At 41.9% G+C, this 144,179-nt stretch overlaps 1 protein-coding gene across 1 annotated transcript; it reads left to right on the forward strand.

Moving 5' to 3' along the window:
• The first annotated feature begins 24,607 nt into the window (after window positions 1-24,607).
• LPAR3 (lysophosphatidic acid receptor 3) lies at window positions 24,608-112,741 on the forward strand. Its single transcript, XM_020891323.2, has 3 exons — window positions 24,608-24,770; window positions 50,795-51,551; window positions 110,961-112,741. The coding sequence occupies exons 2-3, from the start codon at window positions 50,816-50,818 to the stop codon at window positions 111,287-111,289; spliced, it is 1,065 nt and encodes a 354-aa protein (XP_020746982.1). The 5' UTR covers window positions 24,608-24,770; window positions 50,795-50,815; the 3' UTR covers window positions 111,290-112,741.
• The last annotated feature ends 31,438 nt before the right edge of the window (window positions 112,742-144,179 follow it).

The raw sequence follows: 144,179 nt of genomic DNA on the forward strand, positions 1-144,179 counted from the left end.
CGGCTAATAGACATATCTGGGACAAACCATTTTCTTTCCTTCCCTAGGCTTCCACTTGGAAAGTTCACTGTGAAAGTTAGGAGACTCAATCTTTCTTTTTTTTTATTATTTTTTTATTTTTATTAGTTGGAGGCTAATTACTTTACATCATTACAGTAGTTTTTGTCATACATTGAAATGAATTAGCCATGGATTTACATGTATTCCCCATCCCGGTTCCCCCTCCCGCCTCCCTCTCCACCCGATCCCTCTGGGTCTTCTCAGTGCACCAGGCCCGAGCACTTGAGACTCAATCTTTCTGCCTCTTGGTTTCATTATGGGATCCCAGTTCTTATAGAACATACCTCTATGGCTTGCAATGACTTCCTCAAAGCCTGATGTAACATTCTCAGGCCTATTGACTTGGGCTGGTAAGCAAAGGTCATGGGTGACTTTCACTTCATTGAACTGCTACTAATTTTTTTAATGTACTGTTTCTTAACATCTACCTAATGAAAAAATCATATCACATCTCTATCAACATACTCTCTGGTCTTCAAAAGGGATTGCTCACTTTCTTAAAAGCAGTGAAGGAGAGAGAGGGGCTAGTTTGTAGGAGTTAATAAATATTTTATGATAACGACTTGAGATTAAGATCACTTCATGCATAGATTTAGTTCATACCTGAACTATCTTGGGGGTCAGCTATTTTAAAGTTACTGGTGAAGAGTAAGATTTTAATTAACTAGAACTCTCATTACAGGACTCTCCCTCATTGTCTCCTGCTCCTCCCCATCAAGCCCCTCCCAGGATTTTTCTGGTCCCCCCACTTCTCTCTGCATACACTCATACTTTCATCATGAGTCCATACCACGTCTAGATAGCTAAAACCCCAGCTTACTCTGAACTTCGGTGCCTGGGCAAGTTACTTCCAGTTTCTAAGTGATGAAACCTCAATAAACTGTGGGATTGGCATTTAAGTCAGGTAATTCATGCGAAGCCTGACGTTGAACATTGAAACCTGAGCCATTCTTAGTTTTTATTTTCTGCCACGTTTGTATTAATAAGTAGGTTCCATGAAATCATGGGGAGTGAAGATGTTAAGCCATTTAGTTTGCCAGGGTGCCTGGCCTCCTACTATCTGAGTCTCCTTGGACAGGTCACACCAGCCTTGGTTTCTTCATCTGTAAAGTGGGGATTGCAGGGATTAAATGAGTCACATGTAAAGTGAGTAGAACTGGGCATGACTTGTAAGTGCTCAGTGAATATTGGATCTTCCAAAAGCTTTTCTTGCATGGTCTACACATGTGCAAATCTATCACCTGGGCAAGCCAGGAAGATCTTTACTTTGAAGAGAGCTCACCACACAGTTTTGGTGAACTTTGTTAGGCCTGTAGGTGAGTAAATACCCACATCCATCTTTGTCCTGGAGGCAAAGATCAATTCAGTGTCTAAAGCTCAAGCAGTTGTGGAGGAGCCTGTGGACCTCAACAGCCTACAGGCCCTGCCCTCGGGGCAAAGCTGTCAGTAGGATGGGTGGATAAAGGTCCCCGAGGTTCAGAAGTGTCACAAATCCCCAGTCCTTCACCCTGAGACCCCCCCCCCCCCGCCCCTGCGCCCATCCTCAGCTAGGAGCCCACTGCCTTAACCAAATTTGTCAGAAGGTATGCAGTCCTCATCAGCTATTGCTGATCTGATGTAACAAATGTGGAAAGGCGAGAAAGGGTCTTCAGGAAAAGGTTTTCCTAAAAATCTTTTAGGAAGGTTTTCCTTCCTTCAGCCCCTGCTGAAGGCTCACATTGTAACAATCATGGGAGGGGTGACTGACCTACCCCTCACCCCCTCCCAAGGAGGCCTCAGCTCAGCATCTCAGGTTGATGAGAAGCACGGTGACCCAATCTCTTGATTACTAGCCAGACACCCTGTGGTTCCTGAGGGCCTCCCGGTAAAAACAGCCCAGCACTGTCTCTGAGGTTCCGGGTCCCTGGAGTCATTGGGAAAGTATGTTCCCCAAGTGCCTACTATGGTCTTGGCCATGGATTGCTCCAGCCAATATAAAGAGCTGTGATGCTTAAAGGTCCGATTCAGCTACCTGAATCACTCAATGTGTGGTGGCTGCTTTTTCCAGCGACATTGGATAACTAGATTGCATTTTGCTACTCTCTAGTTCCACATTTATTTTCATGTAATTTGAGCAAATTTTATTTTGCTACCCCTGACTTGAAGTTTAAATATCTCAACCACAGTATTCCAGTGGTGTGGAATCTTTCTCTAACAAATGTCTAGAATTTCACATACTTGTTGAATATGCAGAAAGTAGCTCTTGTGTGACAGGGTGATTGAGGACCTCAAAGACAAAATCCTGCGCACGGCTTCTGGATCTTGGGCACTAAAGGAAGGACAGTGAATAATCGCAATGAGAACTGGTACTAGAGGAGGGCTGAATACTTCTGCCTCCACCCCCTCCACCTTTTTTTTTTTCTATTTGAGAGGTTCCGAGCCCTCAACACTGACAAAAGGCAGCTTCTTGGCTGTGTGACCTGTCCTTTTGAGAGGACTTCACACTTGGTTTAATGTTCTTCCCTGATAGTCTTGAAATTCTCTTTTTTTTTTAAGATTTTTTTTTTTTTATGTGAACCATCATTAAAGTCTTCATTGAATTTGTTACAATATTGCTTCTGATTTATGTTTTGGTTTTTTGGCGACTAGCCATGTGGGATCTTAGCTTCCCAATCAGGGATTGAACCTGCATCCCCTGCATTGGCAGGCGATTTCTTAACCACTGAACCACCAGGGAAGTCCCATTTCAATATTTTTTGAGCATGGGGCCACACAAGTGATGCAGCAAATTCTGCTGATTGGACTGAGTAACTCAGTGACTAACAATGATTAAAGCATAGCCTTTTAGGAAAAGGCTAGCACTGTAGTTTTTCTTCAAAACAATTGATATTTAACGAAAGGAAAGAATAAAGCTGATGGGAATTATTTTTTAATAGAATTTCGGATGCATCATTTTTTTTCAGTCTCTGATTTTGCAAATAAGTGACTATGGGGTGGCTTCTCATCTCATATCTTTGTTTCACAGATTAAACTTCTGTGGTTGGTGATATTAGCTAATATCATTTCCATGTCACACTGGCATTTTGGAGCTGGACTTCTCACCTTGCCCCCTTTCTCTGCACACCCCCTTCTCCCCAGCAATGAAGAGTCTCATTTTCCAAATTTCCACTTCATATTTTTCCCTTGACAGAGAATCGACTTAAGGTGGTTCTTCTAAACTCGAGCATGTTTGCCCAGTAGCTATATGGCCTTCAACCTGGCTCAACAAAGTCCTCTGGGACCTGCTTCTCCCACTGGACAATCAAGCACTTTCTCCAAGCTCTTTGCAGCCATTTACATTTAGAATGAAAGACGGTCTTTGAATGGGAAGCTGTAGAATTGTTCAGCATGCTGTGTATTAACATAATAGCACTGGGAAAACTTCAAGATAAACCAAATCTCAAAATAGACACTCAAGTTGTTCAGGAAAATAATACAACTCATGGCTGTTCTACCAGGGGCTTCTTTACAGCAAATGAGGCTGAAAACCAATGGGTGAAAATGATGGCCAGTGTTTTTCTTGCCATCTCACTCTCCCAGAGAACCAGGGAATGAATGAAAAAATAAATGGGTACACACGAACATCTCCACACCAGCTGACGTAACAAGGACAGCTAAACTCTGATTTTCCAAAGACTCCTGGGAGCTATCGGCTGTGGTGGATGGAAGAGACAATTTGTTACCATGATATATGTTTCTTAGTTTCTAATGATACATAAATTATCCCATGAGCCATGATACATACCATTTAGAGAGAATTTTAAGTGAAAGCAATTTTTTTTTTCTAGCAGCACTAATTGCCTCGCAGCACCTGCTGTCTGTGGGCTGTGGTCATTACTGTCTCCTGGAGGTGGAGATGATGTCCCCCAAGAGAAATGTTTGCTTTGACAAAATGAATTTACATCCTCCCTTTGGAGCCTGCCAAGCCAGGTCTACAGAAGGAGAGAGTATTAACAGTGCCTTTCAGACTCATCTTTATGCGTTTGTGTCATCCTGCACATGTTATTTATGAAACAGGACAGTGTGTTGGGTTGTCCTGCATGTGTTATCTAAGAAACAGGACAGCATGCTGGGTCATAGCTCTTGGCTGCCTTTGGAGAAAAGTCAGGGGGCTGATATCAATGTTTAATCTCCAGCTTGGGGGGGGGGGGGCGGTGGTTGAAAGGTAGACTTAGATAAGAAACTTGGACATTTCCTAATGACAGGTTAAGCATGGCAAGTTGATAAGAACCATTAATTTGAAGAAACGTAGATAAATAACATGTGTTGATGAAAAATGGTGATGCTATTAATGACTAGAATTCAAAACATGCTTGTTGATTTAGAACATTGTGCTGGGAACTAAGGATGCAAGAATGAATGACATGATCCCTTTCCTCGTGAAGTGTGGTGTACAGTGGGAGGAGCAGTCATGTACCAAGATAATACAAGGTCACCCACATACTGAATGGGAGCGGAACGGCAGTAGCTCCTGACTGCCTGGAGTGTAATCGGAGGCCTCTTAAGGAGACCTAGACAATGCTAGAACTGAGACTTGAATAATATATTTTATTTGATCAGATGGCCATGATGTGGGGTGGGGGTAGGGCTTTCTGGATAAAAGGAGTGGCGTGGCAATGGCTTAGACATCTGAAAGAGAACCCAGCCAGTTAGGGAAACTATGTTTTCGGGTGGTCAGAATATAGGTCAATGTTGGGGAAAATTTTAGAAGATGAAACTCAAGCAACACCAAAGGAAAGCTTTAGACCTGGGAGCTACATGACCGGAAAACGTAGAACTGGTAGAACTGGGAAGGATGGATTGGGGTGGTGTGAGATGAGCAAGGAAATCAGTTTAAAAGCTGCTACAATCATCCAAATTAAATTTTTAAAAAGTGATGCTGTTATCCTGTAATTAAACTCAAAACAAGCACAATAAGAAGCCTGCTTGAAACTGTCTTTAAGGAATGTACCTCTCTCATATACCTGTTTGGTCTGCCTGCATATGTATATTTTTTGCTTCCTTAAAAGATTTCTCTGCTAAATGCTGTGTCATTTCCCTGGGAGTTTATGCTTTTAGACTCTGCATTTAGAGGGATGGTCTCTTTTCATAACTTCTATTATTGAGAAATATACTTACTGGGAGGAATGGGTTGAATGCACGTATCTATCATATGCTATTTCTCCTTCCCATATATTTAAAAGAAAATTATCTATTAATAAGACTGTCTCTGCATCATCCCTCCCCACCTACTCCACACACACCACACACACATACACTCTGAAGCATCCTGACCTTGACCAGCCACAGTTTATGTCTGTCGAGGTTGTGAGACATGTGGGTATGTGAATTCTAACAAAGCCAGCCTGCCATCCATAGTCTGAAGCTTATGGGTTACATACAGACTTTCCGAAATTTCTATCTCCCTGCCCCCTACCCAGGACAGCCATGAAGATTTGGGTGTGTGGTCACAAAGGTCAGAACTGAGGGTGGCACCTGGGAAAGGAGGGTGTCACAGGAAAGAGCTGGGAGGTCCTCGGGTCGATGGCTCCTTAGTCTGGGGCAGTTTGTGGAGTGGGGGTGCAGGGGAGGGGGGCTGGTAGAGGGACTCTGAGGAGAAACTGTGGTGCTCACCCCCACTGCCTTGATTTGGAGGTTTATAATGGCACCCCACTCCAGTACTCTTGCCTTGAAAATCCCATGGATGGAGGAGCCTGGTAGGCTGCAGTCCATGGGGTCGGGAAGAGTCGGACACGACTGAGCGACTTCACTTTCACTTTTCACTTTCATGCATTGGAGAAGGAAATGGCAACCCACTCCAGTGTTCTTGCCTGGAGAATCCCAGGGATGGGGGAGCCTGGTGGGCTGCCGTCTGTGGGGTCGCACAGAGACTGAAGTGACTTAGCAGCAGCAGCAGCAGTGAATGTGAATGTTAGAACGTTCTTGGGCCCAGGGAGCCCGAGACTAGGGGGAGTAAGGGGTTGGGGGAGTTGCGGGCAGAGCAGGGAGGGTGGCATGGCTTCCATCTCACAAATGAAGAAAACGTAGCGTGTACCCGTGCCCGTGTGCACCATTGCCTTCCAGACTCTGCAGAGAAGGGCAGCAGTTTGTGCTGAGACCAGCCCCAGTCGTGCCTCCTGTCACAGTCTAGCAAACTCACTTCCTGAGGACCAGAGGTGGAAGACTCTCAACACTTCCTTAATTTGTGGAGTGGATGAGGATATTGGTGGGGTCAGAACCCTATCAAGGGTTTCCTCACCTCTCAGAGTTTGGGGTCAGGGGAGCCAACCTGGGTGTTGGAGGTGAGAAAGAACTCTTGAAGCTCTACAGACTGCCCACCCTGAGGGGCACAGTGGGCAACCTGGCTCGGCCTTTGGGGGTTCACCTCTTGGTGTGCTCAGAGGGGAAATCATGGCCTTAAAGGTGCTGGATGACCAGCAAGACAATGTGGGGCAAACCGCCATGTCCACAACTGCTCCTGCACAGTGAGGCTGCCCAGCCTGAGGCTGATATCTGGGGAAAATGCATTGGTGTTACTGGCCAGACTAACATGGAGACTGTTTGCTACATCTTTTCTCAGAAAATCAAGTTTCTGGAAAGTATTTAAGGAATACCTTAATATTTATACTTAATATTATTAATATTAATTAATTAATATTAATATAATACTTAATATAAATACCTTAGTATTTATACTGCAGTAATGGACTGAGGCAGGGATGGGTGGATCAGTAATAATTCTTCTACTAGACTTTTAGCTCCCTTGCTTAAATGGCTCCAAGTCCATCTGGAAAAGCTGAGCACGTGGGAAGAGATGACAGGCAGATGAGGGAAGTTTGGGGTGCCGGGGGTGCACGGTTGTGGCTAATGGGTGATGACCTGGCTCGCCCTCTTTTACACTTTTCTCTGGGCTTAGGGAGGCACTAACTTTTAGCCCTTATGCAAAATACTGTGTCACAGTTTCTACATTTATCTGATTGAGACAAAAGAGCTGACATTTATTATTCTGCACTAAAAGTAAATCAATTAAATGGGAAAACTCCATAGATACATATTTCTAACCTATGGGCCTTTTCAAAGTGGGACAATTCAAGTGCAGAGCAGGCAGCTCAGAGGGTAAGTTATTGAGATAGAAATGAGTATAAATGAAATAAACTGGTCCCATCAACCAGCATCATTAGGAAGGTGTCTTAAAAAGATAACAATTCAGCACCTTGCAACCATGTAGCCAAATAAATTCCACATGGATTTAAGATTTAAATGTGAAAAATGAAGACTGTAAAAGAACCAAAAAGAAACAGAGATGAATATTGATCTGATTCAAGAAGTAGAGAGGGGCTTTCTGAGTTTAAAGCTGCAAATCAACCATACAAGAAAATCTAGTAGATTTACTACACAAAAAGGAAAATTTGCAGAGAATTAAAAATGTAAACAAAAAATTTCAGTGTCCTGGGGAAAAAGAATTGCAACATACCTGACTGGCTAATATCCTTACTTGGTGAAGAACTATTACAAATTTCTGGAGGGTGAGCCCCAAAGAGGAGTAAATTTTTTGCATTTCTGTAGTTCATGGATAAGGAGCTTCCCACGTGGTTCAGTGGTAAAGAATCTGCCTGCCCCTGCAGGAGATGCAGAAAATGCAGGTTCAGTCCCTGGTTTGGGAAAATACACTGGATTAGGAACTTGCAACCCACTTCAGTACTCTTGCCTGGGAAGATTCCATGGACAGAGGACCCTGGCAGGTACAGTCCATGGGGTCACAAAGAATCAGACATGACTGAGCAACTGAGAGCATTTCATGTATATAGCAAAGCTCCTGATGAGTAGCAAGCACACAAAAAAATAGTATATTTTTGAAAGGCTATATTAGGTTCAGTGCCTAGTATGTACACATATTGTGCTACTCATCCCAACAAACTTATAGCTTACATATCAGGATTTTCATTTTACTGAGCACAGATCAGGTAACAGAGCCTGGTTTCAAATACAAATCTTGTGATCCAAAGCCCTCTCCCACTTCCCTTTCTTCTGCCTACTTTCTGAATAATGCTTACTGAAGAGAACTGAATGGCAGAAAAAATGTTTAACCTCCTTAAAGAGAAATGTGACTTCTATTTTCAAACAACACCCTGTTAAACCACATTCCTCCAACTCGCACAATACCAGTGCTTAGTGGAAACTAATCTATTTTTTTGTAGGGGAGTTGAAATCTCCATGGGAGCTCCCAGTTCTTACACTAAATTGCCAAGTGATTTAAAACAAGTTGTCAAGATGCTTGAAACCTCAGAATCATTATCGGTACTACAGAGATAATAAAGCTGAGAATACAGAGAGGTCAAGGGACTTGTGCAAGGTCACACAACCACCAGTGCTGGGACTCGGACTCAGGCAGTCCATCTTTAGAGCTGGCTAGCGCACAAGGTTGATGTAATGTCTAGAAGATAATGGATGTAAGTAAGCTTTGAAAAGGATAAACTGGACCCATCGGATGAAAAGACATAAAAATTAAAGCTATAAGCCTGTTTCTTTGTGTGTGTATGTGCAAGAATTGTGAAAATAAGAGCTTGATAGGGACATCTCGGATGTCTGGGTGTGTCCTTTTTGACCTTATATCTTATATATTTTAAAATTTTTTCAACTTAAAATGCACACAGGCAGAGTGATCATCCCCTCCCTCCCACCCTCTTTATATCAATCAGCACGGGAGTACTGGTTAATGGATCAAAGACAACATGACCACACTTAGAAACATATTCAACTAGCTCTTTAAAAAGAAGAAAATGAAACATATAATTGCATCCACTGGGGTGGAGTTGCTGGCATGTGCAATAATGAATCACTAGACAGTTGTGATTGAAAAAAGATAGCCACCCCATAAATCTCGACTCAGCACCTTTTTCATCTCACTGGCCAGAAGCCAGGAGAGCCAGTTTAAAATGTGTTTAATATCACTCATGTACTTTTCATGCCTCGGTGCAGTATTTGATCACTGGCAAAGTCAGGGAGGAGATCCAACTAGTCCATCCTGAAGGAAATCAGTCCTGAATATTCACTGGATGGACTGATGTTGAAGCTGAAACTCCAATACTTTGGCCACCTTATGCAAAGAACTGATTCATTGAAAAAACCCTAAAGCTGGGAAAAGATTGAAGGCGGGAGGAGAAGGGGACGACAGAGGAGGAGATAGCTGGATGGCATCACCGACTCAATGGACATGAGTTTGAGTAAACTCCGGGAGTTGGTGATGGACAGGGGGACCTGGCTTGCTGCCCCCAGTCAAAGGGGTTGCAAAGAGTCAGACATGACTGAGCAACTGAACTGAACTGAACTGAACTCAAAGTCACCAGTTGCATGTGCACCTCACTCAGCGTAACTTTTGGAAAATGCCCTTCATCTTCTGTCTCTCTCATTTATATAATTTATGTTTCTAAGCCATTTGAGAGATGGCTATATATATTATGCCCTTTTATGCATTAAAACTTCAGCATGTATTTCTTAAGATCAAGAATAGCCTCTTATACACAAGGATATGGGCTTCCCAAGTGACTCAGTGGGTAAAGAATCTGCCTGCAATGCAGAAGAAACAGGAGCTGTGCGTTTGATCCCTGGATCGGGAAGATCCCTCTGGAGGAGGGCAAGGCAACCCACTCCAGTATTCTTGCCTGGAGACTCCCATGGACAGAGGAACCTGGTGGGTACAGTCCATAGGGTTGCAAAGAGTTGGACACAACTGAAGTGACTGAGCATGTACACACATGTACATGCATGCACATGTACATGATATATTGTACAACACCAGGAATATAGCCAATATTTTGAAAAACTATAAATGGAGTATAACTTTAAATATTGTGAGTCACTATGTTGTACACATGAAACTTACATCTATTGTACATCAACTATGTTTTTGCTGTCCTGTGTTACATATAGCCCCTTAATTTGGATTTGTTGATGTTTCCTCATGATTACATATAGGTTAAATACTTGCAGCAGGAATGCTGCAACGGCATTGCAGTTTCATCCTCAAGGTATCTATCTAGAGGTGCATGATACTGGTGTGCCCTCATGCATGATATCTATTTGGACCACCCTGTCAAGATGTTGTCCTCTTTCTCCCTCATCACAGTGGCCGTAAAAACACACAACTCAAATCTCCAGATGTGAGGAGCCTAACTGATGACTGTCCCGGCTGCTGTGCTCAGAATCCATTGGTATGGAGACCCCACTGATGCTCTGGCCACTGAGTGCATACAGCAAAGATCTCAAGGCAGGCCCATTTCTGCTAGATGGGCACCCCTCTGAGAGTGCCCCATCAGTCTGACTGACTTCCTCCTAGAACTGGACTGCATCCAAGATTCTCCCACCTGCCACTTTATCTTCCTCTCCCTCCTTCATGAGGTCAGACCAGCGTTGTCTGACAGCTTTCCCTGCCTCCTCTGGCTCACTCCCATTTTCCCCTCATAGCCACAGCCTCTCCCCGCCCCTCCAAATTATCTTGCGTTTCCCATCTTATCTTGGCATCTGCCTCTTGAAGGGTCCAAACTGCACAGTAATATGGAAAGAGGTGATTGAAAACAGGTAGTAAGGTGAACATTTGAGACTAGGTTAAGTCATCCCTGGGTGAAGAGGATATCATCCTGAGTGGCAGGTGGGGGACACATAGTCTTTGACACAAGGTGGTGGCCCAGTTACCAAAGATTTCACTGTTGGTGACCTGGGGATGCGTCCTGGTGGTCATGAATGCCATTGCAGCCAAGATGATTCAGGATCCTTCAGGCATTTAGAAGATACGGGGAGAAGGATGCTTATAAGGGGAGAAGGATGCTTATGAAGACAGATTGCTTCTAAGGTGACCGTCTGCAAAGGGGTGAGAAGCTAAGAGCTGAGAAGTAGTTAAAGGCCAAGTGTGAATCAGAGGTGTTGGTGGTAGCTTACAAAGAGGACCTGATCTTCTGAAGTGCAAGAGTAGATAGACTGAGCTGAGGATTGAAGACCCTGTTTAGCAGACTTTCTTACCTTTATTCTATGAAATTGGAGGCTCAGAGAGATGGAGTGATTTGCCTTTATCACCCAGCTCTCAACTTTTTGACAGGCCAGCATAACTTGTTTTTCTGCAGATCCACTTGTGTGAATCCATGGACTTTACAGAAAAAGAAGGTGGCCATAGGTTTTGGGGGGAACATTGCTGTATCATTTGCACCACATATTCCATCTCACCCCTTCTTCACAACAATTTTGACTGCCCTTTCTTTTCGTTTTTGTTTTTGCCAGACTCATGCTCTCCAGCTCAAGAATTCGGGGATACCTAAATAAGAGTGATGTGATGGATCAAAGGTTTTAGTCAGGTTTATAAGAGCTACAAAACCAACAACTAAGAAAAAACACCTCTTTACACTAAACACTGAAACAAGTTTTCCTTCTCTTTGGTGTATGTATAACTCCAGTGTGTGTGTTTGCAGGGAGAGAAAGGTGAATGGTGAGAATTGTTTTACTGGGCCATGATTTACTTACATTTTTGTAACTATATAAATGGGAGTAGTTTTACTCTTAAACATTAGTAAAAGCACAGTAACGAATAATTGAGATTTTTACAGACATGTTCAAGAAATGGTGGATAAAGCTTTTTAATACTAACAATCCATCCTAGGACCATGGATTTATAATAATATCTTACAGTTCCATAGTACTAAATGTTTATAAAGGGCTTTTACATACATTATTTAATTTCATTCTCACAACAATCTTACATTAGATGGAGCAAGTTTTATTATCCCTATTGTATATATGGAGAAATTATGTTCTTTCACAAACCAAAAAACTAAATAAAGTTAATTAAAATGCCCATGCATTATAAGAAATGGATCTGAAACCTGGCATGAAAGGAACTCAGTTTCTGAAACTACCTACTGTTCTGCCCGGAAACTTTCATTTTTTATAATTTTTAATATTTAATATGTTAATATAATTGCTGATACACTAAAGTCAGTGTCCCCAACCTGCAGAGAGTCCTCACTTAAATCTATATTTCCTGGTGCTGCTCTTTGCAATCAGGATTTAATAAATAAAATAGTACTAGCACTCAACATGATTTGCTTTTTTTTTGACATTGCTGAAAATTGTAAGTAGCTTAAAATCTTTTAGATTGCTATGGTTTAATTTAAAAGGAGAGATAGAAGAACCAAACTTAGTAATTCTAGATCTGATTCATCTGCAAGATGGGATAGAAAGGGGTTATTATTTTTTTCCAGTAGGAATACTTCTCTAAAGTTTGCACAGGAAGTTAGGGAAAACCTTTTCATAGGCAAAACAGCCCTGCCTTTTTTAAGCAAAGTCTTTTCTTGGAGGATACATATGTGGTGATTCTCTTTATTTCAAATAACACTTTTTGTCTTCAGGTCTCTTGCTGGGTATTGATAGAGTTACACAGTCTTTCTTTTGATTAATCTTTGCCTACCATATATTTCTTATCATTATGCCTTAAATATTTCTCATTCAAATAGCATGTGGCTGGATTTGTTGGCTCAATCAAAGTATCTATATATAAACTGGATAGTTTATTTTGCTTACATTGTTGTGACAATAAATATATTTGAACATATTTGTACAATCCTAATTTTTGTTTTTCATAAATTATGCTCATTTTTCATAGTTTCTTTCCTTCTGTTAGATTAATGGAGCTTTTCTTTATTCCCTTCTGTTCCTTTTCTTTTGGTATTTACTCTTAACTTTTGAACCTTTTACCTGACTTAGAACAGTCTCAAGTTAATAAAAATCTTGATGTGTCTCTTCAATAGTATAAAAACCTTGGATCTTTAGTTTCAGGTCACCTTCATTTTCCATTTACTGTCTGTCTTACATGATTTTCTTGTCTAGTAACTTATTTCCTTTTTCTATCTCCCTTCCCTCATTAATTATTATTTTTACTTATTGTCTGGTACAGAAAATGTTTCCATAGTAAAAATGTTCTTTGCAAACCACTTCTTCTTTCTGGGTTTAATTTCCTTCTTCCTTGAGTAGCTCTTTAATTGAGTCTCAATCTTCATTTGAAAAACATTTTTATTTCATTCTCAGTTTTCAATACGTAACTCTTTACCTGGAAATTCAATTAAATGGTAATGGTATTCCACTGTACTAGTCTCCTGTTATTGAGAACTGTTATCAGTCTAAGTAATCTGTTTTTTCTCAATGGTGGCTTTTAAGATTTACTCATCTTTACTACTTCAGTGTGTGTGTGTGTGTGTTTGTGTGTGTTTAAAAATTTACTTGTTTGAGGATACTGTGGTTCTTGAATCAAAAATGCATGTCTTTCTTCAACTGAAAAATACTGAATCATTAGTTTAAAAACAATAGTATTTCTTTCTGCCCATTCTCTCTTATCTGCCTTTCTGATTGCAAACCTGTTGAACTTTCTCTTTTTGGTATCTCCTAATCTTTCTTTAAGGCTTTCCTGGTGGCTCACTGGTAAAGAATCTGCCTGCCAGTGCAGGAGGTGTGATCCCCTGGAGAAGGAAATGTCAACCTACTCCAGTATTCTTGCCTGGGAAATCCCACATATAGAGGAGCCTGGCAGGCCACAGTCCATGGGGTTGCAAAGAGTAGGATACAACTCAGTGACTAAATAACAATGATCTGTCTTTCATATTTTAATCCCCTTTATTCTTTCTGCTACAGTGGTAGCTCCACTGGTGAAGAATCCACCTGCAATTCAGGAGACCCCTTTTGATTCCTGGGTTGGGAAGATCTGCTGGAGAAGGGATAAGCTACCCACTCCAGTATTCTTGGGCTTCCCGGGTAGCTCAGCTGGTAAAGAATCTGCCTACAATGCAGGAGATCTGGGTTGGGAAGATCCCCTGGAAAGGGAAAGGCTCCCCACTTCAGTATTCTGGCCTGGAGAATTCCAAGGACTATATAGGCCATGGGGTCACAAAGAGCCACATACGACTGAGCGACTTTCACTTTGGTGGCTCAGATGGTAAAGAATCCATCTGCAATGTGGGAGACCTGGGCTCCATCCCTGCATTGGGAAGATCCCCTAGAGGAGGGCATGGCAGCCCACTCCAGTATTCTTGCCTGGAGAATCGCCATGGATGGAGGAGCCTGGTGGGCCACAGTCCATGGGGTCACAAAGAGTCAGACATGACTGAGCACAGCACAGTACATAGAGAATTTCTTTAAAAATATCTTTCAGTTCATTAATTCTCTTTTCAATGGTTTTAAAATTTTTGTTCAAGTGGTTCATTGAGTTCTTTTTTTTCTATTTCAGGGACTCAGTTTTTTATTCCTAGAAGTTCTTTTTGATTTTCTTTTTGTACTGATTTTTTAAAGTGTCTTGCTATATGCTCAACTTCTTGTATGAGCTGATTTCATAAAATGTAAACAAAATATAAATGTAACATTTCTCTTAATTCCCATTTAAACCTGATGCATGCTGAGGCCTTTTCCCGCCTTTTGGGTGAAGTCATATGCAAGTCTCATAAATATTCTAGTTATCATTAGATAATTAGGCATCTGTGATTACTTTTAGACACAAGAACAATGATAAAAAGACACCCCAATTTGAAGATGAGCACAACACTTGAACAGAAATTTTAAGAATATAAATGAATGCTAATAAGCACATGAAAAGATGATGAAAAGTCACCAGAGAAACATAAATTAAAACTGCCATGGCTGATTCATGTCAATGTATGACAAAAACCACTACAATATTGTAAAGTAACTAGCCTCCAACTAATAAAAATAAATGAAAAGAAAAAAAAAAACTGCCATGAGATACTACTTCACACACACTATAATGACTAAAATTAGAACGACAAAGAAAACCACATATCGGCAAAAAGTGAACCAAATGGGAGTCTTATATATTGCCAAAAAGTATAAAATGGTACAATCTTTTGAAAACCTATTTATTAATAGCTATTTCATATATATTTAAACATACACCTGTTCCATGACTCATGTATAAAATGGTACAATCTTTTGAAAACCTATTTATTAATAGCTATTTCATGTATATTTAAACATACACCTGTTCCATTTCTCAGCAATTCTACTTGTTCTTTACACAAAAGAAATGAGAACATATGTCCATAAAAGCCTTGTATGGCAGTATTCAGAGCAGTCTTATTTATAGTAGTCCCAAACTGGAAATAGCACAAATGTCCATTAACAGGTGAATGAATATATTTTTTTATATTTATACAGTGGAATTCTACTCAACAACAAAAGCAATGAACTACTGATATAGCAACAACTGGGGTGAATGTCAATAGTATAAAGCTGAATGAGAGAAGCCAGATATAGTATATGATTCTATTTATATAAAGTTCTAGAGCAAAGAAAACTAAGACATAGTGATTGAAATCAGAATGTCAGGGATTCACTGGAAAAGGGCCCAAGAGAAGTTCTGCTCTTCTTTTTCTATCTTTTTTAGTTAGACATTTAGGTCATTGATTTTTTAACTATATTTCTTTCTAATATCAGTACTTAAAGCTAAATATTGTTTTGGCTACAGCCCATAAATTTTGGTATGTAACGTTTCCATTATCATTCAGTTCAAAATATTTTCTAAATCCTCTTGTGATTTCTTCTTTAACCAATAGGCTATTTTCTGCATGTTGCTTAATTTACAGATACTTGGGGATTTTCTAGGTATCTTTTTGTTACTGGCTTCTAATTTATTGCCATTTTGTCCAAAGAATGATCTCAGTCCTCTTAGATTCATCGAAACTTGTTTTAAGATTCAGAAAACGGTCTAACTGTGACGGTTACATGTGCACTTAAAAATACATGTATTTTGTAGTTGGTGGGTATAATGTTTAATAAATGCCAGCTGGGTCAGTTTGGTTGATAGTGTTGTTCAAATCATCTATAATCCAATTTTTGTCTACCTATTCTATAATTACAGAGAAACAGATGTTAAAATCTCCAACTATGAGTATGGATTTGTCTATTTCTCCTTTCAGTTCTGTTAAATTTTATTTCATACATTTTGAAGTTCTGTTATTTGATGAACGGATCCTTTTAACATCATGAAATAACCCTGCCTTATTTTTCTGGTAAAAAATTACTATAATATGCTATCTCTTGCTAATTTTCACTTCAATTTGAGATATGTACATTATTACATTTATAGTTGTAAAGACTGAGTGAGAATGGCCAAGTTTGTATAACTAGTGAGCACTAAAAGTAGAGCATACTAAAGTTTTTGAGTCTGACAGCAAGTCTTCAAAGTTATAGCTACTTTAATTAATATAGTCCCCTCTGATAAAATCTTTTTGGCTTTCACAATATTGGGCTATTTAATATTTATTCCTACATACGTGAATCATTATTCTTATTAATATTCATGCTTCTCTCATTGTTCTTTACCTCCACTGTATTCATTCCTACCACAATACAACATTATTAAAGTAAGCTACATCCCAGAAATTAAAAGGAAGCCGAGAATTGAGCTTCTTAAAAAAAATTCAATTATAGGAAAATAATTTATTATGACATTTTCTTGTCTGTTAGGAAAAAATATTTATTAATGATTACAAACCTAAGTATAAAATTATGTGATATGATTATTACAATGTGCTTCTTTCATAAAGTCATAGAATCCTATTGTATTTTATATTAAATTCTTTGGTTTAAAACTTGTCCACATGAAAAAAAGAATGAAAATTTCTCTTGATCTTCTATTTTGAATGAATCAATCCTCTGTTTTAAATGGACTAAAGGTTAACCGCTCAAGTCTCTTCTGGAGTCCATTCATATCTTAGTCTTTTGTGTTATTATTCAAATTATACAATAACATTAAATATTAACCCAGCCAGTGGCTATGAAATCCAGTTGAAACAATCAATCCTGCAGATAAGAATGTTAGGGTCATATTACAGCATTCTTTTGCAAAACAAGGAAAAATATTTAGTGCATGGAATGCAGAAAATTCTAACAAGATTTATTTACAACTGTTTGCTTTTCCTTTTTCAGGTTTACTAGAATAAATATTTGTGCAGCTGAAAGTGTTGCTGGTAGCAGGTCCTTGATGGCTTCTCAGGGCAAATATGTAGTGGTAGCCTGAGTGTCAGGTTTGGGAGTAGAAGCTGGCCTATTACATAAGGTGTTCCCATTGTCTATGCATGGCTTCAGCTTTGCCTGTCTCCACCCTTAGCACCTCACTGCGGCTGAATACATGCAACCTTCATGATGTACTCTTAAAGTTATCTTGGTGTCATATGTACACATTTCTCAGAATGCAAACTTAGGCAGGCAAACATGTAACTATTTTTCTAAAAGTGTATCTAAAATCTACCTTGAACCTCCTATTTCTATCACTGACAGGCAACTTCATCAGTCTTGGTCATTTGAAGTTTATACTTAGGCTTCTGCCCCTCACATTTTCTCCCTACTGAGGCAAATAAGTCCTGAACAGACTTATTAGCGTCCAAGTGTTGGGGTAGAATGAGTGGGTGATGAACACATGGTGTACCTTCTCTTAAGAGGTAAATCTGGATGCTGGCTCAGTTCCTGGTGTACTCACTGCCAGGATTTCCCTTCACATACTTCTCCATACAGAACTGACTTCAGTGTTGTTTTGCATCAGTCTGGGACCCACAAAAAACTCAGACAGGGGGTTCAGTTCCTCCTATGTCTAGCTGTGCCACATCACCAGTATTGCTGTTCCATTATCACCGCAGCATGGAGCATAGATGCAAGAGTGTTTCCTACCCAAGTCTCAGATGGACAGCAGGGCACAGTATATCTCTGCTTGGACTAATGAGGATAAATTCAGTTATGCTGTGGTGACAAATGCTCCCCAAATCTCAGTAGCTTAAAAAGACAAAGGTTTATTTCTCACTTGTAAGTCACTCCTGGGTCAGGCGTGGTACGGCTGGTTCTTGCCCTCTTCACTCCTGGGTCCAGGTTGATGGAACTGACTCTGTCTGGGACACGGCTGGTATCAGAGCAGCGGGAGAGAGAACAGGTGAATTTTGTTCTGGCTAGTAGCACAGCTCACACTTTATTGACCAAAGAAGTCAAATGGATATACAGAGAAGTATAATTATTCCCCAGGAAGGGGCAGCTTATGGTTTTAAATAATACAATCTACCACTCTAATCCTGGGTTCATAATCAAAGGGAAGGATCTATGTTCCTCTAAGAATTTAGCCTGAGGAATGGTGAGAAGTCAGCATCTTCGTGCTCAAGGATATCAGTGTTGCTTTTTCTCTTCTTAAGTTCTCCTCTCCAGTCAAGAAGGACCTTATCTAGTCCTCAGGGAGGATGGTCTGGTTTTTCATCTGTTTTCTTTTAGTTGATTGTTTATGGGGAAATTTTTTTATGTTCAGTTTCTTCCAGCACTTAGCCCTTTGAAGATTAAGAGCACCCAACTTTTGCAAATCACAAATCTGAGGTCAAGGGGCATCCTAGTTATTATGGTTTTACAATGTATCTTCATATCTGCTAAACCAATCTGATCACATGGACTACAGTCTTGTCTAACTCAATGAAACTATGAGCCATTCATGTAGCCCACCCAAGATGGACAGGTCATGGTGAAGAATTCTGACAAAACGTGGTCCACTGGAGAACGGAATGGCAAACCACGTCAGTATTCTTGCCTTGAGAACTCCATGAACAGTATGTAAAAGCAAAAAGATAGGACATTGAAAGATGAATAACCCAAGTCGGTGGGTGCCCAATATGCTACTGGAGATCAGTGGAGAAATAACTCCAGAAAGAATGAAGAGACAGAACCAAAGCAAAAACAACACCCAGCTATGGATGTGACTGGTAATGGAAATAAAGTCTGATGCTGTAAAGAGCAATAATGCATAGGAACCTGGAATGTTAGTTCCATGAAAAAAGGCAAATTGGAAGTGATCACACAGGAGATGGCAAGGATGAACATCGACATTTTAGGAATCAGCGAACTAAAATGGACTGGAATGGGTGAGTTTAACTCAGATGAACATTATATCTACTACTGTGGGCACAAATCCCTTAGAAGAAATGGAATAGTTGTCATAGTCAACAAAAGAGTCTGAAATGCAGTACTTGGATGCAATCTCAAAAATGACAGAATGAGTTCTGTTCGCTTCCAAGGCAAACCATTCAATATCACAGTAATCCAAGTTTATGCCCCAACTAGTAATGCTGAAGAAGCTGAAGTTGAACAGTTCTATGAAGACCTACAAGACCTTCTAGAACTAACACCAAAAAAGATGTCCTTTTCATTATAGGGGACTGGAATGCAAAAGTAGGAAGTCAAGAAATACCTGGCATAACAGGCACATTTGACCTTGGAGTACAAAATGAAGCAGGTCAAAGGCTAACAGAGTTTTGCCAAGAGAACGCACTGGTCACAGCAAACACCCTCTTTCAACAAGACAAGAGAAGACTCTACACATGGACATCATCAGATGGTCAACACCAAAATCAGATTGATTATATTCTTTGCAGCTAAAGATGGAGAAGCTCTATACAGTCAGCAGAAACAAGACTGGGAGCTGACTGTGGCAAAGACCATGAACTCCTTATTGTCAAATTCAGACTTAAATCGAAGAAAGTGGGGAAAACCACTAGACCATTCAGATATGACCTAAATCAAATCCCTTACAATTATACAGTGAAAGTGACAAATAGATTCAAGGGATTAGATCTGATAGACAGAGTGTCTGAAGAACTATGAACAGAGGTTCGTGACATTGTACAAGAGTCAGGGATCAAGACCATCCTCAAGAAAAAGAAATGCAAAAAGGCAAAATGGTTGTCTGAGGCGGCCTTACAAATAGCTGTGAATAGAAGAGAAGCCAAAGGCAAAGGAGAAAAGGAAAGATAAACCCATCTGAATGCAGAGTTCCAATGAATAGCAAGGAGAGATAAGAAAGCCTTCCTCAGCCATCAATGCAAAGAAATAGAGGAAAACAATAGAATGGGAAGGTCTAGAGATCTCTTCAAGAAAATTGGATATACCAAAGGAACATTTCATACAAAGATGGGCACAATGAAGGACAGAAATGGTATGGACCTAACAGAAGCAGAAGATATTAAGAAGAGGTGGCAGAATGCACAGAAAAACTGTACAAAAAAGATACTCAAGACCCAGATAATCACAATGGTATGATCACTCACCTAGAGCCAAACATCCTGGAATGCGAAGTCAAGTGGGCCTTAAGAGGCATCACTATGAACAAAGCTAGTGGAGGTGATGAAATTCCATTTGAGCTATTTCAAATCCTAAAAGATAATGCTGTGAAAGTGCTACATTTAATATGCCAGCAAATTTGGAAAACTCAGCAGTTGTCACAGGACTGGAAAAGGTCAGTTTTCATTCCAATCCCCAAAAAAGGCAATCCCAAAGAACGCTCAAACTACCGCACCATTGCACTCATCTCACACGCTAGCAAAGTAATGCTCAAAATTCTCCAAGCCAGGCTTCAACAGTATGTGAACTGTGAACTTCCAGATGTTCAAGTTGGGTTTAGAAAAGGCAGAGGAACCAGAGATCAAGTTGCTAACATCTGTTAGATCATCAAAAAAGCAAGAGAGTTTCAGAAAAAATCTACTTCTGCTTTATTGACTATGCCAAAGTCTTTGACTGTGTGGACCATAATAGACTCTGAAAAATTCTAAAAGAGATGGGAATGCCAGACCACCTGACCTGACTCCTGAGAAATCTGTATGCAGGTCAGGAAGCAACAGTTAGAACTGGACATGGAACAACAGGCTGGTTCCAAATAGGAAAGGAGTACATCAAGGCTGTATATTGTCACCCTGCTTATTTAACTTATATGTAGAGTACATCATGAGAAATGCTGGGCTGGAAGAAGCACAAGCTGGAATCAAGATTTCAGGGAGAAATATCAATAACCTCAGATATGCAGATGACACCACCCTTATGACAGAAAGTGAAGAAGAACTAAAGAGCCTCTTGGTGAAAGTGAAGGAGGAGAGTGAAAAAGTTGGCTTAAAGCTCAACATTCAGAAAACTAAGATCATGGCATCTGGTCCTATCACTTCATGGCAAATAAATGGGGAAACAATGGAAACAGTGACAGACTTTATTTTTTTGGGCTCCAAAATCACTGCAGACGGTGACTGCAACCATGAAATTAAGACACTTACTCCTTGGAAGAAAAGTTATGACCAACCTAGACAGCATATTAAAAAGCAGAGACATTACTTTGGCAACAAAGGTCCATCTAGTCAAAGCTATGGTTCTTCCAGTAGTCACATATGGATGTGACAGTTGGACTATAAAGAAAGCTGAGCACTGAAGAATTGATGCTTTTGAACTGTGGTGTTGGAGAAAACTCTTGAGAGTCCCTTGGACTGCAAGGAGATCCAACCAGTCCATCCTAAAGGAAATCAGTCCTGAATATTCATTGGAAGGACTGATGCTGAAGCTGATACTCCAATAATTTGGCCACTGATGTGAAGAACTGACTCATTGGAAAAGACCCTGATGCTGGGAAAAATTGAAGGTGGGAGGAGAAGGGGTTGACAGAGGATGAGATGGCTGGATGGCATCACCGACTCAATGCACATGAGTTTGTGTAAACTACGGGAGTTGGTGATGGCCAGGGAGGCGTGGCGGGCTGCAGTCCACGGCATTGCAAAGAGTTGGACACGACTGAGCAACTGAACTGAATTGAACTGAAAGCAAGATCCCCATTATGATTTTCAAAATTGGTCACTTGGTAGAAGGATAAAAATATGCAGAAAAGTAGTGATGGGATCAAAATCTAAGAAGTAGTGATATTTTTGAATGATTCATACATGTCATATGAGATGGTTTACTCAATTTAAATGAAGTTTAAATTAATGTTGATTTTTGATGTTTTGTTATTTCTGACTATTCCTGTGATTTTCATTATGGCTTTCCCCTTGAAGTTACATGCATTTGAGAGAGACTCTACAGGGCTATCACCTTCCTTGTGCCATCTCTCTTTTCTTTTGGTTTCTTTAGAAATGACCTTTTCTTCAGGCTTTTCTCAGAACCTTCCAGATAAGTTACTGCAGATAACACTGACATCTCACTTTATAGCTGCCATTCCACTTCCTTATACCATTTACCTGCTTTAAGCATCATCATTGCTAATTAGGCCAGATAAGCAAAATTGAATGGTGATTCAGTTCAGATACTTCCCAAAGGTAAGAAAGACAAATCCATGAGCCCCTGTCCTTATATTTGGAGGTCCAAGCTGAGCTGGGGGCAGAGGAACACTTCTCACATGTCCTAAGAGGAGGAAGTCCTGCCTGTGTCCCGTTTTGCTTCCCATCATGGCAGCTGGCTGACCTGATTTTAGTTCTGTTTGCTTATTTACTTATTTTGCAGCATTTATTCCCTGCCAAGTAAATGCTGGCTGACACAAGTTCTCCAAGGTCATAATTGTTCTTCCAGCCATCACTATTCCATTCTATCAAGTATTGTAGAATCCATCCCCTACACTGGCCTGCCTTTCCCCTCATAGAAACAATGTTATAAATCTTTGGGTCTCCAGGAACATAAGCTAGACCAGTTTGTATACAGGAAGCTGATCAGCAAATGTTTGTTGAAAAAGTTTTGAATGATTTTCCAGCCAGTGATATTTAAGGCAAAGTATATCCTCAGGCTTTGAGTTTACCATTTTCTGCTGTTAATTTTAATTTGGTTATACTGATTTAAAAAAAATTTTTTTTTTTGGTAGAGAAGTGAGGCACTGTAGGCCCTACAAGGATTTACAGAATCTGGTGGATAATCCCTCCAAAAAACTAGAATTTAGAGCCACATTTGTCTCTTTACTTGCCCTTTGTGTCCTGTCTCCTTTTTCCTGTTCCTGCCTACAGGTCAATAAACTAGCTGTTCTTCCTGCCCCATCCCCTCTGCATATCTTTCTTGCATCACTTCCTTGTCTTCTGCTCAGATTTATTAAAAACCATCTAGTTAGAATGTCTTTTTCCTTTTGCAACACAGTTCACCATCTTTCCTTCTCCTTTCTCCCTTTTAAGGATTCATACATCAAAGGTAATCACATCTGGCTTTACAAGATCCCTGTTCCACTTTGCATTGCTCCAGTTCGGGAAGTTCCCAAGTTACAACGTAATGAGTTGCCAAAATCCCTTAGCTAATAAGTTGTTTGGAACTTGGAACAAATTTCCCAGCAAAAAGAAGGCTCTCAGTGGTGTTTACAGTTCCCAGTCCAGCCTACAACAAGTTACTCACTCAACATACTACACGTTTATTAAGTCAAGCATTTGGTAAGTGCAGGTGGTTGAGAATTTTTGTGTTTACCACATTGCCTGCTTCAGCACTGTTATTTGAGTTGAACTGTTCACTCCCCTGACCTCATTCTCATATATATCGTCTGCAAGAGTTTTGCTTGTTCTGGTAAACATGATCTTTAGCACTAACTGCAAGTTGTATCTTTCTCTGTACAATCCACTGTAAGACACCAGTCATTTTCTGCACACCCAGAAGAAGCAACAATATTTGGGGAACATGTTGATGAAATTATAACCCAATCTCTGTCAAAGTTTGAAGCACCCCAGGCTGTTATGGCCTACAGGATGAGATCCATTGCATAAAGAATAAAACATAATTATTTTCAGAGGGAGCAGAATTTCTTTAAGGTAAGAGGGAAGTTCTCATCCAGATTGTTTCCTGGGATATGATTCCTAGTTAGCATATAAAAGGGACCTATATCAGCATTGAATGATGAATGAAAGAATGGATGAATGAATGGCAAAGGGTTACAGGAAGACATCTTCGTTTCTGTCTGGGTTTCCCAAGGTTTTGAAGCATGAGGAGGAAGGACCTTACTTTACTGTATTTCCCTCCTGTGTGGTCACCGTGAAAACCCGACTCTCTGCATGTCCGTGCCCTTTTTGCTTTGCAGACTTCAGAGAGAACAAAGTCTTCATGACAAACATTGGTTTACTTTGCACTTTCCTTCTTTACCAAAGGTGGGTCAATGGAGGCTTTATATTTCAGCTTTGAGAAACAGTATCCAAGACTCTTGACCCCAAGAGGCCCAGAATTCTCTTACAAGAACTTTAAATATTTTTTGTTCCCTGTCCCAATAAACAGGTGCCTAGGAAAGGCCCCAGGTCAAATGTCTGTGAACACCCTTGGCCTCTGGGGGCTGCCTGCTCCCTTAAAGGGCTTTGGGATTCAAGTTTTAGAGCACACAGCCAGCTGCCTCCCACGTGGGCTGTACTTCCTGAAGTCACTTCAAAGGAATCTCTCCCCGCCGAATAAGGAGAGGTACAGGCGGACAGTGCTTTAATACAGGGCTCCCAGGTATGGCTCTGTAGGGCCTGTGGGTGCTAGGGGTCGTTCAGTGAGTGCCATCTCCTCCTGGAGGCCGGTCGCACTCCCGGGGACCAGTCCCAGGCAGAAGGACATCTGCAGAAGAGCCCCGAGCGCCGATCCTTGCCTCGCCGGTGGGGGGCGCTCTCCCGTGGGAACAGTCGGACCGGGCGGAGCGGGGAGAGGCGGAGCAGGGCGGGACGCGGACCCTCCGCCCCCTGGGCGCCGCCCCTCGCTCTGCCAAACTTTGACTTCCCTGCGGGTCTCAGCGGCCACTGGAGAGGAGGCGCGCCGCCGCCCGCCCGCCCGCCCGCCGCGTCCTCCGCCGCTGCTAGCGCCCGGCCCCCGGTCGCCCGTCGCGCTCGGCCCCGAGGGCATGCGGCAGCAGCAGCGGTCCCGGTTCCCGGGCTCGGCGGCGCGGGCGAGCGTGAGCGGTGAGTGGGGCGCGGAGCTCGGGGAGGGTTCCCGGAGCTGCAGCCGGCCGGGCCGCGTGGGGAGGTCGGGGCGCATCTCTGCCGGGCCCAGCCCTCGGCTTTTTTGGGTTGCCTGGCGTCCAGCCCGGACCCCATACCTATTCCACGTACCTTGGACAGACCTCTTTGGGCGACGTGGAGCACATCTTGCCCTTTCCGCCTTCCTTTTTCCCCCCTAGGAGTAAAAAGCCGTCGGGATGCAGAACCCGCGCAGCGTCCGTCCCTGCTGTGAGCTGGTGGGCTGGGCGCAGAGGAGCGGAGAGCCGGGCTCAGGTTCCGCTCTGCCCTTGCACAGGTGCTTCTTCGCCAAACTCGATCTCGCAGCCGTCGATGGTGAACTGAGGTTCTCCCGTAGAGCCCACAGATATAACATTTTCCAGCCATCAACTCCTCCCGGGCTGGCGGTGTGTTAGTTAGGGAACAGTTCGAACCATGCGAGGCATCCAAAGATTTGGGCAATGGTTATTATGAATTCACTGGTAACCCTGTCAGGGGCTGTGCTTTGAGAGTAAGTGAAGGTCCTAGCGGTCCCCCTCACCACCGGCAGACAAAAGTGCTTTGTTCTGTAGCATTGTTACTTTATTGCTTTCCTTCAACAAGTTACAACTACGTAAAATTGCTTAGAAATTTCTCAAGCAAGTACTTTGAGGAGTGACTGTGCGTATTGGAAACAGTTTAGTTTTATTAAGGGAATCATTAAAACTGCCCCCAAAACATGTAGGTCATTTTTAAACGGTATTTTCCACGAAATGTTACTTATTACTGTCCCTGCGGTGCATTTCGCCCCCCTCACTTCTTTGCTGCCCTGGGTATCACCTGGCCTTGGGATATTATTTTAGAAGTTAAGAGGTACTTTTAGCTTCTGGCGGTTCCTACTTTTGTAAGTCAGCGAATAAAGTAAATGCCAGTCACAGGCGACCCCTCTTCACCAGTCAGTTATTATTTCATGCACTGCACAGCATGTCATCAATGCATGAACTTTTGTATTGCTAAGGAGAGTTATTGGGTTTTCCACTGAACTACTTATCAGGGGTTGCTAACTCTGCTTCCGATGAGGAATTGCATCCAATTTTGTGTGTTCTGATCCAGTGAATAGAATTTTCCTTTTTTTGAACAGAAGTGATACAGTTAGAAACACATCACCTCTGCTCTATTAACACCATGCTTGTCCAAACAAAGTGGGCTGTTCTAAAAAAGACCAGCAAGCAACCCCTGCCAATGAGGTTCTATACTTGAGATAAGCTTCTGGAGGTGTCTCTTGTACCATGCGACTGTATGTATCATGTAGTGATATTCAGTCATCTGGACATAACATATTAATTGTTATGTCAATATAAGTACCAAGTGCGTGCGTGTGTGTGTATGCATGCTCAGTCATGTCTGAATCTTTGCAGCTCCATAAACTGTTGCTTGCCAGGTTCTTCTGTCCATCCGTGGGATTCTCCAGGCGAGAATACTGGAGTGGGTTGCCATTTCCTTCTCCAGGGTTTCCTCCCAACCCAGGGATCGAACCCATGTCTCTTACACCTCCTTCATTGGCAGGTGTGTTCTTTACCACCAGCGCTACCTGGGAAGTCCATGTAAGTACCAAGTACCTAGGACAACAGATTATTTGAACACATTTTTCAAGTTTTCTATTTTTGTCTTTAGAATTCAAAACTTTGTAGCTTTAACTCTAAGTAACACATTTCTTTTCTAAATCTTACAAATGCACAAATAGTAGTTACCAGCCTCTTTATATTATTAGGTCACATCTAGTTAAATATCTAGGTTTCCCTGGTGGCTCAGTGGTAGAGTCTGCTGCCACCACAGGAGACTTGGGTTCGATCCCTGGGTCAGGAATAATCCCTGAAGGATTGGCAATAATCCTGAAGGAAATGGCAACCCACTCCAGTATTCTTGCCTGAGAAATGCTATGGACAGAGGAGCCTGGCAGGCTACAGTCCATGGGGTCACAAAGAGTTGAACACAACTTAGTGACTAAAGAACAATTTACATATCTGGATGATTTACAAGATGTTTTATTGAGCAGATCTACGTATATTTTCTACAAATGAAGACTAAAATGAAAACATTTCAAAATGGGATAATTTTCCATTTATGTTCATCAGAACCTGTTTGAAAATCTACACGCTAATCCTCTCTCATTTTTCCAAAACACATAGACACAAAGGAACCCCTGCACACATAGCACCATAGCCAGTTAGCAATCAAGGCACACACCCTCAAAGTGGTGCACCCATGCCCGAGGCTGGCTGTCTCTCCCCCAAGTTTTTCATCTTGGAGCAGAAATCCACCATAATCTAAGCCTAGCGTCTGATTTCTTCAGGCTGTGGCTGGGGGAATCACTGTAACTCGAATGGGAATTACTATAACTCAAATTACCCATTAGCCATTCTCTGTGGAGTATACATTAGTTCAAAATGCTTTCTGGACTGTGATTATACCCAACAGAGTGGTTAAGTCTGATTGCAAGGTTCTAAATGGCAGAGCCCAGGCCCAGGGCGTTATTACTGTGGTGTAAAGAGAAGAGCTGGGCTTTGCAGTCAGATCAGCCTTTGTTTCAGGCCAGGCTTTGCGACTATGAATACTTTGCTTCACCTCTCTAATTTCTTTGTCTGTAAAATTGAAGATTATATCCACCTCCCAAGATGAAAAGAGAAAGCACTTAGTTGGGTCTTGATGTACAGGAAGTCCTCCTTAAATGCTGGATGCTCCCTTTCCCTCCTAGATAAACCCTAAAGTATTGACATTTCTATAAACGTGGTGCAAATGTACATTGTACCGGTGAGAGTGTAAAGAGAGATTCCCAAGTCCTGGGTGACTTAGAGATGTTCTTCTCACTTTCCTTACTCATTTTCCTGCTTCCTCTCCATGGCCCTTTTGCTCTTCCATCCATCGTTTCTCCTCAAGGTACTGAGCTGCCCCCTCTCGGACCTTTGACCCTCATCCTGGATTCTGTGTGTGTGTGTGAAGTCCCCTGGAACTTAGTCTTGCCGTGACTGGGAAAGGTGGAGGTGAGAGGTGCAGAGCTGAGTGAAAGCCCCAAGAGCTTGTGCCCTGACAGTGCTGGGTTAGAGAGGCAGTTTGGTGTACAGGGGTCTGGGTTCTAATCCCAGCCACACTTGAGTGAGCTCTTGTGACCTTGAATAAAGGTTATCGTCTTTGAATCAGTTTTCTCATTTGCACAATGGGGGTAATAATTCCTTTTCTAGCTACCTGCATTGGTTGTGTTGGGTCCCATTAAGTCAGGTATGCAGAAGAGCTTTGTGCCTGGCCAGGGTCACATAAATGTTGGAATTAAAGAGGCAGGGCCTCCAGATGTGGGGCAGACAGGCTGTAGGGGTGGGAGGACCCCCACATGGGTGTTGGACATGTTGAATTTGCTGCCTCCTCAAGAAGGAAATCCTGCCAAAGGTTGAGAGATTGCTCCGTGGGAAATATGAGAGGAAGAGAAATGTCAGGACCAAGATTACCTAACATTGTGTGATCGAAGGCGCAGGGCAGAGGTCCAAAGAAGTTTTCATTCCATCTTAGAATTACCTGTGCTGTCTGCTCATCTCAGTTCTTGGTAGACAGAAACATAGAGTTAACTAACCAGCCAGTGAGTCAGAGCAGAGTGGTACTGGGGATCATCAGGCATTAAACTGGGGTGCCCTCTCCTGTCCCTGGGCTTCCCAGGTAGCACTAGTGGTGAAGGACCGGCCTGCCAGTGAAGGAGACAGAAGAGATGTGGGTTGATCCTTGGGTCAGGAAGATTGTCTGGAGGAGGGTGTGGCAAACCACTCCAGTGTTCTTGCCTGGAGAATCCCATGGACAGAAGAACCTGGTGGGCTATAGTTCGTGGGGTCGCAAAGAGTTGGACACTACTGAAGCAACTTAACACACATGCATGAGCCGTCCTCACTGGCCTGTGTCTACTTGGTAACTTGAGTCTCTAAGGCTTACTCTGCAAAGCACTAAACTGACTCAAGGCATTCCCCCTCCTACCCCGAACAATTAAGCTTATTATTTCATTCAGTCTGAAAGGTGTGTGTTGCTCTCTGTCTGACTTGCCTGGTGAGCCAGAATAGAGCCCAGTGAAAGGAAAGTCTCACTTCCTTGATTGTACCCCCTCTTCCCTCTCCAGGCTGATGTCTTCATTCTTATTGCTCCTCATCTCCTGGCCTGGCCTCTGTGGCCCCGACCCCTAGCCTCTTGTCCCATCTGCCTACTGCCTTGAACTCCTCGATTGCCTGTTCCCCTCCTGCTCCCGTGGACCTTGCCTCCCATCCTCAGATGTGAATTATTCATACAGCCAAGTCTGGGCCAGACTGAGTGTCACTCTGGAAAACAACCTGCCCCACCCCTTCCTAACGATGTTAGTCAGCCCCTGAAATTACTGATCAGCTAGCCTGTGTCTTTATTGTTCCCTGGATGTTTCGCCGGAAGACCTACTAGCCTTGGTTGATTCAGCCTTGTGCAGCCTGATGTGGTATCATCAGGGTGGCTTGGCAGGTGGCAGGGGTGGGTTGGAGGGCATTTTATCTCCTCCCTAAGTGCCACTAGTTTGCCCAAAGCCTCTCCAAACAAATATGCAATCTGAATAAAAGCAGTGTGCTTGCTTTGTAAATGCACCTTTAAGGCAAGTCCCCTGGTCTCCCCTTTCAGTCTTGCTGCCTCCAAACCCCTCCTTTTTAGAAAGGCTTGAGCTGTCCCCAGATGGACTCACAGCATGTAAATCAAAGGTGGGCAGTAGAGTCTGTCACAGGCGTTCATTTCCCAAAGAGAGCTAGAATCCAATGTTAAGGCTCAGCTCCCTTGAGAGTAACTAGTTATTGAAGCTCAAAGCAAGGCATTGGGTATAGAACATCCCTGAATGATTTGCCTCCTGCCCCAGTTGATTTCTAATAGGTCAATTCTTTGAATGGGAGCCCTTTCCCTGAACTAAACTGTCACATGGGTCTGGCAAGGAGAAAATAAGTATAATCTTTTTCTATATCCCCATGGCATTAGGATTGGTCAGGGTTCTCCAAAGAATGGAACCAATGGGATAGCTATTTATAAGAGGTGTTTGTTTTAAGAATTGACTTGGGGTCATGGAGGCTGAGAAGTCACAGTCTTGCCATCTGCAAGGTGAAGAACCAGCAAAGCAGGTAGTGTAATTCAATCTGAGTCTGAAGGCCTGGGAACAGGAACTCTGATGTCTGAGGTCAGGAGGAGATGTTATCCCAGCTCAGACAACAGGGAATATTGGCTCTTCTTCCTCCATTTTGCTCTGTTCAGTCTCTCAGCAGACTGGATGATACTCAACCATGTTGCTTGAGTATCATCTTCTTTACTCAGTGTACAGATCCAAATGCTAATCTCTTCTAGAACCACCCTCACGGCAGACTTAGATAATGACTTACCAGCTACCTGGGCACCCCTTAGCCCAGTCAAGATGCACATAACAATAATCCTTGTACCACCAAACCAGGAAGTTGCCATTGTTCCAACAGTACCATCCAGTCCACAAAGCCCACCCGTATTTCATCAAGAGTCCCCCAGGTGTCTCTTTTTTTCCTGCCTGATTTGGGATTCATGTTTAATTTGTCATGTTGTTTTCTAGAATAGTTCCTCAGACTTTCCCTCTCCTAAAGTCCTTGCAGTTACACAGGTCTTGCATACAGTAGATCACTCTCAACCTGGGCCTGGCAGGCACTTCTTCCGAACCAGACTTGAGCATATGTTCTTGGCAGGATGCTCTGCTCTTCTCAGCACATCACATCAGAAGGTACACAATATCAGCCTATCCACCACTGGAATTTTGGCCCTAATCACCTGATTATGTTGGTGTCTACCACATCTATCCACCTTCAATTCACCATTTTTCCCTTTGAAGCATATTGGTGTTTGTGGAGAGGTGTTCTGAGATTATTCTATTAGCCTGTTCCTCATTAAATCTGTACCCAAAGCCTTATTGGGATTCCCTGATAGCTCAGTTGGTAAGAATCCGCCTGCAATGCAGGAGACTCCAGTTTGATCCCTGAGTCGGGAAGATCCACTGGGGAAGGGATAGGCTATCCACTCCAGTATTCTTGGGCTTCCCTTGTGACTCAGCTTGTAAAGAATCTACCTGCAATGCAGGTATTTTGGCCTGGAGAATTCCACGGACTGTATAGTCCATAGGGTCAACAAACAGTTGGACATGACTCTTTATTCTTCCCTCCTGCCTTCCTGCCAGAATCAGCTACCTCTCTGAAGGTTGCCAGATGGTGATTCTTTATTTCCATCACTCCTTTCACATTTGTTAGTTGGCATTCTATTATAAGGAAGAACTTTTTCTCTTTCATGCAATTCTTCATTATATTAGGGCGTATTCGTGGATTCCTTTCGAATACAATATGTTGAGATCTCTTACTATCATTATTTATTTTGATGCTCAAACTGTTCTGAGTTTGACCAGTTGAGAGTCCCTCTGAACTGGCTCCTTTGTCCTTTTGGCATTCTTATCATTCACTGAGCATTTTAAAGTTTTCTGTCATCACAAGATATCCCAGGCTTATCTTGTACTTTCCCTGACCTGGTTAGTCATCCCTTTTAGTAGAGAATGGTATTTAGAAAACAAGATATGGAAGGTTGGTGTGCCTGTTGTTGCTGGGGTTATTGTTGCTTTAGATCTCTCAGAGGACAAAACTAGGAAATATATGTATATATACATATACATTTATGTATTGTCTACATAAGGCCATATATTATAAAATCATGAGTTCATACTAAGACCTCCAATTCCAATCCAACACCCAAGGATCTTTCTAGGCTTACCTGTTTATATAGTTCTACATGTCATCTCTGGCAGTTAGAAACTTGACTCCCATTACCTTAAGTATTTTTACTTATTTGTTTACAGTAGCTCATCTCTCAGCCACAAAGGCCATCCTGCTTCCTCTGTGTCCACGCTCTTCCCCCTGCTGCCTGTCTTGGACTTCCAGGCCTGTTAGCTCCGGCATATGTGAAGCTTTTTCATCAGCCTCCAATCCCTCCAGCTCACTGTGTGGTTCCCCAGCTATAGCCCATTCTTCCTTGCAACTCCCCAGATTCCCTTTCATCATACTGCATTCTCAGCCACCTGCTGGCCCCTCAGTTCTGGGGAGGGAAGAAAAGAGAAGGCAGCGGAAGAGAGATGGGAATGATAGAAAGCAAAAAGAGAAATAGTATATACATTTTTAAAAGTTTCCGTGGGTTGATACTAGGTCATCACTAGCCTTTCTTAGTTAAGTTCTAGTCTAACTTCTGTAGTCAGATAATTGATGTCTGTGGCCTAGTTCAGCTGGTAGACTCTGTTGAGTTGATGGGGAAGGTAAAATGCATTAGGAGAAACTGTTTCTTTTTTTTTTTTTTGAAACTGTTTCTTAAATTATATCTTTCAGCATGTTAGAAGTAAACTGCCTTGCTTGCTCTTCTGAGTTTTATCTGAAGCAGGCAAACTAACTATAATCGTTGCTGTTTTCTATCTTGTATTTAGAGTTTTAACCAGTCATTTTCATTTGATTATGGAATTTCCTCCATAAACTCTTGTCAAAAATTCTAAGTAGAGATACATTTATGAATTTTTATTGACATTTACCACAATCATATTATATTACTTCTAGAATCACTAAATGTTTGCAAAAGGCATTAATGTCATTATGGAGAACAAATCTGCATATTTTATTTCTCGTGGGGTTAGGGGATTAACTACTGAAAAAAAAAGAGGCTGTAGTGGTCAGTGTGGTGAAAAGAGCCCTGGACTCGAAGGCTGAGAGCTGGTCAGAGTGAATCAGTGTCTCCTAGTTTTAGTTTTCTCGTCTGTGAGATGGAGAAAGCTGTGCTGCCCATCTCACCATGGGCTCAATGGGAAAAGAGACATGAAGTCACCTTGAAAAGTGTTCATTGGTCTTTTAGTGAATATATTTTGATGGGTTACTCCAAGATCCAGGTAGAGTATTCTAGAGGAAGTGTAGTAAAATTATTAGAAGATAAACATCAGGTTTAATTTCATCGGGTTAAGATTAAGCACCCGGCTAAGTGGCTAAACTCCATTTATACTTTTTCTCTGGGGCTGCATGTTTCCAGCTGGTAGTGAGAAACACCAGTTAGTGACCCTGGACAGGGTGGTAGAGGGGAGCCGTCTTGAGGTTGTAATGCCAGTGACCCCCCCCCCCCCCCCGCCCCCAGCCTGAGGGAGCGATTTCCTCCTTTGATCTTCTCTCCCTGGTCGTGTCTCTTGGGACCCCTGCCCCCACCTCTTGGGAACAGACTTGCCCTATTGCTTTACTGGACTTGTCTGACTCCTCTGGACCTGGAAATGGGTTGAGAACTTTACACTGGCTATTTCATTCACTTTGCCCCAATAACCCAATAACCTGACAAGTTAGTCTTGTCTTACTTTCATAACAGAGAAAATTGAGGCTCAAAGAGGTTAAGTAACTGTTCTCATCTGTGCGTGCTCAGTCATGTCCAACCCTCTGTGACCCCATGGAATGCAGCCTGCCAGGCTCCTCTGTCCATGGGATTTCCCAGGCAAGAAGACTGGAGTGGGTTGCCATTCCTTCTGCAGGGGATCTTTCTGACACAGGGATGGAAACCAAGGTCTAGTGCCCCCTGGGAAGCCCAACTGTCTTCAGACCCCACTGATAATAACAATACAGCCTCTGTGTCAGGGACTATTCTGAATGCCTCATTAAATCTCCCAGTAGTCTTAGGAAGAGGGCACTGTTTTTATTCCCATTTTATAGATGACAAAATTAGGGCACAGAGAGGTTAAACCTGGTAAGCAAGGCTTTGGGTTTGCCTGTTGGCTCAGTGGTAAAGAATCTGCCCACCAGTGCAGGAGACACAGGTTGGATCTCTGGTCCAGGAAGATCCCCTGGAAGGAAATGGCAAGCCACTCCAGTATTCCTGCCTGGGAAATCCCATGGATAGAGGAGCCTGTCAGGCTATAGTCCATGGGGTCACAAAGAGTCTGATACAGCTGAGCGACTAAACAACAACAAAAGCAAGGCTTTACACTCAGGCCAGTTATCACCAGAGGCCATGCTCTTTTTGGCCTTTTGATATCCAGTTTCCCCAACACCATTTGTTTTCCCCACTGCATATTCTTGGCACCCTTGCCAAAGATCAGTTGATCATATATACATGAATTTATCCCTAGGCTCTCTATTCTGTTCCATCTGTCTGTGTGTGTCAGTCACTCGGTCGTGTCCAACTTTGTGACCCCATGGACTGTAGCACACCAGGATCCTCTGTGCATGGAATTCTCCAGGCAAGAATACTGCAGTGGATAGCCATTGCTTTCTCTAGGGGATCTTTCTGAACCAGGGATCAAACCCAGGTCTCCCACATTGCAGGCAAATTTTTTACCATCTGAGTCACCAGTGAAGCCTCCATTTGTCTATATGTCTGTCTTTATGTCATACTTTTTCTGATCACTGTAACTTTGTATTGCTTTGTAGTATGTTTTGAAACCAGGAAATATGAGGCCTCCAGATTTGTTCTTTCTCAAGATTGTATTGGCTATTTGGAATCCTTGGTGTTCATATGAATTGTAAGATTTTTTTCTATTTATATAAAAAAAGTGCCACTGAGATTTTGATAGAAATTGCCCTGAATTTGTTGTGTAGGCATCTTAACAATCAGTTCATTTAAGTTCAGTTCAGTTGCTCAGTCGTGTCCAACTCTTTCCAATCCCATGGACCTTAGCATGCCACGCCTCCCTGTCCATCACCAACTCCTGTAGTTTACGCAAACTCATGTCCATTGAGTTGGTGATGCCATCCAACCATCTCATCCTCTGTCATCCCCTTTTCCTCCTGCCTTCAATCTTTCCCAGCATCAGTCTTTTCCAATGAGTCAGCTCTTCACATCATGTGGCCAAAGTATTGGAGCTTCAGCTTCAGCATCAGTCCTTCCAATGAATATGCAGGACTGATTTCCTTTAGGATGGACTGGTTGAATCTCTTTGCAGTCCAAGGGACTCTCAAGAGTCTTCTCCAACACCACAGTTCAAAAGCATCAATTCTTTAGCACTCAGCTTTCTTTATAGTCCAACTCTCACATCCATACATGACTACTGGAAAAACCATAGTTTTGACTAGACAAACTTTTGTTGGCAAAGTAATGTTTCTATTTTTTTAATATGCTTTCTAGGTTGGTCATGGGTTTTCTTCCAAGGAACAACCGTCTTTTAATTTCATGGCTGCAGTCACCATCTACAATGATTTTGGAGCCCAAGAAATTAAAGTCTTTCACTGTTCCATGGTTTCCCCATCTATTTGCCATGAAGTGATGGGACCACATGCCATGATCTTAGTTTTCTGAATGTTGAGTTTTAAGCCAGCTTTTTCACTCTCGTCTTTCACTTTTATCAAGAGACTCTTTAGTTCTTCACTTTCTGCCCTAATATCTTAATATTAGGTTCTAATCCATGAGCACAGAATGTCTTTCCATTTACTTATGTCTTCTTCAGTTTCTTCAAAACCATTGTTTTATGGTTTTGAATATACAAATATTTCGCTTCCTTGGTTATATTAATTCTTAAGTATTTTATTCATTATAATGCTATTGTGAATCAGATTGTTTTCTTAATTTCCTTTTCAGTTTGTTTGTTGTTAGTGTTTAGAAATGCAACTGATTTTTGTATGTTGATTTTGTGTCCTACAACTTTACTGAATTCATCCATTAGTTCTAACAGGTTTTTTTTTTTTAATGTGTGTGGGATCTTTAGGGTTTTCTTCATATGAGATCATGTCATCTGCAGACATATAAGTTTATGCCTTCCTTTCTGATGTGAATACCTTTTATGTCCTCCTCTTGTCTGATTCTGGCAAGAACTTGAGATACTCTATTGAACGAAGTGGCCAGAGTGAGTATCCTTGCCTTGTCCCTCCTGATCTTTCAGTTTTTCACTGTTGAGTATAATGTTCATTGTCGGGGCCTTGCTCTTTAACCACTCTGCTCACCTGCTTTACTACTAATGCCTGAACCCAGAACCCCAAACCTGTGTTCTTCCACCACACCACGTGCCTCTCCTCTGCTTCCTCACCCCTTCTACCTGCCCCTTCCTGCTTCCCTGCTTTGTTTCAAGCAGCAGAAGAGGGAAGTGGCAGCGCCCTAAGCCTCATCACAGCAGTGCTGGGCCCATACTTTCAGGCAGGGGAAGAGTCTTTCCTGGACTGTAGTTAGTTTGGTGTAGGTATAGGATGCCTTAGTTATTTGTCCTTGTTAAATTGAAGGGTTAGAGTGTGAACAGTGATTCCAGAATGCCAGTTGTATATTCCATTGAATTTGAGGAAATTTTTGAGTTAACTAACTTTCTTGGGAAGTATTATTTACCATTTATTGAGTACACCCTATGTGCTAAGCATCTTGCTAGGTGCTTTATAAACATGCTTTCATTATTCTTTCAACAATCCATACAGTTGTTGTAGTTATTGTGCTGTAGTTACTTTTAGAGAGGAAGGAAAAGGCTCTGGCCAGATCAGGGATGTGCCAGGTTAGAGGTGCTGCTGACAGTGATGAGCCCACATCTGACCCGGGGCCAGCTGTCGCCAAAGCTGTGCTGTTTTCTCCCGCTCCCCAGCCTCCTGTGTGTCACCGCCTGCATACTTTCCTTGGGAGGATTTAGGTGACCAGAACTCCACAGGTCTGGCCTTCCCTTCTCTAAACCCTGTTTTAAATACTCATGATAAAATGTCCATTTCATTGCTTATTCTGACCGACTGATTCATTATACAATGGAGGAATAGAAACAAGCAGACCACAACAAAATAAAACTCCCATTCTGAAAAGTAGAAGACACCCAGCAGCCGCAGGTGTGTAAAAATGATGAAACACCGCTGGGCAGGAATGATTAAGATTTCCCCGCCTCAATCCCTGCTTCTGCTCTCTGGGAGTTTTCCTCCTGGCCTTGACTTTGACTCTGTCACCTGGGAAGTTCTTCCTTGTCCACTACCCTCTGTGGCCATATCTGAAATGGATGTTGGAAAGTGTGAGCTCCATGCCATGCTGTAGCTTCCATGGCAGTATGGTTCCTTAAAAAAGTTTACAGTCTTCTCATCTGTTTGCTTCTCGTCAGTTCCATACACCAGTTACCATATCCAAGTTCTATCCTGGATCAAGTTCTTTAGCGTTCCTTATTTCCCAGCTTCTGTCTGGGCCCATCTCTCTCTTCTTCTCCTTAGTGGTCTCTACTCTGACTTCCTCTAAAACACAGACTTGGGCAGGAGGGTGCACACTTACTCTGATCTTTCCTATCAGCCTGACTTCTTTGTTCCAATGCCATGTTTTACCGAAAGTCCTTTGAGAAAGGCTGTGAGCAACGATACTATTTTCTAGTCTTTGCAGTTGTAGAGGCAGTTAACTTTTCTGATCCTCCAAGGCCTCCAGCTTCTAGGTACTGCCCATTTTTCTCCACTTTTGCTTACAGATGATCTTTGCCTGAGCTCCTCTCTTTCTGGGAATGCCTTTCTAAAAGCTAGGGCTTCCCAGGTGACTCAGGGGTGGAGAATCTGCCTGCCAATGCAGGAGACACAGGAGATGCTGGTTTGATCCCTGGGTCAGGAAGATCCCCTGGAGAAGGGCATATCAATCCACTCCAGTATTCTTGCCAGGATAATCCTATGGACAGAGGATGCTGGTGGTCTGCAGTCCACAGGGTCACAAAGAGTCAGACACGACTGAGTGACTGAGCGCGCGCACACACACACTAAAAACTGTGAGGAGCAGCCAGTGCACGCTCACAGCATGTTTCCTTCCAACACTTGCACCTGGAGCTGCAGGCTTCTTTGGCAGAGAGGCCCCCAAGGACAGTGATTTGAAGATGACAGAAGTTGTTTTTTCTCTCTCTCGTTAATAATCCTGAGGTGAGTGGTTTGGGTTTGAAAGGCTCCTTTTCTTTTGTTTCTCCACCATCCACCAGGGTAACGTTTCTCAAACTCCCTTTATTTAAAGATAGATTTCTTTATATCCAGTGTGCTGAAGACCAGTATTTTGGTTTGGACTCCACAGATCATGCATTTGTATTTCATAACAACGTCAAATTGTGACAGACATTTCTAGGTGTTTATTCATAATTTCCGTGTTTTTATCTGTTTATTAATGGAAAGTTGTCCCCAGATGACTGAGCTGTGCTTCTAGGGCTCTGCTTTGGTCTGAATGTTGAGTGCCGGATCACAGGCCTCTCTGAGCTCCAGCATGCAGGAAGGTGAAAGAGCATGAAGGTGTCTGGGCTGTTCCGGGGCTCACCCGGGAGCTGTGCTCTTCATTAATGCTCACAGTCCATTAGCAAGGAATTAGCCACACGATCACCCTGGCTGTAAGGAGGCTGGGGATTGGAGTGTATTACTCTGTAAGAAAAGGAAGACATGATCTAACAGTCTGTGCCATAGACCATAAGGCCAAGAATGACAACAGAAATAATTATGAGAGAAGTCACAGGGCAGCAGACAGTCATGGGCAAGGGAGTTGGAAGAACTGTCCTAAGCTCAGTGTCCTGTCACTCAGAACAGGACCTCTTGGAAGTGGAGTCTGGGGTTCTGCTGGTCCCTTTATGCAGCCTGAGGGCCACAGGCTGGTAGTGTGGTAAGGTTAACAAGGGGGAAGTTCGCACAAGAAGGGCCCAAGAACCATTCTCAGGAGGAATCCAGAAATGAGATACACAGGTTTGGCCTTAGAATCCACAAGGCTGTATTCAAAGTGCTGGGGCAGAGGTGGATCTGATTGCCTGGGATGCTGCAGTGATCAGGACCAGTGGAGCACCAGGAAAGGGGTTCTACTAGTCTATCCTGAATCCAAGCAAAGCCCTGGAAGAGGGAAGACAAAAGGTCCTGGCCAGTGTGAGCTGGGAGAAGTCTCTCCAATCCCAAATCTCTCTGCCAGCTTGCAAATGTTATGCTACAAACAACTATTAAAACCCAAGACCACCCTTGCTTTAGCCCCTGTGTTAAAACCTGGTGCTTAAGCCTCAAACTTTGTTTCTGTTCCAACAGCTGAACTGAAGGAGGTTTCATCCCATCCTGCACAGATGCGACCCTCATGGTGACTTTCTTGTTTATATTGGAGGCAGTTTGGGAGCTTAGCATGAGAGAGAGAGAGGACATGAGCAGTGTCAGGGCTTAAGCTAGTTCTAGAGTCACCATATAGAGGAAATAACTTAAGCAATCATAGCTCTGGTGCAAGAAAGTTTAAAGGGAAAAGAAGAGAGACCTGAGAGCCAAGTCTCGGAATATGTACACTCCAAGGCTGATGGAAGAAAGCATGACAAAAATATTGAGGACAGTGGAAAGAGAACCAGGAAAGAGTAGGGTCACAGAGGCTTGGGAGGGGAGTTTCAAAAAGAGAGTAACTCTCTGTCCATATCCACAGTGAAACCAAAGAAAAAGAGAGACTGGAAATAAAGGATTTGTTATTGAATTATTCAGTAAAATTGAGCATATTTTTATTATGTGCTGATTACAAGCAAGGTTCTGTGTTTGTGCTTCAGAGAACAGGGAGACAGAAGGATACCAGCTCTGCCCAACAGGTTTGGAAGTGAGGTGAAGGCAAATATTTAATACAGTGTGTTGAATGCCATAGGAGAGGTACCAGGTATTTCATAGCCGAATTTCTTGAAAGAATAGCCTATACTTTCTTTCTACTTCTGTATCACCCAGGCATCATTCAGTAAAGTGTGATCAAGTTCTTGCCTGCTCTACTCCCAACCAGCAAACTAAAACTAACCAACACATGAACTAGACACGTGTTGTCCATGACCTTATATTGGGCATCAGGTGCACAAATGTGAGTAAGAAACTGGTGGCCTTTCAGAAGCTTACAGTCTGGTGGTAAAGGCTGACACTGAGACAGAGGCTGCTTCTACAGTGCAGTAACAGGGGAGTTCCCTCCAGTGGCTAAGAGAATCTGAATTTAGTAAATAAAGAGTCACCTTAGGAGAATGAATGTATATATGTCTGAAAGTTGCAGGTGTATACATGTACAGAGTTAAGGACCGCCTCTGAGCTCCCCCAAGTGTGTTTGTATTCATTTTGGAAGAGTAGAGGGGAGGAATGCTGGAATAAGATGAGACTGCTGATGGAATGGAGATGAGCTGATTCCTGAGCCCCTCCCTCGCCCTCAGTGCCTTAAGCCCCCACGCTCTTTGTCTACTTAGGGACTGAGTCCGGTTCATGTCCGCAGGGCCTGAAAACCATCTGCCATTATAGCATCACCACCATTGTAGTATCTCCACCATTTTAGCATCTCCACCAGCCTGCAGAGCTTCTGGGAGAGCAGCTCTCATCCAGCAGCCCCCTGGCTGGCCCTGCCCCTGGAAATGCCACTGCGGAGGATGCATCAGTGGTGCCACCAAAAGGCAGCCCCTGTGGCAATGTCTGCCTGGCCTCATATCAGGTGGCAAGTGCCCCCTTGGTTGAGGTTGTCACTACCCTGCCCCTCTCTGCCCCACCCCCTTCACAGCACCTTAAGGAAAAGTCTGCTGCTGCTTTCCAGTTCTAGTTTGAGACCTGGCTAACCTGAGGCCCAAATGAACAAATCAACCCATGTCATTTATTTCCATGGCATACAAGACCAGGAACTCAGAGCTGAGACTGATGCTGGATTACACTGGAGGACATCTGTGAGGTAGACTCCAGCATGCGGGGATCTGTTGTGCAGTCATCTTTCTTGTATATAACCCCTGATGCAGATGCGTGTGTGCTCAGCCACGTCTGACTGTTTCCAACCCCATGGACTATAGTCTGCCAGGCTCTTTTGTCCATGGGATTTCTCATGCAAGAATACTGGAGTGGGTTGCCATTTCCTACTGCAGGGGATCTTCCTGACCCTGGGATTGAACCCGTTGTCTCCTGCATCTCCTGCATTGGCAGGCAGATTCTTTACCACTGAACCACTAGCGAAGCCTGCATATAACCCCTAACTGTGGGCAAATCACTCATCGATTGAATCACTTAGTGTGTGTATGGAAATTTGCTAGGGTTCTGGCATGTCTAAGGGGACATAGGGAACATCTAAAGAATCATTAATACTGGCCATGCCTTTGAGAATACTGTTTATTCCTCTTTCCTTCTCTGAGAGTTGCTACATTTGTAGCTAGGAAATATGTGTGCTTGATCATACTAAAAGATTAAAGAGAATCTATAGCATATTAACACCTTTCAAATAACATTGTTGTATTATAATGTACTTGAAGATGATATCCGTTTTACTACGTGAGAGTTAATTTGCTATCTGGAGGAGGGGGATGATCACTTGGTAACTGGGGGAGGGCAGAGTTCATGAAAATCAAGAGATGGTGCAATGACCCAGAGCTGGAAACAGCAAGGAGCTGTTAACACCCCTCAAGCTGAAAGCCAAGGAGAAGGGGAAGGGGAGGCTGCCAGTAACGAGAGGCTGCCTGCCAGGTACTAACCCGGCCAACCCAGAGCCATATGCCAGGGAGTGAGCAGGGGAAGTCAGTGTCTCAGCTCTGCCCCACCCCTCCTCTTCATCTTTCACTGTACCTCTCAGGGTAGGCGCTGGAGGGCAAGGAAGCGGATGTGGTCCCAGTCGGGAAAAGAGCACGTGGAGAGGGTCGGAAAGGGAGCTGAATGGGCGGATAGATGAAATCAGGCACAGCATTCTCTTGTCTTTTATATGCACTTCTGAGACCTGATTATCTTCATACAGGTGTGCTGTTTTACTTCTCGACACTCATAGGGTGGGAGAGGGGGATGGGATGGGGATGACTGTGAGACTCCTGTTTTGGTGACCAAACAGCGGTGCTGTCCTTTAGAGCCTCTGAAGCTTTCATTAAAACAACCGTTTCCTTCTCTAGCCACCTGCTTTGAAAGTGTGATTTTCCTTTCTGTATCGAATTTCAGGATTCAAGCAGGCACTAGCCTGGGCGGACATGCTTTCCAGAAGCAAGGAGGGGTCACTGCAGGTCACTATTCACCTGTTACTGGGAACAGCGGGGGACTATTTGGAACACACCATGTAGAGTAGGAGATTCTTGAACATCCTTCTCAGTACCAGAGGCAGATTTACTCATGAAATGGATCGAGCCAGGGAATGAATGAAGTATGTGGTTACGTTAAGACAAGCCGTTTGGACCAAAATTTTCTCTGTTGTGAATTTTATAACGAAAAGAAATCTGATTTTCTTCTGAGAAGTCATCGGCTGTAAGCAGGAACTTTGAAATTTCTCAAAATATATCTTCAGAGAGTGACAAAGTTCTTTGTACAAAAAATACCTCTTTCAGGGACGAATGTCCACATTTTAAATTTTGGCATTCTCTCCTCCTTCAAACATGTGATTACATGACGATCTAAGGATCATTTGCTATATAGAACATATGGAGTTTTATTATATGTAAATATTATTCATTTTAAGCATTCTGATTAGCATCATTACTTTTAAGATGGCCAAAATGTATGTCATCTGTCCAGCCTAATGAAATAGAGGAGATTAAAATTGTGTACAATTGACAGAGTAAACACAGTTAAAGATTTATATTACATTTGGATAAGCTGAGTCAGAGAATTTGCTGATCACATAAAATCCATGTCTCACCTCTTTTATTTGGTTTAGTTCAGTATGTTTTCAAGTTTGCTTTCCTGTTTAACCAAGAGGTTTAAGACAGTCCTCAGTCAGTCATCAGTGACATCTGGGGAACAATACGTTTGACTCTAGTTGTTTATTAAACAAGTCCTTGGGTAGAAACTGTGTGTTTACAGCCTGCGCTTTCATAAATCCACCCACCTGATGGAGAGAGAAAGCCGTGATTAAATCAGCTGACATGCAACAGGCAGGCCTCCCTACCTACAGGGCTTAGAAATGAGCCCTGACACAGTGATCTGTTTATTCTGCTGAGCTCCCCGCTGCAGGTCCCCCATGTGTCGCCACTCTCAGCTGAAGATGGCTCGAGGCACGGAAGCGTCTCATTTCCCAAGTGCACCGGTTGTGCCTGCTGCTCTTGTGTGTCTGTTTGGGGAACACTGCTATCAGTAGTGTCTCTCGGTGTACTGCGGGACCTGGAGGCTATGTGGAGAACAGGGGGTCGAAATCAGAACAACTTTGCCTGAGTTTACCATTTGTTCTTAAGAAACAGAGTAATGAAACTTTTTAACAGAATTGAGTTTAACTTGCTTAAAGTCCAGTGTATTCAGAGAGGGTAGCAGATTTGTAGTAGCCCTACACTTGGCGGGTAGCCCTAATATAAATGTATGAGCTTTACCTGAGAATATCGAGGATCCCAGTCTTCTGTCATGGACAGTATCCATTTAAGTTGAACCTCCAGTATATGGCTGTGCCTCTGTGTTATTTTGCTACAGCAAAGAGTAAAGTTACTGCTTATGAAATCTGCAGGCTTTATTTATTTTGAAATTGTTGCAGTATAGCAGAGCTGATGTCCTCTCCCCTCTCTTTTTAAAATCTATTTTAAATATTATTTGCTTATAGGACAGTTTCATATTTACAGAAAAATTGACCAGATAGTATAGAGAGTTCCCATGTTATACCCCTGCTCCTATTACTAACATCTCCCATTAATATGGTACATTTGTTACACTTAATGAACTGATATGGAAACATTATTATCAACTAAATATTTATTTATTTAGTTATTCTCAGATATTAATAATATTATATAATTCATAATAATTGCATATAATTATTATATAATCATATAATATATAATTATGTACTTGGTATATTTAAATTTATAAATTACATATTTATAAATATATAAGTATAATGTTTATATTATAATTATATATGTCATATATTAATAAACATAATAATATTCATTCAAATATTCTCACTTTTTACATAACATTCCTTTTCCGTTCAAGGATCTGAGATATACATTATATTTAGATGTCATGTCTCATTAGGTTCCTCTTAGCTGGAACAGTTTCTCAGATTTTCTTTGTTTTTGATGACTTTGATGATTTTTGAGAATGTCTTCCTGTTGGGATTTGTCTGAGGTTTTTCTCAGATCAGGCTGGGATTATGGGTTTTGCGGGGGTTCCTTGGTAGCACAGCTGGTAAAGAATCTGCTTTCAAGGCAGGAGTCCCTGGTTTGATTCCTGGGTCGGGAAGATCCCCCGGAGAAGGGGTAGGCTACCCACTCCAGTATTCTTGGGCTTCCCTGGTGGCTCAGATGGTAAAGGATCTGCCTGCAATGCGGGAGATCTGAGTTCAATTCCTGGGTTGGAAAAATCCCCTGGAGAAAGGCATGGCAACCGATTCCAGTATTCTGGCCTGGAGAATCCCCATGGACAGAGGAGCCTGGCAGGCTCCAGTCCATGGGGTCGTAGAGTGGACATGACTGAGTGACTAAGTGGCAGCAGCATGGTTTTGGGAAAGATTACAGAGTAAAGTGTCATTCTTAACGCATCTGATCAAGGGTACAGGCTAGCAATGTGACTGGTCACTGTTGATGCCGACCGTGATTACCTGGCCGAAGTCATCTTTGTCAGGTTTCTGCACTGAAAAGAGGCCCACACCCTGTCATGCTCTCCTCTTTGGGAAGGAGTCACCATGCATGGTCCACATGTAAGGACTGGCAGAGATGTTCCCCTCTAAAGGAGGGGAACATAATTTATTTGGAATTCTTCTGCATGGGAGATTCATCTCTTCTTTTGCATTTATTATATTTTTCAATATTTTATTTCTATCAGTATGACTAATAGATTTTCTTTTTTTTAATATGTTGGGTGATAGTCCAACACTGAGTCCTCCTTTTCTTTGGAAGTCATGCTCAAAGAGAAGTCATAATTCCTGATGTCCATTCAGACCGGGGAGAGGTCTCTACCATGGAACTTCAGACCACCCTGATTTGTCTGCTCTGGTGAAGCTTTTGTTCCAAGGTGGCAAACACCACTCCTCACACCTCTCAGCTAGCAGGGCTGGGAGCCAAGTCTACAGAGGAAAGTGAAAGGGTTCTGAGACCCTGATTAGAGAGTATGCAGCAGCAGAAGCAGCAGTGGAAAGTAATAATGCTCAGTTTGGGTAAACAGGTAGGGTTTGTGTGGGCACATGTGTGCTTCAGTTAATTCTGCATTGAACTAGTGTCTATGGAGTGCCTACTATGTGCTGGGCATTATTCCACGTGCTGGGGACATGCCACAATAGCACAAAGGCCCCAGCTTCCTAAGCACATGGGCAGACAGACCATAACCCCAAGGAGACAGTGTCGGGTGCTGAGAAATACTATAAAGAATAATAAAGCAGGGGAAAGGGTGACAGTGCAGTTGGCAAGGGGTGGGGTGGGAGTTTGGAGAGGTGCTCTTGTACAAAGTGGCAGGGAAGGGACTCTCTGATGAAGTGATGTTTGGACAGAAATGAGGTGGCAGAGTGAGCCCTGAGAATACCTAGGGGAAGAGGCTTCTGGGCAGAGGGGCCACAGTTTAAGGGCCTTGAAATTCATGGCTGAAATGAACCTCAGGGATCATATGTGGAGTTAAAATATCCCATGCTATCCCCATTTTGCCATTCACATGAATTATTATAAGATGAATTCAGTGCACAAATGTGGTTGATTGGAGGAGTGGTCTCTATTCTGGTTGTTAGTATACAAACTAACCTGATCTCCAGCTCCCATCTGGCTGGGGTTTCCAGAGAGGAGAGGGAAGTTCTACACTTGTGGACCACAGGAAACGAAAATGTGCACAGCACCAACAGTACCTCCGTTCATCCTAAGGGGAAAAAGAAAGTGTTGTTGAAAGCCAACTAAAAGGCCAGCAGCAACTTGTCTCCCAAGATGTAGTTTGAAATAAGCCGCTTGAGTGGTTTTCACATGTCTTAATTTTCATAATTGTTTCCACATTATGGGCTGGCTGGACCGTGTTTTAGAGAATCAAGTTTGGGAGAGTCTAAATGAAAGCTTTGCTCCTGAAGTTTTCATTTGGATTCCACATATAGACTTTCTAAACCATCATTTTCTGAAGTCTTAAATTACTGAAGTTTAAAGTTGTGGTAATACCTCCAGAGTTTAACATCTTTTGTTTCTGGGTTGAAACTATTCAACCCTCTTAAACCTTTAGTATAGAAAAAAAAAAAAAGAAAAGAAAAAAAGCCCAGCTGGAGATTTGGCAGAATTCAAGTTGGAAAACATTAGTCTTAAAATTGTATTGTGTGGCCTGCTTACTATGAAATTTGAAAGTGTATTTTCAGAAAAAAAAAAATGCCTTTTCCTATATTTCTCAGGGCTTTAGAAACAAAACACCCAAAGGATATTTAGGCTGTCCCGATTTTTTTTTTTAATATGCATTTAACACAAGACAGACTTTGAACGTGATTTGATGGGATCATTCTATTTTGGTAATTCCATGGTTATTGTGAGTATGACTATAGTTCTTGGTCTGTCTGGTATTTCATTTGTCTGTGGAGAGAAAATGTAGTGTTGTAGAGAAGCTTGCAAGCCTGGGAGCACAGCCTCAAGAGAAGCCAAGGTCTTCCAGTTACTAGCTGTGTGAACTTAGGCGAGGATACTTCAATTTCCTCACCCGCACAATGGATCATATAATAGTATCTGCATCACTGTCGGTAGGATTAAATGAGAAGACCTACATAAAATGCTTAGTCCAGCATCAGGCACAAAGTAATCACTCAAATATTAGCAATTAAAAATAGCAACAGTAAAGTCAAGATATTAAGTAACTAACCCAAGAACACATAGTTAATCAGTGAAATTCTCCAATTGGCATAGTTGGTGGGTGATGTGTAAGTCATCAAAGGCATTTAACTGAACCTCTTCCTTTTAGTGGGGAAGAGAGAGTGTTAAATTAATCTCCATTTGCCCCCTCCACACATGCTGATGCTGTAGATGTGAGCATAAAAGGCTAGGTCCCTGGTCTCATGGAGCAGAGAGGTCTAGCAGAGAGGGATGGATAATAAAAACAAAACACACACAAAAAGCGTGTCATAACTGGCAGAGAAAGCAAGGCTCTCTGATAGCGGGAACTGAGGGTTACTTTGGATTGGTTAGAGGGGGTATCTCTGTGGAGGGGATGTTTAGAATTTATAATAGAATTATATTTTGAAGTTTGAGAGAGGTCAAGAAATGATAAGTCAATCATTTGTTATAAGAGCATTAAGTTTTTGGTAATTTCAGCTAAGAGAATATGGTGATTTGTTGTTAACATGTATTGGGGACTGTCAACAAGTTTGATAGCTTATGCCGGAGGAAAAAAAAATCAAGTGCTAATTCACAAACTTCCATTATTCATTTTTGGGACTCTGGGATGATTGTGTTGGGAATATTTTATAAGAGAGTTGGGGAAACTGACCTCTTGATTTGGCCAGTTGTCAGCATTATAAGGTTTTGTTGTTTCATGAAGTTTTAAGTAGAAAACCATTTGATTCTCATTATCATTGGAAAACTCTAAAGTGTGCTGTGCTGATAAGAGTAATGATAATGAACATAAGTGAATCCTTGAGGTTTTTCCTTTGAGGATTAATTTTTATTTTTCAATGTCATAGTTTTCAAAGATATACTAAGTAGAATGTGTTCTCCTAAGACAGAATTTGTAAACCAGCATTTAAGAGTCTTTTTATTTATTACAATAAATATGGACTGTATAAAAAACTGTAAAGAATTAAAAAAAAACCCCCACAATTCTACCATTCTTCATTGAGTATTTGCACTTTGAGTTTTTTCCCGTCTTCTTTTTTCTGTCTTTTCAAAGTAGTCAAGATGCACACAAACACACATTTGTGTGTGTTTATATGTGTGTGTGTGTGTATATATATATAAATATATGTGTACGTATATATGTATACATACATATACTTTATTTTAATTAAAACAATGGCATATGCTTTTCTTCATATTACTACAGCTTCATAGTAAACATGATTTTCAGTGGCTGCATAATATTCCATCTTGTGGAATCTTTTCCACTAATTTCGTATATTAACTTTTTTATATTCTCATTGTTTACTTCTCCCAAAGGTAGAATTAGAGTCTGGGAGGTAGGAAACTGTGTGGTGGGGGTTCTGGTTAATCATGGTTTTCCTATGGTTTTCAACTTTGTAAGACAAAACTGCTTCTCATTCTGAGGACAAGTTTTGCTAAAATATGTCAAAGAATGTGCCATTTTGGTTTTGATGAGGGAACGTTGAATTTGAAGATTTTTAAAGTTTTTAAGAATCATTAAGGTTTTAGGGCATGATGTAATTAGAAATTCAACCAAGTTTATGAACCACAATAAATATTAAAACCCCTTTTAAAGGAAATTAGGAAAAAGTCGGCTTTTTGCTAGTGTGCTAATTCCTACATCTTTCTGACATTAATCTTGATAAACTGATGAGTTAAAGATAATATAATTTTAGGACTTCCCAAAAGGTGCAGTGATAAAGAATCCACTTGCCAATGCAAGAGACTCGGGTTTGATCCCTGAGTTGGGAGCATCCCCTGGAGAAGGAAATGGCAACCCACTCCAGTATTCTTGCCTGGGAAATCCAATGGACAGGAGGAGCCTGGTGGGCTACAGTCCATGGGGTCACAAAAAAGTCAGACATGACTTAGCAACTAAACAGCAATAAAGATAATTTTAAAGTCAGAACTGTGTTTCTCTTAGCTATCAAGTGAAAGTGAAAGTAAAGTCATTCAGTCGTGTCTGACGCTTTGCGACCAGGTGGACTGTAGCCTACTAGGCTCCTCCATCGGTGGGATTTTCCAGGCAAGAGTACTGGAGTGGGGTGCCATTTCCTTCTCCAGGGGATCCTCCCGACTGAGGGATCGAGCCCTGGTTTCCTGCATTGTAGGCAGACGCTTTAATATCTGAGCCACCAGGGAAGCTATCTAGGACATATAGCAAAATAAAATACATGAAATATTTTTCATTAGTAGAAGGACACATAGCAATTGCATACTAAAAAGACACATAATCATTACAATTTCTCATGTGGTTTTTGGATTTTTTGTCTTGAATTTCAGTATACTTTCAGTACTGTTGAAAGCTACATTTTCTGTTTGGATATTAAAATTGAATTTTACTCGATTAGTATCTTCCATTCAACTCTCATCTGCTGCTGCTGGTGGGATTAGAAATATCTGTCTCAAGGGCAGTTCAACAACATATATGAGAAACCTTTAAATAAGTTTATTTTCACTACTTCATCAACTAAAATCTATGGATTAATCCTAAGGAAATAATTGGCCAAGTGTGTAAAGATTAATGCATAAGAATGTAGCCTTTCGTGTCAAAGTAAGATATTAGAAACAACTTAAATATCCAACAGTTAGGGATTAGTTAAATAAATTGTGGTATATTCATACTGAAATATTGTGAAGCTATTAAAATTATCATATAGACATGTGGTTTTAATTTGGGAAAATTGTCATGATATAATGTAGATATATTGACCTGTTTTATGAAGTCATCTGATATTGGCAGTTAGTGGTTGATGAATATCTTCCAAAGAGAGTAGTTTTTGTTTTGTCAGAGTAAAAGGCACTTAGACCCATTTGTATCTTGAGATCATTCTCATTTGTTTGTCTGAAGCATATAACATGATATTTTACCTTTCATTGTTTATGGCAGAGACACATATATCTAATTCAGTAAAAAAATCATTATACCATTATAAATTAAAAAGAAGACTGTCTACAATAAATTTCTATTTTGTACTACTTTAGACTGATATTTAATGCACTTATCCTGATTCTGGATATGATGTTGGACTTTATACAAGCCCTTAGAATTTATAAGAGTGTTAAAGGCTGGGATTTCCACTAAGTTTTCACTGTTAGAGCCACTTCATTCCCACCAGTGGACTGCTCAGTGCATGTGTCTACCAGATATCCAATTTTCCAGTAGAAATATTGTAGCCTCGTTTCTTGAAAGAGAGCCCTGGTCATTCTCCCCAGAAGCTAGGTTTCCTGGTCGTCAACCCCAGTCTCCATTGATTGGACCCTTCATGGCAATGGCCGGATCACACTGAGGCAAGAACAACTGGTCTTCCCAATAAGCACAGATGCATGGGCATCGTTTGAGCCCCTGCCCATTCCCTCCTTGGTCAGAACCCCTCACTTTTGGACTGCAAGAGACCGCATCCTGAGGCTAGTGTCTTACTTGTCTGCCTGGTACCCCAGTGTGGGCTCTACTTTCAGATATGTGTCTGGACAACTTGCCCGTACTTGGCAAATGCATTCTCATACCCTCAGGTTCCAGATCCTAGTCTTACCCATGAAGGACTGGTCTTCTGCTACCTCCGTTAAACAGCCCAGGGAAGGAAACTGACTTGAAGTGATTGAGATGGATAATCCAATATGCAAATTCACATTGGTGTAGTTTGGCTTAGGAGAATAAAAAAGAAGTGCACAAGAAGGTAAAAAAGGCGGATTGAAGACAAAGTCTCCAGTCCTGTACCACATGCTTAACCAGTGTTGCCGTGGCTCGAAACTAAAACATGGTGAAAGGTGGACCAGAAGTCTTGGGAAAGCCATACAGTCACATGAAGCGTAACTCAACACCTGATATCTTGGCAAGAATGTGCCTGGCATTATCAACTTGCCCTTGATTAATGAACAGAACCTATGTATAAGAAATGAGCTAGAAACCACCAGGAAGAGTGTTAACATGCTATGCTGTGATTGTTACCAGTATAGAGTGGATTAATGCAAGACTCAGAATATTTGACCTAGTTTTGCCTCCTGCTCATTCATTCTTTCAGCCAACCAGCCAACCATTCAGTAAATATCGGTCTTGAGACAGCCAGGGCAGATGGGTCCTGGGGTTGTCATGATGAACAAAATAGATACAGACCCTCCCTCACTGAGCTTGCACATAACCTGAGAAACAGACAACAGTGACTGATGTGAAATAAATGCTATAATAGGAAGTCAAGGACCAGGGTCCTGGAGCAAGGGATATTTACACTGAAGTCTAAAGGATTAACAGGAGTTGAATAGAATAAGGGGCTTAGCAATGGCAACTGGTGGTTTAGTGACTGATTTTTGCAAAGAGTGATATTTGTTTCTTCTTTAAATTTCTTTCTAGGATGTTCAGTTCTTCTCCACAATGAATGAGTGTTACTATGATAAGCGGATGGACTTTTTTTATAATAGGAGCAACACTGACACTGCTGATGAGTGGACAGGAACGAAGCTTGTAATTGTTTTGTGTGTTGGAACATTTTTCTGCCTGTTTATCTTTTTTTCTAATTCTCTAGTCATCGCAGCAGTGATCAAAAACAGAAAGTTTCATTTCCCCTTCTACTACCTGTTGGCTAACCTAGCTGCTGCAGACTTCTTTGCTGGAATTGCCTATGTGTACCTGATGTTTAACACTGGCCCAGTTTCAAAAACTCTGACTGTCAACCGGTGGTTTCTCCGCCAGGGACTCTTGGACGCTAGCTTAACAGCCTCCCTGACCAATTTGTTGGTTATTGCCGTGGAAAGGCACATGTCAATCATGAGGATGCGGGTCCACAGCAACCTGACCAAAAAGAGGGTGACTCTGCTCATCTTGTTCGTCTGGGCCATCGCCATCTTTATGGGGGCTGTCCCCACGCTGGGCTGGAATTGCCTCTGTGACATCTCTGCCTGCTCTTCCCTGGCCCCCATTTATAGCAGGAGTTACCTCATTTTCTGGACTGTGTCCAACCTCATGGCCTTCTTCATTATGGTTGTGGTGTACCTGCGGATCTACATGTACGTAAAGAGGAAAACCAACGTCTTGTCTCCGCATACGAGTGGGTCCATCAGCCGCCGGAGGACACCCATGAAGCTAATGAAGACGGTGATGACTGTCTTAGGTAAGAGGAACCAAGTCAGCCATTATTCCCCTTCATTCAGCAAATATTTATTGAGTACCTGCTGTAAAACAAGGCACTTACTAGGTAGTGGGAATGCAGCAGTGAACATGAACAGACATAAACCCCCATCTGCCTGGAGCTTATCCTCTAATGGGGAAGACAACGTAAGTACTCTAATGGGACAAACAAAATAATTTTATAGTAAATTTTATTATAACCTTTGTAAAATAAGATGTTGAGGAGTCTAATGGGAAAAAATAGAGCAGGGAAGATAAGGAGTGTGCTAAACTGGTACAGTTTGCAATTTAAAAAGAGTGTTGTGAGGGATAGCTTCACCTAGAAGATGACTTTGTGCCGAGATAGGAAAGTGGTGAGGGAGCGAATCACGTGGGTATGGGGGGATGGGTGTTCCAGGTAAAAGATGCAATGAGTTTTGGAGGCTGAACAGCAAGGAGGCCAGTGTGGCTGGAGTGGAGTGAGCGAGGTGGGTGATGAGTTCAGAGAGCTGAGGGGGTGGGGGTGGGGAGACTCAGATTCCATGGGGCTGTGCAGTTACCGTAAAGGCTTTGGCTTTTCTGAATGAGAGGAGAAGCCATTGGAAGGTTTTGAATGAGGATGTGACATGATCTCGCTTACATTTTAGTGGCATCTCTCTGGTTGCTGTTTTGAGGAAATACTGTAGTGGGGCAAAGGCAAAAGCAGAGAATTGCTTAAGAGGGCATTTCAGTGCCCGAGAGAGATGGTAATGACTAGGACCAGAGAGCAGTCTGGAGGTGATATGACGTGGCTGGTTTCTGAATTTTTTTAGATGATAGCATCAGTAGGATTTGCTGATCGGTAAGGGACAAGGGGAGATGGGAGGGCTAGGGGAAGGTGGAGATGGGGAAAACAGAAGAGGAGATTTGGGGAGAAGGTGGGGAGTTTGGCTTTGGTCTAGCTAAGTTTGGGGTTTTTTTAGACACCTCAGGGAGTTATTGAATGAAGCTGTCAGGATTTAGGGGTGGACTGGAGATATATATTTGAGAGTCACTGCGGCGGGTGGGGGCAAGTGGTATTTTAAACCACAAAACTGGATAAGCCCGCTGTGAAAGGGAGTGTGGATGGAGAAAAGAAGAGGACCAGGGAACGAGCCCCGGGACATTCCAATGTAGGGAAGGTGGAAAGGCAGGAGCAACCGGCATAAAACCAAGAAAAGGAGTAGCCAGAAAACCCAGGGGAATACAGTAGCCTGGAAACTATGAAAAGGAAAGGGTGTATCAGCAATGTTCATACTCCTGAGAGGTAGAGTCAGACAAGGTCTCACTGGGTTTAGCAGAGTGGTAGTTGTTTGGTGACCTTGGAAAGGTCAAAACTAGCATAGTTGTTTGGTGACCTTGGAAAGATCAAAACTAACGTAGCCAAGAGCCTGATCCAAAGGAAATGAAGAAAAGGACAGAGGAGAACCTTTAAGACAATGGGTTTCAGCAGCTCTCAGGAGTTTTGCTTTCCATTGGATTCTTGGACCAAGAAGACTCATTTGGGTGAAGAATTTTACCTTTGTTTTGTATTCTCTGTGGCAGGTAGCCAGTTGTGTGCCAATTCCAGTCCTGTGTCCAGGTGACAGGTAGACTTTGTGATGGGTGGACAAACAAAAACTTTGATGGTTTTGCAGGCCTTGACTTCTACATTAGAGAGGCCATTTCTCACCCTGTGTGGTGGCTGCAGCTGTGGGTCCCATTGTTAAGAGAGATTCAGGAGTATAGTCCTTTTAATTCCCAATGTGAAGGAACTATAAAGTGAATTCTTGGGGAGCAATTCATAATGGAAAATGCAGGGGATATGTGGTCTGGAATGGGAACCATCAGGATATCAGTAGGTCCTGAAACTGCTAGTGTGGTTTGGAAGTCAGCAGACACATACTATAATTGTTAAAATAATTTCAAACTGAGGATTTATTTTAGATAACAAATATTTATATAGGGTTTAATATGTGTCAAGCATTGTCCTAAGGGTTTTATAGATATTAGCTTATTTAATCCCCTTGGCAACCCTGTGAGGTCAGCTACTGTTATTCCTGTATTAGATGAAGAAACTGAGTGGAGAGTTTAAGCAGTATGGCCAAAGTCATTCATTGTTCATGGTGGAACCAACACTGACCAGTTGGCCATTGAAGTCCACATGTTTATTACCAGATTCTGTAACTAGTTTTGCTTTATTTGGACTTTGTACTGGCTTCTTCTTTGTTCTGTCTTCAGGTTTGAACACCTCATTCTCCTTGTAGTGCCTTGACAAGAATGTAGATAACAATCAGAAAAGGTGGAGTCATATTGATCTATTTTTCTACTCTTGAGCTAGAGCTATTGATGTTTTTGGTTTTTATTCCTAGTGTCAACAAACTGCTTTTCCTACTTGCGAGCATAACCATTTGCTTTGTTGCTGTTGTTCAGCTGCTCAGTCGTGTCCAGCTCTTTGCAACCCCATGGACTGCAGCACGCCAGGCTTCCCTGTCCTTCACCATCTCCCAGAGCTTGCTCAAACTCATGTCCATTGAGTTGGTGATACCATCCAAAAATATCATCATCTGTCATCCCCTTCTTTTGCCAACAATCTTTCCCAGCCTCGGAATCTTTTCCAATTAGTTGGCTCTTCACATTAGGTGGCCAAAGTATTAGAGCTTCAGCTTCAGCATCAGTCCTTCCAATGAATACTCAGGGTTGATTTCCTTTAGGATTGACTGGTTTGATCTCCTTGCTGTCCAAGGGATTCTCAAGAGTCTTCTCAAACACCACAGTTTGAAAGAATCAATTCTTTGGTGCTTAGCCTTCTTTATGGTCTAACACTCACATCCACACATACAAGAAAACCATTGTTTGACTATATAAACCTTTGTTGGTAAAGTAATGTCTCTGTTTTTTAATACACTATCTAAGTTTGCCATAGCTTTACTTCCAAGGAGTAAGCATCTTTTAATTTCATGGCTGCAGTCACTGTCTGCAGTGATTTTGGAGGCCAAGAAAATAAAGTCTGTCATAGTTTCTATTGTTTCCCCATCTATTTGCCATGAAGTGACGAGACCAGATGCCATGGTCTTAGTTTTTTATTTTTTTATTTTTTTCATTTATTTTTATTAGTTGGAGGCTAATTACTTTACAATATTGCAGTGGGATTTGTCATACATTGACATGAATCAGCCATGGATTTACATGTATTCCCCATCCCGATCCCCCCTCCCATCTCCCTCTCTACCCGATCCCTCTGGGTCTTCCCAGTGCACCAGGCCTGAGCACTTGTCTCATGCATCCAACCTGGGCTGGTGATCTGTTTCACCCTAGATAATATACATGTTTCGATGCTGTTCTCTTGAAACATCCCACCCTCGCCTTCTCCCACAGAGTCCAAAAGTCTGTTCTATACATCTGTGTCTCTTTTTCTGTTTTGCATATAGGGTTATCGTTACCATCTTTCTAAATTCCATATATATGTGTTAGTATACTGTAATGGTCTTTATCTTTCTGGCTTACTTCACTGTATAATGGGCTCCAGTTTCATCCATATCATTAGAACTGATTCAAATGAATTCTTTTTAATGGCTGAGTAATATTCCATGGTGTATATGTACCACAGCTTCCTTATCCATTCATCTGCTGATGGGCATCTAGGTTGCTTCCATGTCCTGGCTATTATAAACAGTGCTGCGATGAACATTGGGGTGCATGTGTCTCTTTCAGATCTGGTTTCCTCAGTGTGTATGCCCAGAAGTGGGATTGCTGGGTCATATGGCAGTTCTATTTCCAGTTTTTTAAGAAATCTCCACACTGTTTTCCGTAGCGGCTGTACTAGTTTGCATTCCCACCAACAGTGTAAGAGGGTTCCCTTTTCTCCACACCCTCTCCAGCATTTATTGCTTGTAGACTTTTGGATAGCAGCCATCCTGACTGGCGTGTAATGGTACCTCATTGTGGTTTTGATTTGCATTTCTGTGATAATGAGTGATGTTGAGCATCTTTTCATGTGTTTTTTAGCCATCTATATGTCTTCCTTGGAGAAATGTCTGTTTAGTTCTTTGGCCCATTTTTTGATTGGGTCATTTATTTTTCTGGAGTTGAGCTGGAGGAGTTGCTTGTATATTTTTGAGATTAATCCTTTGTCTGTTGCTTCGTTTGCTATTATTTTTTCCCAATCTGAGGGCTGTCTTTTCACCTTGCTTATAGTTTCCTTTGCTGTTCAAAAGCTTTTAAGTTTCATTAGGTCCCATTTGTTTATTTTTGCTTTTGTTTCTAAAATTCTGGGATGTGGGTCATAGAGGATCCTGCTGTGATTTATGTCGGAGAGTGTTTTGCCTATGTTCTCCTCTAGGAGTTTTTTAAATGTTGAGTTTTAAGCCAGCTTTTTCATTCTCCTCTTTCACCTCCATCAAAAGGCTCTTTAGTTCCTCTTCACTTTCTACCATGAGGGTGGTGTCATCTGCATATCTGTGGTTATTGTTATTTCTCCTGGCATTCTTGATTCCAGCTTATGCTTCATCCAGCGTGGCATTTCACATGATGTACTTTGCATATAAGTTAAATAAGCAGGGTGACAATATACAGCCTTGACGTACTCCTTTCCCAGTTTGGAACCAGTCCATTTTTCCATGTCTGTTTCTAACTGTTGCTTCTTTAACTGTGTAGTTTTCTCAGGAGGCATGTAAGATGATCTGGTATTTTTACCAGACCATCTCTTTAAGAATTTTCCAGAGTTTGTTGTGATCCACAAAGACAAAGGCTTTAGCATAGTCAGTGAAGCAGAAGTAGATGTTTTTCTGGAATTCTCTTGCTTTTTCTGTGATCCAATGGATGTTGGCAATTTGATCTCTGATTCCCCTGCCTTTTCTAAATTCAGCTTGTACATCTGAAGGTTCTCGGATCATATACTGTTGAAGCTTAGCTTGGAGAATTTTGAACATGACCTTGCTAACATGTGAAATGAGTGCATTTGGACAGTAGTTCAAACATTATTTGGGATTGCCTTTCTTTGGGATTGGAATGAAAATTGACCTTTTCCAGTCCTGTGGCCACTGCTGTTTTCCAAATTTGCTGGCATATTGAGGGCAACATTTTTACAGCATCATCTTCTAAGATTTGAAATAGTTCAGCTGGAATTCCATCACCCCCACTAGCTTTGTTCGTAGTGATGCCTCCTAAGGCCCATTTGACTTCACACTCCAGGATGTCTGGCTGTAGTGAGTGATCACACCATCATGGTTATCTGGGTCATTAAGATCTCTTTTGTACAGTTCTTGTGTGTATTCTTGCCACCTCTTCTTAATATCTTCTGCTTCTTTTAGGTCCATACTGTTTCTGTCATTTATTGTGCCATCTTTGCATGAAATTTTCCCTTGGTATCTCTAATTTTCTTGAAGAGATCTCTAGTCTTTCCCATTCTATTGTTTTTCTCTGTTTCTTGCATTGTTCACTTAGAAAGTCTTTCTCATCTCTCCTTGCTGTTCTTTGGAACTCTGCATTCAAATGGGTATATCTTTCCTTTTCTCCTTTGTTTTTCACTTCTTTTCTCTCAGCTATTTGTAAGGCTTCCTCAGACAACCATTTTCCTTTTTTGTTTCTTTTGAGGGGGATGGTTTTGACGACTGCCGTCTGTACAATGTTTGAATCGCTGTCCTTAGTTCTTCAGGCAGTCTGTCTATCAAATCTAATCCCTTGAATCTATTTGTCACTTCCACTATATAATCATAACAGATTTGATTTAGGTCACTCCTGAATGGCCTAATGGTTTTCCCTACTTTTTTCAATTTAAGTCTGGATTTTGCAATAAGGAGTTCATGATCTGAGCCATAGTAAACTCCCAGTCATGTTTTTGCTGACTATAGAGCTTCTCCGTCTTTGGCTGCAAGGAATATGTCAGTCTGATTTCGGTGTTGACCATCTGGTGATATCCATGTGTAGAGCTGTCTCTTGTGTTTTTAGAAGAGGGTGTTTACTATGACCAGTGTGTTCTCTTGGCAAAACTCTGTTAGCCTTTGATCTGCTTCATTTTTTTCTCCAAGGCCAAACTTCCCTGTTACTGCTGGTATCCCTTGACTTCCTACTTTTGCATTCCAGTCCCCTATGATGAAAAGGACATCTTTTTTTGGTGTTAGTTCTAGAAGGTCTTGTAGATCTTCATAGAACCCCGTTTGACTTCAGCTTCTATGGCATTCGTGGTTGGGGCATAGATTTGGATTACTGTGATTTGAAGGTTTGCCTTAGCAATGAACTGATCATTGTCGTTTTTGAGATTGCATCCAAGTACTGCATTTTGGACTCTCTTGTTGACTATGAGGGCTACTCCATTTTTTCTAAGGTATTCTTGCTCATTGTAGGAGGTATAATGGTCATATGAATTAAATTCACCTATTCCCGTGCATTTTATTTTACTAATTTTACTTATTTATTTTACTAATTCCTAAAATGTTGATGTTTGACCACTTGCTGTCTCCTGTTTGACCACTTCCAATTTACCTTGATTCAGGTAAAGTGACCCGGACCTAACATTCCTGCTTCCTATGCAATATTGTTCTTTATAGCATCGAGCTTTACTTTCACCACCAGACACACCCACAATTGGGCTTTATTTCCACTTTGGCTCAGCCTCTTCATTCCTTCCAGAGCTATTTCTCTGCTCTTTCTTCATTAGCATATTGGGCATTTGCTTGGCTGTATACCTTCAGAAACTACTTGCCTGATTAAAAAGAAACTTTTTTCAGCATGTTCTATATTATACACAGCATGAGATGGAAAAGAACTCTGTCATCCTGTTCTGTCCTAGAATAGGACTCTTTGTGAAAATGGTCATCATGATCACCAGCTTCAGTGTCATATGTAACTTTTGTCTGGAACATATAGCAAGTTTTTCTGGAAGGGTTAAAATTAAAGTAGTTAAAGTGTAGTTTGGGCAGGTGTGGTGTTGGATAAGGGCCAAACCAGAAGAAACAGTGAAATTGCCGGGCAGGATAGGAGAAGTCATGGCATCAAGATGAAACAGCATTGAGGAATTGGTTAATGGTAGGAAAATAGCTTGGTGTGGAGGACCTGGGGAAGTTCCTCAGTGGTGAGACAGAGGCATCTGGTGGAAGACAGGAAGTGTGGGGACAGAGGAAATGAAACTGAAGAGCTCGGTGGTCTGAGGTTTTTAGACTTACAGCTCCTGACTTCTTTGGATAACAGATTTAGGTTTTTAGCCCCACTTCTATGATTTTCTACAGAGATGATATGAAGCTCACCTTTTCCTGGTTAAATTTCCTTATCAGAGGTTCACTGGTAGTCTTTAAATTCTTTTCAAGCTCTGAAATTCAGTGGTCTACCATGACAATAAATAACCAAAGCCTCTCAAAGTTCATGGATTCACTGAGTATCAAAGCACAAAGTCTCCTTCCATGAGAGCATTTTCCATGGTGTTCCTTAGGAAGCAAACCCCTCAGTTGCTCTGTCTGATGTGTGTAAGAATTCAGTTGTCTAATACAGGTATCTGTCATATGATAGTATATATATTAGAAAAATCAAAGGACTGGCACCTACCACCACTATAGTCACGGGTTCTGAGTATGTTGAAATTAACAGCTTAATACTTATTTCTTTAATGATTACCTGATTTAAATAAATTCATGATAAAATACTAAACCCTTATGTTTACTCCTTGATGTGTATTTTGTAGAAAATGGTAATTTAAAATTAAAGTTTCTTATAAACATAAATTCTTTTAAGTATTAGAAAATTAATAAATACATACCAACTGTCTGTTAAATAGCATCAAAGAGGCCAAAGGCTATATGAATTCAGTGAACTTAATCTCATTTCAAAGAAGGAAGAAGAGATAACAGGGCCCATAGAATTTGGGGACGGCTTCTTAGGGATCTGTAATGGCGGCTGGGATTTGTATTGGCAGGAGGGAAGGAATTCTAAGCAGGAGAAACAGTATAATCAGAAGTGTGATGGTAGAAACATCTCAAGCTTGTGCAGTAGCACAAGGAATGCCCTGTGAAACACAGATGCCTGTTGAGGTACAAGGGGAAGTGACTGTGAAGAAGAAAAGTTTAGTTGGCTATTCTCTTTGGAAGGAAAAGGGTAGATCCAGATGACCTTTGTGTTTCTTTCCAGGTTTAGGATTTTGGCTGAACACAAAAAGCATACAGAACTGGATGGGGAGCACTCTTTAGGCTTGAGGAGATAGACGATGGTAGTGACGATGGCAGTATGAATTTTAAGTCTGTGCATGACTGGAAAGGCATCTAGGCAGTGTGTTCCTATTTCAGCTACCCTGAGGCAGAATGCTGCTCACATCTGGGTTATGATGTGTGATGATCCCTTTACATGAAAGAAGTTGCTTGTTGAATGTTCTCATTGAAAAGACATTGGAGACATATGATCCTACCTTCTACAGGGCACAAAGGCCCTGCCTAAGAGAGACTCCTGTATTTTGAAATCTAACTGGTCAACAAGCCTATGGCAACCAAACACACAAAATACCCTGTGTGGAAACCTCTAACTTATTGTCATAATGCTTATTTTCGTCAGCAGCACGCTGTGTGAACTGTGCACCCAGGGATGTCTTATTTCTTAGGAAATGGCCTAGACTTTCTTTTATTTTGCAATATCTGGAAATGCAAAAGAAAAGAAAGATTCAAAGGATTTGTGAACCATTCTTTTGAAATTTTTCATAAGCCCTCCTGTCTCTTAGGATGGTGTTTTCAAGTTGCAAGTGTGACCTACTAGCAAGTAATGAAATCAATTAGGACACTTTTTTTTAATGACACACAGTGGAATAGAAGAGGAAGTATCAGAGTGAATTACATATAGTAGGTATAAGTGCATTGTTTCATAGTGTGTATGTCTGTGTGTGAGAGAGGGAGAGACTGGTTTATGGTATAGTTTTTGTTTTTTACTATGGTTTATGGAGAAGAATGGGCTTCCCAGGTGGTGCTAGTGTTAAAGAACCCGCCTGCCTATGCAGGAGATGCTAGATATGCAGAGACGTGGTTTCGATCCTGGGGTCAGGAAGATCCCCTGGAGGAGGGCATGGCAACCCATTCCAGTATTTGTGCCTGGAGAATCCCATGGATAGAGGAGCCTGGTGGCCTACAGTCCATAGGGTCACAAAGAGTCAGACACGACTGAAGCAGCTTAGCACGCAGACTTGCATGCATGCATGGAAAAGAACATTTGAAAAGCCATGGTCTTAGGGTCAAGGGTATTTTTTGGCCAATACAGACTGAGGTTTTTAAAAATATGAGCAGCATTAAGTAAAGGGACTTTTCAGTTTGTGGTCATTGAAACAAAGAGCTGAACGTTTTTCTTATTTCTGCCTCCTACCTCTCCGCTTAGATCAATGCTGAATCCTCTTTACCTTCTCTCAGTGGGGAGGGAAGGGTGGCAAAGTGGTGGTAAGAGAAGCAGTGCCTGGAGTTCTCATGCTAGGAAGTGGGTGAAAAGTTAGTGTCATAGGAACCTTGCTAGAGTACTGCTCGTAATCATGCACAACATTTCTGCGGCACAGTGTCTTTTTCAGTGTTTTAATTGTTCTCGTGTGGAAGCTCTGTAGGGTACATGGGTAAGATACTAGTATCCTTTTTTCCTGCCACTCCCCTCATTGCCCCCTGTTACTCAGTTATAAGTCATTGTTGAGTTCCTCAGTTGGCACCATTGAGCCTTTGCTCAGACTAGAACACCTTTCTTCTTCTTCCTGGGAAACTCCTGTTCAGTTTGTAAGCCTCAGCCCAACGGCCTCTCTTCTCCGAATCTTGCCCTGCCTGGATCCATCTGGCTCCTGTCTCCTTTGGGCCACTCTTTGACTTACCTATACCTCCATCAACACATGAAGGTTTGCATGGCTTTAGTTTGAACTAAGGTGTCCACTTTTGGAAGCTGGGACCTCTACCTTGTTTGTCTGCCTTTGCATATCTAACATGCAGCATGCTGTCTGGAATACATGTGCTGAGGTTACAATAGAAGGGATAAGTGAGGAAACTGAGGTTTAGAGAAGTAGCTTTTCAAAAGCTAGAACGAAAAGTAGAACCCAGGTTTCTTCACATGCAGCCCGACCTTCAGCAGGCTCTGGCTGTGACTTGCCTGTGAGGTAAGCGATGGCAGGGGGGTGGGTGGGGGCTGTCCCCTGTCTTACTGTGGGAGACTGAGGTCTCAGAAGGGCCAGTGACAGTGGTCTCTTGGGAAGAGGAAAACAAATGAATGCTTACTCTGAGGTCTGCATCTTACACGCTTTTAGGATTTTATTTCACTTAACCCTCAGGACGATGCTCTGTTAATCTGTTTAATAGATGAGGAAATTCAGATGGACTTAAGCATCTTGCCCACAGGCCCATACTGGTAAAAATAATAGTAGTTAATACTTGCTGTGTGCTATACATGGTTCTGAGACACATTTTACTTCATTTAATATTCATGACAACCCTGTGAGGGAGGTTCTGTTATTCTAACCAGGAAGCTAAGGCCCTGAGAGGTTCGATGTCTTGCCTGAGATGAGTATTAATAACAGAGCTGACATTCAAATCTGAGCAGATTGGCTCCAAGACGCAGTTTTTCAAGGTTAGTTAGCAGCCTCTGGTAAGTGGTAGGGCTAGAATAGCATTGATGCACATAATGAGGTTTATGGGCTTCCCTGGTGGCTCAGATGGTAGGGAATCTGTATGCAATGCAGGAGACACAGGTTCAATCCCTGGATTGGGAAGATCCTCTGGAGAAGAGAATGGCAACCCACTCTAGTATTCCTGCCTGGAAAACCCCATGGAGAGGAGCCTGGCGGGCTACAGTCCCTGGGATCACAGAGTGGACACAACTGAGCAACTAAGACTACTAAAGTTTATACTTTGTATCTCCCTTCCCTTCTAGTTCAGTTTATCTCAGTAAAGGTCCTTGATATCTGACATTTACCTTGCTCTTTGTCTTAAAGATTCCACAGCATGGTGACAGTGATGACAGCATCTCCCAGGGAAAGACTGCACCAAACTCTTCAGACTTCATGTTCTTTAAAGTCAATGGCAAGAGTAGGGGCTTTGAAATAGGGAGGGAACCAGATTTAAAATATGGCTTTGCTGCTTCCAAACTGCATGACCTTGAGCAATTCACCTGACCTCTCTGTGACTTAGTTTCCCCATCTGTAAAACAGAGGTAATATCAGTACCGTGGCATGGCAAGGTTTTGAGGATGCAGTGAGACAATGCACATAAAGTGCCTATAGTAGTGCTTGACGCATGGAAAGTACTAAACAACTTACATAGTTAAGTACTAAGAAGAGTAAATTGCTCTGAAGAGCTCTGCCCTGCATTCAAGCCCTTTTATCCCCAGTAATGTTGCAGGTACTGTGGAGATGGGGACTGGAGGCCCACTGCTGGCACCATCATGATGGCATATTTTGTAACATGGGCAGGTAGCCAGAAAGAAGCTAACTGGGTGTGCTTGCAGATGCTGCCTGACAGCAGACATGTGGCAGCAGTTCAGTTCCTGGAGACCCAGGCCAACCTGAAAACATGGCCTCCGTGGCCACGAAAGGCTCTGAGCTTATCACTAGTCCCTATAAACCACCCTCCGCTGCCCCGTCAGCCCTAGTAAAATCCTATCAATGGTTCCTATTTCTAACAAATGATCTTTGCATTAATAATTCATTTTGCTTTTGCATCATTTATGGATAAAACATGCTAAGTGAGACCCTGACTATCAAGTGTTAGCTTAAGAGGAATCCTGTAATATAGTACCAACATCTTATATGTGGATCTGTAAGATATTTCTTATAAGAAACTGTCCTCATCTTCTAATGAATGTTACCAGGATTCCTAGTTAGCCACGTACTATTACCAGCTTTACTAGGATTGGGAGATTTGCCCTTTGAAAAGAATTGGGAACACACACAGACACACACACACACACACACACACACACACACACACACATGCACAGAAATCAGGACTCAAGAGAAACTAGCTGTGGGTCCCCAGGAAATGTGAAATGTTTCTTTCTAGCTTTTGTGACCTTGTAGTAGCTTCTGCATCATAAAAGCCTGCTTTCAGTGTTTGCTGCCTTGCATGCCTTCATAATCAAATACCTGTTAAAAAAAAAAGAGTTAAAGCTTTGCCTTAAGAAATGCTGAGTGAAATGATCAGATTTTTGGCACTCAAGAGTTCTCTTGTTGCTGTGCAGTTGTTTCAGAATGACTAATGCTTTTCAGAGTCAAGCCATCCAGGCACCAGTCCTCAGTACATTTTGTCCAAGGGTGTTTGTACTTTTGTCTTGGAAACAGCTAATGAACGGAGCACCTTCGAGGCAGACGCTTCTCCCATGGGCTTCTTGTCACCGCACCAGGGGCTTTCAGGAGAGGGGCCTGGCTTCCAGGCCAGCTGTAAATGAATGAGGGTAAAAATGCAGTCGCTTCCCAAATGTTGCCCCCAGCAACACAGTGTCACAGACCCTTCCATTCTGAGGGGAAATGTGTAGATTGAGAAAAACCTCAGCATCTGGGTTTCACTCTAAATTTTTAAAAAAGCATCATCGTTTGCCACTGTGTCCCACCTTTTCAAATTGTCTGCACTTCTTGCTACTTCTTTTTATCCCACATTTTTAGGAGTCTGTCTCCCCCCTTCTGCCTCTGCTGTATGTAGTCCTTTGTTTTATCACCTCTGGCTTTTGGTTCTTTTTTCCCCCTGCTTTCATGTTTTAGATACCTTCCTTTGCAAGTCAGTTCAAAAGTCGTTTTTCCAAATCTTTGTCCTTATTTCCAGTGTAATCACTTCTCTGCCTTCTTCATGCTTCCGTTTCCTCCATGTGCCCCTTGAGTTCTATTCATCTAAATTCATTCAGCTTCTTTCATTTCCCGATCACATTCCCTCCTTCAGAACTGTTTTTTCTGGTTTTTCATCTTTTCAGAAACCTGAAACCTTTCTCTTCAGCTGGAACAATGATTGAATATTTCCTGAGTATAAGGTACAAGAACACTTCTCAAATTCTGCCTCTTTGCTTCCCCCCCCCAACTTTATTAAGGAATAATTGTTAAATAGAATTGTATGTGTGTAAAGTACACAGCATGATGATTTGATAGACATATACATTGTGGAATTGATGACCAAAATCAAGATAATGAACACATTCATCACTTCATATAGTTAACTCTGTTCCCTTTTTTTGTGGTGAGAACAAAAAGATACACTCTCAGAAACTTTCAAGTAAACAGTTATCAACTCCAGTCATCATACTGTATATTAGATCCTCAGAACTTAACACTTGCTGTAACTGGAAATTTGTGCCCTTTGATCTACATCTCCCATTCCTCCTCCCCTCCCTCTGGCAACCACCATTCTGTTTTCTCTGAGAAGTCAGCCTTTTTTTTTTTTTAAGAGTCCACATATACATGGTGTGCGCAGCATTTGTTTTTCTCTGTCTGGCTCATTTCATTTAGCAGAGAAGTCTCATTACTCGACTGCATCCCACTCTCCTGCCAGCACCTTGCCTCCTGGTAGGTTTAGTTGCAGAACTCGGCGATGCCCTCTCTTAGGGTCTTGACATCTGCCAAAGGAGAATGTGCTTATGTCCTGTCACACCAGCTGAGTAGCTTAACCCCTGGAATAGCATGGTATATGTTGATCCATGGTAGAATTTATATCAAGTCTGTGTTAGCCATGTTTTTACTTTTAAAATTTCCGCTGGCTCCAAGCGGGGAAAGGAGGGGAGTGGGATAAATTGGGAGATTGGGATTGACATATATATTTAAATATATATATATATATATATATATATATATATACACACACACACACACACACACACATACTATTTTTTCTTATGTATTCATATATTACCTTTTATTTTTTATTGGGGTATATTTGCTTTCCATATATATACTAATGATGGTATGTATAAAATAAATAAATAAATAACTAATAAGAAGCTAGTGTATAGCACAGGGAATCAGTGCTCTGTGGTGACTTAAATGGGAAGGAAATCCAAAAAGAGGGGACATATGTAAACCTGTAGTTAATTCACTTTTCTCTGCAGTAGAAACTAGCACAACATTGTAAAGCAACTAGACTCCAATAAAAATTAATTAAAAAAATAAAATTTCCACTGGGGACTGCACTGAGTGTGTAGCTGAAGCGCACATTTTATGGGAGGGAATTGGGAATAAAGGGTAGAATCACAGCCTCTCATAGACCTAGGGGCCAGCACGGAAGCTGGGATAAAGGGAAACCAGGCAATACTGGCGGGGAGGGGACACCACATGGGCAGCCCTCCACCTGCCCTGATTGTCCCTCTAGTCCAGGCACCCTCTCTCCTGCGCTCTCCACCAGGTTGATATCATAGCTCTGCAGAGTGTGAGAAAGAAAGATCCTATTACCTAGAAAAATCAATATCAGTTGAGAGAGTTATTCAGGTTCATCTTGTAAATCATTGCTCGTGTGGGGGCCAGAGCTTTGGGTTTCCTACTCCCTGCTGCTTCCTGCGGGTCTCACTTCTTGCCTTGGTGAAATACACCTGTCCTTGGGTGCCTGCAGGGCAGTGATGAACAATAGGAGTTGTTTATTTCCATCAAGTCAGCGAGTTTACATAAACAGTAAAACAGATAAAACAGTGGGCCTGTTTTATCCTTTATGTTTTCTTTTGTTTTTTCCATTTATTTTTATTAGTTGGAGGCTAATTACTTTACATCATTGCAGTGGTTTTGTCATACATTGAATTTATGTTTTCTTAGCAGGAAGAAATTTCTGCTTTTTATACTTCCCCATCGTAAATGTCTATTGAGTACCTTCTTGATTTTAGACGGTATTCTAACTGTAAGGCATGGCTCCTCTTCTGAAGGCTACAGATCTGTGCTGCTCTAGTGTTTTCTGGCTGTCGGGGCATGGCCATGGTTTGAGACAATGGTTGGGTGGTGTGTGAGATAGACTGTGTGAGTGACTTATAGGGAATCCTACTTATAGGCTTATCTGAGGAAATAAGCTTATTAAAAAAGATAACTAAAGGAACAAAGAAATATACACAGAGCAAGTAAAGGGTCCAGGCCAAAATTGGGTTTGGATGATCTGTGGAGTCCTCCTTGAAGAGAGAGGGGAGATGAGGGTGTCTGTGTGATGCATGCAGAGGAGAGGGCAAGGCCTCACTGATAGGGAGAAAGGTAGGGTGGGAGGCAGACATGTGGACATCTAGAGACATGCCAAGGTCAAGAGGGGGAGGACAAGGACAGGGCAGGCGGGTCTCTGGAATAAGGGCTTTGCATGGTGATGACAGTTCGGTTTGAGAAGTGACTGGACCAGAGATTGAAAAGCCTTGCATCCTAAGACTGCATGGCCTTTATTGTCAAATATCCACAGAGGCCGAGTAGAACACCTTGTGTGTGAATTGGGCCTGGGGTGGGAATCAGGCCCTAGGGAGGGGTGGCACCTGTGGCTAACCTGACAGTTCAACTTTTGTTAAAAGCCCCCGTGCAGGCCAAGGCAAATAGGTCCGTGGCCAGTCTTCAGCCCACAGCTAAGCTGCCTCACCTGGCAATGGAGAGCCCCTGTAGGATCTTGGGGTATTGATGGCTTGAGAAGAAGATGGGAACTGCAAGATGGGCTGGAGAGGGAGAGATCCCTTAGGAGACTGCTGGTATTGGCCCAGGACTCTGTGGGCGGTAAATAGCTCAGACACCAGAGAGAGACAGAGCTGGCTTGTTCTAGTGGGTTCTGCAGAAAAGCACGTCTGTCACCAGCAGTCCCGGTCTACACGGGGAGGCAAGAGCATCCAGAGAGGCCCAGGGGCCTGCAGGGGAGCAGAAGAGAAGCAGGCCAGTGGAGCAAGAGCTGGTGGAAATCTGGCAGGAGAGGGAGCTGGAATAAGCAAGTGGCCAGGTCGGAGAGACCTGGAGGCAGGAAGCAGGGATCTATTATGGGGACTAGGATTTGGGGGTAGGGGGCTGGTAAGAACAAGATTGGACCTACTCAAAGTTTGCCCATTTTCCTTTAGGCTTTTGAGTTTTTCCCTTTTCCCCTCCCAGCTGAGCTCTCCTTCCTTCTAACCAAGAAGACGTAAGTTACCTGGCATGGATTTCCCTAATTTCTTTCCCTTAACCAGCTTAGTCAACTGGAAAGGCCGCCTTCTAGCTCTCTGTGAGAGGGATTTCTCATCTCTGCAGGGGCCTCATCCTTACTCTTGCTCTCAGGTGCTCTATTTTTGGCCATTAAAAAATATAACCCTTGATCTTAGGCTCCCTTTTCTAACTGCGTTATCTCCTACCATTTATTATACTATTTTCTTAATACCTCAGGCCATGCTACCCTTGCCATTCTACTGAGACTGCACTGATGAAGCCACCATCACCATTTTGTTGCTTAACATTTTATCTGTCTGGATTCCTTTTTCCCAGTCTTCTCTGCCCCAGGCCTTTCTCCATATCACCAGCTGAGGCATCTTCCTAAAAACACAGTTAATGCTGTCCAATCTTTTCTCATTCCTCCTATGTACTAGATAAAACTCAGATTCCTTTGCTGGAATTGCAAGGCTCTTTTCACCTCTCCATTTCCAGTCTTTCCCAAATGCCTCCTGCCCCCGATCCCAGTCCATGCTTCTGTGGTCAGGCCTCTCACTGTCACCTTGCAGGAATGCAGGGATGGTTTAATGCTTCTTGTAATTCTTAAAAGGGCCAACTCCTATCCATCTTTCAAGATCTTTCCCTGTGATATTTTCTGACTCTCAGGCAGAGTTAATTATCCAGTGCTTCTATAGCACACTGTTTATATGCATAAAAGTATTTAGCCCATTTTATTGTAATTCATTTGCAAAATTTCTGTATCTCTTACTAGATTGTGAACTTGTCAAGGACAGGAATAACAAAGAATATCTTCATTCTGCACAGATGTTTATAAAATGAACTAACAAATATATTTACGGGATGGGTCAGTGGGAGGCAGCTGCCCTAGCCTCTATCCTTGTCCTTGTCATAACCACAGAGATGGTCCTATTGCCACTCAGGATCCTTCTTACTAACTCTAGGCTATCTTAATCTGATTGCTTTCTCGAATGCAGGTCCCCTATGTCCTGCTTTTTACCAGTGGCCTTCTTTTTTTGAGCTGGGGAAGTTTTGAAGAGGGTGGAAAGTAAAGCTGGAATGGGAACTGACTTGTGTGAGGAGTGACCCTAATCTCCTTCTAAGGAGATTTCTTTGGGAGGCATGGGACTAAAGACTGAGGGAGCTCCAAGAATACCTGGAGTTTTATTATGTTGCTTAGGAAGCAGTTATGTCAGGGCTGCTGACAGGATCAGCTGCATCATTTGTGGACCTCTTTTAAAAGAAGGCAGGAAAGGGGGAGGGTTGAGAGGTTGGGGTTAACAGATGCAGACTATTATATACAGACTGGATAAACAGCAAGGTCCTACTGTATAGCCTAGGTGTGTGTGTGTGTGTGTGTGTGTGTGTGCACATGCACATGCTCAGTGGCTCAGTCATGTCTGACTCTTTGCAGCCCCGTGAACTGTAGCCCACCAGGCTCCTCTGTCCATGGAATTTTCCAGGCAAGAATACTGGAGCAGGTTGCCATTTCCTACTCCAGGGGATCTTTCTGACCCAGGGATCAAACCCATGTCTCTTGTGTCTCCTGCATTGGCAGGTGGATTCTTTACCACTGTGCCACCTGGGAAGCCCCACTGTGTAGCATAGAGAACTATATTCAATATCCTGTGATAAACCATAATGGAAAAGAACATAAAGAAGAATACACACACACACACACACACACACACACACACACATATATAACTTTGCTATACGGCAGATTTAACACAACACTATACACTGTGAATCAACTATACTTAAATAAAAAAAAATTTTAATTACATAATTACAGGGAAAAGAAGTACCACTGAAGGTCGTAAGATATAAAGCTCTTTCCTTTCTTCTGGACATCTCCTCTGCTCACGCTCATACTCATTGTCCTATCAAACTTCACTTACAAAAAGTTAAGCTCAAAGATACACTTAGGATTTCAAGCAGAGCTGTAAGCCAAGCACAGAGCCCTTGTGAGCGACTTGTGACTGCACAGTCTTCCCACCCGCAAGGCTGGCCCTGGCTGCTCAGTTTGACCCCTTGGCCTTAAGTCACCCAGAACCCAGCTACTATGATGCATGGCAGTTTGAACGACTTAAGTCTCACTGAATGTGTGCCATCATTTTTATGAGGACCAGCCATGTATGTTGTCTTATGATCAGTCTTCTTGACTACGAGAGGTGTTTTCTTAGAGGCTTCCTTGTCTTCACCAGGGCCTGTGCCTGTTTCCAGGGCGAGTCTCCTCATTACCAGTTTTGAGTACTGGTGGAGGGTGGAGTGGGGCTATGTGACTGAGACAGACCCGGGGCTCCAGCTCAGAGCTCATGTGTTGCTGGGGTTTCAGAACTGGATTCACTGATGAGTCAGGGAACAGCCTGTTCCTGCTCTGTATCTGCTCTGAGCTGCCTCTCTGGGTTCAGGACAAGGCTTATGAGATAAGGGTTGTATCCAGAACAGTCCCCCTCATGACTGGGTCACCATGAGAACACTGCAGATGGGTTTTGTACAAAAGGTCAGGATTTTGCACATGACTTGAACAATCCCTCCCTTGGGAGGTCCGTGTTTTCCTCCTGAGGACACGTTCCAAGCTTCTCAATCCTGGGGCTCCTCATCGCTAGGTCTGTCATTCTGCGGACAGCTCTGGTCTCCAGAGGAGTTGTAGTGAGTTTGTTCCTGAGGGTCTGGATGCTAGAAAGCATGTAGACAAGTTCCTAGGACCCGCATGGCCCCTTTGATATCTTATTGTTACTCTAGAGACACATGGCAAGCCTCTTTTTTTTTTTTTGAAGGCTTGCTGCTGCTGCTGCTAAGTCGCTTCAGTCATGTCCGACTCTGTGCGACCCCATAGATGGCAGCCCATCCCTGGGATTCTCCAGGCAAGAACACTGGAGTGGGTTGCCATTTCCTTCTCCTTTGAAGGCTTACAAACACACGTTTCTTTTCTCCTAGTTTAGAGGCTAGTTTAGTTTAAGGCCAACATCAAGCAGGGTTGGATTCATCTGAGCCCTGTCTCATCGCCCTGTAGATGGATGGATGTCTTCTTGCTGTGTCTTCACGTGGCCTTTTTTCTACCCACCACGTAGCAGACTTTTGAATGTCATCTCGGAGTGGAGTTCAGTGCTCTCACCGGGTCTGGGGAGTCTAAGGATATCGATGTCTCACAGCAGGCTGAGTGGTGCTGGGTGCTCCATTGGATCTCTCTGCAGCTTAGAAGCTAAAGTGGTGTCTCTTTGGTCGCACAGAATGGACCCTCAGAAGGACATAGAGGTGGTCCTACAAGAGGGGAATGTCAATTTCTGGGGTGATAACTGGACTTTCTTCATTTGTTCTGACTTTGAGGGGAAATATTGTTCCCCTGCTTTAAGGCAACTCATAGTTCAGGGCCTGGAGGATCTTTAGGTGTCCGGATTCTTCCTTGGGGCCTCTATATAATAAGTGACCGTATAGACCCTTCTGGCACAGGGAGCCTCTCCAAATGTGGTCCCCAGGGGCAAGGCCAAGAACCAGCCCCTGGATTCTGGATTTCTGCCATTCGGGAGAGACATTGGCTGGCCTGGGGGCCCTTCAGGGAAGTCTGGACATTCTTAGGTTGAGTGCTTTCATGAGGGACCCCAAACTCAGGGATGAGATAATACAGGCAACTTCACTCCTGGGTGAGAATCAGGCCTAGGTCTGCCCCACAGGGAAAACTGATGCTTGGGTTCAGCCTGGGGGGCCTCAGCAATTGTAGACTGGAAGAGCCGTGGCCTTCAGATCTGGCCAAGAAGAATGGGGATCTCTAAACTGTGGAGTTCCCTGGCACCTGGCTCAGCAGCTTCTCTGCACTCCCCAGGGCGAGGCTCTGGGAATGTGGAATCAGGGCAGCCTTAAGAGGCATCAGGGCCTCAAGAGAGGGTGCCATCTTGAGTCATTAAGAGACTGGCTTAACTTGGCACTGGCAGGCAGATTCTGGTAGCTCAGGCGGTAAAGAATCTGCCTGCAGTGCAGGAGACCCAGGTTAGATCCCTGGATTGGGAAGATCCCCTGCAGAAGGGAATGGCAACCCACTCCAGTATTCTTGCTTGGAGAATTCCACGGACAGAGGAGTTTGGCAGGCTGTAGTCCATGGGGTTGTAAAGAGTCAGACGTGACTGAGTGACCAACTTAAACTAGGCACTGGTCTTCCAGAGAACACAGCCAAGCCAGGGTTCATTAGCTGGAGGCAGCCTTGGACAATGGAAAAGAGAGTGGACTAGGGTCCAAGGGCTCTCTAGGAGATGCCATATTCTCTTAAGGTCCCTTGGAGGCTTACTGGAGGACACTGATGCCTGTCCCACACATGTCAGTCCGGGGCATTGGATGAGACGACACTTCCTATGCCGAACAAGAAAGATCAGATGCAAAGCTCACTGCACCCATGGGAGATGACGTTCCCTAGCAGCTATAGGCTCCTCTGGAGTTTCCTAGGCAGCTCTCTGGACATTCCCTTGGCGTGGAAAACGGATGCCTGGAGATCTGGTAGAACAGATGGCCCTCTGGAGTCTGGTGGCCACCTACGTGGAGCTTTTCCCACACATCTAGACCAGGATCAGGTCACAGATCCTGGCAGGACCCCCTGTAGGGTTAAAGAGGTAGTACAGATGGGGGCTGGCCACGTTCAGGTGGAGAATGCTGTCCCCTTCAAGCGGCCACTGTCTGGTCTGCTGCAGGTGAAGGCTGGGTCAGCTGAGAGGAGGAGGCCGGGTTGTGGGACCGCTGTGGAGGGAAAGAGCTGGCTCCAGGCAGGCTCACAGATGCCTGTGCCTACTGTCAGAGGTGGCTCTGAGGGAGTGCCGCAGATAGATCAGCGTAAGTGGCGGGTCCTCGTTGACAGTAGGGGCCCGAGATTAATGCCCAGGAGCCTCCAAGGAAGGGTTGGGATCCAGGCGGAAAAGCTGGACAACAGATGCCACTTCTTGCAACAGCCAGGTGCAGGCAGCCCCACTGGGAGCGGTAGTTGGAAGTGAGGGTCAGGGAAGCCTGACTGTGGGTACTGGGAACTGGTCATCAACCCCAGCCAGGCTGGGGTCAAAATCGGGGGAAGAATTGTCTGGAGGGCTGGAAGGTCCCTGAGAGACTGACGGTCTCTGAGAGTCCCTGAGACAGGTCTCTGAGAGTCCAGGAGAGGCCCAGCTTCAGTGTAACTTGAGTATCAGGTTACCACGGAGACCTTATTAGTGGGGCTGGAATATAAGGCAGAACTGAGGCTTCAGGCTCTTCAGATTCCTCCTGATCAAAAGATGGGCTCTAAGTGGCTCCACGTGCTTGGTTTGGAGGGTTGAGAAAGGAGGGGTGCAGACAGTTAATTTTAGAATGTGGTTTCAGGGTGGTGTGGTGATGCTTTTGCATCAAGGTTGCCCGGGTGTTCTGCACATACTCAGAGCTCTCCTTCCCCTCCTACACACACATACCAGGTTCTACTTCAGTGGTCTGCTGGCACGGCCCTGATGTGCATATTTTGAAAAAACTACGAAGGTGTTCTGAATGCCCTCAGTCCATGCATACATGCTTCAGAAGCAAGAGTTCCTCTGGTGGCACTGAGAAAAGAAAAGGAAAGATAGAATTAAAAGACATTAAAATGATAGATGCCTCAGAAGGTGGAGACATATCAGACATGAGGGGAGCAGCCAAAGGATGACTCCAGCTTCCGAATTTTAAATTTGGGTGACTGACAGAACAAAGAAAGTGGTGGTTTAGAAACGGAAAAGTTCAGTGAAATAGAGATACTCAAACCCAAATCTCTGATATTCCTAGAAAACATAAAATATCATTTCTTTTAAGGCCTTTGGAAAATACCTGCTTCCCCAACTCCAATCTCTAGGAGAATAACCTACAGGCTGAAGTGAAAAAGTGAAAGTGAAGTCGCTCAGTCACTTTTTCACTTCAGCCTGTAGGTTATTAACCTACAGGCTAGATCCTCACAACTTCAAGGTAGCACATCAAAGCTGTATCATTTGCTCTGATAGACCTACCTATTTAATACATATCTTCTCTTCTGCCTCTTTATTATGGAGACTGAACACATTTTTCATCAATGTCTTATTTTCATTATAGGAATAAACTATTTTGGTAGGTTGAAATTAGCCAGTGTGAATTTGTATCAGATCTCATTTGCTCTGACATAAATAATCCCTTGGTGGGTAGTGAAAACAATTTAGGGGTATGGTTTGAAGGAGAAAACAATGTTACTCAAACTCTTGACATCAGGGGACTTCTTGCTGACCTCTCAAGATGCCCTGCAGACTGTGCTTGCAATATTACTGCACTCTTGAGAAAACAGGGAGTGGAAGCTTGCCCCAAAATATTTTAGAGAATGCTTCGGGTGGAAAAGTCATAAAGGCAGAGAAGGGGAGAAGGGACTTCTAAAATTAACCTGATGACAAGGTTGACTCGTTTTGAGCAGCATGTCTCAAACATCAGTCTGTCTAAATTGGGCACAGGAGCCTGTTGCTATAGCATCTTGAAGATAAAAATTGCATAGGGTTCTGCAATATTGTGTTTTGAGATTCTCTAATAGGACTGAAACTTTCGAGGAAATGCAAATTAGGCCTTAGCATTTCTAGCCTTAATTCTGAGTGTCGGGTGAAGCCCTTTGAGGCAGAGATTGGTTTGTCTTTATGTTGTACTGTGAACTACACACAGGAATTGAATTATCCAAGCAAGGAAATCTTTAAGAAGACAACCTTTTCATGCCTTGAAGTATAGATGACACCCCCAAGGAAGAGAGAATAATGATTATTATTTAAAATTAATGCCTACTGTTTCAGTTATATAACTGGGACATTTTTAAAATGCCCATTTTAACATAGAGGAAAATTTATCTGGGAAGTTATTTTTAGTCTTTTATGATCAATAAAGGGCTTCCCAAGTGGTGCTAGTGGTAAAGAACCCACCTGCTAATGCAGGAAACATAAGAGACTTGGGTTCGATCCCTGGGCTGGGAAGATCCCCTGGAGGAGGGCATGGCAACCCACTCCAGTATTCTTGCCAGGAGAATCCCGTGGACGGAGGAGCTTGTTGGGCTATGGTCCATGGTGTCGCAAGGAGTTGGACCCCACTGAAGCGACTTAACATGCACGATGATCAATAAACATGCTATCTCGAATTTGGTTTTTAGATACGTAGTGCTGGGAAACTGATAGAACTTTGTAATATTGATTAAAACTTGCTTGAAGCTGAAAGAATTGGAACATGCCACCTTATCTGGGAATGTGCCCTCTTATTTGAAGTCATGTCAAGAGTGAGAACTTACAGGGTTTTGACTACTTGAAACAAGTAGGACATGTCATGCCCTTGTTTGTACACCCTGCTTGTATATAATGGTAGCTGTGCCCCAATGAACAAAACTTCCTTCATAAACTTCCCAGTGGCTAAAATGTTTGCCCCTTCATAGATCACAGCCGTATGGTGGCAAAAGGTCTTATATAACTCAGTGATGCTATTAATAAGAGCCATGCTGTGCAGGGCCACCCACGATGGACGGGTCATAGTGGAGAGTTCAAACCAGTCAATCGTAAAAGAAGTCAACCTTGAATATTCATTGGAAGGACTGATGCTGATGCTGAAGCTGAACCTCCAGTACTTTGGCCACCTGATGCGAAGAGCCGACTCATTGGAAAAGACCCTGATGCTGGGAAAGATTGAGGGCAGAGGAGAAGGGGGTGACAGAGGATGAGATGATTGGATGACATCATCGACTCAATGGACATGAATTTGAGCAAACTCCTGGAGATGGTGAAGGGCAGAGAAGCCTGGTGTGCTGCAGTGCATGGGGTCCTAAAGAGTCAGACACGACTTAACAACTAAGCAACAATAACAGAGTATCCCTTTCTGCACTTTGGTGGAATTAGTGCCCCTCTCTTCTCTAAGTCTCATTTTTCCTCCCGGTAAATGCATGTTTGTCTTATCAAAGCGTACATTTTCTCTTCTTAAGTAAAATCCTGAATATTTATTCTGAAGAAGTTTTCCTAAACTGTTCTGGTTTTAAGTGCATTTATTTGAGCATAATTAAAAAGATTAATTGGCCTTGGTAAATATGAACCAACACACTTTGCAGGAGAAGAAATGTACAGGTTTTTTTTTTTTTGCTGCAGTCATATTTTATTTTATAGTTCCTAAGGTGCTTATTACTGCTCCTGACTATACCCAATTCCTTACATCTTAGAGGATTTCATAGTTTCCTGAGTCTATTCACCTCCCTTTTCTCTGGGTAATGTATGGGATGAAATGGGAGTTTAACGTCAAAGCATTTGATTCTCGTTCTGCTATCCAAGGGAGAAACTTAATTTCTCTCTGCCCAAATTTTCTCACCTGTAAAAATCATAACACACATCCTTTCTAGAGTCTATTCTTAGGAATAAATGAAATATAATGCAAACAAGAAACTTAAACAATATACATAATGGCTTCTTGGAATTTAAAGTGTTTTTAAAACTCATCCCATGAATTTGATTTAGCTACCCAATAACCCTGAGCAGTAGACAGGACAAGAATTCCTAGCCTCATTTTATGAGTCAGGAATAAATAAAACCTAGAGTTGATAGAATTTGTTAATCTGAATGTCACAAGAGCTCAAAATGTAGAGAATTTTATAAATATTAAACTTCTCTGACTCCAGAATTTAAATGATGTTTAAAACCTTGATTTTTTTTTATTATTGTGAACATGGCATTTGCTTGTTGCTAACATGTACACATGACAGAAGTGTATTATTTAGAAAGTGGAAGTCCCCCTCAGCCCTCTCTTTAGAGCCATCAGCACCGCTGTTAACAGTTTCATGTGTCATCTTGGAGACATTTTCCCTGCAAATAAAATGTGTGTTACACACACACAGTGATGATTTTTGAACAGAGAGGTATTCTTAATAGTCGTAATAGTTCTCTACCTTGTTTTGTTCCCTTGACCATAATATCTTGGATTTTTTGTCATATCAGTATCAACATATGTATCTAATTTTCTTCAGTGACTGTATATGATTATATTGTATTCCACACTGAATTATTGATATTTTATGGATTACTTGGGCTTCCTAGGTGGCTCAGTGGTAAAGTATCCACCTGCCAATATAGGAGATGCAGGAAACGTGGGTTTGAAACCTGGCTTGGGAAGATCCCCTGGAGGAGGAAATGGGAATCCACTCCAATATTCTTGCTTGGAGAATCCCATGGACAGAGGAGCCTAGAGGGTTACACAGAGGGTTACACACAGCTGGGCACGACTGAGCATGCATGCACCTATGGGTTACTTCTGATTTTTCACCACCATCAATAATGCTGCAGTGAGCATCCTTGTATATACATCTCCGAGGATTTCTGGGACTATTTTGTGCACTATATTATTTGAGAATTAGTAATTCAAGAAAATCCCTGTTTAAAATTTTGTTAGGTATTTCTAAACTGTCCTCCAGCTGATTTTATCAAACCCCTCTCCCACAAGCAGTGTAGTATTCTTTCCCCTCATGCTTTCCACCAATGCCAGGTTTATATAATTCACATACCTTTAAATGAAGTGTTTCTGCTTTAGCACAAGACGTGCAAAAGGGTGAGAGCTATCCATCTCCTGACTCCTGTCAGCAAACCAAGGGCAAAAAGCATAGAAGAGTAAATCAGAGCTGACGGGGAGTTAGAAATGAGAGATCTGGCTTCTGTTCCTATTCATTCATTTAGCAGTCACTGAGGGCCCATATATGCCAGGCCCAATTTAGGCCCCAGGAATAAAGTGATGCAAACACAAAGTCCCTGCCTTCATGAGCTTACATTCTAGTGGGCATGAACCTTAAATAAATTATAATATCATCTCAAGTAGTGTGGTGTTCTTTGATGAAAACATAAAGCAGAGGAAGAAATAAAGAGTGTGGCAGGGTAGAGGCGGGAGGAGAGGGGGCGGTCCTGGGATTTTCTCTGCAGACTTGATACCTGAAGTAGAACCCCAGGTGCAGTGAGGGCAGAGCCCAGTGCTGTTCAGAAGGGGTCCCCCCAGAGCTGGCAGGAGCAAGAGCAAAAGCCTGAGAAAGGAGCAGTTTGGCGGGTTCCAGAAGTAGCCCCAAGGCATCACTGACTTTTGATCTGTCTGAAGAGGATAATGGGGCTCTACTTCCTTTCTTTATAGAAGGCCATGTGCAGGTGAGTGAACGTGGAAATAAGTGATGCTCTTAGGGTAAAGTAGGACTTTTAACCTCTAAAATCCCTCAGCTAGTCCCAGCCAGGGTCCCGCAGAGGTGGCATTCTCACATTGTCTTTCTCACCAGCAATACAACTCCCTGCATAGAAACGTGAAAGTGTAAAGTCATACCCACCGCTCCTCCAGCCTGCAGCTTAGACCAGCATACTCTTAAGACTGACACGTCCTTCCCCCTGCTTCTTTGCTTCATAAGAATGCAGTTCTTTACTGAAGTATTTTAAAAACCACCAGAGAGGTCACAATTGGAAACCAAGTTTGTGTGGATGGTGGTCACAGAAAGCAGCTTCCACTCTCCAGGTCTGGGAAGTTACTCCTGTGTCCAAAGATGGATCACCTGTCCCCTCATCTCTGACTTGGGGACTCAGGAAGAGGCTGAGGGCAGCAGCCAGGAGATTGAAGGGTAGCTGAGTGGAGCTTGAAAGAGGATGCACTGAAAGCAAAAAGGCAGCTTTAAATGTGAGGATGAAGACTTAGAATTTTCTGTGGGCCAGAGCCTCCGTGGGCATTGGGCTTCTGGCTCATCCCTGACAAACACCCCAGGCTTGAGTTCCTTTTAATGATGTGAAGAGTGAGACAGGACTTTAGTTTCTCTTCAGCGCTTGGTCCCCTCCTTGTAGAGCTCATCTTTTAAGGAAAGGATGAAATTGCCTGGCTATGAGGATTACAGAGGCCAAAGCATTGCGTTCTGGGTGGTTTAGGCTGCTTGCACACCAGCTCCTTCATGTCTCAACATGTCGCGAGTCTTTTTTTCTTCTCCAAGAGTCTTATGTAAGAAGGCTCAAACAAGAAAAACCTCCCTGTGAACCAAACAGTACCCCTGGAAGACTTTGATATTCATGCCAAGTATGATATTGAACTTGAAATTCAAACATAGGACTGTTATTATCTTCTGCTTCTGAAAGGAGCTCTTGAGTCTACCCCCTTTACCTACATAAGGAAGAAATGTGCCTACTTAAAAGTGCTTTAACAGATGATTTTTTTTTTTAGGTGACAAGTTTATAAGAGTGCTATGAATAAACAGATGGATGAGGCTTAAAATCTGCACACTTTGCATTTTATCAAAATGAAAACTAATCTATTTAAGTGCACCTCTTTAATACATCTCTTCAAATCTCTGACTTACAAAGCTAAGGGAAATGGAAGGAAAATAATTTCTAAAAGCTTATTTACATCACTAAAGCCACTTGTGTGGCCATACATTATGTTCTATGCCAACCCTTCCCCCAAACTCTTTGGGAACTTTTTGGCTTTTGACCGATGAATGACTCAACTTCTTTTGTCTGAGACTCTAAATTTGTAGCAAATGATTGATCTGACTGCAGTGGTTATAACACATCTGGAAGAAACTATATATTTCAGTTTCTGAAATAGATGGAAATTTATGCTTACATTTAGAGTTCCATTCATTTATTAACTGTACTTTTAATTGCAAAAACAAGGACCAACCATGTCTGTCAGCTTAAGTGAAAAAGTTGAAGAACCAAGAGTGTATAGATCACCAGACCTAAAGAGTGGCCTGGAAGCAGGGTGGGGAAAGTCCTGTGTTCTCCAGGAAATTTTACTCCTTTTTCATCTGAGTTTCTCCTATGTGCTTATTTTCTTCTTATCTCCCTCTTCAAACTGCTTTTTATTAGCCTGCCAGGATCCTCTGTCCATGGAATTTTCCAGGCATGAATACTGGAGTGGGTAGCCATTTCCTTCTCCAGGGGATCTTCCCAACCCAGGGATTACACTGGGATCTCTCACACTGCAGGCAGATTCTGTACCATCTTAGCCACCAGGGAAGCCCTTTTGTTTTCCAGCTACTTCTATCTAGATTGTGCAAAATGTGCAACCAGTAGTTCCTGTGTGTATGTATCAAGGTCTGTCTCTCCCATTTACCTATTCTCTGGGATGAGTCTTACCTGGCCCAGCCTGAAATCAGACCAAACCTTAGAACATTCACATCTGGCCAGAAGCTGGGGTCTAAGGATGGGATTTTGATTGGTCCAGTTTGGTTCAAGTGTTTCAGAGGAACCAGTTTTGGTGAGGAGTAGTATCAGGTGTGCCAGGAGCCTTACCTGTGTAACACGTGGATGGAGTGTCTGTATGTGTGAGGGAGAGAGAGACAGAGAGTGAGAGAGAGACAGAAGGATAAGGGATGTGATGCTTAATTTTTACAAAGCTAAGACACAGAGAGATTAATTGAGGGGTATGCAACCGCCAGAGAAGAGGGAATCTTTGACTTGTAGGTGTCCGTTTTAACCTCCAAACATGATGCCCTACACACTGCATAATTTACAAGTACAGTCGTGGGTATTGACAAATGACAGAGGAGCCCCTGAGAATTTCCTTGGATCTCATGGGGGGCCTCATCCACTTATCTTTCCCACTGAAGAACAAACTCCAGTTCAGAGAAATCTAAAAACTCTCCAGATTTTTAGCTGGGGTTTTGTTGTTTCAAAAAAATTTATTAAATTCATGAATAAAACAAACATTATTTGTCATAAGGGACCATTAGTTGTCCTTCCAAACTTCTCAAGCAAATAAAGAATTTCATGATTATGCTACATTTTAAGGAGAATTTAATCTCCATCACAGAAATGGGAAATGAAGTTTCAGGAATTCATTTTTGACCTGAGATCCAGAAAGAATAGACAGCCACAGCACCTCAATGAATACTGTTTTATTTTCTTTGCCAAGCATTGCCAAAGAATGGATCATTGTTGAAAACTGAAGGATAATGTTTATAGTAAAAGTTCTGGTCGCTGTTTCTTCATGGGGAAATTCCCGTGTGCATTTAAATGGGTCACAGACGAGAGGACCAAGGCTTTGGACTGCTTGGCAGAGGGTCTACTCTGAATGAAACTTTCCTGTATTTCTATGTCTCTTTTGGTGAAAACCAGCCATTGTTTTCAGCAAATAGGGTCTTCATTCCAGTATTCTCCAGAGAGTGTTCCTAACAAGGGATGCAATACTCAGTGACTCCACAAAATCCTGGCAGAGTGTCTGTTCGTTCGGTTATATCCTTTCTAAATTATTGTTTTAATAAGGCATCTGCTGTGTTTTTTAGAGCACACAACTAAATCCCTGTCAAGGTCTGAGAATGCAAGTTTTTTTCACTGTGAATGAGTAAATTGTTCAGGGGATTTTCACCATAAATTTTTCCCCATCAAATGGAACTTCTTTGGTCCTAACCATTCTCACAAATCTGAGCTTGTTCTGTTAGTTAGTCATAGGAAACATTTCTTGATAGCTTTCTTATTTAATTTGGTCCTTATATAGGGCTTCTCAGGTGATGCAGTCACCTGGGTGACATGGGTTCGTTCCCTGGGTCGGGAAGATCCCACTGGCAACCCACTCCAGTATTCTTGCCTGGAGAATCCGCCTGGAAAAGCCAAATGACGGAGGATCCTGATGGGCTCCAGTCCTTGGGGTTGCAAAGGGTTGAACATGACTAAACACGGCACAGGAGCATGCGGGAGTTTATTTTTTATGTTGAGTAAGTGGTGTGCTCTGAAACTTCCAGACCTTTTCCTCTTTAGAGTTGGTTAGAGCTGACTCATTCATCTGCTGTTTTTGTTAGTTTGTTGTTTTCGCTGTTCTTTAAAAAAATCTGCTGACAGGATATTTTGTAAGGAATCCATCCTTAAGCTGTTTCTTTGATGCTTTGTAACAAGTATTTAGGCAATGATGTTTAATTCTAGGAACAGCAGATGTTTGAGGATTGTCACTTTATCTTAGTTTCTCTTGCCTGTAAAATTGAACTAATGATATTCATTCCATTTTACAAGTGCTTTTAATTTCTTTGTTAACAGGAATGCTAATAATAGCAAATACTTGTATAGTCCTTACTTGTGCCAGGAATTCATCTAAGCACGCACAGATATCAACTTATTTAGCTCTTACATGAAATATGTATTATCATTATCCCCATTCTAGGCAGAGATAAATTGCTCATGGTTACACAGTCAGGGGAAGATCTGAGAACTGAATGCGGAAAGCTCCTAGAATGTGCTGTGTTCCATCTGAGCTGTGCAAGTTGCTTCAGTCCTGCCTGACTCTGTGTGACCCCATGGACTGTAGCCCACCAGGCTCCTCTGTCCATGGGATTCCCCAGGCAAGAATACTGGAGTGGGTTGCCATGCCCTCCTCCAGGGGATCTTCCTGACCCAGGGATCAAACCCTCGTCTCTTACATCTCCTGCATTGGCAGGCATGTTCTTTACCACTAGCACCACCTGGGAAGCCCAAGAATGTGCTACTAACCTTAATACCGTTTGCCACCCTTTCTACCGTATTGCCAAGCATTGCTGTCATTGCCATCAGTTATTAATTTACAGGCATTTATTGAGGTTCATCTCAGAAACCACCAAAAATCAGACATGTATTTTCCCTTCAAGACAGTACTCTGTGCAGAAGATTGGGAAAATAGATAACTGTAAGTTTTATGATAAAGACAGGAGCCTCTGGGAGGACTTTAGAAGTGGCACATAATCCAGCTTTGAGAGATCATGTGAGCTCATCTATAAAAGAGGAACGTGATAATCCCTTCCCCAGAGAGTTGATGAGGGGATTCAGTAACTGGATGCATAAAAATGCCCTGACAGAACCACTCACGTTAAGTGAAATCTATTCTTTTTATTAAACTCAATATTGGAAGCTGTGGAGTGGTGTGAGGAACTGGATTGCGGTTCTTTAAAGTGTGTTGGAGACGGAGCTGCAGGGACAAAAACCTGGGAACAAAAGATGGCATAGCCTGTTCAGGGTGCTGCAAATGACCCAGAAGGTAGAAACAAGGGCTGAAGGGACAAGGAGACTGGTGGGTCAGTCAAGGTGAGGTCGTGAAGGACCTGCTGGTCAGGTTGTAGACTTTGGGCTCATCCTGAAGACTTCTAAGCCAAGAGATAGGTTTGTCAGTCTTGACACATATAGAGACTGCTGACCACTCTTTGCAGAATATAGGGGCAGAAAAATCATTTGGAAAGTTATTAAATTAACCCAGGCTAGCAATGATCTACCGCACAATTTCACTCATCTCATACACTAGCAAGAGAGTTCCAGCAAAACATCTACTTCTGCTGTATTGACTATGCCAAAGCCTTTGACTGTGTGGATCACAACAAACTGTGGAAAATTCTTAAAGAGATGAGAATAACAGACATCTTACCTACCTCCTGAGAAATTCATGTGCAGGTCAAGAAGCAACAGTTAGAACTGGACATGAAACAATGGACTGGTTCCAAATTGGGAAAGGAGTATGTCAAGGCTGTATCTTGTCACCCGGATTATTTAACTTCTATGCAGAGTCCATCATGCAAAATGCCGGGCTGGCTGAAGCACAAGCTTGAATCAAGATTTCTGGGAGAAATATCAATAACCTCAAATATGCAGATGTCACCACCCTTATGGCAGAAAGCGAAGAGGAACAGAAGACCCTCTTGATGAAAGTGAAAAAGTAGAGTAAAAAAGCTGGCTTAAAACTCAAGTTCAGAAAACTAAGATCATGGCATCCAGTCCCATTACTTCATGGCAAATAGATGGGGAAACAGTGGAAACAGTGAGAGACTATTTTCTTGGGCTCCAAAATCACTGCAGATGGTGACTGCAGCCATGAAATTAAAAGACGCTTGCTCCTTGAAAGAAAAGCTATGACCAACCTAGACAGTATATTAAAAAGCAGAGACATTACCTTGCCAACAAAGGTCTCTCTAATCAAAGCTATGGTTTTTCCAGTAGTCATGTATGGATGTGAGAGTTGGACTATAAAGAAAACTGAGCACTGAAGAATTGATGCTTTTGAACTGTGGTGTTGTAGAAGACTCTTGAGAGTCCCGTGAACTGCAAGGAGATCCAACCAGTCCATCCTAAAGGAAATCAGTCCTGAATATTCATTGGAAGGACTGATGCTGAAGCTCCAATACTTTGTGCACCTGATGTGAAGAACTGACTCATTGGAAAAGACCCTGATGCTGGGAAAGATTGAGGGCAGGAGGAGAAGGGGACGACAGAGGATGAGATGGTTGGATGGCATCACCGACTCTGGACATGAGTTTGAACAAGCTCTGGGAGTTGGTGATGGACAGGGAAGCCTGGCATGCTGCAGTCCATGGGGTTGCAGAGTTGGACACGACTGAGCGACTGAACTGAACTGAGGGATGATGGTAATTCAGTCTATGGGAAACATAGGGTAGTTGGAAAGAAGCAAATGGATTAAAGAGATACTAAAGAGATACTTGAAAGTCCTTGGCAATTGTTTCCATGTGAAGATGGGAGAAGGGACAAGTCAAGGATGATATCCCAATTTTTGGCCTGGACAACTGAGTGGACAGTGATCCTATTTCCTTGAACTCATAGCATGTAACCCATATCTAAGAGTGTAGGTTCTAGCAGCATTGAGGAACATGAGAGATGGTAGAGTACACAGTGAAAGAGGTTGACCTATGAAAGAATCCACCATGGAGCCAGCACAATCAATACTAGGTGGCACAAATTTCTCAACATTTGTGCAGAGAGGCTTGTAATCAGACTATATTAGTACAGGGTTGTAGGGAAAAATGGTCCTCACTCTCAGATTTCTTTCATTCTGAGAATACCTGCTGGCCCCTTAGCCTCCAGGCGCCCCCCTGGCAGGAGGGGAGTGCACCTTGTTTCTCAAGGAGTTGGCCTGATGCTCTTTATACCCCAATACATGATGCATCTGTGTTTTATAGAGCTCTGCTATTCTAGGGAGTTTTATTTTTATTTTTTGCTATATGGTAGGTCTTTATTGTTTATCCATCTTAAATACAGCAGAGTGTACATGTCCATCGCAAACTCCCTAACTGTCCTTTCCCCCCATGCTTCACACTTTTTTTTTTTTTTTAGTGGTTTTTGTCATACATTGACATGAATCAGCCATGGATATACATGTATTCCCCATCCCAATCCCCCCTCCCACCTCCCTCTCTACCCGATTCCTCTGGGTCTTCCCAGTGCACCAGGCCCGAGGATTTGTCTCATGCATCCAACCTGGGCTGGTGATCTGTTTCACCCTAGATAATATACAAGTTTCGATGCTGTTCTCTTGAAACATCCTACCCTCGCCTTCTCCCACAGAGTCCAAAAGTCTGTTCTATACATCTGTGTCTCTTTTTCTGTTTTGCATATAGGGTTATCGTTACCATCTTTCTAAATTCCATATATATGTGTTAGTATACTGTAATGGTCTTTATCTTTCTGGCTTACTTCACTCTGTATAATGGGCTCCAGTTTCATCCATCTCATTAGAACTGATTCAAATGAATTCTTTTTAAAGGCTGAGTAATATTCCATGGTGTATATGTACCACAGCTTCCTCATCCGTTCTTCTGCTGATGGGCATCTAGGTTGCTTCCATGTCCTGGCTATTATAAACAGTGCTGCGATGAACGTTGGGGTGCACGTGTCTCTTTCAGATCTGGTTTCCTCGGTGTGTATGCCCAGAAGTGGGATTGCTGGGTCATATGGCAATTCTATTTCCAGTTTTTAAAGAAATCTCCACACTGTTTTCCATAGTGGCTATACTAGTTTGCATTCCCACCAACAGTGTAAGAGGGTTCCCTTTTCTCCACACCCTCTCCAGCATTTATTGCTTGTAGACTTTTGGATAGCAGCCATCCTGACTGGCGTGTAATGGTACCTCATTGTGGTTTTGATTTGCATTTCTCTGATAATGAGTGATGCTGAGCATCTTTTCATGTGTTTTTTAGCCATCTGTATGTCTTCCTTGGAGAAATGTCTGTTTAGTTCTTTGGCCCATTTTTTGATTGGGTCATTTATTTTTCTGGAGTTGAGCTGGAGGAGTTGCTTGTATATTTTTGAGATTAATCCTTTGTCTGTTGCTTCATTTGCTATTATTTTTTCCCAATCTGAGGGCTGCCTTTTCACCTTGCTTATAGTTTCCTTTGTTGTGCAAAAGCTTTTAAGTTTCATTAGGTCCCATTTGTTTATTTTTGCTTTTATTTCCAATATTCTGGGATGTGGGTCATAGAGGATCCTGCTGTGATTTATGTCGGAGAGTGTTTTGCCTATGTTCTCCTCTAGGAGTTTTATAGTTTCTGGTCTTACATTTAGATCTTTAATCCATTTTGAGTTTATTTTTGTGTATGGTATTAGAAAGTGTTCTAGTTTCATTCTTTTACAAGTGGTTGACCAGTTTTCCCAGCACCACTTGTTAAAGAGGTTGTCTTTTTTCCATTGTATATCCTTGCCTCCTTTGTCGAAGATAAGGTGACCATAGGTTTGTGGATTCATCTCTGGGCTTTCTATTCTGTTCCATTAATCTATATTTCTGTCTTTGTGCTAATACCATACTGTCTTGATGACTGTGGCTTTGTAGTAGAGTCTGAAGTCAGGCAGGTTGATTCCTCCAGTTCCATTCTTCTTTCTCAAGATTACTTTGGCTATTCGAGGTTTTTTGTATTTCCATACAAATTGTGAAACTATTTGTTCTAGTTCTGTGAAAAATACCGTTGGTAGCTTGATAGGGATTGCATTGAATCTATAGATTGCTTTGGGTAGAATAGCCATTTTGACAATATTCATTCTTCCAATCCATGAACACGGTATATTTCTCCATCTGTTTGTGTCCTCTTTGATTTCTTTCATCAGTGATTTATAGTTTTCTATGTATAAGTCTTTTGTTTCTTTAGGTAGATATGCTCCTAAGTATTTTATTCTTTTTGTTGCCATGGTGAATGATATTGTTTCCTTAATTTCTCTTTCTGTTTTCTCATTGTTAGTGTATAGGAATGCAAGGGATTTCTGTGTGTTAATTTTATATCCTGCAACTTTACTGTATTCGTTGATTAGCTCTAGTAATTTTCTGGTAGAGTCTTTAGGGTTTTCTATGTAGAGGATCATGTCATCTGCAAACAGAGAGAGTTTCACTTCTTCTTTTCCTATCTGGATTCCTTTTACTTCTTTTTCTGCCCTGATTGCTGTGGCCAACACTTCCAACACTATGTTGAATAGGAGTGGTGAGAGTGAGCACCCTTGTCTTGTTCCTGATTTCAGGGGAAATGCTTTCATTTTTTCCCCATTGAGGGTAATGCTTGCTGTGGGTTTGTCATATATAGCTTTTATTATGTTGAGGCATGTTCCTTCTATTCCTGCTTTCTGGAGAGTTTTAATCATAAATGAGTGTTGAATTTTGTCAAAGGCTTTCTCTACATCTATTGAGATAATCATATGGTTTTTATCTTTCAATTTGTTAATGTGGTGTATCACATTGATTGATTTGCGGATATTAAAGAATCCTTGCATTCCTGGGATAAAGCCCACTTGGTCATGGTGTATGATTTTTTTAATATGTTGTTGGATTCTGTTTGCTAGAATTTTGTTAAGGATTTTTGCATCTATGTTCATCAGTGATATTGGCCTGTAGTTTTCTTTTTTTGTGGCATCTTTGTCTGATTTTGGAATTAGGGTGATGGTGGCCTCATAGAATGAGTTTGGAAGTTTACCTTCTTCCGCAATTTTCTGGAAGAGTTTGAGTAAGATAGGTGTTAGCTCTTCTCTAAATTTTTGGTAGAATTCAGCTGTGAAGCCATCTGTTCCTGGGCTTTTGTTTGCTGGAAGATTTCTGATTACAGTTTCAATTTCCTTGCTTGTGATGGCTCTGTTAAGATCTTCTGTTTCTTCCTGGTTCAGTTTTGGAAAGTTATACTTCTCTAAGAGCTTGTCCATTTCTTCCAGGTTGTCCATTTTATTGGCATAGAGCTGCTGATAGTAGTCTCTTATGATCCTTTGTATTTCAGTGTTGTCTGTTGTGATCTCTCCATTTTCGTTTCTAATTTTGTTAATTTGGTTCTTCTCCCTTTGTTTCTTAATGAGTCTTGCTAATGGTTTGTCAATTTTGTTTATTTTTTCAAAAAACCAGCTTTTAGCTTTGTTAATTTTTGCTATGGTCTCTTTAGTTTCTTTTGCATTTATTTCTGCCCTAATATTTAAGATTTCTTTCCTTCTACTAACCCTGGGGTTCTTCATTTCTTCCTTCTCTAGTTGCTTTAGGTGTAGAGTTAGGTTATTTATTTGACTTTTTTCTTGTTTCTTGAGGTAGGCCTGTAATGCTATGAATCTTCCCCTTAGCACTGCTTTTACAGTGTCCCATAGGTTTTGGGTTGTTGTGTTTTCATTTTCATTCATTTCTATGCATATTTTGATTTCTTTTTTGATTTCTTCTATGATTTGTTGGTTATTCAGAAGCATGTTGTTTAGCCTCCATATGTTTGAATTTTTAATAATTTTTTTCCTGTAATTGAGATCTAATCTTACTGCACTGTGTTCAGAAAAGATGGAATGATTTCAATCTTTTTGAATTTACCAAGACTAGATTTATGGCCCACGATGTGATCTATTCTGGAGAAGGTTCCGTGTGCACTTGAGAAAAAGGTGAAGTTGATTGTTTTGGGGTGAAACGTCCTATAGATGTCAATTAGGTCTAGCTGGTCCATTGTGTCCTTTAAAGTTTGTGTTTCCTTGTAAATTTTCTGTTTAGTTGATCTATCCATAGTTGTGAGTGGGGTATTAAAGTCTCCCACTATTATTGTGTTACTATTCTAGGTTGTTTTAAAATCACGTTCTGTTATATCAGGAGGGACTTCAGATGCCATCTAGTTCGGCCATTCACGGAGCATATTTCACAAGTAGATGTGATAATACTGAATTATGTGTAATGTAAGGACACCATTTCTGACTCACATCATTTTTGCTTCCAGCTCCAAGTAAGATTGTTTTCACCCTAGTTTTTGTGTCAATAAGAACATAACTCTCCCCAGCCTCATTACCCTCCTGTTTCTGTATCTTGTTACTTCCAGTAGATTTCAGCATTTTTTTTCAGTGGCAACAAACTGGTAAGAATATTCTTTGTGTGTGTTTTACATATACATGTGTTGTTTTACATATATATGTGTGTGTATGTGTTTTGCATATAAATGTGTGTATATATATGATGTGTGTTTTAGAAATATGTATGTATATATTATGTGGGGCTATGTGTGTTTTACATATATACATGTATATATATATTATATGTTAGTATGTTCCTGTGTGTATGTTAGTCGCTCAGTCGTGTCCGACTTTTTGGGACCCCATGGACTGTAGCCTGCCCAGCTCCTCTGTCCACAGGGATTCTCCAGGCAAGAATACTGAAGTGGGTTGCCATTTCCCTCTCCCAGGGATCTTCCCAATCCAGGGATTGAACCCAGGTCTTCTGCATTACAGACAGATTCTTTACCATCTGAGCCACCAGGGAAGCCATGTATTAATACATGTATCATATTTCCATGTTTTATGATGAGAAACTCCTGCCTCAATTTGACATTTCAGTACCCTCTGTAGATTCCATTAGAATTGTTTTTTCTCCTAGAATAGGAAAGGACCCCAACATTCTCTGAACTGGCCCCTAACTGGCTCATAACCTGCGGGGAGGCATATCTGCTGCCTAGAATCAAGCTGGAGGAAGTTTCTGTCTTTTTTAAAATGAAATGCTATGTTCATATCAAGGGAGTTTTATGATTAATAATTGATAAAGTAAGTGTTTTTCTTTCAGTGATAGAATTTTTTTTTAAGACTGCAGGGCTTTTAATTTGCTAAAGAGATCAGCCTTAATTGTATTATTTGCTGATAAGATTTACTAACCCCTTTGTGTCTTAGTTCCCACACCTATGAAATGAAGCAGTTAGCACAGAAATGATTGCTTATTTTGAGACATGTGGTTTTAAGATTTTGTTCTAATTTTCTAAATAAAGTCCCAAATGAGCAGTTATGGTTGATTGTAAATGAAATAGTCTTATTCTTTCCTGGGACACAATGTGTCCACAATATGTGGAAAAAAATAATAGTTTTGGACTTTAGAAATTTAAATTTCATTGTCTGATCACCTTTACAAGATCTCTGAGTATTTTATAAATATGAACATTTTTATATGAAGTCAGAAGATATGTCATGAATTTATATTGCAAAACTATTTTAATATTTGATAAACATATGCTCAGCAAAATTGTAGAATGGATTATTAAGTAAAAAGAAATGGTGCTCATAAGACCCACATATATTAAATAACAAATTAATTCAGTTTATAATTTGTGATAAGGTTGCTAGGAGAGTAGCTAAGAGAATGCTATAGACAGTATGTATATGTGGATGTCAGGAAGACCTTTGATAATTGGACATTGTATTCTGATCATCAAGAGGAACTGTGGTCAGGATTATAGAATAGTCAGGAGATTCACCAGTAACTGAATATTTCACCTGAGCCTTGGTGATTAGGTACAGGCTTGATGTCAACCTAGCAAGAATCTCAGGATTGCCAGAGGACTCTGTGCTTGGTCTGTATTTCCCCAGCAAGATAACAATGACTTAGAGAAGATGGAAAAAGACATTACTTGCAGATGTCAAAATATGCAGGTAGCAAAAAGGAGAATTGCTAATATGTTAGGTAGGAGGTTCCAGACTCATACAGCTGTCAACAGAATAGCTCTGCCAAAGCGAACAAGAACAGCATTTTATAAGAACAGGTGTAGTCATTAGGTTTAAGCGAAACACACACACACCGCAGTTATACAACCAAAGAGATTAGGAACATCTTAAAACAACATGTGTGGGGGATGGGGGGAAAGAGGAAGAAAGGGTTTTTATGGACCAGAAGTGCAGTTGTGTTGAGGACATCATGTTGTGTAATTGTCCCAAAGGGGAGTGTGGTCCTAGACGTGTTCATTGATGTGAAGGATCTAGACTTAGGAAATTGTCCTGTATTCTGTGGACACAAGGACATCCACAGTGACACCACAAAGCCAGATCTGGAGCTCACATTTTGAGATGAATATTGTCAGTGTAGTCAGCACCTTCTGGAGGGTGACTGGGGTTTGGAAGGATCCAGAACAGATGAAGGAATTGGAATTGTCACCAAGGAAGATAAGAAATGAGGACACAACAATTATTTTACAACATTTTATAAGTTGTTACCTGGAAAAGAAATTATAGTTTAGAAGTTTGAAAGTTAAGATAGGATCAAGGGGTAGAAATTACAGAAGGAATATTTTAACTCATTATCAGATGAATTTTCTAAAAATGAGAGCTGTTCTCTAGGGGAGCCAGCTGCCGAGTGATGTGAGGGAGCTTCCTCTTGCTGGAGGTGCTGGGAAACTGAGAGATGACTCTTCGTGTATGGTGCTATTCAGGGATTCTTACACAGTCTGGGAGGATGGGTGGCCAACCTGACGAAGGCTTGTGAGTCTCAGAGTCTATGACTCTATAAAAAAGTTTTATTAGATTTATTGATAACATTTTTGTGCAAGTATGGGAAGATGACTTGATCTTATTTGAGCTGGGTGCAAGCATTAAATACTTTAGTTGGGTTGGATGTATATCATCCGCATAAAGCAAAAACAATCTTGCCAAAGGCCCCATGCAGTGCATCAGCTCTGGCTAGGCTAACTAGAATTGCCAAGAGGATTCATAATAAAATCTCTCTATGGTAAAAACTAGGGACTGTGAGATTGAGGTTCCAGGCTATAGGGACATCATTCTTGTTCATCTTTCTTCTCATTTGCTATTGGCTCCTGCCTGGTGACCTAAGAGTCGAATTCTGCTCATATAGTATAAAAACATCTGCGTGATATGCTTGTACTTGAACAAATGTCTACATGTATCTTAGAAAGTGAAATGAAAATGTTAGTTGCTCAGTCGTGTCTGATTCTGTGACTCTGTGGACGGTAGCCTGCCAGGCTCCTCTGTCCATGGAATTCTTCAGGCAAGAATACTGGAGCGGGTTGCCATTTCCTCCCTTAGGGGATTTTAATTCACTCATTTGATCACTCTCTCATTAATAAATATTAAGTGCCTGCTTTATGTCAGGCACTCTGCTAAGAACTGGGACTGCAAAAGTAAATTGGCTGAGTGTAGTCGTCATCCCTTGAGGTATGTACGGTCTAGTAGAGAAAACAGGCATGAAGGTGAAAAATATCTGCAGCATCACTACTACTGTAATAGAGATGTGCTAAATGGATAGGGCTCTGCAGGCTACTTCTGCCCCTCAGGTCTTCTCACTTAGTTATTCCTATGTTCTAAAAGGCTGTTAAAAAACATAACGAAAAAAGTAGACTAAATATCTTGATAAAAATCATTATCCCAATGGGATGACTTAGGAAACAACAACTAATGTTCGCATCTTAAGTAACTGGTTTCTTAGCATTTCCCCACCTCTTCCCACTCTGGAGTCTGATTCTGAGCATCTTTGAACCTGGAGAGCAGGGTCAGCAGCAAGAATGGCTGACGCATCATGTCTAACTCAGTGCTGAGCACTGATCTGGATACTTTATGTATGATCAGTCATGCCTCCCTTAAGCAGCCCCAGGAGGTGGGCATCCTTGTTATCCCCATGTTATAGACCAGGTATAACTGAGGTATAAGTAGGTTAAACAGGTGAGATAAAAATAGCCCAAGGGTACCCCAAAGCAAGTGTAGATTAGGGGTTTGAACCCAGTAGTTTGGCCTTAGTAGACAAGCTATTATAATTCCATGCCATGTTGCTCCTCTGACCAATGCTGTTGTATTAATAGGTTTTTCAAATATCAGATCACAAAAGGTTTTCCTGGAGAAAGAATAAGAGATGCTGATCATGATGATGACTTTGTGCTCCATGCTGTACTGAAGAAACTTTAGTCTGTTCTTCCAGTTGGGCCTTACCAACTCCACAAGGGGAATTTTATTGTCTATTTTGCAAATGAGAAAACAAAGTTTAGCAAGTTTAAGAAAATTACTCATTTACCTAACTAGTAAATCCTTCAGTATATGAATATCATTAGGTAAAAAGATCAAATTAGTCATTGTACCCAGTAATAAACACACATGTGCTTCAGGAAAATGTTGGGTTGGTCAAAAAAGTTCATTTGGGTTTTTCCATATCTTCTAGAACCCAAACAAACTTTTTGGCCAACCAAATAAAAAAGTATATGTTGAAAGAGGAAGTGTTTAATATTTTCCAGTGGGTGGGGGCTAAAGGATAAGAAGATAAGCTTTCTGTTATTTGAGTATCACGATGTCTTTAGTTCCACAGTTTGAGTGAGACAGTATCTCAGACTTTATTTATTTGCCCTTTATTGAACTTAGGGTGTGTGATGTACCCAATGTCCTGTACCACGGTAGGTAGATAGTCTCTAGTTCAAAGACAGACTCCTTAAACTTTGAATGACCTTTCTCAGCATCACATCAATGTGATTTGACTGTTTCTTCTTCCCTGATTAACAGTTTACAAGTTATTTATTGTTGTTTAAGTATTTGACTTACTAATCTTATTTGATTACTAGAATAGTAAAGCTAATGTTTTGAACAGAGGGTTCTTTCAAACTATGATGTAATGTGACTTAAATGTGTTTGGTTAACCCAAATATAGCTTCCCTGGTGGCTCAGACGGTAAAGAATCCACCTGCAAAGCAGAACTGGTTGGGAAGATCCCCTGGAGGAGGGCATGGCAACCCACTCCAGTATTCTTGCCTGGAGAATCCCATGGACAGAGGAGCCTGACAGGCTACAGTCCATGGGGTTGCAAAGAACTGGACACGACTGAGCAGCTAAGCACACAACCCAAATGTGGAAACACATGGACTACAAGATAAGCCTCAGACTCCTCTGCTCTAGATTATAATAAGTCATCTCAAATGAGAAGAGGAGTTCTTGGCCTCCGAGGTGCCTATGATGACATGGCTTATAACATGGGAGAAGAATGCATTGGGAGCTCTACCATTTTGCTGCTATTATTGCACCAAGGGACAGTGCCTCATCTCAAAGGTGTTTGGTATATTTACATGTCATGTGTGTGGTCAGTGGGTTAGGAGCATTTCAGCTTTCCTTTCCCGCTTCCTTGAAAATAGTAACTACTAAACATCCAGCCCCCACCCCCCATCAGGTGTCAGGAATCCAAGGTGGATATGGCAGCATCTCTGCCCTTCAGGTGCTCTCAATCCAGCTGGCCAGATGAAGGGATAATCCACTAACAGTGTCTGATTTGATGATACATATGTGGAGAGCCTTTGGGAACATGGGATGGGGATCATTTGACCCAGCCTGGGAGGAGTGTCTGGGAAGAGCTGCACATAGGAGGAGAAAAAGGAATCAGCTTTGAAAGAGTAAAAACAACCCAAGGCTATGAAGTTAGCACACAGAAGAATGTGAATGAAGCATGGTGCCAAAACTGATTTCCCTCCTTCCTTCCTCCCTCTGGCCTACCCTCTGTCTGGATTGTGTGTGTGTGTGTGTGTGTGTGTGTCGGTAATTAACTAGAATACCATCATATTTATTTGGGTTGAGAAAATAAAATTACCAAGATGTTTGGATACTCAGTTCAGTTCAGTTCAGTCGCTCAGTCGTGTCTGACTCTTTGCGACCCCATGAATCGCAGCACGCCAGGCCTCCCTGTCCATCACCAACTCCCAGAGTTCACTCAAACTCATGTCTATTGAGTCAGTGATGCCATCCAGCCATCTCATCCTCTGTCGTCCCCTTCTCCTTCTGCCCCCAATCCCTCCTAGCATCAGGGTCTTTTCCAATGAGTCAACTCTTTGCATCAGGTGACCAAAGTATTGGAGTTTCAGCTTCGGCATCAGTCCTTCCAATGAACACCCAGGACTGATCTCCTTTAGGATGGACTGGTTGGATCTCCTTGCAGTCCAAGGGACTCTCAAGAGTCTTCTCCAACACCACAGTTCAAAAACATCAATTTTTCGACACTTAGCTTTCTTCAGTCCAGCTCTCACATCCATACATGACCACTGGAAAAGCCATAACTTTGACTAGACGGACCTTTGTTGGCAAAGTAATGTCTCTGTTTTTTAATATACTATCTGGGTTGGTCATAACTTTCCTTCCAAGGAGTAAGCGTCTTTTAATTCCATGGCTGAAATCACCATCTGCAGTGATTTTGAAGCCCAAAAAAATAAAGTCTGACACTGCTTCCACTGTTTCCCCATCTATTTCCCATGAAGTGATGGGACCAGAGGCCATGATCTTAGTTTTCTGAATGTTAAGCTTTAAGCCAGCTTTTTCACTCTCCTCTTTCACTTTCATCAAGAGGCTTTTTAGTTCCTCTTCACTTTCTGCCATAAGGGTGGTGTTATCTGCATATCTGAGGTTATTGATATTTCTGCCGGCAATCTTGATTCCAGCTTGTGCTTCTTCCAGCCCAGCGTTTCTCATGATGTACTCTGCATAGAAGTTAAATAAGCAGGGTGACAACATACAGCCTTGTCATACTCCTTTTTCTATTTGGAACCAGTCTGTTGGTCCATGTCCAGTTCTAACTGTTGTTTCCTCACCTGCATATAGGTTTCTCAAGAGGTGGGTCAGGTGGTCTGGTATTCCCATCTCTTTCAAATTTTCCACAGTTTATTGTGATCCACACAGTCAAAGGCTTTGGCATAGTCAATAAAGCAGAAATAGATGTTTTTCTGGAATTCTCTTGCTTTTTCAAAGATCCTGCAGATGTTGGCAATTTGATTTCTGGTTCCTCTGCCTTTTTTAAAACCAGCTTGAACATCTGGAAGTTCGCGGTTCATGTATTGCTGAAGCCTTGCCTGGAGAATTTTGAGCATGACTTTACTAGCATGTGAGATGAGTGCAATTGTGCATAGTTTGTGCATTCTTTGGCATTGCCTTTCTTTGGGATTAGAATGAAAACTGACCTTTTCCAGTCCTGTGGCCACTGCTGAGTTTTCCAAATTTGCTGGCATATTGAGTGCAACACTTTCACAGCATCATCTTTGAGGATTAATAGCTCAACTGGTATTCTATCACCTCCACTAGCTTTGTTTGTAGTGATACTTTCTAAGGCCCACCTGACTTCACATTCCAGGATGTCTGGCTCTAGGTGAGTGATCACACCATCAGTACCTGGCAAATCCAGTTACCATCAGAGGTTGCTTTTTGCACTGAATCAGAACAAAAGCGATATCCAAGCCATGAAAAAGGCTGACATTGACCAAGAACTTTCTCCCTTGAAATTGTATGTAGTCATTCTAGACATCCCTGACTCTGATGATATTCTTTCTTCTGAGATGTTATTGCCTTCAGTCAGATTTCAGGAAAGATGTTGCAGGTCTGGGGACTATAATATCTCTTTAGGACTTAACTGAAAGAACAACCTCTTTCCTCTCGTTTCCAGGTTCTTACAGAATGTTTTATTGTCATCTCCTTGTCCCTCTTGCGGTGTCCATTGTTTCTTTCACTCTTATCTGTTACATGTATTCTGTTTATGTCCTCCAACCTTACTTTGCTTTCTTCTCCTTTCATCCTCACTGTATACTTAACTACATACTCCCTCATATTCCTTCTGTCAGGCTTTGGAAGTTTGTTCGATGCAAACTAAGAACGTATTTCCAAATTATTTTTTTTTTTCTCTTTTTCTGATTACATAGTATGTTCACTAGGGTATTAACCAGATTGTGCTTTACCAGTAATTTTCTTTATCTTAAATATGAACCTGACTGAAAATGGCTTTTGTAAGTTCCTGTAAGCCTATACAGTTCACTGTTGTCAAACTACGTATCACAGGCGTCTACAGAGTATATTCAAATTGAAGATTTTCCCTTTCCTGTGGGAAGATCCCTAAGTGGGATGTAAGCAGATTTTGTCATCAAACTTTAAGACGTGGGTTTGTCCAGCACTTTGCACATTTACCCTGAGCATGAGACTACCTTGGGGCATTGGTTAAACATTCAGATTCTGTCAAATTGGGATAATTTGCAATTAGTAAATGAGTTAACCAACCAGTCAACAAATAAACAAGATAATTGCAGAGAGTCACACAAGGAAATCCAACAGAATAATATTTGAGGAAATGACTGGGCTGGGTGCTACTTTATATGGCACAAAGGAATAGCTCTCCAAAGGGTTCACTTGGAGCTGAACTCTGAGAAGGAGCCAGTGAAATCAGGAACTGGGAAAGAGCTTATATGTCTCACTATACTTACCTATAAAGTGGTTAGCACTATTGTTGGCATCTTTTGTGGCTCAGTGAATTTTTGTTAGATAATGCATGCAGTCCTGAAATAGCAGTGCGTATACCCAGATTCTGAACAATGGAATCAAATAAATGCTGTTTAAGTCTGCAGGGATCTCTAAGTCAGGTTTAGAACATTTAGAACCTGAGTGTTTAACAAATGTCCCAAGGGAATCTCATGCTCAGGGTAAATGTGCAAAGTGCTGGACAAACCTAGGTCTTAAAGTTTGATGACCAAATCTGCTTACATCTCACTTTGGGATCTTCCCACAGGAAAGGAAAAACCTTCAATTTGAATATACTGTGTAGTCTCCTATGATATGTAGTTTGATAACAGTGAACTGTATAGACTTACAGGAACTTAATGTGGGGTTATTATTACAAGTAGGATACAAGCAGAATTCCTAAAGAAGTAGAGAAAATGAAGAAAAGTGGATAAAGGAGAGCATCTGGGATGAGTAGGACATGGTTTGGGGGGGCGGGGAATGGCTGTAGGGCAGCCAAGGAGTGGGGGGAAAAAAGGAAAAAACCGAGAAAAGAAGGCTGTCTTTGCACCCCTTGCATCACTGTACTACTGTCCACCAGGGAAGCCCCTAAAGAAAATTAGAAAAGAAGGCCATCCTTTGCACTTCTGGCATCACTATACTGCTAGTTAATAGGCTGATCAGTAATTATGGCCATCTTCTTGGGATTTGAGCAGCGTGCTTTGACTAGCATAGCATTGCTTTCTATTTTGCAAAGTAAAATTAAAAAAAAATCTTTGGAAAACAAAGATGGTGTCACATTATGGTGGTGGTTTAGTCACTAAAGCAAATTATGAAAAATACCAATTCCAGCTAGCTTAGGACAAGTTAGATATGATCAGAATTAGTAGGTAGAAAATATTTCGACAGAATCTGAATGGCACTCAAATTCACATATCTGCCAAGTTAAAACTATAGATGTTTGTCACTTGGATTTATTTTTACCTGCTTGGTCGCAGAAAGCATAACAAATGCAAAATGAGTTATTGGAGAAGTTAGCTACTTAAGAATTAATAGGGTGTATTTGCAGCAGACTCTCTCCATATCGGTGTGTAGAGAAGGAAGCTGTAGGTGAAACCCAGAATTATCCAATGTAAGAGCCAGAAGGAAACCTCCAGGTCTTTCTAGTCCAACTCCTTTAATATACAGAGGAAGAACCTTGAGGGGGAGAGACACAGAATGACCTTTTTCAAAGCATACTCTAGTCCAGGGCCTGGATTTGAATCAAGATCCCTTCCTTCTTCATTTAACAAGCTTCTATTAAGTACCTATTGTGTGTACCATGCATGGCCAAGCCCTGGGTATCACAAGCTGAAGAAGATACAAATAGGATATCCCCTGGGGATGTCATTCTAGCAGGGCAGCCAAAATAGGACAGAGTGTAATAAAGTGTGTGTGTGTGTGTGTGTGTGTGTGTGCGCGCACACAGGTGTGAGTGTACAATAGCAACTGAAGCTCTCTACCAGATGTGTTTATAAACTGAGAAAGCTCAGCAGGGGAAGTATCTGACCCCATCCGGGCAGTCAGAATGAACATTTTTGGAGTGTTTTCTGTGTTAGACACTCTCTGCCCATTATCTCGCTAAATCTCACAAAAATCCTGTCTGGTCAGTATCTTTCATGCTCATTCCATAGCTAAGAAGTGCAGGGAGGCTCAGGAAAATGAGCTGATGTCCCTGTGGGCATAAACCAGGATTTCTGCTCTGGGACTACTTGATCTTAAGCCCTTTTTACTGTAATAGGGATAAGTAGACTCCTCTCAAGGGCAAATTCCAGCTGATTGCTAGAGGCTGAGCACTGTGCTATAAAGGAGTCCAGGCAGTATCCAGGTTCAGAAGCACATGGTGTGATGGGTTAATGATGGCAGCCATTGGGCTTCCCAGATGGTGCTAGTGGTAAAGAACCCACCTGCCAGTGCAGAAGACATAAGAAATGTGAGTTTGATCCCTGGGTTGTGAAGATCCCCTGGAGGAGGCCATGGCAACCCACTCCAGTATTCTTTGCTAGAGGATTCCACTGACAGAGGAGCTTGGCGGGCTACAGTCCATAGAGTCGCAAAGAGTCTGGACATGACTGCAGTGACTTAGCACTCATGGGTGTAGGATGGAAAGGGTCCTGAGTCAGGACTTGGTACTTCCTGAGCTATACCATGCTCTCACTGTTCCAGGCCCAACTCTGAGTCACATCTTCCAGCTCCTACCACGTCCTGTCCCCTTCCTCTTAGCTCAGGATAGTATTTTGTGCCATTGAGGTGTCTAGAATCTTGTCTCCTAATCAGGTCAGCTCCCCTGTATGGTGTCCCATGCTGTTTGTGTGTGTGTGTGTGTGTGTGTGTGTGTGCGTGCACTCAGTATGGCCAACTCTCTGCAACCCCATGGACTGTCGCCTACCAGGCTCCTCTGTCCATGTAATTTTCCAGACAAGAATACTGGAGCAGGTTGCCATTTCCTCCTCCAAGGAATCTTCTCAAACCAGAGATCAAACTCATGTCTCTTGTATCTCCTGCCTTGGCAGTAACTCTTTTCAAAATTTTCAGCCCCATCAAAGATATCCCTTTTGCAATGCCCCACAAACTTGCTGTGTGCTAATGGCAGCTTATGTGTTATATAAATTATTATATGCCTACAGTTTGTATGTTTGTATGTATAGGTGTAATGGCAGGCCTTCCTAATTCAAAGGCGTGACTCCAGCAGAAAGAAGTTCAGATCCTGGGGCAGGCTAGCTGGGATGTGTCAGGGTTTAAGATTACACCAGGCAAACAGCTGCTGTCAGTACACACACTTGACCTCACACCTTTTCTTAGATGCTGGAGAGCCCTTGTTATAGTAGTTACCGAGGTGCTGAGGTATGCAGGCCCCTGCATATGATGCTTAAAGAGGAATCTGTAGGTGGAGATGGTGTTCTTTTACTGTTGCAGTTTATGATTTCCAGCTGTCTCTCTGAGTTAGACACTAGAATTAGGTTTAGGCTGTGGTTCTAGCTGGTATGCCTCTGCTTTAAATTTTATCTCCTAACCCCTTGGCACCAAAGAATTTCAATTTTCCAAAGCTGGCCACAAATTTGAAACAAGTGTCTAAAACCAGTTGTTAGAGTCAAAAGACCCAGCAGTAGTAACAATCGTGTTAAATGAATCATTTGTGGAATGCTTAACTGCTCATCATCTGTTTGAAGTGTCTCAGTGCTTTCTTGTTTTCTGCAGTAAAAATAAGTCAGGTTTACTAAAGGTATATATTTTCATTCCTTTCACATATGTGACAATCTATTTTCTGAATTATTGGAGTTCTAAAACACTGTGGGTAAACGAGTATGAATTTGAATGCAAACCATATCTGGAGGTGTTACTTTTAAATTATTAAATAAATTCCTTAGTGTCATAAGAGCATTTTCATTTGAATATTCCATTAACATGTAACTTACACATTGTGATACTTCTAACCAAGAACATCTATTTATTTAAAAATTTTTACTTTTAAAATTCTTTTCAAATAAGAAGAGAGCTTCCTGTGGATGAGGCTCCCAACCTGATTTTTATGTAGAGTTGTAATTTTCTATTTTAGTAAATCAGGCAGTCCTGTGGCTTAGTAGGTTAGCATTATTGCTAGTACTCTTCTGTTTTTTTCCTGGACTAAAAACAAAGAATAACAGAGTGAACATATCTAAAATATATCCTCTTATTTGATGAAATGAGTAGCCCATGTGCCAAAGTGAAACTATTTTGTGTGAGTGATTTATTGTTATGGATGTTTTATTTGTGTGCCACTCACATGTGAAGGTTTCTTTTTAATTGTATGTGTGAATTTTTAAACAGATGAAAATACGCCTTACTAGACAGAATAGAAAACTATGAGTACTAAAGAACAGGATTAAAAAAAACTTGAGGGAAGTCTGAATCCTCTACATGTCTGTCACCCAGACCCCAAGAACTATCTTCAATACATTCCAGTGAGGGGCCTTTCTCCCAGATGGACTGGTATTCTTTCCTATAATGTGTATCTCTTCTTTCCTGTAATGCAACGATGAGGTATTAACCAGAGTATTGTTTGAGATATTTTGAAACCTTCCAAATAAGGTAGGTGGTGGTTGTAGATTACTTCAAGATAATATTGATTAGAGAATTGGAAAGATCTTTGATTTCACTTGCCACCAATATTTTCAGTTGTAATTTTATTTTCAAAAGTGTTAAACATTCCTTAATTTGATGTTTCTAATTACCTTAAATTGTAGTCATTAGATATCATTTCAGTATGTAATTGAATATTCTAGTATCTGATTGACTATACTTTAGAAAGTTACATGAAACTCATGATACTAGTTTCTTAGTATAGCACTGAAACTAGTTGAATTACTGGAGGAAGGCTCATTTGTAGTCTAATTGGACTGTTAGTGAGTCTCCTATTAAACAGGTACTGAAAGAAAAGGGAACATCATTAAAAGAAAAAAATAATTGCAGGAGCTTCCCTGGTGATTCAGTGGCTAGGAATCTTCCTTCCAGTGCAGGGGACATAGGTTTGATTCCTGGTTGGGGAACTAAGGTCTCACATGCCAGCAGGGTAAGCCTGCAAGCTGACGAAGACCCAGAGCAGCCATAAAAAAAATAAACAAATGCTTCTCATCAACATAACTGACCTGTCATGTGGCACTAGAAGTAGGTTATATTTGCTATCCAAATGTAATCACCTGGAAGGCATTCTCTCTTAGTAGCTGGCACATGGCATGCAGTTGCCTAATAAGTATTTATTAATGAAAGAACATACAGCTTCAATTCCACTTACTGCTGATGACTCCCAAGTCAACATTAACATTGGGAGTGCTTATTATTCTGACCCATGTTTCTGGCTGCTTTCTTCTCCTCTATACCTGGAGGAGCCACAGATAGTCCAAGTTCCCAATGCCTAAAACTGAACCACCATCTCTTCCTTCTAAACCCATCCTTCCTCTCTCTCCCTCTTGGTTATCAGAATCACATGCTGCCCAAGCACCCTGGATTCTTTCCTTTCCCTCACTTCCTAGATCTAGTTATTTATACATCAAATCTTACAGGTTTTTCTTCTTACCACCTCCTAACCTGGTTACATCTCTCCATCTCCATCACCAATGTTTTTTCAAATCCTTAAACTTTTCACCTGAATTTCAGCTGGTCTTCAGGGGTGTCTCCCTGCCAAATCAGTGGTTCTTATACTGTACAATACTAAAGCATTTCCCAGGGTGGAAATGCCCAGATCATACCTTCATCAGGTTCTCATTTGGTAGGTATGAGAGGGACCCAGAAATCTGAATTTCAAGCCAGCAGTCCAGGTGATTTTGATGTGTACCACCATTCCATCCTGAGCACTCAGATACAGCTTTGCTCTAAAATATAAGACTTATCCATGCTACTGATTAAAAATATTTGAAGAACTAGCATTCTACAGCAGGGATTTTCAAACTGTGGTCATTGAGGTTCCCAGGGGTTTCTCAAGGGTTCCTCAATGTGTGTATGTGTAAGGCATGGTGGTGTGGGGCACACTATATGGTGAAGGGTAAATTCTCTATGAAGATCCTTATTCAACTACCTCTACCCCATCTCTTTCTTTAGTCACAGCAGCTCTCATTTTGAAATTTAACAAGAGATTTCCTTTGGGAAGTAACCCTCTACATTTTAAAAAAATAATGAAGTAGATTTCAATTAAAAAAAAATCAGGACCTCACGGTAAGAAATAATGTACATTCTCTATCAGGACTCAAAACATACACATATTTTTCTGTGTAACTGAAACAAGTTTCATGAAACATACCCTTACTATATTTGATATGTCCTGATGTTTTTCTGTTCTATTTTTTAGAAAATTGCTGGTTTCAGCCTATTAAATGATTTCACAAGCCACGGATGAGTTGCAACTGAGCCAGAAAAACCTCAGCTCTAACCTTTCTCAATAGGTTTTCTTTATGAACCATGGAACATAGAAATATTTTCTTAATCCTCCCATGATGGTCTATGACTCATACCATTCTAGGTGAGAGAGGTTAATTCAGTGTTAATCCAGTGCATACCTGGGGGCATTCAGACTTAATTCTCCTGATGAACTCCTGATTGAAAAATGCTTATGGGATGTGATTTACACAATAAATCCAAACTCTTGAGAACTCCCCACAGGGCCCTTCCAGGTCTTACCCAAGTTCACCTCTCAGACTTCATCTTACTTCCCTAGTCACCTTCCTGGGTTAAAACCATCCAAACCTGTTTGGAATTCCCCAAGTGTATCACACTATCCCTCACCCCTGCACAGTCATTCTTGACCTTCAGTATTCTGCTCAGCTGAGTGTCATTTCACCTGACACCTCCCTTGAGAGTGGTCAGAACCATCCCATCCTGGTCCCTGCCTGTCAGTCCCTGAAGGGCAGGGCATTATACTGCTTGCATCAGAAATGCTAGTGCTTATTCATTACCTGGCCCTGTGGTTGTTAATAAACTTCAGTTACATTCAATGGACATGTCTTCTCTGTTACTTGAATGTGAGGCTCTATACTTCACTCTGAGAACACAGACAGGTATGAGGCACAGCCTGCATGCTTAGGAAGTTTATAATGGACCTGTGCAATGGGACCTATGTATTAAAAACTACTTCATTATAGCACAATGCTCAAGAATTTGCATGGAGGAATCAGGCTGGGGTTCAAATTCTGACTCTTCTATTCATTGGCTTCTGACCTAACTGTTGAGCCATTCTGAAGTTCAGATTCATCAAGTATGAGGCTGAAAATAAGAGTAGCAACCTCACAGGGCCATGAGATTTAAACAGTGGGTGTACATAAAGCTCTAAGCACACTACCTGGCCCAGAGGTCTTGGGAGATGTTAGAGTGGAACAAAGCAGGTGATACGCCCAGTGCCATGTGGATGGTGTAGATGGGAAGTGTCACAGGAATTGAGAGAAGAGAATGGTCACTGTGGGTTGGACAAATGGGAAAGGTCCAGTGGAGGAGGCAGAATAGGAGCTAAGCTTGGAATGAAAAGTAGACTTTAGATTAGGAGCCAGGAAGGCATTCTTGGCAGGGTGAACCAGAGAGCTAATAAGGCCAGCGGAAGATGGTGTATGCCTTGCCTGTAGACTAGTTTCCCTGATTGTTTTTATACATTTCATTTATGCATAAGATCTGTTCAAACATTTTTCCAAATACAAGCTGAAGCTATTGATCTAAAGGTGATTTTTTTTTGTTTTAAAGAATTCTGCCCCCTTTCTCTTTTCCATGTCTTTTGGCCAAATCTATATAGAGTCTACAATTTTGCTGACAAGGTCAGCTTGATGAAACCATATTGGTCAGCATACAGAAGTGATTTGTGAAACTGGTCATGCATTGTAATCACCCAGGAAACTTTTTCTACAGATTTCCCTGTCCTACCACAGAGAGTCTGGCCGTTGGGTCTGATATAGGACCAGAGGATATGCATTAGTAAAAAGCTCCCTTGGGAATTTGATGGACAACCAGCTTTGGGAATTACTATCTTGGAGAATTTGTCTTAATCAGTTTTTAGCCATACTGTCTGATAATGGTGTCTGGGAAACCAACAAGTTGAATTTCTTTGGATTGCGTGGGGAGTTGAAACTCATAGTTTGTAGATAGCAGTTTTCTACTTGGAAAACAGCTCAGAAGCCACTTAACCCTGTCTCTCTCATTTGGGGGAAATCCCTTCCCTTTGTACATCTCAGGACGATCTAGGCAAAGAAAATACTCAGGCCAAGGGAGGCTCTCTGTCTGCTGGACAACAAATTCCTCTCCAAAATAGCTTTATTTTCTTTTAAAAAAATTTATGTTCAAATTCTGCTTTTTGATACTTTTCCATTTGATTCAGGGTGACCTTCAATGTAAGTTGTGCTTCTTTTTATGTAATGACCCTTCAGGTATTTGGGGACAGTTAACATAATCTTGTTTTCTTTTGCCTTTTCTTCTCCAAGAAAAATGTACTTGATTTCTTCCATTTCCCAGATAGATACCTTTAGATCTGCTCCTATTTGTGAATGCCTAATTTAAGGGGAAAAAAAAATCCAGTCTTGATATATGTCTCTTGGTAAGCCTTGCTTATTCCTAGCTGTTTTTTCTGAGCATTGAGTTTAAATACTCAAAAAAGATTCATCTTAGTTTTTTCTTCTAGAATTTATTGGAAATTCATAAGGGGCTGACGGATATATATTTGCTAGGATGCACCATCTGGCCCTCTTTTAAGAACTGGGACAGTTGCCCATTTGTATGTTTCTGCCATCTCCCACATTCTTCAAGAATTCTCCAAGAGGACAGATTCCCAAGGCCAGAACCATTCCTGGCATTTTCTTCTCCTTTTAAATGTTTTTTGGGGACCTCATATCTGCTGCTGCTGACACACAGTAAAAATCCCCTAACAAATGAACTGTTAAGATAAGCTGTGCCTCCACTCTGGTATGTTTAGAAGGAGAGCCTGGCCGCTGGGTGGAGGAGTCACAGAGCTGTGGTTTCCCAGGGTCCCTGCTTGGAGTGCAGTCGTCACCTCAGATGGCACCACTGAAGCGCCATCTCTGGTTCAGCAGCCCAGTGTGTTTGGGCTGTTCTGTCAGAGCCTTGCCTTTTGTTGTTCTTGGAAACAGTGTAAAAAAAAGGTCAGCAGATTTTTTTTTTTTTTCTCTTCATACCCCAATGACCAGCCTATAATTTTGCTGAAATTCTTTCTCCTTTCCTCCCTCCCCTTCCCCTTCTTTCTTTCCTTCTTCATCTTTCTTCTTTCCTTCCTTCTTTCCTTCCTACCTTTGCCAGAAAATCTTTGTGTTAGCAAACCAAAGAATGACGTAGTTGTGATATATGCAGTTTTGGATATGACATTCTATGAATAGGACTTTAAAGGCCAAAAGTACTCTCTCCCCTTCCCCATCTTACTTTAGAAATAAGATCCTTTGCACTCACTTCTGAGCCTAGCACGTGAACAGTAGCACAGGCTCTGGGGCCAGGCTGCCTGAATTCAAATCCTGGCCCTTCCACTTATCAGCTGCATAGCATTGAGCAGATTACCAACTTATCAGTGGCTCATTTTTCTCAGATTTAAAATGAGGGTACTGTGACTCAGATGGTAAAGAATCTGCCTGGCAACAAGGGAGACCTAGATTGGATCCCTGGCTTGGGAAGATGCCCTGGAGGAGGGCATGGCAACCCACTCTCGTATTCTTGCCTGGAGAATCCCCGTGGACAGAGGACCCTGGTGGGCTACAGTCCATGGGGTCACAAAGAGTCGGACACGACTGAGTGACTAAGCACAGCACACAGCACTGTGTGTGTGTGTGTGTGTGTGTGTGTAATAGTACCTATTTCCAAGGGTTGCTATGAGGATTAAATGGTTAATTCATATAAAATGGTTACAACAGTGCCTGGTATATAACCATTGCCTGAAGAAAAGTGCTTCAGTGTTGACTGAATGAAATATTTTATGAAGTTCAATGCAAAAGAAAAATGTGTATGAATTACCACATTACGACAAACAGATCTGAAGATTTATTTAGAGTGTCAAGGTCCCCTGATTAATCTAAACTAGAGTTTTATGCTGAGGAAAAAAGCTTTAATGAATTTTAAAAATTACATTTTAAAAACAATCTTTAGAAAAACATATTGGCAATTTACTTTTATCCCTTTTTTGATGTGTGTGTATGAAATAGATCATTCAAGCAAAATTATATGATATGCGTACAGTTTAAAGAATAATACTTAAAAGAATTTTAAAAATTAAAACACCTGTGTACTTGCTACCCAATGTAATAGATCGTTATCAATGTCTTTAGAACCTCCTTTGTACCCTATCCTTGTGGGCCCCTCGCTCCTGTAGAAGTAGTTCAGTTCAGTTCAGTTCATCGCTCAGTTGTGTCCAACTCTTTGTGACCCCATGAATCGCAGCATGCCAGGCCTCCCTGTCCATCACCAACTCCCAAAGCTTGCTCAAACTCATGTCCATCGAGTTGGTGATGCCATCCAGCCATCTCATCCTCTGTCGTCCCCTTCTCCTCCTGCCCCCAATCCCTCCCAGCATCAGGGTCTTTTCCAATGAGTCAACTCTTTGCATGAGGTGGCCAAAATATTGGAGTTTCAGCTTTAGCATCAGTCCTTTCAATGAACACCCAGGACTGATCTCCTTTAGGCTGGACTGGTTGGATCTCCTTGCAATCCAAGGGACTCTCAAGAGTCTTCTCCAACATCATAGTTCAAAAGCATCAATTTTTCGGAACTCAGCTTTCTTCACAGTCCAACTGTCACATCCATAACATGACCATATCATAAATCTCATGTTAATCGTCTTGGCTTTCTTCATGGGTTTTACCACATATGGTTGTAATGTTAGACATCAAATTATTTCAATTGACTTTTTTAAATATACAGTTAACATTGATTTTGATTATTAGGATACCATTGACCCTTCAACAAAAGGTGTTTGAATTGAGTAGGTTCATTTATGTGAAGATTTTTTTCAGGAAATACATTCTACAGTACTACATGATCCAATCTGAGGTTGTATCTACAGATGTGGAATCATAGATGCAAGGGCCAAATGTAGTTATATATGGATTTTCAACTGTGCCCCTAACCCCCATGTTGTTCAAGGGTCAACATACTGGGATTCATTTCCAGTACCTTATTTTTTTCTTTATCCCACTTTTCTATGTTTGCCACCTTTCTTTTGTACTGAGACCTTTTTTTCCTTTGCTTGCATCCTTCCTCTTCCATTAGTTTGAAAGTTATATACACTATTAAAGTTTGACAAGGGGCTTCTCTGGTGGCCAAGTGGTAAAGAATCTGCCTATCAATGTAGGAGACACAAGTTCAATCCCTGATCCAGGAAGATCCTACATGCTGTGGAGCAACTAAGCCCATGTGCCACAACTACTGAGTCTGTGCTCTAGAGCCCAGGAGCCGAAACTGCAGAAGCCCTTTTATCCTAGAGCGTGTGCTGCACAAGAGAAGCCACCACAATGAGAAACCCAAGCACCACAACTAGAGAGTAGCCCCTACTCACTGCAACTAGAGTAAAGCCCTCACGGCAACAAACATCTAGCACAGTCAAAAATAAAAAATAAGTAAAAATTAAAAAAACTTTCATACGTATATTTAAATAAGTATGAAGTTTACCAATATTTCCTCCTCCTACCCATTAACAAAGAACCATTGGAAACTCCCTCTGGAATTTCTTTGGAATTCTGCAGTTTCACACAGAAAGGACATGTCAAATAAAAGTTGGTAGCTACAGCTTTTGATGTTTGCTTTGTTTAGTTCTTCCCTGTTGGCAACACAGTAATCCTGTCTCAGAAACAGCAGAGAGAGCAGAAGTTTTATTGTTCTAGGAAATACAGACCATGGGAGCTAGACAGGGCCTTTTTCAAACTTTCTGACTAATCCCAACAGTCAGAAATATATTACTTTATGCCCAATGCATGCATAAATATAATATATAAAACTGAAACAAAAATTGCATGAAATAGTATTTCCCTTGGTCTATGTAATATACTCTGAGCTGTTTCATTCCATTGCATTTCTATTCATTGAAAAAAAAAATGTCCAAACTCATTAATTTGATTGCATACCCACTAAGGTACCCCAGCTCACAGATTGAAAAACCCACAGCTTGCCACAGATCCTTAATTTACAGTTTAGGAAGATGAAGCCCAGACTGATAACATGGATCTCCCAGAGTTGTACAGTAAGTGAAGAATTTGGACCCAAATCTCTGATCTTTTAACTCCAAGGTCACTTCTTTATTCACATATGTCAGCCAACCCCAAAATAACAGAGAGTGGAGAAAAAAGGGAGCCACTGGAGAGGTGTAGTTATGAAATGGGAAGTGAACCCCCCTGAGAACTCCGGCACATCTTTTGTCAGATGTCTCTGACAAAGCATCTCATGATAACCACTGCTGAGTGAACCCAGTACAGTGTTAGACTCCACTTTTCATTACCTCTGACCTTCCCAATTACCTTGTAAATCAAGATCATTATCTTTATTAAATGAGGGAATGAAGAAGGCTCAGAGAGGTGATTTGCCTTACTAAGTAGCTCGTAAGGTGAGGATCTTGGCCTAGCTCTCTGACCCCAAAACTCATGGAGTTTCATGGCCTTGCACTGCCTCTTTATAATTCTTGACTTGACTTGCTTATTGCTCAGAACAAAGATAAAGCACTAAGAGGAATACTGTCCAGGTCTGAATCTAACCAAGAGGAGTAACTAGTTAGTGATACAATTCATAGACTTGCTTGTTCATTCTCTCTCCCCCATTAGCTCCCAGAGCACATGGTCCTCACCTCATTCACCTTCTAGCACAGTTCTTGGCACATTGAAAGTTCACAGTGACTATTTGTTGACTGCATAAGTAAGGGCATTAAAAAATGTAAGGACTTTTGGGAAAAAAAATCACACCCCAAGATGGAGGCAGGTCCCATAGTGGCCAAGTGTGCAGCCTGTGAAGGAAGATTGCCTAGGTTCAAAATTCAGTGTCACTTATAAGCTGTTTTCTCTTAAGCAAGTTACTGAATTTCTCTTGTACCTCAGTTTCCTGAGGATGACAGTGATGTCTGCTTTCATAGTGTGGTTCTATGAGTTAATAAAGGGAAACATTCATGTGTTAGCTCTCATTGTTATCTGATGTTATGCTGACTAAGTAGAGAAATAATGAACCTGTGTCTCATATCTCAGGAAGAATATATCAGAAAGTTCTGAAGTAAGCTAAATATGGTCAGATGGATAGAGACTCAGAAGAGACCCTCCTTCATGTGCAGTTGGTGCTAAAATTATGCTAAATAAATGTGCTAATAAAAGCACATCTCTATCTCATGGTGAAAGAGAAAGACTTATTTCTGACAAAAATATCTCAACTTACAGCAGTTAATTAAGCAGATGGCCAGTGAATGTCAAAAAGAATTTCGTGCCTACTCAGCTTAAACATGGTTTTGTTAAGAACATAGTTTTTCTGGAATTAGAACTGCCATATAACCCACCAATCCCACTTCTGGGCATACACACTGAGGAAACCAGATCTGAAAGAAACACATGCACCCCAGTGTTCATCACAGCACTGTTTATAATAGCCAGGACATGGAAGCAACCTCGATGCCCATCAGCAGACGAATGGATAAGGAAGCTGTGGTACATATACACCATGGAATATTACTCAGCCATTAAAAAGAATTCATTTGAATCAGTTCTAATGAGATGGATGAAACTGGAGCCCATTATACAGAGTGAAGTAAGCCAGAAAGATAAAGACCAATACAATATACTAATGCATATATATGGAATTTAGAAAGATGGTAACAATAACCCTATATGCAAAACAGAAAAAGAGACACAGATGTACAGAACAGAATTTTGGACTCTGTGGGAGAAGGCGAGGGTGGGATGTTTTAAGAGAACAGCATCGAAACATGTATATTATCTAGGGTGAAACAGATCACCAGCCCAGGCTGGATGCATGAGACAAGTATTCGGGCCTGGTGCACTGGGAGACCCAGAGGAGTTGGGTGGAGAGGGAGGTGGGAGGGGGGATCGGGATGGGGAATACATGTAAATCCATGGCTGATTCATGTCAATGTATGGCAAAAACCACTACAATATTGTAAAGTAATTAGCCTCCAACTAGTAAAAATAAGTGGAAAAAAAAAGAATATAGTTTTTGAGCAAGTGACTTGATTAAAAGACTAGGAGACACCTACGTATGCAGTGTGTCTTATTTAGGGCAGCACTTAGAAAGTCTGAGTTGGAGAACAGCAGAGTGCACGGTTCCCCACATACACTATGTGTGTGAGGCTTCCCCCACATAGACTCTAGAACTGGGCCTCAATTTTCTCACCTGCAGAATGTGGATAATGAGTGCACAGCCTTCTAGTGTGATTCGGAGAGCACAAGGAAATAAGGTTGTGTTGTGCTCAATACGTAAGAGAGAAGTGTAAGCCTCTAGTTAAGGTACCTGGGTAAGCAGATTGGAAGGTGAAATGGCATGTGGTTTATAGTCTGTCTGCTTCTAACAAGCGCAGGCCTCAAATGCTTAGAGGAAGTCTGGAAGTTTGCTTTGCAGTTGTCAAAACAAATCCTCAAAGTCCCTTGATGCCACTGATGGAAGACTGGGCGAGAAGAAACCTAAATAGTTAACCTGTCGCCTGAGTGCCTGTTGCTTCCTCCCTGTCTCCCTCCAGGGGCCTTCGTCGTGTGCTGGACGCCCGGCCTGGTGGTTCTGCTGCTCGACGGCCTGAACTGCACGCGGTGCAACGTGCAGCACGTGAAAAGGTGGTTCCTGCTGCTGGCGCTGCTCAACTCCGTCATGAACCCCATCATCTACTCCTACAAGGATGAGGACATGTACAGCACCATGAAGAAGATGCTCTGCTGCTTCTCGCAAGAGAAGAACCCGGACAGGCGGCCCTCCCGCCTCCCTTCCATGGTCCTCAGCCGGAGCGACACGGGGGGCAGCCAGTATATGGAGGATAACAACCGAGGCCCCGTCTGCAACAAAAGCAGCTCGTAGTCTGCGACGCCCCCGCGCCCACCCCGGCCTCTTAGGGGAGAAGAGGTATTCGGAATGGTTACCTGTCTCCAACAAAGCCTGCGTACAGTGTTATTTGAGCGCTTAATGAATCATTGGGAAGTTTGTTTTAAAAATTGTTTTACGTCAAGTAAAAGCATGGGCAGAAGAGAGAGGACACGTGCATTTAGAGAGAATGCACAGAAAGAGGGACGGCAGCACAATGGATCCCCACCTGAGGCCCCGTGACCCTCTCGGAGCACCGCCCACCAGGCCGTGCGTTCTGGTCTCTGCCGCCATCTTGTAGGCGCTCTCTCTTGTTTTCAAAAAATGTTGTTAAAGGGCTTAGGCCAAAATAAATAAAAACGTTACTTGAGCCACTATCCGTAGCTGCTTGGAAAGCGTATGTAGTTCTTTCTGCATGCATTTGAAATGTTAAAAAATGCTTCAGCAGTGATGTTTTTCTCCTCAAACAAAACCATGGCCAGTAGCTAGGTGTTCAATAGGAATCTCAAAGTTAACCTGTCAGTCAGGGCTCCAGATTAATTAACTTGATCCTTAACTGAAAAGACAGTCTGAGGAAAAAAGATTTACTTCAATAACAAAAAAGGTAAACATGAAAAGCTCTACTTGCAGCGAAAAAAGAGGCCTTGATGTCATCCTCTCAGTGTGTACACTTGTGTATCCACACCTGCATATTGACACACTTCACATTTGTATTCAAAGACATCACAGATAGTGATGGTGAAATAAATTCACTTTTCAGTCTAGGACTAATAGCTGTAGAAATGACCTCTTATACTAATAGCAAGGGGTGATTTATTTGAAAACAGACATTCAGCAGGGTGAAAAGTCTATTAGCATTCGGGCTGAGTTCCTTGCATGTAGGATCGAATATGAGCTCAATTGAGTCTTTCTATCCAGTTTGCTCCATACCCTGGTAAGTTTTCAGATTTAATATATAGAGTCATTTTCACATCTCATATTTTACCTACAATTATTGACATATTTCCAGTACTTGTTTTACTTATGGACTGCATTTTTATTTGGGTCCTATTTAAAATTTTTCTCCTTCCAAGACCTAAGTAAGTAACATGAAAGGCAAGTCAGTAAGAAAAGCTTTATGCATGTAGGCTACTGGCCAGAGTTTTCTATGTAAAGCATGTAGATTATATTCTGATTTTAACATAAGAATAACTTCAAAGCAGATATTATAGTATTTATGTAGTTTGCAAGAGAAGTTTACATTTTTTTTTGCTATTGTGATATAACATTTTTGTGCAAGAACTACTTGTAATAAAAGGATTTGCGAAGTCATGCTTTTAGATATAATGACCTAAAATAGAGAGTAGTATGATTTGAAGGTATAGATTTCACAAACTGTGTAGTAAGTGGATCTATCTGAAGCTTATACCAAAGCTATCTATAAAATAAAATAAAAAAGAGAGAATCTGTTTTCTCTTGTTGGAGGTGTATTATTACTTTGTGTATTTTCTAAGTAAAAATATAGTTTGTGGTAGCTACAGCTCTCATTTCTATTACAGAAGAAAAAAATCAGATTTGCTTTGAAGTAGATACTCTCAGTGTTTTATGTAAGCATTTTGAATCTACAGCTGGGCAAGAGGTGGAGAATTGAAATTGAAAACCAGTCCCCAAATAGCTACTAAGGGACCTTTAAAGGTTTTATTTTGAGGAAAGCACCATTTTTAGTACCCTTCAGCAGAATGTCATGTTCAGAATAGTGTCTGGAGGGGATCCGAGTGTGGAAACTCAGGGTGGAAATAGATAGCTTTTGTTTTTATGCACACACGTATCTCAGCGCGGGTCCAAGAGTAGAGGAGTCATGTATATTTGCAGATGACAAGTGCCAGCCATCTCAGGGCTCACCAGGAACACATCAAAGCCATCTCTTAGTTGGAAAAATATAAAGAAAGAATGCTCCTCTTCAAATCCTAGGACCCCCAAGTTTATCTGCAAGTCATTGATATGATAGTTCTAAAAATCTGACCTAAGCTTTTCAGACAGGCCCTTGACTCAAAGCAGGGGCTACACCCAAGCCAAACAAGATTCATTTTCTCCTTAGCTTTGTAGCACTGCCCAAGGTGTTCTGCTAAATCTGTATTGATGAGAGAATTTAGTTCTTCATGAAGACTGTCTCTTGGAAAGAAAGAAGTTTTTTGGAAATAAATTGAAATTTCTTGGTGAAAATTTTTTTGAGTGGTAGACTTCTGTAAGCCTCAAACAAAACTCTAATTTCCTTCACAGTCAACACTTTCATGCTTTTTATAAATATTTGCAATCAAAGTTTGGAAACCTCAATGCCTCTGCTTCACTGGCACCCTGAGCCCATGTTTGGATGGCCCAGGATCAGGGATTGGGGGAGCTCAGCAGCAGCAGCAGAAGGCAGGATGGGAGGGTGGGGTGGGTACAGGAAAAGTGTGGGGGGTACAGCTCTGTTCATCTGCTGGGGCTGCCCCATAGATGACAAGGCAGGCAGTGCCCTGTGTTCCTAGACTAATTGCAGGAGATTAAGAGTATTTTGTTTTTATTAGCTCATTGATCCTCTAATCATTCTGTGAGTGGGAGCAGAGGCAATCAGAATGCTCAGCCCTCTTTTAACTGATTGACTGGGCATAATGCAGGCAAGCCCTGTGATGACACTCATGAAATTGACTTAGAGACAGACTCAAGCCCTGTTAGAACCTGGAGTGAAAATAACCAAAGTGTTATTCTACACAATGGTTCATCTCACTGCATACTAACAAGAATTTAAAACACACACATATCTGACTTATGGGATGCTTACCAGAGAATTCTATGCCCTTGGGGGGTCACTAAATGTGATTAAATTGGAAATTCCTAGGGCTCCTTTTAACATTGCTCTTTGTCTTTCAGGCATATGGGTTAGGGTTAGAAACACTTAAAGGCATGAAGGAGCTTTAGGAAAAGCTGCGTTTTGTGAGGAATGTTCCCCTGAACACATCACATAATTTAAGATACTCATCATGTAAGACCAGTTTTCACAGAGGAATAGCATTAGGATTGTAGGGATTTTTATTTGGCATTAATGCTATGTTTATTTTCACATCATTCCCTCCAGTGTCTTAGAGTGTGCCCCCTCCTAAATTAACATGGTCAAGTGTTTAAGGATTCAGAGTATTTTGTCATATGTAATTTCTGAGCTAAAGGTTTATGGTGCAAACACTAGTACAATGGTCACTAAAATCACATGGGGAGATTCCAGTACACGTGAATAAGAGGGCGGGCCATGTTATGCTATATATATAATGTAGCACCTCTGCATGTCAACCCACGAACATGGTTTGCAATTTACTGGATTTTGGAATTTACCATTCTTGCCAGCTTTTTAGAGAGCTGCTATTTTATACAGCAAACTTTATAAAGTTTTTTCTAGATTACAAACTTCAAGTTAACATAATTCAAATTTCCATAAACTTCATCTGTATTGTGTTTATTACTGAGATTAACACCTACACATTCTATGGTAATCACAAGGCTATACTGAAGAAAAACGAGGGTGGTGCCCACCACAAGTCCATGTTATATCTTTGTGCATATTCAAAAATGCTATCCCTTCCTCAAGACACTTCACTTGCATCTGTGGGAAATCATATGATATATTAATTTTGTTAGAAGTTTACCACTACTTGTCAGACAACTATACTAACACATAAGCATATTCACAGTATGATTGGCACACATAGGGGGGTTGTTCACTTCACCACTCACACAGATGCTATGATAGCCATCTTAAAGAAATCACTAGGCTGAAATTCAGAATACCAAGATTCTGAGTTCTGTTCTGTCCTAAACTATCTATGAAATTCCAGATATGATCGCTGATCTAAATAACAGACTTAACGATCTGAGAGAACATTTCCAGCTCCAAAATTCTGTCATCCTATACATCGCCTCCCAGATGTGAATCATAAAAAAGAACCCCAAGCCTTGGATTCTTTGGATTTTATTCCTTGCATTAGGAATTTCAACTAAAAGGAGCTGATTCATTGCAGTGGTTCTGAAGATTTAGTGTATGTTAAAGATCACCTAGGGAGACCATTTGAAATCTAGCAGGCAGGTGTGAAATGTGTAAGTGTAAACCCGTCATCAACACAGGGAAGAAGAAATTTCTGGAATAAAATGGAACTGCTAATCAAAATGGAGAACCTAAAAGATTTGAAGATCTGCTTATGGGTGCTAAAGCGAACTTAAATTAAAAATGTGTGAATTGTTGTTTAGTCCATCCAGGCAAACGGAAACCCACACACTTATTTTTACATTGCATTTAACCAACATCTTTGAACATTTCCTAGGTGCTAGGGAACAAACAAGCAAAAAATCCCTGTCCTTAAAAGAATGGACAAAATCATACACATAAGTAATTGGACAGAAATAAAGAGAAAGGAAGCTGAAAATATTAAGGATGGATTATGGCAAGGTAGTTGTCCACCTGGTATCACTTGGAGTGTTGTTTGATATTAGTGTATTTTTTAGATCCAGCTTCTATAATAAAATTATTGATACAGAATTCTCCAAAAGCTAGGGGAGGAAAAAGAAATCACCAAAGGGGCTACTTTGGTGGTTAAAATCAGTTTACATACAATTAATGGGTTGGGTCTGGTAAGGATCATCTAAACTAGACTTGTCTTTAAGAGGACACTTGACTATATGTGTATATAAATTAGGAGATTGGAGATTTCAGTCTTTCCATTGAAAAACAGAAACCACTCTGGACACTTGAAGCAGGAAGGCATTTAAAATATGTAATTAGATGCTGATAAGAGAGTTGGAAAACCTAGAGGAGCAGAGGTGAAAGAAACCCATTGTTAGCTTGTGGCTAACCTTGGAGGAATTCTCGCCACACAGCTCAGGAAATTGTGGAAGCCACCCAGTGAGGCAGGTGATTCGTGGAGGGATACACACGCAAAATTGCGGTGGAGGGTCCACCGCAAAATCTCACAGCTATTGCTGGGAAGAATATGGCCTCTGTCTGCCTTCTGCCTGCCTCCTCGCTTGTATGTGGCACTTCCAGAATCTAAAATGGGAAATTTGCTGGCTTCGTACTCTGGGCAATATAGTTCCCAGGCTCCCAACTTTTCGGATTCAGGGGCGAGCAGAGAAAGGATCAGCAAGCCAGCAGACTGCTGACAGACAATACAGCAGGTGGAAAAAGAAAACAGGAAGGGGGTGGGGTCTTCTTGGCTTCTGAGACTCTGCCTTACTGAGATATGGGTCCCATTAGTTTTTCTTGATTGTGGATAGAAGACAATATAACTAGTTCTAGAGTGAGTGAAGTGTGAAAGTCGCTCAGTCATGTCCAGCTCTTTGTCGACCCCATGGACTGTATTCTGTAGGCCAGAATACTGGGGTGGATAACTTTTCCCTTCGCCAGGGGATCTTCCCAACCCAGGGACTGAACCCAGGTCTCCCGCATTGCAGATAGATTCTTTTATCAGCTGAGCCACAAGGGCAGTCCAGTTCTAGAGTAAGAGATGAAAATTCTGTAAAAACTAGTGTTGGTATGTGTAGCTTTTGAGTTCCATCTTACAGTATATGGATCTTCTGAAGGCTGAATGGGTAAATAAGACAAAAAAAAGAATGTAAGAACATAGTTTACTTATTGGCTATTTATTATCCAAATCTGTGATATCAAACGAGATTTAAGCATGAGAAATAAAATGTATGGTTACAGTTGATATATAGTCATGGCAAATTTAGTACTACTTAATCATCCCTGGTGGCTCAGTGGTAAAAAATCTGCTTGTTATTGCAAGAGACATAGGAGATGGAGGTTTGATCCCTGGGTTGGGAAGATCCCCTGGGGAAGGAAATGGCAACCCACTCCAGTATTCTTGCCTGGAGAATCCCATGGACAGAGGAGCCTGGTGTTGCAAAGAGTCAGACATGACTGATAGACTAAACAACAACAGCAACAACCTTTCTTTTAGATTTTAAGATGGTGAGAAGAGAATCTTGAAACAACAATGAGTGAGCCAAGGTAAAATGAGGTGTTAAATATAGGTGTGCAAAAAAGTCAGAACTGAGTGTTCCACAGTCTTAAAAGATGCAATGGATCAATTCTTTTGTAGAGCTGAATGGAATAGATATAAGTTTCAGAGTTTGTGGTTTGTTTGGGGGCAGGGAGAAGTAGCGCTAAAGTTTCTTCTTTTGATAGAAATAAGGATCTGATTTAGGCATTATTGTGAGGAAGTTGTAATGTAGGGATTGTCTTGATTTTACAAGTGAGGAAACTGAAGACCACAAGATTGAATGAGTACTTAAGTGGCTAAATCAGGGGCAAACTCAGCTAAGTTCTTCAGAGGTTCTTCTTTATTAAGAAAAAGTTTCCTACAGCTATACATATAACTTCACATTTCAAAGAGGCAACATTTACTAATAAAAAATAGGTTAGCTATTTTAGGGGTTGAGAATGTTTATACTCTGAACAATTCAGCTTCTAAGAATGTATGCTAAAGAAACGATTCTAAATTAAGAAAAGGTTTATTATACAAAGGTGATCAAAATAACATGATTTATAACACTGGAAACTTCTAAACAACGTAAATATTCAAGCTTAAAGGTAAAGCATTGTAGTCAAGCCTGTGAACTCAAATCAATTTCCCTGCATTTACAATCAGCCATTTCACTTACTAGTTCTGTGACTTTGGGCAATTCCTCTGTGCATCAGCTTTTCATCTACAAAATGGGATCACAATTCTATCTCCCTCATAGGGTTGTTGTAGATTAAATTATAAGTCAAGCACTTAGAACAATGCTGGGCACTGTGAAAGTCTATTTATTAATATTGATAGAATGCTATTTGGTGATTTTAAGTTATGGGTAGGGATAATCGAATAAGGAAAAGCATGCAATGATGTAGGATTTGCCAGTGGATTGGATATGGCAGCAAAAGAGGTGTGTGAAGACAACTTCAAGTGTTTTGATACAAACCACTGCAAAAGTGGGTTTTCTTTTAATGATGGAGAGGTGGTAGTAACAACAGATTTGGGGATGGGTAGGAATCAAGAATTCAGTTTTAGTGTGGTACTTAATGAAGATCCCCTGGAGAAGGAGAAGGCAACCCACTCCAGTATTCTTGCCTGGAAAATCCCATGGACGGAGGAGCCTGGTAGGCTACAGTCCACAGGGTCGCAAAGAGTTGGACACGACTGAGCGACTTCACTTTCACTTTCACTTAATGTTGTAGAGGTGCATGTAAGTGGAGATGTTGAAAAGTCAGCTGCAGAAACAAATGTCCCACTCGGGGAAAGGTCCAGGCTAGAGATACTAATCTTGGAATCACTAGTATATGAATGGTATTTATAGCCACAAGGCTGGGCTTAAGTCCCAGGGAGAGTAAGTATAGATGGATTAACAGATTCAAGAATTGACCCCTGGGCATTTGCAATGTTGGAGGTCAGAAAAATGAGGAATCAGTTGAGGACACTGAGGAGGAGCAACCAGTGGCATAGGGAGAAAACCAAGAGTCAACGAGACCTGGGAGTCATCAACTGTGTCCAATGCTGGAACTTGAGTCTCAAGAATTGACTGCTGATTTGGCCATAAAGGTGTTTGTGATCTTGACAGAGCTGAGTGAGTTAAAGTCACTCAGTCATGTGAGTTAAAGTCACTCAGTCATGTCCAACTCTTTGCAACCCCATGGACTATACAGTCTATGGAATTCTGCAGGCCACAAAACGAATAGGTAGCCTTTCCTTCTCCAGGGGATCTTCCCAACCCAGGGTTAGAATCCAGGTCTCCCACATTGCAGGTGGATTCTTTACCAGCTAAGCCACAAGGGAAGCCCAAGAATACTGGAGTGGGTAGCCTATCCCTTCTGCAGCAGATCTTCCTGACCCAGGAATTGAACTGGAGTGTCCTGTATTGCAGGTGGATTCTTTACCCACTGAACTATTGGTGGTGAAAGCATAACTGAATGATTGTAGGGCGTTGAAGAGAGATTGTGAGAAGAGGATAGGAGTCAAGTGAGGACTAGTTTTTGTTTATTTGGGATGTGCCAAGTGGCATGTGGGATCTTAGTTCCTGGATCAGGGATAGAACCCTGCCCCCTGCAATGGAAGTACAGAATCATAACCACTGAATAGCTAGGGAAGCTATTTTTAAATTATTGTTTTTATTTTTCTGAGAAGACATCAAAGAAATGGGGCAGTAGTTGAAGAGATACACGAGGTCTGGGGGCGGGGGTTGGGATTTATTTTAAGATGGGAATCATTGCAGCTTATTAGCTGCTGGTGGGAATGCTCCAGTAAAGGGGGAACACGTGATGATTCAGGAGAGTCATGGTGATAACTGCTGAAAGGAATGGGTTCTGAGATACAAGAGGAAGGTTTGACCTTTGAGAGCAGTGGGGACATTCCACTCCTATTTGGGGGGTGGGAGGGAGGAAAGGTATTCAGGCATGGACCTGGAAGTAAATCTGATGGGTGTGTGTATGTACGTTCTTCCCCATCTTATCAGTAGGTGAAGGCTTCAAATCCTTAGCAGAGAATAATGATAAGGCAAGAGGTGTTGGAGGCTTCCCAGGTAGTTCAGTGGTAAAGAATCTTCCTGTCAATGCGGGAGATGCAGGTTCAATCCCTGGATCAGGAAGATCCCCTGGAGAAGGAAATGGGAACCCATTCCAATAGTCTTGTCTGGGAAATCCCACGCAGAGAGGAGCCTGGCAGGCTACAGTTCAAGGGGTCGCAAAAGAGTCAGACAGGATTTACTGAGTAAACAACAAAGAGGAGTTGGAGGTTTGAGTAGAGAAGGTGAGGTGAGAAATCACTGTTCAAGGAGTAGGCCAGTGAATGCATTTAGTAGTGCTTCCAACAAAGGTCCACCCAGTGAGACTTAAGACCAGAAAGTTCATGTGTTTCCCTTGAATCTGACTAGTTGACTGGCTGCAGTCATGGTGAAAACAAAGTTGAAATGTCTGTCAAGTAATGTTTGGGCTCCATCCCAACAAATTAGATCCGAATCTCTGATCCCAGGGGCACATCCAAAGTGATTGCCATGTGTAGGCAGATTTCAGAACCATGGATTAAAACAAGAAGGTGAGGGAAGTGGGGTTCACAGAAGAGCCTAAGATCTTGGACATCCTGCTGTGAAAAAAAAATCAGTATGCTTGATAACCTAATTGTGGGCTGAAATTTTAACTGAGAAAAGAAGGCAAAATAGAAGAAACTAACATTGATTGAGTGCCCATTATAGGCTAGGAGTTGTGTTGTGCACTATATACATATTCCCCCCCCAATAAGATAAGATTAGATAAGAACCTTGGAGATAAGAATTTTAATCTCTACTTCATAGCCTTGAGATTTAGACAAGTGATGTGAGTTGCCAGTACTAATATGTAGTCAAGCCAGGATTTAGATCCAGAACCAGTTTACTCTAAATTTTTGCATAAGATTTTGTGGTAAATGTGAGACTTGAGCTGTGTGTCAAGGGTGGAGTGAGGTTTTGATTTTGGAGAGGCAAGAAGGCTTCCCAGCTGGAGGGATGCTGTAAGGGAAAAAAAAAGGAATGGCAGCAAGAAAGAACATGATGAACACAAGGAAAATTCAAGGAGAAGGGTGCCTCTTGTGGCTTGGTAGGTTGAAGTAAATGAAGGAACGAATGATTCAACCAACCAACTAACAAACAGAGTGAGTGTCTTCTCTCAGTGGCCAGACAGCCGGGCAGCCTGCCAGGGGATTTAGGGCTCCAGGAAGTTGCACTGCAGAACTGCTAAGCAAACGTTCTCCATATTGTTTGTACAATTCATTATTTTTAAGAAATGTTAGCTGTTGGGGTCTATTGAGATAAAAGATGGCCTCTAAGTATAATCTCATTATCATCTGTCACCCTGGCTTGGGAGTTTTATGTGTCTGCAGAATCTTAGAATCTATATTTCTCCAGCTTTAATCTCAGGGTCAATATCCCAACACAGCACTGCTCATAATAAATAGCTAGTAGTAAATGATAAAGTAGGCTACTGTGTTTTATTTTATTTGGCTTTCAAGCCAATCCATTTTATAGCTGTCTGCTTGAGTGCTGAAAAAAAAAATTCTGGAGACAGCAAAGAATCATATGAAAAACTAGAACATGCTGACAAAAAAATCTTTTTATCTCTCCCGCTTCCCCCACAGAAAGAGGCCCTAGATAGACTGTTGATTATGCATCTAATAAGGTGGCTGCTCATGGAAATGGTCCCTTTGATTGGTTTGCAGAATAACTCTGTCTTCTGCCCCTTTTGCCCATAATACAGCTTCTCATAGGCACCTGTGTGGTATGCTCAGTCATGACATTGCTTTGCTTGCCTTCTCACAGAGATTTTTTTTTTTTTTACTTTGAGGCTATGGAAAATCGTAATTCCTGAAGTGGTAGCAAATTAAAAAAAAAGAGAGAGAAATGAAAAATAAAATAGCCTGTCCTCAATAGCAGTGGTGATTACAAAGCTGAATTTCTCCTTTCTTTGTCTAGTTATTACTTTTGGAAATATATGTGGTTCAAATAAGGTTGAAAGTGTTTTACCTGCCCTGTGATGGAAAACCTACACTTCTGAGGTTTTACATTATAGAAAAAAAAAAAGTATAAATGGTCCCCAAAAAAAGTATGCAATAAATTCAGCATAAAAGACAATGATTAAGTGTACTTGTTATGCTTATCAGACTTTCAGTTTCTGACCAAGAAAGTGTTTTTATTTCAAGTCATTCATTAATGCATCATGCACTCACTATTCATTCATTTTCTGAGCATACTTTCAGAGTACCTATCATAAAGCATTGTGAAATAAATACCAAGGAAAATGAGATTGACTCTAAACTCATAAAGAGCTTACATTAGTGACTGAACCTCTTTGAGTAGATATTAACAGAGCAAGAAAGGGGCTAAAATCAGTGGCTGCCCACACTGTCCAAGATGCACAGCCTTTGCAAAATTTACAGACTATGGCATAAAATTCACTGTTGTTATGGAACCAACTGGAATTTTCCTAAGAACCAATGAGTGCAAGAGTATTTGCATGTTAATGTGCACATTTTACGTAGGTTCTATGAATGAGTTTTATAAGCCTACTTAAAAAATTATTATTGCTATCCCAAGGTGTATTTCTTGATTTTTATTTCCTTTATTACTTTTTAACACTTAAAATCCATCTGAGTTCTACTCCCGAAATCTATGCAGAAAGTCAAAAGATGTTTAGCTAGAGAGGAAGAGCTAGGGGAAACTGAGGGGGCTACAACAAATATGAGTAAGCTGGATGGTTAAGGGGCTCACTCACTTCGTGTGGAAGACATTTCCAGTTAAAAACAGACTCTAGTGCCATTGAGGATCAGACCCTTGCTTCTAGAACACACCACATTTCTCAGTTGCCCCTTCTCAGTCTCTTTTGCCTGGGTCACTCTTCTCCCCGGCATCTCAGTGCTGCTGGACTCTAGTATCAGTCCAGTTCTCTTTTCTGTTCACCTCCACTATCTTGGTGATCTCATCTAGTCACGTGGCTCTGAGTATATATATGCTGACAGTTCTGAAATTTTTATCTATAACCAAGACTGCTCTGTTTCTCTCTCAAAATTTAAACTCATAGAAAATCCCCCCTTGAGGGAGAGCTAAATTAGGACTTTAGTATTAGCATACAAACACTACTGTATATAACATAGATAAACAACAAGGACCTATTGTATAGCAGAGGGAACTATACTTAATATCTTGTTCAGTTCAGTTGCTCAGTCATGTCCCACTGTTTGTAACCACATGGATTGAAACACCCCAGGCTTCCCTGTCCATCACCAATTCCTGGAGCTTGCTCAAACTCATGTCTGTTGCATCGGTGATGCCATCCAACCATCTCATCCTCTGTCGTCCCCTTCTCCTCCAGCCTTCAATCTTTCCCAGCATCCGGCCTTTTCCAATGAGTTGTTTCTTTGCATCAGGTGGCCAAAGTATTGGAGTTTCAGTTTCAGCATTACTGATGCTGAATATTCAGGACTGATTTCCTTTAGGATGGACTGGTTGGATCTCCTTGCAGTCCAAGGGACTTTCAAGAGTCTTCTCCAACACCACAGTGCAAAAGCATCAATGCTTCAGCTCTCAACTTTCTTTATGGTCCAACTCTCACATCCATACATGACTATTGGAAAAACCATAGCTTTGACTAGACGGACCTTTGTTGGCAAAGTAATGTCTCCACTTTTTAATATGTTATCTAGGTTGGCCATAGCTTTTCTTCCAAGGAGCAAGCATCTTTTAATTTCATGGCCGCAATCACCATCTGCAGTGATTTTGGAGCCCAAGAAAATCAAGTCTTTCACTGTTTCCATGGTTTCACCATCTATTTGCCATGAAGTGAGGGGACTGGATGCCATGATCTTAGTTTTCTGAATATTGAATTTTAAGCCAACTTTTTCACTCTCCTCTTTCACTTTCATTAAGAGGCTCTTTAATTCTTTGCTTTCTGCCATAAGGGTGGTGTCATCTGCATATCTGAGGTTATTGATATTTCTCCTGGCAATCTTGATTCTAGCTTGTGCTTCATCCAGCCCGGCATTTTGCATGATGTACTCTGCATATAAGTTAAAGAAGCAGGGTGACAATATACAGCCTTGACGTACTCCTTTTCCTATTTGGAACCAGTCTGTTGGTCCACATACAGTTCTAGCTGTTGCTTCCTGACTTGCATACAGATTTCTCAGGAGGCAGGTCAGATGGTCTGGCATTCCCATCGTTTTCAGAATTTTCCACACTTTGTTGTGATTCACACAGTCAAAGGCTTTGATGTAGTAGATGTTTTTCTGGAATTCTATTGCCTTTTTGATGATCCAGTGGATGTTGGCAATTTGATCTCTGGCTCCTCTGCCTTTTCTAAATCCAGCTTGAACATCTGGAAGTTCATGGTTCACATACTGTTGAAGCCTGGCTTGGAGAATTTTGAACATTATTTTGCTAGCATGTGAGATAAGTGCAATTGTGTGGTAGTTTGAGCACTCTTTGTCATTGCCTTTCTTTGGGGTTGGAATGAAAACTGACCTTTTCCAGTCCTGTGGCCACTGCTGAGTTTTCCAAATTTGCTGGCATATTGAGTGCAGCACTTTCACAGCATTATCTTTTAGGATTTGAAATAGTTCAACTGGAATTCCATCACCTCCACTAGCTTTGTTCATAGTGATGCTTCCTAAGGCCCATTTGACTTTGCATTCCAGGATGTCTGGCTCTAGGTGAGTGACCACACTATCATGGTTATCTGGGTCATGAAGATCTTTCTTGTACAGTTCTTCTGTGTATTCTTGCCACCTCTTCTTAATATCTTCTGCTTCTGTTAGGTCCATACCATTTCTGTCCTTTATTGTGCTCATCTTTGCATGAAATGTTCCCTTGGTATCTCTAATTTTCTTGAAGAGATCTTTAGTCTTTCTCATTCTGTTGTTTTCCTTTATTTCTTTGCATTAATTGCTGAGGAAAGCTTTCTTATCTCTTCATGCTATTCTTTGGAACTCTGCATTCAAATTGGTATATCTTTCCTTTTTTCCTTTGCCTTTAGCTTCTCTTTTTTTCTCAGCTATTTGTAAGGCCTCCTCAGACAACCATTTTGCCTTTCTTTTTCTTGGGGATGGTCTTGATCACTTCCTCCTGAACAGTGTCAGGAACCTCCAACCATAGTTCTTCAGGCACTCCGTCTATCAGATCTAATCCCTTGAATCTATTTGTCACTTCCACTGTGTAGTTGTAAGGGATTTGACTTAGGTCATAGCTGAATGGTCTAGTGGTTTTCCCTACTTTCTTCAATTTCAGTCTGAATTTGGCAATAAGGAGTTCATGATCTGAGCCACAGTCAGCTCCCAGACTTGCTGGCTGTATATACCTTCTCCATCTTTGGCTGAAAAAATGTAATCAATCTGATTTTGGTTTTGACCATCTGGTGATGTCCATGTGTAGAGTCTTCTCTTGTGTTGTTGGAAGATGGTGTTTGCTATGACCAGTACGTTCTCTTGGCAAAACTCTATTAGCCTTTGCCCTGCTTCATTCTGTACTCCAAGGCCAAATTTGCCTGTTACTCCAGGTATCTCTTGACTTCCTACTTTTGCATTCCAGTCCCCTATAATGAAGAGGACATCTCTTTTGGGTGTTAGTTCTAGAAGGTCTTGTAGGTCTTCGTAGAACCATTCAAACTCAGCTTCTTCAGCATTATTGGTCAGGGCATAGACTTAGATTACTGTGATATTGAATGGCCCAACCCACAAAGACTGAGCCAGAACTGTGTCTGAGTATCTCCTGTGCAGGTACAGGTCAGTAGTGACCTGCCTCAGGGGCAGGGACTCTGGGTGGAGCAGACCTCGGTAAGGCATAAGGCCTCTTGGAGGGGGTTGCCATTAACCCCACCATAGAACTGCCAGAACTTACACAGGACTGGGGAAACAGACTCTTGGAGGGCACAAACCAAATCTTGTGCACACCAGGACCCAGGAGAAAGGAGCAGTGACCCCACAAGAGACTGATCCAGATATGCTCATGAGCGTCCAGGAGTCTCCAGCGGAGGTGTGAATTGGCAGTGGCCTGATGCAGGGTCAGGGGCACTGACTGCAGCAGTGCATGCATGGGACCTTTTGAAGGAGAATGCATTATCTTCATTACCTCCACCATAGTTTGGCCTCAGGTCAAGCAACAGGGAGAGAACACAGCCCCGCCCATCAATAGAACAATATCTTGTAATAACCCATAATAGAAAAGAATCTGAAAAAGAATATATATTTTATATATATATATATATATATATATAATATGTACAACTGAATCACTCTGCTGTACACTTGAAACTAGTGCAACATTTTAAATCAACTATGCTTCAATTTTTTAAATTGGGAGGAGAAAAAGAAAATTCCTCTTTGAATGTGTAGTTATTCATGCATGCATGCTCAGTCGTGTCCAACTCTTTGTGAGCCTATGGACTGTAATCCACTAGGTTCCTCTGTCCATGGTATTTTCCAGGCTAGAGTACTGGAGTAGGTTGCTATTTCCTCCTCCAGGGATCTTCTTGACCCAAGGATTGAACCCACATCCCCTGTATTGGCAGGGAGATTCTTTACCACCGAGCCACCAGGGAAGCCCATCTTGTCATTCACTGCCCAGCCCCACCCCCCCGAAACCTGACCTACTCACAGTTCTCCCCATCTCCATTGATGGCAGCACAATTCTTCAGGTTGCTCTGGCCAACAATCTTAGTGCCTTCCTTTACTTTTCCCCAAAGATCCCATAGCCAGTATGTCAACAAATTGCCTTAGCTTTTTTTTTATCATGAAAGCAGAATCTGTCCACTTTTCACCAGCGTCAGTGCTACCTCCTGGTCTGAGCTACCTTTGCCTCCTGCCTAGATTCCTGTATACCCTCTGACTGGTCTCCCTGCTTTTACCCTTCTCTTCCAACCGTCTAATATCCACACTGTATCCAAAGTGATCCTTTTCAAATTCAAGTTAAATCATGTAATCCCTCTGCTCTTAATCTTGCAGTGACCTCCCATCTTATTAAAGGGATGCTAATGACCTTCAAGATCTAGCCTTGTCACCTCTCTATCTCTTTCCCTTCTACTTTCCTTCTTGCTCATGCCATTCTAGTTAAATCACCTCTTGTTTGCCCTTGAACATGTCAGGAATGCTCCCACCTCAGGGCCTTTGCACTGTTGGTTCCTGAACTGCCTGAAATGCTGTATCCCCATCTATCTGCATACCCCTCACCTCCTTCAAGTCCTGACTCAAATGTCTCCTTCATTATGGGGTCTGCCCTCTTGGCACTGCCTTTCCCCCTTCCCCTGCTCCATTTATTGGGTCATACTGTCCCCTTCAGTAAGGCTCCTTCCACTAGAACTTAAGCTCCATAAGGCAGAGATTGGTGCTTGTTTTGTTCAGTGATCCATCCCAAACACATAGAACAGTGGATTGCAAATAGTAGATGCTCAATAAATATTTGAATATAAATCAAAATGAATGAATGCATTTTATGGAGAAGAAAACCTCCTTTTAAGGACTATAGTCCTCTATCTACCAAATTTGTGTTAATAGTCCCTAAAGGAATGTAGGAACACTCTTCTGAACAGCTGCTAGATATATAAATTCTAATATTCTAAACACTAACGCTTTTTTTTTTTTTTTAATGCTTTTTGCACTGTGAGAAGTACTGTACAGGCACTTCTCTTTTAATCCTCACTACTCAATGATGCTGGGAGGGATTGGGGGCAGGAGGAGAAGGGGACGACAGAGAATGAAATGGCTGGATGGCATCACTGACTCGATGGACATAAGTTTGAGTAAACTCTGGGAGTTGGTGATGGACAGGGAGGCCTGGCATGCTGCGATGCATGGGGTCGCAAAGAGTCGGACACGACTGAGTGACTGAACTGAACCCAATGAAGTAACTTGAAATGATATTGCTTCCACCTTATAGACAGAGGTCCACCATCTCAGAAAGACTAGGTAATTTTCTCAGGTCATATAGCTTATACGTATGGAATAGTTTCTTAACCACTCTACAAATCCATCTCCTTTAAGTAAGAACTTACTGTCAGTATTGGTTCTTTGAGATTCATTGCTCAATGATTTGTTCAAAGTCTTAAGAGTCCTACCCAATTGTTTGGTAGTGGAAAGACCTTAGGAGTGTGACCAACTAGTCAGGCAAAACCATAACAAGAATGACAGACTTCAATTGGGTTCCATTTAATCTCTAACCCTGAGAGTTAATAAGCCTAACAGATTGAAAAGACATGGAACCAGGATTCTGAAGTTCAGATGTCTTTAGAGATAAGCAGAAAAAAATATTTTTATATGTTGTGTTAATAAACACAAAACTTAATCAAATGAAGTGTGCAGTCCAGGTAGGAGGAGGGTTGGTGCCAAATTCCATGAGGAGTTAAAGACAGTTAATACAATAGAATATAAATTCAAGGCTGGACTGTGAAACAAGCTCACATGAAGGGCATTGGTAGCTATGCTATAAATAGCACTAGTATGTCCCAGCAGTGTTGCCAGCAGAAAGGCCCCCAGTTACTTCATCTGAGCATTACCGTGATTCATTGGAATGACAGCCATTTTGTGGGGATGATGGATTGAATGGTGGCCCCCAGAAAGACATGTCCATGTCCAAATCCCTGGAACCTTATATGAGAAAAGGCTCTTTGCAGATGTACTAAAATTAAGGATCTTAAAATGAGATCATTCTGGTTGGATTACCAGAGTGAGCCCTAAATCCAAGGCAAGAGCCCTTATAAAAGACAGAAGAGGAGGACTTCCTTGGTGGACCATTGGTTAAAAATCCACCTGCCAGTGAAGGGGATTGGGAAGATCCCACATGCCATGGAGCAACTAAGCCCATGTGCCACGTAGAGCCCATTTTTTGCCACAAGAGAAGTCACCATAAGAAAGGCCCATGCACCACAAAGAGTAGTCCCCTCGCTGCAAATAGAGAAAGGCCGAGTGCAGCAAAGAAGACCCAGTGTGGCCAAAAGTAAATAAATAGATAGAACTAGTAAGTTTTTTTTTAAAAAAAAGAAACACAGAAAAGGAGACACACAGAGAAGGTGATGTGAAGATGGAGGCACACATTGGCAAGATGTGGCCACAAGCCGAGGAAGCCAGGGAAGCCTGGACTCACCAAAGGTGCAGAAGATATGGAAAGATGCTTCTCTCCAGCCTCCAGAGAGAGCAGGGTCCCACTGACATCTTGATTTCAGACTTTGAGCTTCCAGACCTGGGAGAGAATAAAACATCCGTTGTTTTAAGCCACTCAGCTTGTGACAAGTTTGTAACAGCAGCGCTAAGATTGTGATACAGAGCTTAAACATCACTCCATCCCAGTCTGGCTTAGATTTATGTATGTATGTGTTTAAGGAAATCAACCTCTTGTATAATAATATTTTGTGTGAAGGAGAATCATATATTTGGTATTTCATGTGCTTGTAATGTTCAACACGATTTGGCCTAATATTAAAATTAACCTATTTTCAACTCCAATTTATAATATGTGAATAATTGCTTTCAGTTTTTATTATAACTTTACTAAATTTATATACAACATTGAAACATTTAAAAGAAGTTAAGGTTGACCCTACTTATAAGTTTGAATTATGAGCAGGGGCTTAGATGGTAAAGAATTTGCTTGCAATGCAGTAGACCTGGGTTCAATCCTTGGGTTGGGGAGATCCCCTGGAAGAGGGCATGGCAACCCATTCCAGTATTCTTGCTGGAGAATCCCTATGGACAGAAGAGCCTGACAGGCTATAGTCCATGGGGTTGCAAAGAGTCAGACACGACTCAGTGACTAAACACACACTTGTTACTCAGGAAAATTGTGTTAGTTCAATCAAAGCATGGAAATAATAATTAAAGAAAGAAATAGAATATATTGATTTATAAATGCAATTTAAAATTCTTGAAGGTGTTAATTAAGCTAAGCTTAGAAATAGGATCATATATTATCCAAAGGCATAGTTTTAAAAAATATGACAGGATATATATATTAATACAGTGAGCAATAATATTTGATGCAGAACTTAAAAGCTTCAGAAAAAAATAGTTTTTAAAATCTCGAATGTTTACTTTTAAAAGCAACGTTAACCTCTGAGTCATTTTTACTGCCTCAAAACCACTCGAGGGCACCAAAAGGCTCACATTTAATAGAAGCAACATGAAAGAAACTTTCTAACTATGTCACCATTCAGGAGCAGGGCGCTGGGAGGTGGTCAGCAGAGGTGAATCAGTGTCTGCACAGTGCAAAGGTGACCTGGGTAGCAGCAGACAGCCGTGAACTTGGCTGGTGGAGCCCTCTGTTCTGATTCAAAGCGTTTCTCCGAAGGCGGAGGAATGTCAGGTCCAAAGGCCTCTAGTGACTGAACAGATAATGTGAGCGCCATCCAAGTTCAGCTCCGCTCATCCCTGCCTCTCCTCCCCATGAGAGCATGGTGAGGATGGCATTCAGTCTATTGTGTGATTTTCTGTTAAAAGGAACCAACTCTGTCCCTCAAACTCATGTCCACTGAGTCAGTGATGGTTGGATGGCATCACTGACTCAATGAACGTGAGTTTGAGCAAACTCCAGGAGATAGTGAAGGGCAGGGAAGCCTGGTACTCAGCTATCTGTGGGGTTGCAAAGAGTCTCTCGTGACTTAGTGACCAAACAACAACAAAACTATGTCCCTACAGAGAACGACCCTTTCTGGCTTTAGTCCTTTGATTCCCGTCACTGCTGCCCTTATCATTGGTTTCTCGTGAGTGACTGCTGGTCCTAAAATTTCCAATTTTGTTGGCCCACTGGTCGGGTCCCAGTGAGAGAGCCCTGGGCAGATGCTGCCATGACCTGGGATATATATAGAATGTTGGTCTTAACTTTACCATTATCATTTCTTTGAAGAACCACAGCAAATGGCTTAAAGCTGTATCATGGCAACTATTAAAAAAAAAAAAAGAAAACTCTAAGAAAATAGAAATGATTTTATATGAAGAAAAACCTGAAAGGAGAGTTGATAATGATTTTAAAATGTGTAACCAGTTGTAAGATTGCTGTTAGTTCTGTCTACATCTCTATTTATTTTAAAGCTCTCAGCATGCTCCAGGTTTGGGAAAGGAGCAGCGGGAGAAGCGAGATGAGTGGGAAGCTTGCAGCTGGGTTGGCAGAGATGTGGCCCCAGAGTTACATGCATTCCCAACTTGGGACTGCCCAGAGCTCAGCATTCTTTCTCCACTCTGGGCCCGATTTGCCAAGTCTGGAAAAATAGGCAACATCCCACTTGCTACTTCCCACTACTGTACCTCGTCAAGAAAGCGTTAGTCACTCAGTCGTGTCTGACTCTTTGCGACCCCATGGACTGTAGCCCGCCCGGCCCCTCTGTCCATGGAATTCTCCAGGTAAGCGTACTGGAGTGGGTTGCCATTTCCTACTCCATGAGAGAAAAAGAACACTGGTTTTTACTGGATTGAACCATTGGAGTGTTTTGGTGTTTATCTCCATGGAGATTATTTGGTAGGAAACCAAAGCTCAATAATTGAAGATTTTTATTTTATCTACTTAGAAATTGTTCCTGAAATCTCTTTAATGTAGTTGAGTGTCCAGAAGTCTCTGTAAGGTAGCTGAGCATCCAGCTGTAGCTGAGAGACAAGGAAGAGCAGCCAGGGGCCTTCTCTGAGCAGTCTTGCCCAGGCTACCCTACATGAGACCCCTGCTCTGCCATCTTCCATTTTATTTGATGAATATTTGTTTGGCACTTGCTATATGGGGCATCTAGTAGTCTCTGACTTCAAGGACAGTCAGAGAAAGAAAAGGAAACAGATACTCACAACACAGTGTTAGAAACACTATGATGTAGAAAGACTTGTGGTTTCAAGGGATGGGAACAGTGAGGGAGGGATAGAGTTGGGAGTGTGGGATTAGCAAATGCAAACTGTTATAAGTAGAATAGGGCTTCCCTGGTGGCTTAGTGGTAAAGATTCTGCCTGCCAATGCAGGAGACGGGGGTTCAATCCCTGATCCAGGAAGATCTCCTGGAGAAGGAAATGGCAACCCACTCCAGTATTCTTGCCTAGAGAAGTCCATGGACAGAGGAGCCTGGCAGTCTGCAGTCTATGGGGTTGCAAAGAGTCAGACACAACTGAGCTACTGAACAACAGCAACAACAATACGTAGAATAGGTAACAAGGTCCTACTGTATAGCAGGGGAGCTATATTCAATATCCTGTGACAAACCATGATGGAAAAGAATACTAAAAAATAATGTTTATACATGTGTATCTGAATAACTTTGCTGTACAGCAGAAATCAACACGACTTTGTAAATCCACTCTATTTTGATTAAAAAATTAATTAAAGTTTAAAAAAATAGGAAACACTTTGATGGAAGTGGCAGGGCTACTGTGTACGGTTATACAAGTTGTCTGCTACACAAATCCGGGTGGGGGGCAAGGTGGCTTTCATATTGCACAGCCACATGTAGCAACCTGGGTCTCTCTGGAGGTGAATAGGAGGAACAGTTAGTCTGGGCAGATGAAGAAGAGCAAAGATGCTAAATTCTAAAGTGGTTCCTGTGCTTCCAACCCACTGTATTCACAACCTTCTGTCACCTCTTCCCCCGGACCTGTGACTTCATTTTAACTAACATGGCAAAAGTGATAGGATATTAGTTCTGTACTTTGTTACATAAACTGTAACATCTCTCTTGCTAGAAGACCCTGTCCTTGACTGGTTTTGAGGAAGCAGGCTGCTGTGTTATGAGCTTCCCTATGGAGAGGGCAACATGGCCAAGAGCTGAGGCAGCTGGCAGCCAGCAAGAAACTAAGGCTCTCAAGCCCACAAGGAGCTGCTTTTCACTGTGCCTGACTTAGTAAGTGCTCATTAGGTACTTCTTCTAAATATTCAGGGCTTAACACAGTACTTGACACGTGCATTATAAATATTTATTGAATAAATGGTCAAATGCAAGAATTGATGGAGAAGTCCATGTATACCAACCTTATGGCAAAAGGAAAAGTGTCAAAATTTGGTCATCATCCCTCAAGGTCTGACAGAGGAAGCTAAGTCAACAATTGTGCCGGGATGACTAAGCAAACCCAGGCAGGAACAGGCCCAGTTACAGCGGCATCTATCAGAAGCTGCTTCCTTGGTTCTGCCCACTCTGGACACCTGGTTCTTGACTGAAATAAATATGCTGGTTTCACCCAGGGGTTCTTTTTAATGCAGGCTTTATGAACGCACATTTTGTATTGAGAAAAGTTGTTTACATACACAAAGCAGTCTGTAAGAGAATCAGCAGATTGTGACGCGACTTTTTAGTTTCTCCTCTCTAAGGATCTGCTAACAGCCTTCAGTCCTCCCTTTGCTGCTTCTTTCATTTGTCATGTATTTTTGCATTCCACACACAAAGGTTTACTGAGAACAACTCTATGCCAGTCGATGGGTTAAGTGCTGGGAATACACAGAGCTTCTCTTGGTCCTGGGGCTCATTAGAGGCACATCAGGTTGGAATCTCTTCTCTATGTCCTGGCAGTGCCCAAACTACCTCCTTACTGTTTGTGCTATGCTGGAAGGTTCTACTCTTGTTTTCAGGTTCTCAGTATTTTTTGTAGTCTTTACCCATTGCTTATGCACTTGCTTCAAGAAGGGGCTCTAACAGTTGCTATTTTGTTGTGGGCTGGGCTGCAGTAAACACCAACAGAAGCACAGAGAGAGCATCAAGGAGAAAGTCTAGCCACAAGCAGTCTGATGCATCCCAAGGGGGTCTGGGAGGACCAACATCTGACACTGGAGCCCAGCCTACACTTATTGCTGATTTCTTAGCAAAAGTGTTGAGTCCACCAGGTAGAATTATAAATAATTAGACTTGCTTTAAAGTTTATTTGCTTGTTTTTTAAAAATTGAAAGAATAAAATGAGCAATTATGAACCTACCACCCAACTTAAGAAAAAGAATGTTTTTTTTTGTTTGTTTGTTTTTCATTTATTTTTATTAGTTGGAGGCTAATTACTTTACAATATTGTAGTGGTTTTTGCCATACATTGACATGAATCAGCCATGGATTTACATGTATTCCCCATCCCGATCCCCCCTCCCGCTTCCCTCCCCATCCGATCCCTCTGGGTCTTCCCAGTGTACCAGCCCTGAGCACTTGTCTCATGCATCCAACCTGGGCTGGTGGAAAAAGAATGTTATAAATATCATGGAAGCTCCTTGTGAGTAGGGTTGCCAGATTTAGCTGAAAACAAGCAACAGAAATGAAAAAGGACACACAATTAATTTTAAATTACAGATAAGCAACAAATAATTTTTAGTATAAGTATACCCCATGCAGTATCTGGGATATACTCATACTGAAAACATTATTCATTGCTTAAATTCAAAGTTATGATCAATCTAGACAGCATATTAAAAAGCAGAGACATTACTTTGCCAACAAAGTTCTGTCTAGTCAAAGCTGTGGTTTCTTCAGTAGTCATGTATGGATATGAGAGTTGGACTATAAAGAAAGTTGAGTGCTGAAGAATTGATGCTTTTGAACTGTGGTGTTGGAGAAGACTCTTGAGAGCTCCTTGGACTGCAAGGAGATCCAACAAGTCCATCCTAAAGGAAATCAGTCCTGAATATTCACTGGAAGGACTGATGCTAAACCTGAAACTCCAATACATTGGCCACCTGATGCAAAAAACTGACTCATTTGAAAAGACCCTGATGCTGGGAAAGATGGAAGGCAGGAGGAGAAGGGGACAACAGAGGATGAGATAGTTGGATGGCATCACCAACTCAATGGACGTGGGATTGGGTAGGCTCCGGGAGTTAGTGATGGACAGGGAGGCCTGGTGTGCTGCAGTCCATGGGGTTGCAAAGAGTCGGACACGACTGAGCAACTGAACTGAACTGAACTGAAAATAGTTTTCTTTTGCTACTTTGGTTATAAGTAAGACTGACCTATAAAGTTTCCTTTCTAGTCATATTTTATTTGATTTTAAGATCAATGTTATGCTATTCTCACAGGATAAATTGGAAGCATTTAAGATTGGTGCAAGAGGATGCTCAATTAAGTTTCAATTGAGGAACTAAGATTCAAAAGATATAAACTTCCAAAGTGAGGTGATAGGCCAAGATAGCCTTTTCAAAAGAAGGAATCAGGAATTAGTTCATTGACATCAGTTCCTCATTCTCTTGAACATGTAAATGGCTTGAGAGAATGAAGTTTGATGGAGATTTTGTTCAATAAGATTTTTCAATTTTTTTTCCTTTGGAAAGTGTTACTGGTATGAACTGAGCTAATTGAGAAGGGATTCAATAATTCCCCCTTGGAGAACTCCCTATGAATCTTCTGCAGCTAAGCAGGTCCAGTGGACCCATGTCTGGCTCCTATCTGGAACACAGAGGGCAAGACCAGGGCTGGCTAGAGTAAAAGAAAGGTGTTGCTGGGCTTGAATAAGCTTGGATCCCCCAGGTTTGCCTGGGCAAAGAATATGTGAATGTCTCCTTGGCTTATACACAGAGCTGGCTCGGGGTCCTCCTAGATTGTTTCAAATAGAGTCAGGTCAGCTGGAAGGTGAATAGGTTCCATTACAGGGGAAGCTAGAGGTGGATGCTGGTCTCTTCTTTTTTTTTTTTTTGTTATTAAATGAGGATTAATAAGCAACTTATAGAATGCAACGCATTCATTCAGATCTAAGGAAATTAGCAGCAAGGAGGTAAGAAAATGGATTCTTCACAGGAAAGCACTCGATGAGAGAAAGAACCAGCTTCAAATACCAGCAGGTCCAGAGGGAGCCAAATACTCTAATAACAGTACTGATTCAGTAAGGACTTGCTCTTCCCTTTCCTTCCCCTCTTCCAAACCTGAACAGGATCAGAAACAAAGCTGAGTTTCAGCTCTTCAGTGTCCCTTGTCTAAGCTTTGAAGCTTTAAGACTTTTAACTTCATCCTTTTATTCCTCGAGCCCTGGAGATGGTAACTGCTTCTTGAAATTTTTATGTTTATGGCACCTTAGAATCCTCTTCTTGTCTTTTCAGTCACCTGCTTAGTAAGTTTACATTTAGTTGATAATTCTTTAAATTCTTTCTCAAATAACTGGTGTGTCTTCTGTCTTCTTCATTGGACCCTGATGGATCAGGGAGGGAGAAGGTAGGAGAGGAAGTGAAGAACCTGATTCCATCTCCTGTCCCCCAGATAGGTGGTCAGCCTGCCACAGCCTCTCATTGCGGGAAAAGAAGGTGGAATGAAGTCTTAACTTTTAAATTGAAAGCATAGCTTATTATATTGTGCTGAACATTTTAAGTTACTAACTTGGGTTAGAGTCTATGTCTAAAAGTAAACATAAGCATTTCTTTTATTCAATAATAATCATAAAAGTCTGGGCCAATGGCAGGGGGAGAAGATTTAAAAGGATCGTGCTCAGTCGCAACCTACTGTGTGAACCCATGGATTCCCACCAGGCTCTTCTGTCCTTGGGATTCTCCAGGCAAGAATACTGGTGAGTTGCTATGTCCTCCTCCAGGGGATCTTCTTGACCCAGAGATCGAATCTATATCTCCTGCATTGGCAGGTGGATTCTTTACCACTGAACCACCTGGAAAGTCCAAAGGGACCATATGAGGCAACAATGTGATCACTTTCTCATTACATCCCATGCATCCTGCTTATTTAACCTACTGATCATAATCTGAGGTTATAATTAAAATGTCTCCTAGAACTCACAAATGAAATTCTGGAAGCCTAGCATTTCTTTTGTGGGAAGATGTTTTACTACTGATTTTGCTTTCTAGTTCTTATTAAGTCAACATTGATAACTTATATCTTTATAAGATTTTTTTTCCATTTAAAACGCACTTTTAAGTTTACTAGCTTAAGGTTTTTCTATCTTATATTTCTATTATCCTTTTGATCTTTGTATATTCTCCTTTTTCATTCCTAATATTATTTACACCTTCTCTTTCTGTGTATATATATTTAAATTTCCTCTATCAGTCTTTCCAGGGTTTAGTCTCTTCAAAGAGCCAGTCTTTGGCTTTGTGGATCATCTTTATTATATCCGTTATCTGTTTATTTTGATTAAGATTATTTCCTTCTTTTTACTTTCTTTTGAAATATTCTGTTGTTTCATTTCTTGCTTCATATGGTTGATGCTCAGCTTATTAATTTTAAGCCTTTCTTTTTTTTTAACCTAATAAACTTTTAAAACTACCTACTTTCTTTTGTGTTGGAGAACTCATTATTCTCCTCTATCACGGTTGCTCTTCCATGATCTAAGTGAACTCACTGCATACGGTAAATGTTGAGTCCTGTGTCACATGATTCTCTTTATGTTTTACGATTTCTTATTGACTCCCAGGTTATTATGTAATGTGTTTTTGCTTTTTAAAATCTCTTTCTTGAAGCATAATGCAGAAGATGTAAATATATATTCATACCACACATAAAAGTGCACATATAATAACTTGAAAAAGTTTCAGGAACTGTACACACCTATGTACTCACAGATTTAGGATTTAAACAGAGGTAATGAACACTTCTTTACTGAGGTGGAAATTCACATAACATAATGCTAGCCATGTTGAAGTGTACGATTGCATACATTGACAGTGTTGTGCAAACACTAGTCAGTCTAGTTCCAACGCATATTCATTACTTCAAAGACAACCCCATCCCCATTAAGCAGCCGCTCCCCAGTCCTCCTCCCAGGCCGTGCGACTGCTATCTGCTTTCTCCCTTTAGATTTTTAAGTAATGTGCTTTTAAATGTCTAAATGTATGGAGGTTTTAATTTGTAATTTTTTTTCTGATTTCTAACTTAATATGGTATAATCTTATAAAACTGATTCTTTGAAATTTGTTGAGACTTATTTCAAGGCTTAATTCATCATCGGTTTTTGTAAATGTAATATGTGATTTTTGGAAACAGTATATACATTCCAGTGGTTGAGTGCCATGCTCTGAAGTCCTTTACGTCAAATTTGTTAATCATGTTGTTCGAAATCTTTATAACTTGACTGAATATTTTTGGCTGTTTGATCCATCAATTACTAAGAAAAAAGCGTTAAATCTCCCACTCTGATCACGGATTTGTCAATTACTCCTTGAAGAACTGTCAGTTTTGGCTTAAGTGATAGACTTTTTCAGCTAACACACACAGGCACTAATCAAAGCAGAAACTTCAAATGTGCTACATTTGCAAAAAAGATTATCAGCTGTCTCAGTCTTTTCTGCCATATTAACCCCATTTAGTCAAAGTCTTTCCAGAACAAGATGGCCCTTTCTCTATCTTCTGCCTCTTTTCTTCTCCTTCCTCCCATTCCAGAAATACATGTATTTAAAATCAAAAGAATGATCTAAGAAGATATGGAATAAAAATACTCTAGGCCAAGTATCTCAAGATTAGATATGCAGCTGTCTCACAAGGGAGTTCTTTATTTCATTTCAGCAATACAGCTGAAACTATCTTTAAAAGTATTGCTTCCCTAACTGCCACACAACCTTGTAGTTTTTCATTTTCTGCAAGGACTGAGAGTGGCCCAAGCCCTTGGCACCTCATGGCCACGTGGCCTCCAGCATCGTGCTGCCTCTTGTCAGGCAACAAAGGATGAACTGTGATTCAGTCCACTAAGGGGAAAGCCTCCATCATCCATCCCTCAGCTGAGTTCACACTGCGCTTATCTGCTGTTTTAGCCAGAACAGTAAGAGAAGCATGGGTACTGAATGGTTGAGCTGGGTCCAGCATCTTTATTCTTCATTACCTTCTACATCTAATACCATTGCTAATTGAAATAATTACTGTCTTTACCTGGTAGTAAGGTTCTATTTTGCTTATAAGACAGTCTGACAAATGTGCTTTGGAAAAGCAACAAACTTCTACTGAGCTTGGATTCATTTCCCATAGCAGATGATTTCAGGAACTTCACATCATTTTTCATCTGGCAAGTCAAGGAGAGCCAAGTTCTGAGACAAATGAATCTTGTTCCTTGGAGTGGAACAACGCCGCAAAAAGTGAAACAACTTCACTTTCCCTGCACATGTGTGTGCAGAGAGAGGTGCCTGGGTCTGCTCAGATCCTCTTATGGTTCTCACACTAATTAGGTGTTTGAAGTGGGCTCCCTGGCTGGCAGCTGCTTCAGCCACCAGGATGGCCCTGGGGTTGCTGAGTCATTTCTCTCCCTAAGACTGAATGGCCTATTATTTGAAAGGCATGATGGAGCCAACCCAGTTTGCCCCAACTTGCTGCAGGTGACCTAGGAGGGAGCCGCCTCTCCAGTGTTGCTGTTGAACTCTGAAGAACTCATTTGCATCTTAGCACAAGAAACAGCCTGAGGAGCTGGTTCCCTGGAGCCTAGAGGGCAGACTGTGTGTATGCTAGGTCACTTCAGTCTTGTCTGACTCTTTGCGGCGCATGGACTGTAGCCCGCCAGGTTCCTCTGTCCATAGGATTTCCCAGGCAAGAATAGTGGAGTGCGTTGCCATGCCCTCCTCCAGGGGATCTCCCCAGCCCAGAACTCGAATTCATGTCTCTTATATCTCCTGCATTGGCAGAAAAATTCTTTACGACCTGGGAAGCTAGAGGGCAGAGAAGGTCATCAATTCTGCTGGGTCAGTGTACAATGCGGGAAGGAGACTCAGGGATGAGACAAGTTATGCAAACCAGGCAGCTGGCACAGTTTATATTAATAGTATTTGGGGTTCTTTACTCCACCTCAGGACCCTCATTTAACTCATTTTTCTGAGCTGAGAAGTAATGGCCAGGTAAAGGGCTATGGAGCAGACAATCACTTGCCAAATTTTGTGATTATAAACACTCTAATATTCACTGATAGAGCCCTGTATGCATCCAGTCCTTTTACAGGTGTTTCTTGAGCATCTATTATACATACCAAATGGTACTAAGTTCTGTGAGGGATATAAAAACAGAAGTCCAGTAGGATCTCTGCCCTCAAAGTCCTTATAGTCTGATTAGGGACCCAAGACCTGAATACAAAACATTAAAAACAATACAGAAGTTAAATGAGGCCAAAGTAATCAAACATTTTTTAAAAATGCCAAACTCATTTCTCACAGTAGATAAATTTCAACTTCTTGAGGCAAATGACTTTGAATCTTTAGCAGAAATACCTGTGTGAATAAAAATGAATAGAGGCAGCATTGTTGAGGTTTTACTATAGTAAAGCATTTGTAAGCTCTTTACCCATTATTCTATTTAATCTTCAGAAAATTCACTAAAATGTAACAAAAAATCTTAAAGAGTGAGGCATGATTCAGGTTTAAAACTAGTACTGCAATAAATACCACTCCTTTGAATTTCATGGAGAAGGAAATGGCAACCCACTCCAGTATTCATGCCCGGAAAATCCCATGGACCGAGAAGCCTGGGAGGGCTACAGTCCAAGGGGTCGCAAAGAGTCGGACACAACTGAGTGACTTCAGCTCAGCTCTTGAATTTCAGCCTTGGCCTGATTTGTGTCAAAGCCTGGAATTAAGTTCTTTATGCTGTAGCATGTTGCATCGGAGAAGTTGATCCAGGTCCAGGCTGTAGTATTGTGATATAGACCTGTAAATGTACAAATAGCCCCGTGACACTGAATCACAGAGGTTAGGAGCAGGAGACAGGAACAAACCTTGATTAATAGGACAGCTTTATGGAGGAGAAAGTATTTCAATAGAAGTCAAAAGGTCTATTTACCGTTTAGGAACTAAGGTAGAGACTGAAAGTTTCGACCTATGAACTTTCAACTAAACATCTCAAGATCAGATATCCAGCTATCAAACTTTAACAAAGGAGCAGCTAGGTTCTCTTAGGGCTGGTGAACATCTCCTTACAATGCAGGCATGCATGCTCAGTCGCTTCAGTCGTGTCCAAATCTTTGCAACCCTATGGACTGTAGCTCACCAGGCTCCTCTGTCCATGGAATACTCCAGGCAAGAATACTGGAGTGGGTTGCCATTCCCTCCTCCGGGGAATCTTCCCCACTTAGGGATCAAACCCATGTCTCCGGTGTCTCCTGCATTGCAGGCAAATTCTTTACCGTTGAGCCACCAGGGGAGCTCTCTCCTTTCATCAGCAGAGTATAAAACTGTGATCTTCAAGGCTTTCCTCTTCAGTGTTCTCAGGGGACTTCCCTGGAGTAGTGGCATGCTGAGCGAGTAAAATGTTATACCGACCATGTCAGCCCCTTTTGCTTCAAACTCTTGTAGGATAATGTCTTACAGATAAGGGCCTGGCATTCAACATCCTGCTCAGGTTCAGGGTTTCAGCCCCTCTTTAGTTCCATCTCCCAGGACAGCCTGGAGTCCACACTCTGGCAGCATCTTTCAGCTTGCCACCCATCAGCCTCTCGGTGGGTGAGCTGGGCACCTACTGGGTGGTACACACTCTGCGCTCCCAGATCCGGCGGTCACTGTCTGCTGGTGGCTGACAGTAACACAGCAAGAATAGTAAGCACAGAGGGCCTGCGGGCAGCGAGGCACTGTGCTAAACCCTTTCTGTGGTCGTGTGACAGGACTAACCAAGGAAGAAGGGGTCCAGGTCTATGAAAGGGTCCTCCGAAACATGCTGATTCCACAGAAAAGAAGAAATTGGTGTGGTTTTGAGCACCTCCTCAGAGGAGGTCAAGATCAGAGTGAGGGAGAATGCCAGTAATCCCAAGGTTGGCCTTGAAGATTTATAGAAACCACTAGCCTGTGCCCCAACCTGGCCCAGCAGACAAGCCTCTGGTGGGGGGGACTTTGGGGAGCTGATTCCTCTTGCACATCCCAGCAGGCTCAGGGCCACCCCTTTACAGTGGCAGCTGGCACTAGTGGTAAAGAACCCACCTGCCAATGCAGGAGACGTAAGAAACATGGGTTCCATCCCTGGGTTGGAAGATCCCCTGAAGGAAGGCGTGGCAACCCATTCCAGTATTCTTGCCTGAAGAACCCCATGGACAGGGGAGCCTGGCGGGCTACAGTTCATGGGTTTGCAAAGAGTCAGACTCGACTAAGTGACTAAGCCACTTAGCACACATGCACGCCCAGTCCTGGACCCCTAGAACCTGCCTATCAGGATCAGGCTTCCTGCTGGGAGCAATATAAATTTGAATGGAGCATGGCATCTTCAAACATCGTACAGAGCAAAGGGACAGCAGGCTCCAAATGATAATATTTGAAAAGCCACAGGGAGCCTCCACTGCTGTCAAGTTAGAATTGCTCGTCTTTCACGTGATTAAAGAAGCCCTCGTGGGTTTTTTCTTTTCCTTTGAGACAAACCAGGGTGTCTCTCCTCCTACTACAGCACTGAATGGTTTTTAAGGCTCCTAAGTGCACTGCATTTACATTTGCTACTCATTCTCTAAATGAAAGCCAGGCTCAAACACATTAATGAGCATCCTGATTACCGCAGCCCTTGAGAAATTAATTAACGACAATGCAGCATGCACTTAACATTCCTCCTGCTCCCGGAGATGAGATGGAGAACCGAGGAGCGGAGCTTTTATCCACATCCAGCCCCAGCCAAGAGCTGCCTCCACACACCTCCTTCACCCAAGGAGCCACTTTTCCTAGGCGCATTTTGCTTTTCCTAGAGAATACTATTCCCTGGATATTTAAGTGACAGTGTCTTTCTCATGGACTGGAGTTTTCCCCCAGGTGAGGTGTTTTTAACTGGAAGAGACTTTAGTCTGTCTTCTTTCCCTTCTTGTTTTTTATTTATTTTTTGTTTATCTGTTATTAAAAACCGGTATCAAGCACCAGTACTTCCCTGGTCCTACCTTTACAAAATAACCCACACTTAATAGTGCTTCACTAGCCAGGGTCTCTGTGTACATGTGTATACATTTACTTATTCAATCTCACAAGAAATCTGGGGTGTGTGTGTGGTAGTCGCTCAGTCACGTCTGACTCTTTTCGATCCCATGGACTGTAGCCCGCCAGGCTCCTCCATCCATGGGATTCCCCAGGCGAGAATACTGGAGTGGGTTGCCATGCCCTTCTCCAGAGGATCTTCCCTGACCCAGGGATCGAACCCAGGTCTCCTGCATTGCATGTAGGTTCTTTACCATATAAACTACAGGGAAGTTCCTGAACTCTGGGGTAGGTGCTATTATTATTGTTTTACAGAGAGTGAAACCAAGGAACAGAGATATCAATTAAGTCACTTAAGGTCACACAGCTAGAAAGTGGCAGGACCACAGTCTGAACTCAGGAAACTGGCTCAGAATCCATGCCTGAACAGTGAATCACCTCTACAGCTACCTACACATTGTATTTTCGGTCAAGTTTTTAAATTCCAAAATGTATTTATTGAGATGTTTTCTTATTTATCTTGATTCAGGGTGCTTTCTGTGCCACTTCTGCCTAGAGGAACATCCTTCAGTGACCTTGCTCTGCCTCTGGAAGCCAGTAGGAGAGCCAACACACAGCGCAACTGTCTGAGCATGGATAAACACCAAGGTGACTGTATAGCATCCAGGCATTCCTCATCCAGGAGATGGGAGTCCGGCTCTGCACCTGAAATTGCATTCATGTTTTTTTTTCCTTCTCTTTTGGAGAAGGTTGAAGGAGACTCTTCACAAGAAGCATATTCTCACACTGAAGAGGGTAGAGGGGTTGACGTTTTTTAGATGAGGCTCAGGGTTATGCAGGTTGTTTTCTGTTGTGCTGTTTTTGTGTGTTTTTGTTTGTTTTTTGTCTGTTTTTGGTCTGACTCTGCAAAACTACAAACTGGCTGATTCCAAATTGCTGTTCTTTTTACCACACCTTGCTGTGTCTGCGTGGTTCTGCTGCTGATGCATTCACTGACTATTCCTTATACTTATTTCTGATCTCCAGGCTAATGTAAGAATGAATCAGCCTGACAAATGTGAATCCCCAATGCCAGGTTCTTAAAAGAACCTCACACCTTTCTGGCACCCCCAGGAAGCCCTGAAATACAGCTGAGGACCAGAGTAGCATTCGTGGGCATCTTGGGAGCAACCACATTTACCTCATAAAAACCGTGAAGACGCAAAGATTTGGCAAGGCACCCCCAGAAGTAGCTTTGGCTGAACAGTGTTTCCAGGTAAGAGAAAGAAAGCAATCGTAAAAGAAAGCGATTTGCCTGAGAGCAAAGCATCTTCCAGGTAACACACAGTCTCAGAAACACTCTTTCCTCCACACGAAGCCCTGTGGGCCTGGGAGGGGCCTGTGCTGTAGCAGCACAGAACACTGCAGCTGAGAGGCTGGGAACGTGAATTCAGCCTAGACACAGGGGCTGGGCCTCAGCGCGGCCGGGTCCTAACTACGAGATCTGAGAGGAGCTTAGGTTGTCTTTCAGCCTCTGCTTCATCATCTCTAAGATGGGAGAGTGATGGTGCCAGTGACCCAGGACTGCTGGGACAATTAAATAAGATGGCATATGTAAGGAGCTGACTTCCCAGGTGGCTCAGGGGTGAAG

This window comes from Odocoileus virginianus, chromosome 5, assembly GCF_023699985.2.
Source record: "Odocoileus virginianus isolate 20LAN1187 ecotype Illinois chromosome 5, Ovbor_1.2, whole genome shotgun sequence".
In the NCBI taxonomy this organism is placed as follows: domain Eukaryota; kingdom Metazoa; phylum Chordata; class Mammalia; order Artiodactyla; family Cervidae; genus Odocoileus; species Odocoileus virginianus.

Bases quoted from the DNA above. Each gene is read 5' to 3' on its own strand.
- LPAR3 (XM_020891323.2), top strand. From the start codon at position 50,816: ATGAATGAGTGTTACTATGATAAGCGGATGGACTTTTTTTATAATAGG. The intron at 51,552-110,960 runs GTAAGAGGAACC...GTCTCCCTCCAG, and splicing joins GACGGTGATGACTGTCTTAG to GGGCCTTCGTCGTGTGCTGG.